General features: G+C 44.3%; 3 protein-coding genes and 1 long non-coding RNA gene across 6 annotated transcripts; 1 reads left to right on the plus strand and 3 right to left on the minus strand.

The window, feature by feature from the left end:
* Window positions 1-36,644: 36,644 nt before the first annotated feature.
* LOC125518880 (putative disease resistance protein At1g50180) lies at window positions 36,645-38,542 on the minus strand. The gene is made up of 2 exons (XM_048683757.2): window positions 38,222-38,542; window positions 36,645-38,122 (listed from the first exon to the last, which is right to left on the minus strand). Exon 2 carries the CDS (start codon window positions 38,016-38,018, stop codon window positions 36,831-36,833), a length of 1,188 nt encoding a protein of 395 aa, XP_048539714.1. The 5' UTR covers window positions 38,019-38,122; window positions 38,222-38,542; the 3' UTR covers window positions 36,645-36,830.
* A 4,626-nt stretch (window positions 38,543-43,168) lies between these two features.
* On the minus strand, window positions 43,169-75,023 carry LOC125519604 (putative disease resistance protein At1g50180). Its single transcript, XM_087534294.1, has 6 exons — window positions 73,487-75,023; window positions 72,779-73,373; window positions 72,531-72,542; window positions 63,768-63,809; window positions 43,590-43,929; window positions 43,169-43,180 (listed from the first exon to the last, which is right to left on the minus strand). The coding sequence occupies exons 1-6, from the start codon at window positions 75,021-75,023 to the stop codon at window positions 43,169-43,171; spliced, it is 2,538 nt and encodes an 845-aa protein (XP_087390420.1).
* Window positions 75,024-80,961: 5,938 nt separating this feature from the next.
* Window positions 80,962-84,235, plus strand: LOC147962737 (uncharacterized). 2 transcript variants are annotated; one of them, XR_015611807.1, is made up of 5 exons: window positions 80,962-81,368; window positions 81,432-81,655; window positions 81,728-81,830; window positions 82,250-82,794; window positions 83,889-84,235. It is a non-coding gene; the product is annotated as an uncharacterized LOC147962737 (long non-coding RNA). The 2 variants fall into 2 exon arrangements; XR_015611806.1 differs by having other exon boundaries at window positions 80,964-81,368; window positions 82,297-82,794.
* A 9,365-nt stretch (window positions 84,236-93,600) lies between these two features.
* LOC125525086 (UPF0481 protein At3g47200) lies at window positions 93,601-96,058 on the minus strand. Of its 2 annotated transcripts, none has more exons than XM_048690113.2 (5): window positions 95,902-96,058; window positions 95,685-95,819; window positions 95,456-95,611; window positions 95,250-95,378; window positions 93,601-95,143 (listed from the first exon to the last, which is right to left on the minus strand). In XM_048690113.2, exons 1-5 carry the CDS (start codon window positions 95,938-95,940, stop codon window positions 93,692-93,694), a joined length of 1,911 nt encoding a protein of 636 aa, XP_048546070.1. In that variant the 5' UTR covers window positions 95,941-96,058; the 3' UTR covers window positions 93,601-93,691. The 2 variants fall into 2 exon arrangements, with proteins under 2 accessions (XP_048546070.1, XP_048546069.1); XM_048690112.2 differs by having other exon boundaries at window positions 93,601-95,167.
* Window positions 96,059-144,179: the final 48,121 nt, after the last annotated feature.

The raw sequence follows: 144,179 nt of genomic DNA on the forward strand, positions 1-144,179 counted from the left end.
GACGGGTCGCAGTGGTGAAAAATCGAGAGAAAGTACTGGGATGAGTTTGCAAAGGACCCAAGGAACGTATGGTTTGCTTTAAGAGCGGATGGTATTAATCCTCTCGGGGAGCAGAGCAGCAATCACAGCACATGGCCCGTGACTCTATGTATGTATAACCTTCCTCCTTGGATGTGCATGAAGCGGAAGTTCATTATGATGCCAGTTCTCATCCAAGGCCCTAAGCAACCCGGTAACGACATTGATGTGTACCTAAGGCCATCAGTTGAAGAACTTTTACAGCTGTGGAATGGAAATGGTGTACATACGTGGGATGAGCACAGACAGGAGGAATTTAACCTAAAGGCGTTGCTGTTCGTGACCATCAACGATTGGCCCGCTCTCAGTAACCTTTCAGGATAGACAAACAAGGGATACCACGCATGCACGCACTGTTTAGATGACACTGAAAGTATATACCTGGACAAATGCAGGAAGAATGTGTACCTAGGCCATCGTCGATTTCTTCCGACCAACCATCAATGTCGAAAAAAGGCAAGCATTTCAAAGGCGAGGCAGATCACCGGAAGAAGCCCGCCGTGCGTACCGGTGATCACGTACTTGCTATGGTCAATGATTTACACGTAATCTTTGGAAAGGGTCCCGGCGCACTAGCTGTTCCGAATGATGCTGAGGGACACACACCCATGTGGAAGAAGAAATCTATATTTTGGGACCTACCCTACTGGAAAGACCTAGAGGTCCGCTCTTCAATCGACGTGATCCACGTGACGAAGAACCTTCGCGTGAACCTGCTAGGCTTCTTGGGCGTCTATGGAAAGACAAAAGATACACCTGAGGCACGGGAGGACCTGCAACGTTTGCACGAAAAAGACGGCATGCCTCCGAAGCAGTATGAAGGTCCTGCCAGCTACACTCTTACGAAATAAGAGAAAGAAATCTTCTTTGAATGCCTGCTCAGTATGAAGGTCCCGACTGGCTTCTCATCGAATATAAAGGGAATAATAAATATGCCAGAGAAAAAGTTCCAGAACCTAAAGTCTCATGACTGCCACGTGATTATGACGCAACTGCTTCCGGTTGCATTGAGGGGGCTTCTACCGGAAAATGTCTGATTAGCCATTGTGAATCTATGTGCATTCCTCAATGCAATCTCTCAGAAGGTGATCGATCCAGAAATCGTATCAAGGCTAAGGAGTGATGTGGCGCAATGTATTGTCAGTTTCGAGCTGGTGTTCCCACCATCCTTCTTCAATATCATGACGCACGTCCTAGTTCATCTAGTCGACGAGATTGTCATTCTGGGGCCCGTATTTCTACACAATATGTTCCCCTTTGAGAGGTTCATGGGAGTCCTAAAGAAATATGTCTGTAACCGTGCTAGGCCAGAAGGAAGCATCTCCATGGGCCACCAAACAAAAGATGTCATCGGGTTTTGTGTTGACTTCATTCCTGGCCTTAAGAAGATAGGTCTCCCTAAATCGCGGTATAAGGGGAGACTGACTGGAAAAGGCACGCTTGGAAGGGACTCAATAATATGCAGGGACGGATATTCTTGGTCTCAAGCACACTACACGGTTCTACAGAACTCTACCTTGGTGACCTCATATGTCGATGAACACAAAAACAGTCTGCGCTCCAAACACCCGGAGCAGTGCGACGACTGGATTACATGTGAACACATCAGGACTTTCAGCAGTTGGTTGGAAACACGTCTCAGAGGTGACAACACTGTTTGTGATGAGCTGTACTTGTTGTCCAGGGGACCATCTTTGACTTTATTGATTTACAAAGGATACGAGATAAATGGGAATACATTTTACATGATTGACCAAGATCAAAAGAGCACCAACCAAAACAGCGGTGTCCGCTTTGATGCAACAACCAAGAGGGGAAAGGACACATATTATGGTTACATAGTGGACATATGGGAACTTGACTACGGACATGATTTTAAGGTCCCTTTGTTTAAGTGCAAATGGGTCAATCTGTCAGGAGGCGGGGTACAGGTAGACCCACAGTACGGAATGACAACAATGGATCTGAAAAATCTTGGGTACACTGACGAACCGTTCATCCTAGCCAATGATGTGGCACGGGTTATCTATGTGAAGGACATGTCTACCAGACCGAGAAAAAGAAAAGATAAGGAAGCGAATACATCATACGATGAGCCAAAGCGCCACATAGTTCTTTCAAGAAAAAGGGACATCATGGGAGTGGAGGGCAAGACAGACATGTCTGAAGATTATGAAAAGTTTCATGAAATCCTCCCTTCAAAGTCAAGGCTGACCCAAGCATCCTGATAAACGATGAAGATTATCCATGGTTACGGCGCAATAAGCAAATGACACAAGCGAAGAAAAAGTGAAGACTTTCTCCCGCAACTATTATGATGATACCATGCCAACTTTGTAACAGACGAGTATGATACCATTGTCCGTTTTGTACATGCATATGCTATGTGGGTGAAATTATGATACCATGCCAACTTTCAACTTTTTCAGAGTTCATTTGAAATGCTTTAATATCTTATGGTTCGGCCCTCGTAATACCATTAATCCCGGTTCGCTCCTTGTCAACTATGTTCTCACCAAGAACACTCAAGAGGGCAGCCACGTGGGCCATTGGTCCCAGTTCGTCTGGACCTTTTGGTCCCGGTTCCACGCACGAACCGGGACCAATGCGCCTTGCCCCTAGCCCATGACCATTAGTCCCGGTTTGTGACACAAACCGGGACTAAAGGGTTGGAGTTTAGTCCCATCTCGCCAACTGAAGGGCGCTCACACCGATTTATAAGCCCGTCCCTCTCTGCCTTGTTGAGCTCCTCTCAAAGTGAAAATAGATGCCCCTATACAGGGAATTTGACCTAAATTCATAGTGAGTTTCTCTGAAATTCATAGAAATTTATTATGAATTTAGGGAGAATTTTCTCTATAGGCGCATCTATGTTCATTTTTTTAGTAAAGTTAATCACAAACTTGTGATTCACACAAATTTCAAAGAATTCAAATTTTAACTATTCAAATTTGAAAACTAATGGCACTAACAGAAAGTTTATAATTTTGCTGACCTAAAAGCAAAAAGAATTAAAAAATAAAGCAAAAAAGAAAAGAAACTAAATAATGCAAAAAACAAAAGAAAAAATGAAAAAAAAACTATTTTTATAGTAAAGTTAATCACAAACTTGTGATTCACACAAATTTCAAAGAATTAAAATTTTAACTATTCAAATTTGAAAACTAATGGCACTAACAGAAACTTTATAATTTTTCTAAAACTAAAAGAAAAAAGAATTAAAAATAAAGTAAAAAACAAAAGAAAATAAATAATGCAGAAAACAAAACAAAAAACTAGAAAAAATAAAAATAGCAATAATAAGTATTTTGTTGTAAGTAGAAAAAAATAAAATAAATAAAGCAACAAAGGAAACAAAAAAAGTGTTTTCAAATTTGAAAACTAATGGCACTAACAGAATGTTTATAATTTTTCTAAAACTAAAAGCAAAAAAGAATTAAAAAATAAAGCAAAAAACAAAAGAAAATAAATAATGCAGAAAACAAAACAAAAAACTGGAAAAAATAAAAATAGCAACAATAAGTATTTTGTTGTAAGTAGAAACAAAATAAAATAAATAAAGCAACAAAGAAAACAAAAAAACAAAAAAAGTGGTGAGCGCGCAGGGCCCCCACGGCGTGAATACGACTTGAAACCCTACCATGGGCCAAGATTCAGGCCCGCAGGAGGCCCCCACAGCGTGAATACGACTAGAAACCCTACCATGGGCCAGGATTCAGGCCCACATGAGGCCCAGTAGGCCCACAGGCAGATAAAGTGACTTTAGGCCCGTAAGCCTGCATTTGAGAGGAGCTCGAAGTGGTCAGCGCAGCAGCGCTTATAAACCACTGTCGAAGCCTCTCGGCTAGCGAGGTGGGTCTAAATATCCCACCGCACCGCGCTAGTTCCAGCACAAGGCCTTTGGTCCCAGTTGGTGGCACCATACGGGACTAAAGGGGGGGCATTGGTACCGGTTTGTGGCACCAACCGGGACCAATGCCACCCTTTAGTCCCGGTTGGTGCCACCAACCGGGACCAAAGGCCGCCGCTTCCCGCCCTTTGGGCTGCTGAAAAGGCCTTTGGTCCCGGTTGGTGCCACCAACCGGGACCAATACTCTCAGTATATAAGAAAGCACTTGGCGTTTTTCAGATTCATCTGCATTGGTTCCCTGCCCCGACGACGCCGCCAGGCTGCCCGAGCTCGCCCCGTCGCCGCCGCCAGGCTGCCCGAGCTCGCCCCGTCGCCGCCCTCCGCTGCCTCGTGGACGCGCAGCCGCCCTGCCCTAAGCACGCCGCCGGCGGCCCACCCCGACCACGCCGCGCGCCCCTGCCCCGACCACGTCGTCGTCGCCCCAGCTGCCCCGCGCCACCGTCGCCTCTGCCTCGCCCTGCCCCGACCACGCCGCCGTCGCCTCTGCCCCTTCCCCGACCAAGCCGCCGTCGCCTCTACCCCGACGCGCGCCGTGCCCCTATCCCGACCACGCCGCACCTCTCCCTTTGGTCAAGGCCGGCACCGCCCCCCTCTTCCCCCTGTTTTTTTTTGCACATATATAGATGTTTTTTTCCTGATTATGTATATGTATGAGTATATGTATGTGTGTATATCTATTTATATGTCCTTCTTTAGATTTTTTGTTTTTTGCATTTTTATAAAAATGTATATATGTATGTATATATGTATGTATATATGTTCTCTGTGTATATATATGTCCATGTATATGTGCAAAAGATAGATTTTTAGAAAAAAATAGTATTTATTTCTGTTCATAAATTTTTTTGGTGATATTAATTATTGTAAATATGCAAATGTTTGTATATTCATATGAACAATGAATTAGGCAAAACCTTTAATTTTTTTCTAAAATTTCTATTTGAACGTTATTTAAAAAAAAACAAGCAATACTACTTCATGTATTTTTAAGAAGGAAGAAGAAGAAAAAGAATGAGAGGAAAAAGGAAAGAAGAAGAGGAAGAAGAGGAGAAATAAATAAGAGGAAGAAAAAAGAAGAAAAAGAAGAGGAGAAGAAGAAAGAAATAGAGGAGAAGAACAGAAAATATAAAATATTCTATTTTCTCTTCTTCTCCTCTATTCCTTTCTTCTTCTCCTCTTTTTTTAATTATTTTTTTCTTCAATCTTCTCCTCTATTCCTTTCTTCTTCTCCTCTTTTTATTTCTTCTTCGTCCTATTATTTTTTATCGAATATGTTGTCGTCAATATACCCCTCCCGATAACTTCAACACAAGGGGGGGGGGGGTCGATATACCCCCTCCCCGATAATATTATTTTCCCATGTACGTATGTCGTGTCGATATAAACTCCCGATAACTTCAACACGTGGGGGGGTCGATATACCCCCTCCCCGATAATATTATTTTCCCATGTACGTATGTCGCCGTTGTCGATATAAACCCCTCCCGATAACTTCAACACGTGGGGGGGGGTGGTCAATATACCCCCTCCCGATAACTTCAACACGTGGGGGGGGGGTCGATATAGCCCCTCCCCAATAATATTATTTTCCCATGTACGTATGTCGTCGTTGTCGATATAAACCCCTCCCGATAACTTCAACACGTGGGGGGGGGGGTCGATATACCCCCTCCCCGATAACATTATTTTCCCGTGTATGTACTCGTCGTTGTCGATATTACCCCCTCCTTGAAGCATTCTCGAGGCCACCCCAAACCCTTGAAGCATTGTCGAGGCCACCCCAAACCCTAGAGAAGCAGCGTCGAGGCCACTAATATGATTCCTTATTGTGATTAGCTAGCTAGTTCTACGTTTGCCACTAATATATCCATCTGTCTGAAGGAAATATGCCCTAGAGGCAATAATAAAGTTATTATTTATTTCCTTATATCATGATAATTGTTTATTATTCATGCTAGAATTGTATTAACCGGAAACATAATACATGTGTGAATACACAGACAAACAGAGTGTCACTAGTATGCCTCTACTTGACTAGCTCGTTAATCAAAGATGGTTATGTTTCCTAACCATGAACAAAGAGTTGTTAATTGATTAACGGGATCACATCATTAGGTGAATGATCTGATTGACATGACCCATTCCATTAGCTTAGCACCCGATCATTTAGTATGTTGCTATTGCTTTCTTCATGACTTATACAAGTTCCTATGACTATGAGATTATGCAACTCCCGTTTGCCGGAGGAACACTTTGTGTGCTACCAAACGTCACAACGTAAATGGGTGATTATAAAGGTGCTCTACAGGTGTCTCCAAAGGTACATGTTGGGTTGGCGTATTTCGAGATTAGGATTTGTCACTCCGATTGTCGGAGAGGTATCTGTGGGCCCTCTCGGTAATACACATCACATAACCCTTGCAAGCATTGCAACTAATGAGTTAGTTGTGAGATGATGTATTACGGAACGAGTAAAGAGACTTGCCGGTAACGAGATTGAATTAGGTATGGGATACCGACGATCGAATCTCGGGCAAGTAACATACCGATGACAAAGGGAACAACGTATGTTGTTATGCGGTCTGACCGATAAAAGATCTTCGTAGAATATGTAGGAGCCAATATGAGCATCCAGGTTCCGCTATTGGTTATTGACCGGAGACGTGTCTCGGTCATGTCTACATTGTTCTCGAACCCGTAGGGTCCGCACGCTTAAGGTTACGATGATAGTTGTATTATGAGTTTATGCATTTTGATGTACCGAAGTTAGTTCGGAGTCCCGGATATGATCAGGGACATAACGAGGAGTCTCGAAATGGCCGAGACATAAAGATTGATATATTGGACGGCTATATTCGGACACCGGAAGTGTTCCGGGGAAGTTTCGGATAAAACCGGAGCACCGGGGGGTTACCGGAACCCCCCGGGGGGTTAATGGGCCTCATGGGCCTAAAGTGGAGAAGAGGAGGGGCTGCCAGGGCAGGCCGCGCGCCCCCTCTCCCCCTAGTCCGAATTGGACAAGGAGGGAGGGGCGGCGCCCCCTCTCCTACTTGGACAAAGAAAGGGAGGGGAGTCCTACTCCCGGTAGGAGTAGGACTCCTCCTGCGCGCCTCCTACTAGGGCCGGCCGCACCCCCCCCTTGGATCCTTTATATACGGAGGCAAGGGGCACCCCTAGACACACAAGTTGATCCACGTGATCATATTCTTAGCCGTGTGCGGTGCCCCTTCCACTATAGTCCTCGATAATATTGTAGCAGTGCTTAGGCGAAGCCCTGCGACGGTAGTACATCAAGATCGTCACCATGCCGTCGTGCTGACGGAACTCTTCCCCGACACTTTGCTGGATTGGAGTCCGGGGATCGTCATCGAGCTGAACGTGTGCTAGAACTCGGAGGTGCCGTAGTTTTGGTGCTTGATCGGTCGGGCCGTGGAGACGTACGACTACATCAACCAAGTTAACGCTTCCGTTGTCGATCTACAAGGGTACGTAGATCACACTCTCCCCCTCTCGTTGCTATGCATCACCATGATCTTGCGTGTGCGTAGGAAATTTTTTGAAATTACTACGAAACCCTTAAGTGGCATCCGAGCCTAGGTTTTATATGTTGATGTTATATGCACGAGTAGAACACAAGTGAGTTATGGGCGATATAAGTCATACTGCTTACCAGCATGTCATACTTTGGTTCGGCGGTATTGTTGGACGAAGCGGCCCGGACCGACATTACGCGTACACTTAAGCGAGACCGGTTCTCCCGACGTGCTTTGCACATAGGTGGCTTGCGGGTGACAGTTTCTCCAACTTCAGTTGAACCGAGTGTGGCTACGCCCGGTCTTTGCGAAGGTTAAAACAGCACCAACTTGACAAACTATCGTTGTGGTTTTGATGCATAGGTAAGATTGGTTCTTGCTTAAGCCCGTAGCAGCCACGTAAAACTTGGAACAACAAAGTAGAGGACGTCTAACTTGTTTTTGCATGGCATGTTGTGATGTGATATGGTCAAGACATGATGGTAAATTTTATTGTATGAGATGATCATGTTTTGTAACCGAGTTATCAGCAACTGGCAGGAGCCATATGGTTGTCGCTTTATTGTATGCAATGCAATCGTGCTGTAATGCTTTACTTTATCACTAAGCGGTAGCGATAGTCATGGAAGCATAAGATTGGCGAGACGACAACGATGCTACGATGGAGATCAAGGTGTCGCGCCGGTGACGATGGTGATCACGACGGTGCTTCGAAGATGGAGATCACAAGCACAAGATGATGATGGCCATATCATATCACTTATATTGATTGCATGTGATGTTTATCTTTTATGCATCTTATCTTGCTTTGACTGACGGTAGCATTATAAGATGATCTCTCACTAATTATCAAGAAGTGTTCTCCCTGAGTATGCACCGTTGTGAAAGTTCTTCGTGCTGAGACACCACGTGATGATCGGGTGTGATAGGCTCTATGTTCAAATACAACGGGTGCAAAACAGTTGCGCACGCAGAATACTCAGGTTATACTTGACGAGCCAAGCATATACAGATATGGCCTCGGAACACGGAGACCGAAAGGTCGAGCGTGAATCATATAGTAGATATGATCAACATAGTGATGTTCACCAATGAATCTACTCCATCTTACGTGATTATCGGACATGGGTTAGTTGATTTGGATCACGTAATCACTTAGAGGATTAGAGGGATGTCTATCTAAGTGGGAGTTCTTTAAGTAAATTAATTGAACCTAAATTTATCATGAAACTTAGTACCTGATAGTATCTTGCTTGTTTTTTGCTTGATTGTAGATAGATGGCTCGTGCTGTTGTTCCGCTGAATTTTAATGCGTTCCTTGAGAAAGCAAAGTTGAAAGATGATGGTAGCAATTACACGGACTGGGTCCGTAACTTGAGGATTATCCTCATTGCTGCACAGAAGAATTACGTCCTGGAAGCACCGCTGGGTGCCAGGCCTGCTGCTGGAGCAACACCATATGTTATGAACGTCTGGCAGAGCAAAGCTGATGACTACTCGATAGTTCAGTGTGCCATGCTTTACGGCTTAGAATCGGGACTTCAACGACGTTTTGAACGTCATGGAGCATATGAGATGTTCCGGGAGTTGAAGTTAATATTTCAAGCAAATGTCCGGATTGAGAGATATGAAGTCTCCAATAAGTTCTATAGCTGCAACATGGAGGAGAACAGTTCTGTCAGTGAGCATATACTCAAAATGTCTGGGTATAATAATCACTTGATTCAATTGGGAGTTAATCTTCCAGATAATTGCGTCATTGACTTAATTCTCCAATCACTGCCACCAAGCTACAAGAGCTTCGTGATGAACTATAATATGCAAGGGATGAACAAGACTATTCCCGAGCTCTTCGCAATGCTGAAAGCTGCGGAGGTAGAAATCAAGAAGGAGCATCAAGTGTTGATGGTTAACAAGACCACCAGTTTCAAGAAAAAGGGCAAAGGGAAGAAGAAGGGGAACTTCAAGAAGAACGGCAAGCAAGTTGCTGCTCAGGAGAAGAAACCCAAGTCTGGACCTAAGCCTGAAACTGAGTGCTTCTACTGCAAGCAGACTGGTCACTGGAAGCGAAACTGCCCCAAGTATTTGGCGGATAAGAAGGATGGCACGGTGAACAAAGGTATATGTGATATACATGTTATTGATGTGTACCTTACTAATGCTCGCAGTAGCACCTGGGTATTTGATACTGGTTCTGTTGCTAATATTTGCAACTCGAAACAGGGACTACGGATTAAGTGAAGATTGGCTAAGGACGAGGTGACGATGCGCGTGGGAAACAGTTCCAAAGTCGATGTGATCGCAGTCGGCACGCTACCTCTACATCTACCTTCGGGATTAATATTAGACCTAAATAATTGTTATTTGGTGCCAGCGTTAAGCATGAACATTATATCTGGATCTTGTTTGATGCGAGACGGTTATTCATTTAAATCTGAGAATAATGGTTGTTCTATTTATATGAGTAATATCTTTTATGGTCATGCACCCTTAAAGAGTGGTCTATTTTTATTGAACCTCGATAGTAGTGACACGAATATTCATAGTGTTGAAGCCAAAAGATGCAGAGTTGATAATGATAGTGCAAATTATTTGTGGCACTGCCGTTTGGGTCATATCGGTGTAAAGCGCATGAAGAAACTCCATACTGATGGGCTTTTGGAACCACTTGATTATGAATCACTTGGTACTTGCGAACCGTGCCTTATGGGTAAGATGACAAAAACACCGTTCTCCGATACTATGGAGAGAGCAACAGATTTGTTGGAAATCATACATACAGATGTATGTGATCCGATGAATGTTGAGGCTCGTGGCGGATATCGTTATTTTCTCACCTTCACAGATGACTTAAGCAGATATGGGTATATCTACTTAATGAAACACAAGTCTGAAACATTTGAAAAGTTCAAAGAATTTCAGAGTGAAGTTGAAAATCATCGTAACAAGAAAATAAAATTCCTACGATCTGATCGTGGAGGAGAATATCTGAGTTACGAGTTTGGTGTACATTTGAAACAATGCGGAATAGTTTCGCAACTCACGCCACCCGGAACACCACAGCGTAATGGTGTGTCCGAACGTCATAATCGTACTTTACTAGATATGGTGCGATCTATGATGTCTCTTACTGATTTACCGCTATCGTTTTGGGGATACACTCTAGAGACGGACGCATTCACGTTAAATAGGGCACCATCAAAGTCCGTTGAGACGACGCCTTATGAACTGTGGTTTGGCAAGAAACCAAAGTTGTCGTTTCTGAAAGTTTGGGGCTGCGATGCTTATGTGAAAAAGCTTCAACCTGATAAGCTCGAACCCAAATCGAAGAAATGTGTCTTCATAGGATATCCAAAGGAAACTATTGGATACACCTTCTATCACAGATCCAAAGGCAAGACTTTGGTTGCTAAATTCAGAAACTTTCTGGAGAAGGAGTTTCTCTCGAAAGAAGTGAGTGGGAGGAAAGTAGAACTTGACGAGGTAACTGTACCTACTCCCTTATTGGAAAGTAGTACATCACAAAAACCTGTTTCTGTGACACCTACACCAGTTAGTGAGGAAGCTAATGATGATGATCATGAAACTTCAGAACAAGATACTACTGAACCTCGTAGATCAACCAGAGTGAGATCCGCGCCAGAGTGGTACGGTAATCCTATTCTAGAAGTCATGCTACTAGATCATGATGACCTACGAACTATGAAGAAGCGATGGTGAGCCCAGATTCCGCAAAATGGCTTGAAGCCATGAAATCTGAGATGGGATCCATGTATGAGAACAAAGTATGGACTTTGGTTGACTTGCCCGATGATCGGCAAGCAATTGAGAATAAATGGATCTTCAAGAAGAAGACTGACGCTGACGGTAATATTACTGTCTAGAATGCTCGACTTGTCGCAAAAGGTTTTCGGCAAGTTCAAGGGATTGACTACGATGAGACCTTCTCACCCGTAGCGATGCTTAAGTCTGTCCGAATCATGTTAGCAATTGCCGCATTTTATGATTATGAAATTTGGCAGATGGATGTCAAAACTGCATTCCTGAATGGATTTCTGGAAGAAGAGTTGTATATGATGCAACCAGAAGGTTTTGTCGATCCAAAGGGAGCTAGCAAAGTGTGCAAGCTCCAGCGAACCATTTATGGACTGGTGCAAGCCTCTCGGAGTTGGAATAAACGCTTTGGTAGTGTGATCAAAGCATTTGGTTTTATACAGACTTTTGGAGAAGCCTGTATTTACAAGAAAGTGAGTGGGAGCTCTGTAGCATTTCTGATATTATATGTGGATGACATATTATTAATTGGAAATGATATAGAATTTCTGGATAGCATAAAGGGATATTTGAATAAGAGTTTTTCAATGAAAGACCTCGGTGAAGCTGCTTACATATTAGGCATTAAGATCTATAGAGATAGATCAAGACGCTTAATTGGACTTTCACAAAGCACATACCTTGACAAAGTTTTGAAGAAGTTCAAAATGGATCAAGCAAAGAAAGGGTTCTTGCCTGTGTTACAAGGTGTGAAGTTGAGTAAGACTCAATGCCCGACCACTTCAGAAGATAGAGAGAAAATGAAAGATGTTCCCTATGCTTCAGCCATAGGCTCTATCATGTATGCAATGCTGTGTACCAGACCTGATGTGTGCCTTGCTATAAGTCTAGCAGGGAGGTACCAAAGTGATCCAGGAGTAGATCACTGGACAGCGGTCAAGAACATCCTGAAATACCTGAAAAGGACTAAGGATATGTTTCTCATATATGGAGGTGACAAAGAGCTCATCGTAAAAGGTTACGTTGATGCAAGCTTTGACACTGATCCGGACGATTCTAAATCGCAAACCGGATACGTGTTTACATTAAACGGTGGAGCTGTCAGTTGGTGCAGTTCTAAACAAAGCATTGTAGCAGGATCTACATGTGAAGCGGAGTACATAGCTGCTTCGGAAGCAGCAAATGAAGGAGTCTGGATGAAGGAGTTCATATCCGATCTAGGTGTCATACCTAGTGCATCGGGTCCAATGAAAATCTTTTGTGACAATACTGGTGCAATTGCCTTGGCAAAGGAATCCAGATTTCACAAGAGAACCAAGCACATCAAGAGACGCTTCAATTCCATATGGGATCTAGTCCAGGTGGGAGACATAGAGATTTGCAAGATACATACGGATCTGAATGTTGCAGACCCGTTGACTAAGCCTCTTCCACGAGCAAAACATGGACAGCACCAAGGCTCCATGGGTGTTAGAATCATTACTGTGTAATCTAGATTATTGACTCTAGTGCAAGTGGGAGACTGAAGGAAATATGCCCTAGCGGCAACAATAAAGTTATTATTTATTTCCTTATATCATGATAAATGTTTATTATTCATGCTAGAATTGTATTAACCGGAAACATAATACATGTGTGAATACATAGACAAACAGAGTGTCACTAGTATGCCTCTACTTGACTAGCTCGTTAATCAAAGATGGTTATGTTTCCTAACCATGAACAAAGAGTTGTTATTTGATTAACGGGATCACATCATTCGGTGAATGATCTGATTGACATGACCCATTCCATTAGCTTAGCACCCGATCGTTTAGTATGTTGCTATTGCTTTCTTCATGACTTATACATGTTCCTATAACTATGAGATTATGCAACTCCCGTTTGCCGGAGGAACACTTTGTGTGCTACCAAACGTCACAACATAAATGGGTGATTATAAAGGTGCTCTACAGGTGTCTCCAAAGGTACATGTTGGGTTGGCGTATTTCGAGATTAGGATTTGTCACTCCGATTGTCGGAGAGGTATCTCTGGCCCCTCTCGGTAATACACATCACCTAAGCCTTGCAAGCATTGCAACTAATGAGTTAGTTGTGAGATGATGTATTACGGAACGAGTAAACATACTTGCGGGTAACGAGATTGAACTAGGTATGGGATACCGACGATCGAATCTCGGGCAAGTAACATACCGATGACAAAGGGAACAACGTATGTTATTATGCGGTCTGATCGATAAAAGATCTTCGTAGAATATGTAGGAGCCAATATGAGCATCCAGGTTCCGCTATTGGTTATTGACCAGAGACGTGTCTCGGTCATGTCTACATTGTTCTCGAACCCGTAGGGTCCGCACGCTTAAGGTTACGATGACAGTTGTATTATGAGTTTATGCATTTTGATGTACCGAAGTTAGTTTGAAGTCCCGGATATGATCACGGGCATAACGAGGAGTCTCGAAATGGTCGAGACATAAAGATTGATATATTGGACGGCTATATTCGGACACCGGAAGTGTTTCGGGGAAGTTTCGTGTAAAACCGGAGCAGGCCGCGCGCCCCCTCTCCCGGGGGGTTAATGGGCCTCATGGGCCTAGAGTGGAGAAGAGGAGGGGCTGCTAGGGCAGGCCGCGTGCCCCCTCTCCCCCTAGTCCGAATTGGACAAGGAGGGAGGGGCGGCGCCCCCCCCCCCTTTTCCTTCTCTCCTTCCCCCTCTCCTACTTGGACAAGGAAAGGGAGGGGAGTCCTACTCCCGGTAGGAGTAGGACTCCTCCTGCGCGCGTCTTACTAGGGCCGGCCGCACCCCCCCCCCTTGGATCCTTTATATACGGAGGCAAGGGGCACCCCTAGACACACAAGTTGATCCACGTGATCATATTCTTAGCCGTGCGCGGTGCCCCCTTCCACTATAGTCCTCGATAATATTGTAGCAGTGCTTAGGCGAAGCCCTGCGACGGTAGTACATCAAGATCATCACCACGCCGTCGTGCTGACGGAACTCTTCCCCGACACTTTGCTGGATCGGAGTCCGGGGATCGTCATCGAGCTGAACGTGTGCTAGAACTCGGAGGTGCCGTAGTTTTGGTGCTTGATCGGTCGGGCCGTGGAGACGTACGACTATATCAACCAAGTTAACGCTTCCGTTGTCGATCTACAAGGGTAGGTAGATCACACTCTTCCCCTCTCGTTGTTATGCATCACCATGATCTTGCGTGTGCGTAGGAATTTTTTTGAAATTACTACGAAACCCTTAACTGTCATGTTTGAATAATAATTGCCATGTTGTAAATATTTGTAGAAACTATGGACACCCCCCGAGACGAAGCACAAGAAGCGATGTTGGGGGACATAATCGCAAAAGGAAGTGATGCCGTCTGCTCGTTGTTTCTCAACGACACTGATGGTATGGAAGGATATGGTGATGAAGAAGCAGGCTATGATTATGACGGCTCCGTTGACCCAATGCCGGTGCAAGAAGGAGACCGTGATGACAGCTCCGGTGACCCAATGACGGTGCAAGAAGGAGACCGTGATGACGGCTCTGGTGACCGAACCGAGTCCCGCCAGGTATATATATTAGTTAAGCCTGTGCTGACTAGCTAATTGATGCATTCATTGTTTTGGTATGTACACATATTAATTAACTCTCGTCTTTCTTCTTTTTTTCTAGCCCTCCGGTTCGAGCACAACTTCGGTAAAGAGACGAGGCCTGAAGAAAAAGTTGAGCTCGGATGAAAGGTTTGAGATCACAGCAATCGCGGGCGACGGCCAACCGATTGAACCCATCTGGACAAAAGATGCATTTTCTGCTTAGTGCGGGGTTCTTGTTAGGGAAAAGATCCCGATCAGCATCCACCAATGGTATAAGCCTAAGAATGAAGACCATGAGGTGTCTTATGTCAATGATATGTAGAAAAATGATCTTTGGACTGAGCTGAAGTCAAATTTCACCCTACCGCCAGAGGATGATCCGGAGAAGCTAGTTAAAGAGCAATTAATCAAGTCTTTTGCTCTTAAGAAGATGGCAGACATATTTAGGAGGTGGAAGAATGAGCTGAAAAGGTTTGTCGACAAAGAAGAGACACCAGGATTCAAGGGCAAATATGAGAAGATCATAGATCACCGGCCCGCATTTGTGGCCCACAAGACATCGGAAAAGAGTAAGAAGATGTCGGCGACAAACAAGCAAAATGTGAAGGAAATATGCCCTAGAGGCAATAATAAAGTTATTATTTATTTCCTTATAATCATGATAAATGTTTATTATTCATGCTAGAATTGTATTAACCGGAAACATAATACATGTGTGAATACATAGACAAACAAAGTGTCACTAGTATGCCTCTACTTGACTAGCTCGTTAATCAACGATGATTATGTTTCCTAACCATGAACAATGAGTTGTTATTTGATTAGCGAGGTCACATCATTAGTTGAATGATCTGATTGACATGACCCATTCCATTAGCTTAGCACCAGATCGTTTAGTATGTTGCTATTGCTTTTCTTCATGACTTATACATGTTCCTATGACTATGAGATTATGCAACTCCCGTTTGCCGGAGGAACACTTTGGGTGCTACCAAACGTCACAACGTAACTGGGTGATTATAAAGGAGCATTACAGGTGTCTCCAAAGGTAGATGTTGGGTTGGCGTATTTCGAGATTAGGATTTGTCACTCCAATTGTCGGAGAGGTATCTCTGGGCCCTCTCGGTAATACACATCACATAAGCCTTGCAAGCATTACAACTAATATGTTAGTTGTGAGATGATTTATTACGGAATGAGTAAAGAGACTTGCCGGTAACGAGATTGAACTAGGTATTGGATACCGACGATCGAATCTCGGGCAAGTAACATACCGATGACAAAGGGAACAACGTATGTTGTTATGCGGTCTGACCCATAAAGATCTTCGTAGAATATGTAGGAGCCAATATGGGCATCCAGGTCCCGCTATTGGTTATTGACCGGAGACATGTCTCGGTCATGTCTACATTGTTCTCGAACCCGTAGGGTCCGCACGCTTAAGGTTACGATGACAGTTATATTATGAGTTTATGCATTTTGATGTACCGAAGGTTGTTCGGAGTCCCGGATGTGATCACGGACATGACGAGGAGTCTCGAAATGGTCGAGACGTAAAGATTGATATATTGGAAGCCTATGTTTGGACATCGGAAGTGTTCCGGGTGAAATCGGGATTTTACCGGAGTACCGGGAGGGTTACCGGAACCCCCCGGGAGCTATATGGGCCATACTGGGCCTTAGTGGAAAAGAGAAGGGGCTGCCCTAGATGGGCTGCGCGCCTCCCCCCTCCCCTAGTCCTATTAGGACTAGGAGAGGTGGCCGGCCCCCTCCTCCTCTTTTCCCCCTCCGAGGAATCCTAGTTGGACTAGGATTGGGGGGGGGGGGAGATCCTACTCCCAGAGGGAGTAGGACTCTCCTGCGCCCTCCTCCTTGGCCGGCCAGCCCTCCCCCTTGGCTCCTTTATATACGGAGGCAGGGGACACCTCTAAACACACAAGTTGATCCACGTGATCTATTCCTTAGCCGTGTGCCGTGCCCCCTGCCACCATATTCCTCGATAATACTTTAGCGGAGTTTAGGCGAAGCCCTGCGGCTGTAGTTCATCAAAATCATCACCCAACAGTGGCATCCGAGCCTAGGTTTTATATGTTGATGTTATATGCATGAGTAGAACACAAGTGATTTATGGGCGATATAAGTCATACTGCTTACCAGCATGTCATACTTTGGTTCGGCGGTATTGTTGGACGAAGCGGCCCGGACCGACATTACGCGTACACTTAAGCGAGACCGGTTCTCCCGACGTGCTTTGCACATAGGTGGCTTGCGGGTGACAGTTTCTCCAACTTCAGTTGAACCGAGTGTGGCTACGCCCGGTCTTTGCGAAGGTTAAAACAGCACCAACTTGACAAACTATCGTTGTGGTTTTGATGCGTAGGTAAGATTGGTTCTTGCTTAAGCCCGTAGCAGCCACGTAAAACTTGGAACAACAAAGTAGAGGACGTCTAACTTGTTTTTGCAGGGCATGTTGTGATGTGATATGGTCAAGGCATGATGCTAAATTTTATTGTATGAGATGATCATGTTTTGTAACCAAGTTATCGGCAACTGGCAGGAGCCATATGGTTGTCGCTTTATTGTATGCAATGCAATCGCGATGTAATGCTTTACTTTATTACTAAGCGGTAGTGATAGTCGTAGAAGCATAAGATTGGCGAGACGACAACGATGCTACGATGGAGATCAAGGTGTCGCGCCGGTGACGATGGTGATCATGACGGTGCTTCGGAGATGGAGATCACAGGCACAAGATGATGATGGCCATATCATATCACTTATATTGATTGCATGTGATGTTTATCTTTTATGCATCTTATCTTGCTTTGATTGACAGTAGCATTATAAGATGATCTCTCACTAAATTATCAAGAAGTGTTCTCCCTGAGTATGCACTGTTGCGAAAGTTCTTCGTGCTGAGACACCACGTGATGATCGGGTGTGATAGGTTCTACGTTCAAATACAACGGGTGCAAAACAGTTGCACACGCGGAATACTCAGGTTATACTTGACGAGCAAAGCATATACAGATATGGCCTCGGAACACGGAGACCGAAAGGTCGAGCGTGAATCATATAGTAGATATGATCAACATAGTGATGTTCACCAATGAAACTACTCCATCTCACGTGATGATCGGACATGGATTAGTTGATTTGGATCACGTGATCACTTAGAGGATTAGAGGGATGTCTATCTAAGTGGGAGTTCTTAAGTAATATGATTAAATTGAACTTAAATTTATCATGAACTTAGTCCTGGTAGTATTTTGCACATCATGTTGTAGATCAATAGCTCGCGTTGTTGCTTCCCTGTGTTTATTTTGATATGTTCCTAGAGAAAATTGTGTTGAAAGATGTTAGTAGCAAAGATGCGGATTGGATCCGTGATCTGAGGTTTATCCTCATTGCTGCACAGAAGAATTATGTCCTTGATACACCGCTAGGTGACGGACCTATTGCAGGAGCAGATGCAGACGTTATGAACGTTTGGCTAGCTCAATATGATGACTACTTGATAGTTTAAGTGCACCATGCTTAACGGCTTAGAATCGGGACTTCAAAGACGTTTTGAACGTCATGGACCATATGAGATGTTCCAGGAGTTGAAGCTAATATTTCAAGCAAATACCCGAGTTGAGAAATATGATGTCTCCAACCAGTTCTATAGCTAAAAGATGGAGGAGAATCGCTCAACTAGTGAGCATGTGCTCAGATTGTCTGGATACTACAATCGCTTGAATCAAGTGGGAGTTAAATCTTACAGATAAGATAGTGATTGACAGAATTCTCTAGTCACCATCACCAAGTTAGTAGAACTTCGTGATGAACTATGATATGCAAGGGATAACGGAAACAATTCCCAAGCTCTTCGTAATGCGGAAATTGACGAAGGTAGAAATCGAGAAAAACATCAAGTGTTGATGGTAGACAAGACCACTAGTTTCAAGAAAAGGGCAGAGGGAAGAAGGGGAACTTCAAGAAGAACAGCAAGCAAGTTGCTGCTCAAGTGAAGAAGCCCAAGTCTGATCCTTAGCCTGAGACTAAGTGTTTCTACTGCAAAGGGACTGGTCACTGGAAGCGGAACTACCCCAAGTGATTGGCAGATAAGAAGGATGGCAAAGTGAACGTAAGTATATTTGATATACATGTTATTGATGTGTACTTTACTAGTGTTTATAGCAACCCCTCAGTATTTGATACTAGTTCAGTTGCTAAAGATTATTAACTCGAAACGGGAGTTGCAGAATAAACAGAGACTAGTTAAGGGTGAAGTGACGATGTGTGTTGGAAGTGGTTCCAAGATTGATATGATCATCGTCGCACACTCCCTATACTTTCGGGATTAGTGTTGAACCTGAATAAGTGTTATTTGGTGTTTGCGTTGAGCATGAATATGATTTGATCATGTTTATTGTAATACGGTTATTCATTTAAGTAAGAGAATAAATTGTTGTTCTGTTTACATGAATAAAACCTTATATGGTTACACACCCAATAAAAATAGTTCGTTGAATCTCGATCGTAGTGATACACATAATCATAATATTGAAACCAAAAGATGCAAAGTTAATAATGATAAGTGCAACTTGTTTGTAGCACTGCCGTTTAGGTCATATTGGTGTAAAGCGCATGAAGAAACTCCATACTGATGGGCTTTTGGAATCACTTGATTATGAATCAGTTGATGCTTGCGAACCATGCCTCATGGGCAAGATGACTAAGACTCTGTTCTTCGGAACAATGAAGCGAGCAACAGATTTGTTGAAAATCATACATACTGATGTATGTGCTCCGATGAATATTGAGGCTCGTGACAGGTATCATTATTTTCTGATCTTCACAGATGATTTGAGCAGATATGAGTATATCTACTTGATGAAACATAAGTCTGAAACATTTGAAAAGTTCAAAGAATTTTAGAGTGAAGTGAAAAATCATCGTAACAAGAAAATAAAGTTTCTACGATCTAATCGTAGAGAAGAGTATTTGAGTTACGAGTTTGGCCTTCAGTTAAAAACAATGTGAAATAGTTTCACTACTCATGCCACCTGGAACACCACAATGTAATGGTGTGTCCGAACGTCATAACCGTACTTTATTAGATATGGTGCGATCTATGATGTCTCTTACCGATCTACCACTATCGTTTTGGGGTTATGCATTAGAGACAGCTGCATTCACGTTAAACAGGGCACCATCAAAATCCGTTGAGACGACGCCTTATGAACTATGGTTTGGCAAGAAACCAAAGTTGTCATTTCTGAAAGTTTGGGGCTACGATGCTTATGTGAAAAAGCTTCAACCTGATAAGCTCGAACCCAAATCGGAGAAATGTGTCTTCATAGGATATCCAAAGGAAACTATTGGATACACCTTCTATCACAGATCCGAAGGCAAGACTTTTGTTGCTAAATTCAGAAACTTTCTTGAGAAGGAGTTTCTCTCGAAAGAAGTGAGTGGGAGAAAAGTAGAACTTGACGAGGTAACTGTACCTGCTCCCTTGTTGGAGAGTAGTACATCACAGAAAACTGTTTCTGTAACACCTACACCAATAAGTGAGGAAGTTAATGATGATGATCATGAAACTTCAGAACAAGATACTATTGAACCTCGTATATCAACCAGAGTAAGATCCGCACCAGAGTGGTACGGTAATCCAGTTCTGGAAGTCATGCTACTAGATCATGATGAACCTACGAACTATGAAGAAGCGATGGTGAGCCCAGATTCCGCAAAGTGGCTTGAAGCCATGAAATCTGAGATGGGATCCATGTATGAGAACAAAGTATGGACTTTGGTTGACTTGCCCGATGATCGGCAAGCCATAGAAAATAAATGGATCTTCAAGAGGAAGACGTACGATGATAGTAGTGTTACTATCTACAAAGCTAGAATTGTCGCAAAAGGTTTTCGACAAGTTCAAGGTGTTGAATACGATGAGAGTTTCTCACTCGTATCTATGCTTAAGTCTGTCCGAATCATGTTAGCAATTACCGCATTTTATGAAATCTGGCAAATGGATAAACAAAAACTGCATTCCTTAATAGATTTATTAAAGAAGAGTTGTATATGATACAACCAGAAGGTTTTGTCAATCCTAAAGGTGCTAACAAAATATGCAAGCTCCAGCGATCCATCTATGGACTGGTGCAAGCATCTCGGAGTTGGAATATACGCTTTGATAAGTTGATCAAAGCATATAGTTTTATACAGACTTGCGATGAAGGATGTATTTACAAGAAAGTGAGTGGGAGCACTACAACATTTCTGATAAGTATATGTGAATGACATATTGTTGATCGGAAATAATGTAGAATTATTCTGTAAAGCATAAAAGGAGTGTTTGAAAGGAGTTTTTCAAAGAAAGACTTCGGTGAAGCTGCTTACATATTGAGTATCGAGATCTATAGAGATAGATCAAGACGCTTGATAAGTTTTTCAATGAGTACATACCTTGACAATATTATGAAGTAGTTCAAAAATGGAACAGTCAAAGAAAGAGTTCTTGGCTGTGTTACAAGGTATGAAATTGAGTAAGACTCAAAAACCCGACCACGGCAGAAGATAGAAAGAGAATGAAAGACATTCCCTATGCCTCAGCCATAGGTTCTATAAAGTATGCCATGATGTGTACCAGATCTATTGTATACCCTACACTGTGTTAAGCAAGGGATTACAATAGTGATCTAAGAGTAGATCATTGGACATTGGTCAAAATTATCCTTAGTGGAATAAGGAAATATTTCTCGATTATGGACGTGACAAAAAGGTTCGTCGTAAAGGGTTACGTCGATACAAGTTTTTGACACTGATCCAGATGATTCTAAGTCTCAATCTGGATACGTATTGAAAGTGGGAGCAATTAGCTAGAGTAGCTCCGTGCAGAGCATTGTTGACATAGAAATTCGCAAAATACTTACAGATCTGTATGTGAAAGACCCGTTGACTAAGCCTCTTCCACGAGCAAAACATGATCAACACCAAGGCTCCATGGGTGTTAGAATCATTACAGTGTAATCTAGATTATTGACTCTAGTGCAAGTGGGAGACTGAAGGAAATATGCCCTAGAGGCAATAATAAAGTTATTATTTATTTCCTTATAATCATGATAAATGTTTATTATTCATGCTAGAATTGTATTAACCGGAAACATAATACATGTGTGAATACATAGACAAACAAAGTGTCACTAGTATGCCTCTACTTGACTAGCTCGTTAATCAAAGATGGTTATGTTTCCTAACCATGAACAATGAGTTGTTATTTGATTAGCGAGGTCACATCATTAGTTGAATGATCTGATTGACATGACCCATTCCATTAGCTTAGCACCAGATCGTTTAGTATGTTGCTATTGCTTTTCTTCATGACTTATACATGTTCCTATGACTATGAGATTATGCAACTCCCGTTTGCCGGAGGAACACTTTGGGTGCTACCAAACGTCACAACGTAACTGGGTGATTATAAAGGAGCATTACAGGTGTCTCCAAAGGTAGATGTTGGGTTGGCGTATTTCGAGATTAGGATTTGTCACTCCAATTGTCGGAGAGGTATCTCTGGGCCCTCTCGGTAATACACATCACATAAGCCTTGCAAGCATTACAACTAATATGTTAGTTGTGAGATGATGTATTACGGAATGAGTAAAGAGACTTGCCGGTAACGAGATTGAACTAGGTATTGGATATCGACGATCGAATCTCGGGCAAGTAACATACCGATGACAAAGGGAACAACGTATGTTGTTATGCGGTCTGACCGATAAAGATCTTCGTAGAATATGTAGGAGCCAATATGGGCATCCAGGTCCCGCTATTGGTTATTGACCGGAGACATGTCTCGGTCATGTCTACATTGTTCTCGAACCCGTAGGGTCCGCACGCTTAAGGTTACGATGACAGTTATATTATGAGTTTATGCATTTTGATGTACCGAAGGTTGTTCGGAGTCCCGGATGTGATCACGGACATGACGAGGAGTCTCGAAATGGTCGAGACGTAAAGATTGATATATTGGAAGCCTATGTTTGGACATCGGAAGTGTTCCGGGTGAAATCGGGATTTTACCGGAGTACCGGGAGGGTTACCGGAACCCCCCGGGAGCTATATGGGCCATGGTGGGCCTTAGTGGAAAAGAGAAGGGGCTGCCCTAGATGGGCTGCGCGCCTCCCCCTTCCCCTAGTCCTATTAGGACTAGGAGAGGTGGCCGGCCCCCTCCTCCTCTTTTCCCCCTCCGAGGAATCCTAGTTGGACTAGGATTGGGGGGGGGGGGATCCTACTCCTAGAGGGAGTTGGACTCTCCTGCGCCCTCCTCCTTGGCCGGCCAGCCCTCCCCCTTGGCTCCTTTATATACGGAGGCAGGGGACACCTCTAAACACACAAGTTGATCCACGTGATCTATTCCTTAGCCGTGTGCGGTGCCCCCTGCCACCATATTCCTCGATAATACTGTACCGGAGTTTAGGCGAAGCCCTGCTGCTGTAGTTCATCAAAATCGTCACCACGCCGTCGTGCCGACGAAACTCTTCCCTGACACTTTGCTGGATCGGAGTCCGGGGATCGTCATCGAGCTGAACGTGTGCTCGAACTCGGAGGTGCCGTAGTTTCGGTGCTTGATCGGTTGGATCGTGAAGATGTACGACTACTTCCTCTACGTTGTGTGATCGCTTCCGCAGTCGGTCTGCGTTGGTACGTAGACAACACTCTCCCCCCTCGTTGCTATGCATCACATGATCTTGCGTGTGCGTAGGAAAATTTCTGACATTACTACGAAACCCCAACAAAATGCTGCGAAGAAGAAGCTTCACCATCGCACGGGGTTAGGTGGCTACCTCAAAGCCCGGCCTAAGTTGGCCAAGGCTAAGAATGATCTGATTGATAAAGGGATCGAACGAGAGACAATGAACTGGCCAGACCGTTGTCGTAGTTGGTTCTTCGGGGCTGGCGGAACCTTGGACCCTATATCAAGGAAGTGCCTTTGGACGGACGAGCAAATGAAAATACCACTCAAGAGGCTTCAGCACTATATCAATGTAGCGCGGCAAGGGACGTTCGCTCCAGATAGAGAGAACGACGAGCTCACAATGGCCCTCGAGAATCCTGAGCACCCTGGACGGACACGAGGCACGCCAGGCTCCGTTCCGTGGAAGGCTGGGTTTCCGAATGCAGGCGGTTACAAATGCCAGTAGAGGAGGAAGAAAGTGCAGCAGACCCAACTGCAGGCGCTGCATGCAAGGGTACAAGCGATAGAGGAATGAGAAGCAAATCGCAACAAACGAACTGCCGAAGCTTCCCCCGAAGCTACCCCACCATCTCAGCGGAGAAGCGGCGTGGCTTCCATCGAGCTGCTTCAGCCGGAGCATGTCTTGACGGCTCCTGCCAGCTATCCCGTGGATGCTATCACGGAGTCTCAAAATTGCCACCTTATGACGCAATGGATGAATTTGAAGGTCAAGGCGGCTGTTGGCTCTGTTTATCCTACTGAACCCGGCGCAACTTTTCACTGCCGGCCGATTCTAGAAGGATATGCTAGGGTGATGGTGGATGAAATAACGGAGGGATTTGAGGACCTCCAGCTTGACCACTCTACCGGTGAAGGGGAGACTCGGCAGGGTTCTGCTCTGAAGACTACATGCCTATGGCGGAAGGAGCTCATCAACCTTCCGAACTGGACACCTCCGCCTCCTCCTCCTCTGGCGAGTCAGGGCACTCCGCCTCCTCCTCCGGCGAGTGACGATCAGGGCACTCGGCCTCCTTCTCCGGCGCGTGGCGGCACTCCGCCTCCTCCACCGCCTCCTCCTCCGGCGAGTGACGATCAGGGCACTCGGCCTCCTACTCCGGCGCATGGCGGCACTCCGCCTCCTTCTCCGCAAGCGCCGGCGCGCCCGAGCAGCCAGCCTCCTCCTTCTCCGCCTCTCAGCAAGGGCAGAAGAGACCCGCCGCCGCTTCGGCTGCTCCGGCGCGTCGTAGTCCTTCTCCTCCGCCTCGTAAGCAAGGAAAGAAGACAGCCGCAGCCGCTCCGTCTGCTCTGTCGGTGTCTAGCAGTACAGCCAGAGGCGGGAGGAAATACGGAGTCGGTCCTTCTCTAAAGACTCCAGAGAAATTACCGTACGAGATGACTGTGGAAGAAAACAAGAAGATCGTGCGGACCGAAATGAAGGACTTCTTTCAAGGGTTGAAAGCACAGAGATGATACGTCTCCAACGTATCTATAATTTTTGATTGCTCCATGCTATATTATCTACTGTTTTGGACTATATTGGGCTTTATTTTCCACTTCTACATTATTTTTGGGACTAACCTATTAACCGGAGGCCCAGCCCAGAAAAGCTGTTTTTTGCCTATTTCAGAGTTTCAGAGAAAGAGAATATCGAACGGAGTCCAAACGGAATAAAACCTTCGGGAACGTGATTTTCTCACCGAACGTAATCCAGGAGACTTGGACCCTACGCCAAGGCACAAAAGAGGCGGTCACGAGGGTGGGGGCGCCCCCCCCCTTAGGGCGCGCCCCCTGCCTCGCGGGCCCCTCGAAGCTCCACCGACGTACTCCTTCCTCCTATATATACCTACGTGCCCCCAAAATGATCAGAACAGGAGCCAAAAACCTAGTTCCACCGCCGCAACTTTCTGTATCCACGAGATCTCATCTTGGGGCCTGTTCCGGAGCTCCGCCGGAGAGGGCCGTCATCATGGAGGGCTTCTACATCATCATAGCCTCTCCAATGAAGTGTGAGTAGTTTACCTCAAACCTTTGGGTCCATAGTTAGTAGCTAGATGGCTTATTCTCTCTTCTTGGATCTCAATACAAAGTTCTCCCCCTCTCTCGTGGAGATCTATTCGATGTAATCTTCTTTTTGTGGTGTGTTTGTTGAGACCGATGAATTGTGGGTTTATGATCAAGTCTATCTATGAATAATATTTGAATCTTCTATGAATTCTTTTACGTATGATTGGTTATATTTGCAAGTCTCTTCGAATTATCAGTTTGGTTTGGCCTACTAGATTGGTTTTTCTTGCCATGGGAGAAGTGCTTAGCTTTGGGTTCGATCTTGCGGTGTCCTTCCCCAGTGACAGAAGGGGCAGCAAGGCACGTATTGCATGAATTTATCTCTCTACATCATGTCATCTTGCTTAAAGCGTTACTCTGTTTTTAACTTAATACTCTAGATGCATGCTGGATAGCGGTCGATGAGTGGAGTAATAGTAGTAGATGCAGAATCGTTTCGGTGTACTTGTCACGGACATGATGCCTATATACATGATCATACCTAGATATTCTCATAACTATGCTCAATTCTGTCAATTGCTCAACAGTAATTTGTTCACCCACCATAGAATACTTATGCTCTTGAGAGAAGCCACTAGTGAATCCTATGGCCCCCGGGTCTATTCTCATCATATCAATCTCCATCACTTTAATCTTGCTTTGCTTTTTACTTTGCCGTTTACTTTTCACTTTGCATCCCTATATCAAAAATACCAAAAACATTATCTATCAGTTCTCTCTCTCGTAAGTGACCGTGAAGGGATTGACAACCCCTAATCGCGTTGGTTGCGAGTAGCTATCGTTTTGTGCAGGTACGAGGGGCTTGAGCGTGGCCTCCTACTGGATTGATACCTTGGTTCTCAAAAACTGAGGGAAATACTTACGCTACTCTGCTGCATCATCCTCTCCTCTTCAGGGCAAACCAACGCAAGCTCAAGAGGTAGCAAGAGACATCCACCTCCAGAGGAGAAGGTAGATGCGGTGAAAGCGAAGAGCACTCTGGCTTCCCTGAGAAAACCACCAAAGTCTCCACCGAAAGGCAACTATGAGCGCATTATTGGAAAGACATTTGTCGAAGCGGAGCGCTCGGGAAGTACTGTCACTGATCAAAGGATAAAAGAACGACGAGCTGGGAAACAAATTGCCCAGCTCGGCGAACAAGCGAACCAATCGTGCCCCCCGCTCAAGGTGCCTAGCAACATCGTCACTAATGATCCGAGGATGGTGCCCAGTTATAGCAATCTTGGAGATTACCTTCCCGACGATGTACATTATGATTTCGTGGAGGTGGAGGCGGTACACATATTCGAGTACGAGAAGCCTCTCGTCAATGATGAAAGATCTCTATCAACGATGATGCGAAGATTGCATGATTGGTACATGAAAACCTGCAGAGAGTCTGGGGGGAGGAATACTTTGACGCTGAGAGTTAGAGAGGAGCATGACCTCGTTGGAATTGAACTGTTGAATTATCCATTTGAGGAGTTCTTCCAGTTTTTCGATCAAAGGGCCCTCGATAAAGCAACGATCACCTGCTACTGTCTGTAAGTACTACTACTTCTGTCATTAAGTCTCTCTATATAGGTCAACTCTTTCATTGCATGTATTTATAATTATCCTCACTATATTATGCAGATTGAAGATCGCCGAATTGAAGAAAAGACAAGTCGGTGATATTGGGTTCATCAACACAAATCTCATAGATGCAACTGAGGTTAAATTTCATGCCGAAGATACCGAGGCCAACTTGCTACGATCGTTGAAAATAAATGAAAACAAAGATATAATACTCTTTCCTTACAACTTCAAGTGAGTGTTACTGTCTTGTGCATATTCGGTTTCCCTTATATATTAGTGTTGGGGAACGTAGTAATTTCAAAAAAATTCCTACGCACACGCAAGATCATGGTGATGCATAGCAACGAGAGGGGAGAGTGTTGTCCACGTACCCTCGTAGGCCGAAAGCGGAAGCGTCATAACAACGCGGTTGATGTAGTCGTACGTCTTCATGGCCCGACCGATCAGGCACCAAAACTACGACATGGCCCGACGATCCCCGTACTCCAATCCAGTAGAATGTCGGGGAAGAGTTTCGTTACCACGACGGCGTGGTGACGATCTTGATGTTCTACCGTCGCAGGGCTTCGCCTAAGCACCGCTACAATATTATCGAGGATTATGGTGGAGGGGGGAACCGCGCATGGCTAAGAGATCAATGATCAATTGTTGTGTGTATGGGGTGCCCCCCCTGCCCCGTATATAAAGGAGCAAGGGGGAGGTGCGGCGGTCTAGGAGGAGGCGCGCCGGAGGAGTCCTACTCCTACCGGGAGTAGGACTCCCCCCTTTTCCATGTTGGACTATGTCTTGGGGGGGAAGGAGAGAGAGAGGGAAGGAATGGGGGCGCAGCCCCCCTCCTTGTCCAATTCGGACTTGGGGGGAGGGGCGCGCGGCTGCCCCTTGGCCCGCCTCTCCTCTTCCTCCACTAGCCCCATTAAGGCCCAATAGCCTCCGGGGGGTTCCGGTAACCCCTCCGGCAATCCGGTAAAATCATATTTTCACCCAGATCACTTCCGATATCCAAATATAGGCTTCCAATATATCAATCTTCATGTCTCGACCATTTCGAGACTCCTCGTCATGTCCGTGAGCACATCCGGGACTCCGAACAACCTTCGGTACATCAAAAGATATAAACTCATAATGAAACTTTCATCGTAACGTTAAGCATGCGGACCCTACGGGTTCGAGAACATGTAGACATGACCGAGACACGTCTCCGGTCAATAACCAATAGCGGAACCTGGATGCTCATATTGGCTCCTACATATTCTACGAAGATCTTTATTGGTCAGACCGCATAACAACATACGTTGTTCCCTTTGTCATCGGTATGTTACTTGCCCGAGATTCGATCGTCGGTATCTTAATACCTAGTTCAATCTCGTTACCGGCAAGTATCTTTAATCGTTCCGTAATACATCATCTCACAACTAACTCATTAGTTGCAATGCTTGCAAGGCTTTTGTGATGTGCATTACCGACAGGGCCTAGAGATACCTCTCCGACAATCGGAGTGACAAATCCTAATCTCGAAATACGCCAACCCAACATGTACCTTCGGAGACACCTGTAGAGCACCTTTATAATCACCTAGTTACGTTGTGACGTTTGGTAGCACACAAAGTGTTCCTCCGGTAAACGGGAGTTGCATAATCTCATAGTCATAGGAACATGTATAAGTCATGAAGAAAGCAATAGCTACATACTAAACGATCGGGTGCTAAGCTAATGGAATGGGTCATGTCAATCACATCATTCTCCTAATGATGTGATCCCGTTAATCAAATGACAACACATGTCTATGGTTAGGAAACATAACCATCTTTGATCAACGAGCTAGTCAAGTAGAGACATAGTAGTGACACTCTGTTTGTCTGTGTATTCACACAAGTATTATGTTTCCGGTTAATACAATTCTAGCATGAATAATAAACATTTATCATGAGATAAGGAATTAAATAATAACTTTATTATTGCCTCTAGGGCATATTTCCTTCAGTCTCCCACTTGCACTAGAGTCAATAATCTAGATTACACAGTAATGATTCTAACACCCATGGAGCCTTGGTGCTGATCATGTTTTACTCGTGGAAGAGACTTAGTCAACGGGTCTGCAACATTCAGATCCGTATGTATCTTGCAAATATCTATGTCTCCCACCTGGACTAGATACCAGATGGAATTGAAGCGTCTTTTGATGTGCTTGGTTCTCTTGTGAAATCTGGATTCCTTCGCCGAGGCAATTGCACCAGTATTGTCACAAAAGATTTTCATTGGACCCGATGCACTAGGTATGACAGCTAGATCGGATATGAACTCCTTCATCCAGACTCCTTCATTTGCTGCTTCCGAAGCAGCTATGTACTCCGCTTCACATGTAGATCCCGCCATGACGCTTTGTTTAGAACTGCACCAACTGACAGCTCCACCGTTTAATGTAAACACGTATCTGGTTTGCGATTTAGAATCGTCCGGATCAGTGCCAAAGCTTGCATCAACGTAACCATTTACGATGAGCTCTTTGTCACCGCCATATACGAGAAACATATCCTCAGTCCTTTTCAGGTACTTCAGGATGTTCTTGACCGCTGTCCAGTGATCCACTCCTGGATTACTTTGGTACCTCCCTGCTAGACTTATAGCAAGACACACATCAGGTCTGGTACACAGCATTGCATACATGATAGAGCCTATGGCTGAAGCATAAGGAACATCTTTCATTTTCTCTCTATCTTCTGCAGTGGTCGGGCATTGAGTCTTACTCAACTTCACACCTTGTAACACAGGCAAGAACCCTTTCTTTGCTTGATCCATTTTTAAGTTCTTCAAAACTTTGTCAAGGTATGTGCTTTGTGAAAGTCCAATTAAGCGTCTTGATCTATCTCTATAGATCTTAATGCCCAATATGTAAGCAGCTTCACCGAGGTCTTTCATTGAAAAACTCTTATTCAAGTATCCCTTTATGCTATCCAGAAATTCTATATCATTTCCAATTAGTAATATGTCATCCACATATAATATTAGAAATGCTACAGAGCTGCCACTCACTTTCTTGTAAATACAGGCTTCTCCAAAAGTCTGTATAAAACCAAATGCTTTGATCACACTATCAAAGTGTTTATTCCAACTCCGAGAGGCTTGCACCAGTCCATAAATGGATCGCTGGAGCTTGCACACTTTGTTAGCTCCCTTTGGATCGACAAAACCTTCCGGTTGCATCATATACAACTCTTCTTCCAGAAATCCATTCAGGAATGCAGTTTTGACATCCATTTGCCAAATTTCATAATCATAAAATGCGACAATTGCTAACATGATTCGGACAGACTTAAGCATCACTACGGTAGGTCTCATCGTAGTCAATCCCTTGAACTTGTCGAAAACCTTTCGCAACAAGTCGAGCTTTGTAGATAGTAACTTACCGTCAGCGTCAGTCTTCTTCTTGAAGATCCATTTATTCTCAATTGCTTGCCGATCATCGGGCAAGTCAACCAAAGTCCACACATTGTTCTCATACATGGATCCCATCTCAGATTTCATGGCTTCTAGCCATTTTGCGAAATCTGGGCTCACCATCGCTTCTTCATAGTTCGTAGGTTCACCATGATCTAGTAGCATGACTTCCAAAACAGGATTACCGTACCACTCTGGTTGATCTACGAGGTTCGGCAGTAACTTGATCTAAAGTTTCATGATCATCATCATTAGCTTCCTCACTAATTGGTGTAGGTGTCACAGAAACCGGTTTCTGTGATGTACTACTTTCCAATAAGGGAGCAAGTATAGTTACCTCATCAAGTTCCACTTTCCTCCCACTCACTTCTTTCGAGAGAAACTCCTTCTCTAGAAAGGATCCATTTTTAGCAACGAATATTTTCCCTACGGATCTATGATAGAAGGTGTACCCAACAGTCTCCTTTGGGTATCCTATGAAGACACATTTCTCCGATTTGGGTTTGAGCTTATCAGGTTGATGTTTTTTCACATAAGCATCGCAACCCCAAACTTTCAGAAACGACAACTTTGGTTTCTTGCCAAACCACAGTTCATAAGGCGTCGTCTCAACGGATTTCGATGGTGCCCTATTTTAACGTGAATGCTGCCGTCTCTAAAGCATAACCCCAAAACGATAGCTGTAAATCTGTAAGAGACATCATAGATCGCACCATATCTAGTAAAGTACGATTACGACGTTCGGACACACCATTATGCTGTGGTGTTCCGGGTGGCGTGAGTTGCGAAACTATTCCGCATTGTTTCAAATGTACACCAAACTCGTAACTCAAATATTCTCCTCCACGATCAGATCGTAGAAACTTTATTTTCTTGTTATGATGATTTTCAACTTCACTCTGAAATTCTTTGAACTTTTCAAATGTTTCAGACTTATGTTTCATTAAGTAGATATACCCATATCTGCTTAAATCATCTATGAAGGTGAGAAAATAACGATATCCGCCATGAGCCTCAACATTCATCGGACCACATATATATGTATGTATGATTTCCAACAAATCTGTTGCTCTCTCCATAGTACCGGAGAATGGCATTTTAGTCATCTTGCCCATGAGGCACGGTTCGCAAGTACCAAGAGATTCATAATCAAGTGGTTCCAATAGTCCATCAGTATGGAGTTTCTTCATGCGCTTTACACCGATATGACCTAAACGGTAGTGCCACAAATAAGTTGCACTATCATTATCAACTCTGCATCTTTTGGCTTCAACATTATGAATATGTGTATCACTACTATCGAGATTCATAAAAAATAGACCACTCTTCAAGGGTGCATGACCATAAAAGATATTACTCATATAAATAGAACAACCATTATTCTCTGATTTAAATGCATAACCATCTCGCATCAAACAAGATCCAGATATAATGGTCATGCTCAACGCTGGCACCAAATAAGAATTATTTAGGCCTAATACTAATCTCGAAGGTAGATGCAGAGGTAGCGTGCCGACCGCGATCACATCGACTTTCGAACCATTTCCCATGCGCATCGTCACCTCGTCCTTCGCCAGTGTTCGCTTAATCCGTAGTCCCTGTTTCGAGCTGCAAATATTAGCAACAGAACCAGTATCAAATACCCAGGTGCTACTTCGAGCTCTAGTAAGGTACACATCAATAACATGTATATCACATATACCTTTGTTCACCTTGCCATCCTTCTTATCCGCCAAATACTTGGGGAAGTTCCGCTTCCAGTGACCAGTCTGCTTGGAGTAGAAGCACTCAATTTCAGGCTTAGGTCCAGATTTTGGCTTCTTCTCCTGAGCGGCAACTTGCTTGTTGTTCTTCTTGAAGTTCCCCTTCTTCTTCCCTTTGCCCTTTTTCTTGAAACTAGTGGTCTTGTTTACCATCAACACTTGATGCTCCTTCTTGATTTCTACCTCCGTAGCCTTTAGCATTGCGAAGAGCTCAGGAATTGTCTTGTCCATCCCTTGCATATTATAGTTCATCACGAAGCTCTTGTAGCTTGGTGGCAGTGATCGGAGAATTCTGTCAATGAGGCAATCATCCGGAAGATTAACTCCGAGTTGAATCAAGTGATTATTTATACCCAGACATTTTGAGTATATGCTCACTGACAGAACTGTTCTCCTCCATCTTGCAGCTATAGAACTTATTGGAGACTTCATATCTCTCAATCCGGGCATTTGATTGAAATATTAACTTCAACTCCTGGAACATCTCATATGCTCCATGACGTTCAAAACGTCGTTGAAGACCCGGTTCTAAGCCGTAAAGCATGGCACATTGAACTATCGAGTAGTCATCAGCTTTGCTCTGCCAGACGTTCTTAACGTCGTCACTTGCATTAGCAGCAGGCCTGGCACCCAGCGGTGCTTCTAGGACGTAATTCTTCTGTGCAGCAATGAGGATAATCCTCAAGTTACAGACCCAGTCCGTGTAATTGCTACCATCATCTTTCAACTTTGCTTTCTCAAGGAACGCATTAAAATTCAACGGAACAACAGCACGGGCCATCTATCTACAATCAAACATAAACAAGCAAGATACTATCAGGTACTAAGTTCATGATAAATTTAAGTACAATTAATCATATTACTTAAGAACTCCCACTTAGAAAGACATCTCTCTAATCTTTTAAGTGATCACGTGATCCAAATCAACTAAACCATAACCAATCATCACGTGAAATGGAGTAGTTTTCAATGGTGAACATCACTATGTTGATCATATCTACTATATGATTCACGCTCTACCTTTCGGTCTCAGTGTTCCGAGGCCATATCTGCATATGCTAGGCTCGTCAAGTTTAACCTGAGTATTCTGCGTGTGCAAAACTGGCTTGCACCCGTTGTAGATGGACGTAGAGCTTATCACACCCGATCATCACCTGGTGTGTGGGCACGACGAACTTTGGCAACGGTGCATACTCAGGGAGAACACTTTTATCTTGAAATTTAGTGAGAGATCATCTTATAATGCTACCGTCAAACAAAGCAAGATAAGATGCATAAAAGATAAACATCACATGCAATCAATATAAGCGATATGATATGGCCATCATCATCTTGTGCTTGTGATCTCCATCTCCGAAGCAACGTCATGATCACCATCGTCACCGGCGCGACACCTCGATCTCCATCGTAGCATCGTTGTCGTCTCGCCAATCTTATGCTTCTACGACTATCGCTACCGCTTAGTGATAAACTAAAGCATTACAGGGCGATTGCAGTGCATACAATAAAGCGAAAACCATATGGCTCCTGCCAGTTGCCGATAACTCGGTTACAAAACATGATCATCTCATACAATAAAATTTAGCATCATGTCTTGACCATATCAGATCACAACATGCCCTGCAAAAACAAGTTAGACGTCCTCTACTTTGTTGTTGCAAGTTTTACGTGGCTACTACTGGGCTTAGCAAGAACCGTTCTTACCTATGCATCAAAACCACAATGATAGTTTGTCAAGTTGGTGTTGTTTTAACCTTCGCAAGGACCGGGCGTAGCCACACTCGGTTCAACTAAAGTTGGACAAACTGACACCCGCCAGCCACCTGTGTGCAAAGGACGTCGGTAGAACCAGTCTCGCGTAAGCGTACGCGTAATGTCGGTCCGGGCCGCTTCATCCAACAATACCGCCGAACCAAAGTATGATATGCTGGTAAGCAGTATGACTTATATCACCCACAACTCACTTGTGTTCTACTCGTGCATATAATATCAACGCGTAAAACCAGGCTCGGATACCACTGTTGGGGAACGTAGTAATTTCAAAAAAATTCCTACGCACACGCAAGATCATGGTGATGCATAGCAACGAGAGGGGAGAGTGTTGTCCATGTACCCTCGTAGACCGAAAGTGGAAGCGTTATAACAACGCGGTTGATGTAGTCGTACGTCTTCACGGCCCGACCGATCAAGCACCGAAACTACGGCACCTCCGAGTTCTAGCACACGTTCAGCTCGATGACGATCCCCGGACTCCGATCCAGCAGAATGTCGGGGAAGAGTTTCGTCATCACGACGGCGTGGTGATGATCTTGATGTTCTACCGTCGCAGGGCTTCGCCTATGCACTGCTACAATATTATCGAGGATTATGGTGGAGGGGGGCACCGCACACGGCTAAGAGATCAATGATCAATGGTTGTGTCTATGGGGTGCCCCCCTGCCCCCGTATATAAAGGAGCAAGGGGGAGGTGCGGCCAGCCTAGGAGGAGGCGCGCCGGAGGAGTCCTACTCCTACCGGGAGTAGGACTCCCCCCTTTTCCATGTTGGACTAGGACTTGGGGGGGAAGGAGAGAGGGAGGGAAGGAAGGGGCGGCGGCTGCGGCGGGAGTGGCGCGCGGCTGCCCCTTGGCCCGCCTCTCCTCTTCCTTCACTAGGCCCATTAAGGCCAAATAGCCTCCGGGGGGTTCCGGTAACCCCTCCGGCAATCCGGTAAAATCACATTTTCACCCGGATCACTTCCGATATCCAAACATAGGCTTCCAATATATCAATCTTCATGTCTCGACCATGTCGAGACTCCTCGTCATGTCTGTGATCACATCCGGGACTCCGAACAACCTTCGGTACATCAAAACATATAAACTCATAATGAAACTGTCATTGTAACGTTAAGCGTGCGGACCCTACGGGTTCGAGAACAATGTAGACATGACCGAGACACGTCTCCGGTCAATAACCAATAGAGGAACCTGGATGCTCATATTGGCTCCTACATATTCTACGAAGATCTTTATCGATCAGACCGCATAACAACATACGTTGTTCCCTTTGTCATCGGTATGTTACTTGCCCGAGATTTGATCGTCGGTATCTTAATACCTAGTTCAATCTTGTTACCGGCAAGTCTCTTTAATTAATCTAGGTTATAGTAATGTAATTGATGAGTTATGCATGCGTGCGCAGTTTCCAGTATATTCTCCTAGAGATTAAGCTTGAGCAGGGACTAGTAACCGTCTTAGACTCGAGACGAAAAGATCCCCACGAGTATGCGAACATGACTTAAATCCTCGAGAAGTAAGTTAAATCGATCATTATCCACCATATCAGCAACTTTGTTCATTTCCTGATATCAAGCAATTGTTTTCTTTGTCTGGCAGGGTTTGGAGAAAATTCACCAAAAAAGCTCTGGGACTGCCGAAGAAGCTGCAATTTAGATACCCGAAAGTAAGTACTATAGTAGCATGTTCCGCGCGTCTCCTAGTGATTCAAGCGCTAGTTTCATCAATACCATTTGGCATGCTTTCTTATCAGTTTGATTGACCTCTATTTCTTGTAAAGTGGTTGTGGCAGGATCAAGGGAATAATTTATGTGGATACTACGTTTGCGAGTCCATCCGCTACACGACCTGTGAACGGGGGTACACTGAAGAACAATATGAAGTGCGTAAGCAATAATATTCACAATTTTATTTTATTACCATCATTTGTGTTGAGTTTCATTTATTCATATATATATATATAAATATATATATATATATATTGACCTCCTTCTTCAGATTAGATCTTTCGGATGCGTGATGAACTCCTACCACCAGATCATATGCGAGCAATTCAAGAGGAATTGGCGGCATTCTTCCTTGACCACGTGATCGCTGAAGACGGAGAATACCATGTGGAGCTTGACTTCGTATATGTAAGAGATAATTATTGTATATATGTAGCCGGTAGTGTCGGATAGATATACGAGAACTTGTTGTTCGACCAATCTCTCGGAGAAGGAGAGGTGGTCGATATCACTTCTCTCTATATGCATATATGTTCATGACGATCTTTTGTTTCCTTCATTAATTTGCTTACTAGCTAGCTAGCGTGTCTAGTCTTCTCTATACGTAAGAGAGGACACTTCTCTCTATTAATTAGCTATAGCTATAACACAATATATGAAAAACCTAAATTAACCCCCAAAACCCCCAAACCCCCCCCCCCCTTCAAAAACAAAAACAAAAACCACAGACCCTGAAATGCTGACGCGTGGATGCCTATTGGTCCCGGTTGGTGCCACCAACCGGGACCAAAGGCCCTCCTGCCTGGGCTCGGCGCACCGGCCACGTGGAGGCCCATCTGTCCTGGTTCTGAACTGAACCGGGACTAAAGGGCTAGGGCATTAGTAACGACCCTTTAGTCCCGGTTCAGGAACAGGGACAAAAGGCCCTTACCAACCGGGGCTAATGGTGGTTTATCTACTAGTGGTGCAAGTGGCAATCCATCACATTTCTTTGCAAGCTTTCTCCCAAGCTTTTCAAACTCGTCCACATCACGTATGGTAGACCTTTTGTATGGTGGTAAAGCTTTGCTGCTAAAAAGTTCCCAACTTTTCTCTTCATCTAACTTCTTCAAATGATGAACATGGGTTGGCATCTGAACATGATTTGCGACATCTTCCTTTCGTGTGGTTAACAGCACTCTACTACCATTAGTTTCATCTGGAAATACTTTAATCGTTCCGTTTAATTGCTCCCATGTATCTGTTTCCCAAACGTCATCAAGAACTACTAGATACCTTTTTTGTGACAGAAATTGATTGATCTTCTTTCCCACCTCATACTCCTTCATTTTGTCAATTGAGTCGTCCTTGTGCCCTGTGATTTGTTTCATAATATCTTTTAGAAAATCAACACCCTTGAACTTTTGAGATACAGTCACCCAAGCAAGTGTGTCAAAGTGCTCCTTAACTCTAGATGAAGTGTAGACCTTTCTAGCAAGTGTTGTCTTTCCTGCCCCGCCCATGGCAACCGTGGACACAACACTAAGAATTTGTTCTCCACAAACTAATTTATTTGCTATTTCTTTGTGCTCGTCCTCAAAACCAACCATGACAACATCATCTTCAGATTTTTGATGTATAGGACCATCATCTTGTGGAGACTCATCCTCAACAAGAACATTATTATCCAATTCAATTTTCAGATTTTGTGCCCTTGCAAAAATCTCATTGAGCTTCCTTCTTACATGTTGAATTTCAACACCGATTTTACGAAGGATGGCCAAGTCACTCGGTAGGTGAGCATACCTTGAAATAGTACCCATGAATCCCTTCTTGAGCCTGTTTCTCTTCTCCGTGTAATCTGCAGATTCAATGACATTCTGAGCTTCATAAGCCGCAGTCCTAATCTGGCTCACCAAGACTGCAACTCTTGCATTTCCTGATCTCCACTTGCTATCAACATCTTTGAGGTAGGCCTTCAACCTCATCAGCTCATCTTTCAACAACCCCACTTCAAGGTTGACTGCACACAAGAATGTGGTCTCCTGGACTGCAAGGTTGCCCACGCTCCCAAGCACGGTTCTGACAGCTGACTCAGCCATATTGCTTCTAGGCTCTGCTGCGTTGCTTGATCAGGATCCACAAGAATGAATGGCTTGTGTAACACAGTGCTTCTTGCAGAACCACCCTTTAGCTTTCACTACAACTAGCCATGGCGAATTAAAGTGAGAACAACAAGTGATCGAGTACTGTGCGCTTACAGAGAAGGGAATTAAAGGGAGGACGGAAAAGCGAAGAGACTCACCGCACTTGAGTTAGTGCGCCGCTGAGATCATCTGGCCCGTCGAAGGATGGGAGCCAGTTTAGAGGCCGATGGACCTGACGGGAGTGAGTGAGAGCTGAATTCGATGAGGAGAACCGAGGAGAGTAGATACTCACAGATCTTGTGGTTGCCTTTCTTCGTCCACCAGCTGTGTCGCCGCCGGCTTGGCCGTGCTCTCGTTTCTTTCTCTCTGGCAGTAGAAAGAGTTCCCTTGCGTAGTTCAGGTACAAATGAAGCTTCGATTTCCCTTGAGTGTGCCTGTGGCTGTGAGTGACGAGCTGATCCAGAAGTCTAGATCTTTTGAGGTACCAGTATGTAATCAGGAATGAATCTTCAAAGTTGGACAAGTCGTTCCGATGTTGCTCTCAACCAGCACTAGTGTCTGTTCAACAACTAGCTCTTCGACGGAGACAGGATATGCAGACTAGTCATCTAACAGCAAGACATGGTTGGTGATCGCAGAGTAACTGGCTGTCGCGTGCATCTGATAAGAGTGTAGATACGGGTTGGGTGGTTCAAAATTAGCAAGGAAATACCTGCTAGAAAAGGGCAACCTAATAATTCGCAGAACCTGTCTCAAAATGCAGAAATTTATGGCATGGTTCAGTTAATCTCTCTGGAAAAAGCAAAGGTTCCTCTACCTGGCTAGGACCCTCTGCAGCTAGTGCCGTGTCGGCCCTACTGCACTATTCTGAAAGAGGTTGTCACTTGTGTTTGAGTTTGGCCTGGCCAGCAGGCAAGCGAAAAAGAAGAGCGACATACAGCCAAATACAGAGTCATTGTGGCTTGGATTCACTTCTACCTGGTAAAATACTTCGACTAGGTAAAATAAACAAAAAATCACGGCTCCTGTGCTCAAGGCAGCTGATTGTATTGCCCGGTTGGCATATAGCCAACCAAAGCATGATCAAGCCAACAATCAGATAATACTTCATTTTTCTTAAATTTGGGACAACTGTTTCTCAGTTCACGTCCGGTCAATTTTTTAGCCGTCAGATCCGTGTGTGGATCTCAGGGCGTGTGCGGTCTCCTCCATCGAGCTGCCCAACAAGGTCACTGGCGATGTCATGTCGCTTCCCGCCAGCAAACTGGATGCCTCCACAGCACTTTCGGCACCACCGCTGACCCGGCCAAGGCGTCCGTTGTGTCCCTGCCGGTTATCCAGACGGTGTACCAGTACGTTGTTAGATGGGAAGCGTTTCTACTCCTCGATGAGGAGCCACGTTGGTTTATGTTGATGTGCGGCAGAAACAACCTTTGCCGTGGTGTACAACATTGGACCGATCGATAGGATTCAGCCGTTACATGAGATCGCTAGGATAGAGGATAGCTACGGGAGAGATAAAGAACAAGGAGTTTGTTGAGACTACAATTGATATTTATCTCTAATTCTAACACTCTCTCTTAACCTCAATTATCCTACATTAAAATTCTTCTTGAATTCTTCAAATGGTCTGATTGATAAATCTTTGATGAAACCATGTGCCACCTGATCCTTGGATGGTATGAACCTGATGTCTAGCTTCTTCTTTACAACTCTTTCTTGCATAAAATGGAAGTCAATTTCAATGTGTTTAGTTCTGCCATGAAAAACAGGATTGGAAGAGAGATAGGTGGCTCCCAAATTATCACACCATAAACATGATCTTTGGCGGTGCTTAACACCCATCTCATTTTGTAGTGATTCCACCCAAATAATCTCAGCAGTTGCATTTGCCAATGACTTGTATTCAGCCTCAATACTTGATCTTGACACCGTAGCCTGTTTTCTGGCACTCCAAGAAATAAGGTTAAAACCAAAGAATATTGCAAATCCTCTAGTTGACGTCCTGTCATCACTGCATCCTGCCCAGTCTGCATCAGAAAAGGCAGTAACTAGAGTAGAGCTAGAACGTCTAAACTGAAGTCCTAGACTTACAGTGTGTTTTATATACCGTATAATTCTTTTAACAGTTGTCCAATGTGCAGTAGTAGTTGCATGTAGATACTGAAAAACCTTGTTAACAGCAAATGATATGTCTGGTCTTGTCAGCGTCAAGTACTGTAAAGCTCCCACATCACTTCTATATCTTGTGCTCTCTTCTTCCTTAAGTGGCTCTCCTTCAAAAGCTCAAAGTTTTTCTGAAGAGGACAATAGTGTAGGTGAAGGCTTATAGTCCTTTATTCTCATACGGGCTAGAAGCTCAGTAGCATACTTCTCCTGGTTCAACGTTATGCCATCTGAATTCTTCTTAACTTCAATGCCTAGGAAGAAGTGTAGATCACCAAGATCTTTCAAGGCAAACTCTGAACTCAAATCATGCAAGAGAGCATTAGTAGCACTTTGTGAAGAACTTGCAACCATAATGTCATCAAAGTATATCAAAACAAATATGACTATGTTTGCCTTGTTATAAATGAAGAGTGATGTGTCAGCTTTAGATGCAACAAATCCAAGGCACCTCAACTGAGATCTCAACCTTGAATACCATGCTTGTGGTGCTTGTTTTAGGCCATAAAGAGCCTTATCAAGCTTTGCACACATAATGAGGTGTTTTCTTATATGCAAATCCAGGTGGTTGTCTCATGTAATCCTCCTCTTCCAGAACACAATGCAAAAACGCGTTCTGACATCTAGCTACCTCAAGCTCCATCCCCTGAAAACAGCAATAGCTAGCACAAGCCTAATAGTTGTAGCTTTAACAACAGGACTAAAAGTGTCCTCATAAACCAGACCATAACGTTGTTTAAATCCTTTTGCAACTAGACGTGCTTTATACCTGACAATAGAGTCGTCCGCCATCTTTTTTAATTCTGTACACCCATTTACAATCAATAATATTTTTACCTCTCTTCTCAGGTACAAGATACCAAGTCTTGTTTCTCATGAGCGCAGAGTACTCTTCGTCCATTGCCTTTTTCCATCTCGAATCTCCAAGTGCATCTTCTAACCTTGTTGGTCTCCTGCAACACACAACATTCCATACGGTATAGTACCATCACTTCAGACTTTTGGGTTTCTTATACCTTTCTGTATACGAGTCATGACACGTGAAGCTTGAGGTACATGAACTTTGTTTAGGTGCAAGGTTTTTTAGGGTTTTTAACAATTGAATGACCAATGTGAGTAACTTTCATACCAGAGCCGCTTGTTGTGTGCACTTGATCATGTCCATGGTACTTGTCCTTAAACGTCAGCTTGTCCAGTTCGCCGGTGATGTGATGTGTAGCACTGGTATCTGCATACCAGTTCGTGTCGACGCCATAGGAGTCGGTGACCATGTTGGCACTCTTCTCCTCGTGTTCATCTTCATCGTACCGATGCCAACAATCACGAGCACCTCCTGGATGATGCTTGTAACAGATTTGACATTCTGGATAATCACGAGGTTGCTGCTGACGTTGTTGCTGTGGGCTACTGCGGCCACCTCCGTCGTCGCCGTTGCCACCAGATGAAGTCGGTGAGGGGCGCCTTCTTCGGCCGCGGACCCTGCTGTTGATGCGCCCGCGCCCCCTGCAGACCAGGTTTGCAGAGGATTTGAATCCCGCATTAGGACCATCGCCGAGCATCTCCACCTGCTGGTCAAACGCTGCGATCTGAGTGAACAAATCATCATCTATGATCTGGTTTTTAACTGCACTGATGGCTGCCACAATAGGATCATACTCTGTGTCGAGGCCGGTAAGAACATAATCCACCATCTTTGGATCCGAGACGGGGCGACCTGCCGCTGCGAGCTCATCTAAATTAACAGTTGGCTATACGGATGTCAATCGAGAAAAGTCCTTGTTCATTGATCACAAAAAGAGGGAAAAAGAATATTAAGTACTAATACAAGCAATACAGGATTGCCAAGCCAGGTTACAAATCAGAAAAAGGAACACGTACATGCAACTCATTACTCATAGCATCGCCTCGGCCAAGAAGCATTTTTATTGGTACATATTCCACATAATACATGCGGTTGGAAGGATATGAAGTGTTCATGGATCCATCCTAGAGCAATATTCTTCTATCTCGTCCATCCCCGTAAAGATCTTGAACTATCATTCCTATTACACCAGGGGCGGAGCTAAGGGGGAGACGAGCAGGGGCCAGCCCCCACCCCACCCCACCCCATGGTTTGCATCGTACATTAATAATTAGGCTTAAATTGATTAGATTTTGCTGTTTAGGCATAATTCGGCCCGCCCTATTCTGGGCGTTCAAGGCCTGTAGCGAGCTCAGCGACGTAAAGAAGCAAAGGAGTTGATTTTTTGAAGCGCAATAATTCAACTTACCATCGTACTAGTTGGCCAGCCCACTATTGAAAACAAACAGCCGTCTAGTCGCCGAGGACGCACCACGCACGACTCGCAGCCGCCTAGGGCAGTTCGCCGGTTGGCAAAAGGTAGGCGGCGCCGCACATTGCAGGTCACAGGCGATCACCACCGATGGTGGAAGCTGTCCACGACGATGCGTAAGAAAATTTGTGGTGAGTCGCTCTTCATTAGTTTGTTCGATCCGACAATACCGATCCGCATTAGGATTAAGATTACACCGATTTCTTGATTTAGATGGAATTAGTTAGATGCAGCAATCTCCTGTTTTATCCTCACAAATTGATACTAAAAATTAGATATAATACACTGATTCTGTCATTCGGATTAAAAAAATTCATTGATTTTGCTTGGGTTTGTGCATAGTCCTGATGAGAAGAACCAGTACATTCATTTTTTGGGGGATTGGTTCGAGCAAACAACGAGAAGCATATTCAGATATCAATCAAAATCACTCGATAGATTTACTATGTTCTGTTTTTTTCTCATTGTCGAATCTGCCTCCGCCCCCCCTATGCTCAAATCCTGGCTCCGCCCCTGCATTACACTATTGAACACGAAAGAAGAGATGTGAGGATTCCGAGGAGTGAGAGATGGATTCGAGGGGAGAATCCAGGGCACCAGATTTCTCTATTTCTCCACCTGCGCAAATTATAAAAAGAAGCAGTCATAAAAAAAACATCTTAGTTTTCTTTTTGCTGGGATGGCAAAAAACTTAGTTGAGCGTACGGAAGCAGTGAAGTTGATCCTGAAACTGACGAACATTAACTCATCCGAACAAAACAAATACTACTCACTAGTAGTATTGATTTGCTACGGTGCAGCAGCATATAAAGATTAATTGGGATCGTTAGTGAACATGCTACAAGGATTGAATGAAGGAACGAATAATGCATACAAAGATTAATTTGGAAGCAGTGAATGAAGGAACGAATATTTGGAACTAATTATCGTGTGGACAAATAGACATGCATAGATATAGATAGCAACGAACATGGAAGGGGAAAACCGAAGGGCAAATTAATTAAGCTTAAGCTGCGTACGTATGTACCTCGCATCCTTTCCGCCGTGTGCTGTCATCTTCAGAAATCTGGAGCATATTGCTCAGCTTCAGGTGACCGAGGGATGGAAGGTGCAGCAACCCCACGGGGAGCTTGCTCATCTTCTCCCACCGCCAAAGTGTCAGGTCGGAGAGTTTTGGCATTGCCCCTTCCTCCATCCTCCATAGCTCGGTGGAAAACCTAGAAAGTCCTAACTCTTGCAGACGAGGAAATCCTTGGGAAGAGTAGCACATGGTCTGGCCGTTGTACCCACCCAACTCCAACACCACCAGGCGGGGAAGTTTCTCGAGGATCGGCATCGGGTCTTGTTTTATGACATCAGCAAACAGACTACACTACTAGGAAAAGGGATATAGCTGATATGGACATTAATGGCGCACCACATGGTGCGCCACTGCTATATAGCAGTGGCGCATCAGATACAGGTGCCCCACTAGTGTCCTCATTACTAATGACGCAGCAGACACACGGTGCGCCATTACTAGCAAAAAAATTTATTTTTATTTTTCCAAAACTATTAATGGCGCACCAGGGCACAGTGCGCCATTACTCACTACTCTCAATTTTTTTTACTTTCTTTCAAAAGTAGTAATGGCGAACTGCGCCATTACTAGTTCAAACTAGTAATGGCGCACCACAACCACGGTGCGCCCCTACTGACAATTATATTTTTTTGGCAAAACTAGTAATGGTGCACCCCCAACTGGTGCGCCATTAGTAATCAGGGTTACTAATGGCGCATGTTTAGGTGGTGCGCCATTAGTAACCTAAGACCGGCTAGATATTTTGGACAGCCACCTAACACACTCACTTTCCCCACTTCATTCTCTCCACCTCCTCCTCCAAGCTTGTCTTGGCTGCCTCCTCCTCCTCACCTCATTTGCACCATAGATTTGTTGGAAATATGCCCTAGAGGCAATAATAAATTAGTTATTAATATATTTCCTTGTTCATGATAATCGTTTATTATCCATGCTAGAATTGTATTGATAGGAAACTCAGATACATGTGTGGATACATAGACAACACCATGTCCCTAGTAAGCGTCTAGTTGACTAGCTCGTTGATCAATAGATCGTTACGGTTTCCTGACCATGGACATTGGATGTCATTGATAACGGGATCACATCATTAGGAGAATGATGCGATGGACAAAGACCCAATCCTAAGCCTAGCACAAGATCATGTAGTTCGTATGCTAAAGCTTTTCTAATGTCAAGTATCATTTCCTTAGACCATGAGATTATGCAACTCACGGATACCATAGGAGTGCTTTGGGTGTGCCAAACGTCACAACGTAACTGGGTGGCTATAAAGGTACACTACAGGTATCTCCGAAAGTGTCTGTTGGGTTGGCACAAATCGAGACTGGGATTTGTCACTTCGTATAAACGGAGAGGTATCTCTGGGCCCACCCGGTACGACATCATCATAATGTGCACAATGTGATCAAGGAGTTTATCACGGGATGATGTGTTACGGAACGAGTAAAGAGATTTGCCGGTAACGAGATTGAACAAGGTATCGGGATACCGACGATCGAATCTCGGGCAAGTGTCGTACCGATAGACAAAGGGAATTATATACGAGATTGATTAAGTCCTTGACATCGTGGTTCATCCGATGAGATCATCGTGGAACATGTGGGAGCCAACATGGGTATCCAGATCCCGCTGTTGGTTATTGACCGGAGAGTCATCTCGGTCATGTCTGCATGTCTCCCGAACCCGTAGGGTCTACACACTTAAGGTTCGGTGACGCTAGGGTTATAGAGATATTAGTATGCGGTAACCCGAAAGTTGTTCGGAGTCCCGGATGAGATCCTGGAGGTCACGAGGAGTTCCGGAATGGTCCGGAGGTAAAGATTTATATATGGGAAGTCTTGTTTTGGTCGTCGGAAAAGTTTCGCGCATTATCGGTATTGTACCGGGAGTGCCGAAAGGGGTCCGGGGGTCCACCAAGGGGGTCCACCTGCCCCGGGGGGCCACATGGGCTGTAGGGGTGTGCGCCTTGGCCTATATGGGCCAAGGGCACCAGCCCCAAGAGGCCCATGCGCCAAGAGATAAGGGAAAGGAAGAGTCCTAAAAGGGGAAGGCACCTCCCAGGTGCCTTGGGGAGGAGGGACTCCTCCCTGGCCGCACCCTTCCTTGGAGGAAGGGCCAAGGCTGCGCCCCCCCTCTCCCTTGGCCCTATATATAGTGGGGGAAAGGGAGGGCAGCCGCACCTAAGCCCTGGCGCGTCCCTCTCCCTCCCATGACACATCTCCCTCCTCCCGCAGCGCTTGGCGAAGCCCTGTTGGAATCCCGCTACTTCCACCACCACGTCGTCGTGCTGCTGGATCTCCATCAACCTCTCCTTCCCCCTTGCTGGATCAAGAAGGAGGAGAAGTCGCTGCTCCGTACGTGTGTTGAACGCGGAGGTGCCGTCCTTTCGGCGCTAGGATCATCGGTGATTTGGATCACGACGAGTACGACTCGATCAACCCCGTTCTCTTGAACGCTTCCGCGTGCGATCTACAAGGGTATGTAGATCCACTCCTCCCTCGTTGCTAGATGACTCCATAGATTGATCTTGGTGATGCGTAGAAAATTTTGAATTTCTGCTACGTTCCCCAACAGTGGTATCAGAGCTAGGTTTATGCACAGTTTCTATGCACGAGTAGAACACAAAGTAGTTGTGAGCGTTGATTTTGTTCAATATGCTTACCATTACTAGTCCAATCTTGATTCGGTGGCATTGTGGGATGAAGCGGCCTAGACCGACCTTACACGTACTCTTACGTGAGACTGGTTCCACCGACTGACATGCACTAGTTGCATAAGGTGGCTAGCGGGTGTGTGTCTCCCCCACTTTAGTCGGATAGGATTCGATGAAAAGGGTCCTTATGAAGGGTAAATAGCAATTGGCATATCACCTTTTGGTTTTTGCGTAGGTAAGAAACGTTCTTGCTAGAAACCCATAGCAGCCACGTAAAACATGCAAACAAAAATTAGAGGACATCTAACTTGTTTTTGCAGGGTATGCTATGTGATGTGATATGGCCAAAAGGATGTGATGAATGATATATGTGATGTATGAGATTGATCATGTTCTTGTAATAGGAATCACGACTTGCATGTCGATGAGTATGACAACCGACAGGAGCCATAGGAGTTGTCTTAATTTATTTATGACCTGCGTGTCAACATAAACGTCATGTAATTACTTTACTTTATTGCTAACCGTTAGCTATAGTAGTAGAACTAATAGTTGAGGAGACAACTTCATGAAGACACGATGATAGAGATCATGATGATGGAGATCATGGTGTCATGCCGGTGACGATGATGATCATGGAGCCCCGAAGATGGAGATCAAGAGGATCAAAGTGATGATGGCCATATCATGTCACTATTTGATTGCATGTGATGTTTATCATGTTTATGCATCTTGTTTACTTAGAACGACGGTAGTAAATAAGATGATCCCTCATAATAATTTCAAGAAAGTGTTCCCCCTAACTGTGCACCATTGCGACAGTTCGTTGTTTCAAAGCACCACGTGATGATCGGGTGTTAGATTCTAACGTTCACATACAACGGGTGTAAGACAGATTTACACATGCGAAACACTTAGGTTGACTTGACGAGCCTAGCATGTACAGACATGGCCTCGGAACACAAGAGACCGAAAGGTCGAGCATGAGTCGTATGGTAGATACGATCAACATGAAGATGTTCACCGATGATGACTAGTCCGTCTCACGTGATGATCGGACACGGCCTAGTTGACTCGGATCATGTAATCACTTAGATGACTAGAGGGATGTCTATCTGAGTGGGAGTTCACAAGATGAACTTAATTATCCTGAACATAGTCAAAAGGTCTTCGCAAATTATGTCGTAGCTCGCGCTTCAGTTCTACTATTTAGATATGTTCCTAGAGAAAATTTAGTTGAAAGTTGATAGTAGTAATTATGCGGACTAGGTCCGTAAACTGAGGTTTTTCCTCATTGCTTCATAGAAGGCTTATGTCCTTAATGCACCGCTCAGTGTGCTGAACCTCGAACGTTGTCTATGGATGTTGCGAACATCTGACATACACATTTTGATAACTACATGATAGTTCAGTTAAACGGCTTAGAGTTGAGGCACCGAAGACGTTTTGAAACGTCGCGAAACATATGAGATGTTTCGAGGGCTGAAATTGGGATTTCATGCTCGTGCCCACGTCAAGAGGTATAAGACCTCCGACGATTTTCTTAGCCTGCAAACTAAGGGAGAAAAGCTCAATTGTTGAACTTGTGCTCAGATTGTCTAAGTACAACAATCGCTTGAATCGAGTGGGAGTTGATCTTCCAGATGAAATAGTGATGGTTCTCCGAAGTCATTACCACCAAGCTGCTTGAGCTTCGTGATGAACTATAATATATCAGGGACGTATATGATGATCCTTGAGATATTCGCGATGTTTGACACCACAAAAGTAGAGATCAAGAAGGAGCATCAATTGTTGATGGTTGGTGAAACCACTAGTTTCAAGAAGGGTAAGGGCAAAAAGGGATGCTTCATGAAACGGCAAATCAGCTGCTGCTCTAGTGAAGAAACCCAAGGTTGAACCCAAACCCGAGACTAAGTGCTTCTGTAATAAAGGGAACAGCCACTGGAGCAGAATTACCCTAGATACTTGGTAGATAAGAAGGCTGGCAAGGTCGATAGAAGTATATTGGATGTATTATGTTAATGTCTACTTTACTAGTACTCCTAGTAGCACCAGGGTATTAGATACCGGTTCGGTTGCTAAGTGTTAGTAACTCGAAATAAAAGCTATGGAATAAACGAAGACTAGCTAAAGGTGAGATGACGATATGTGTTGGAAGTATTTCCAAGGTTGATCAAATATCGTACGCTCCCTCTACCATCGAGATTGGTGTTTGCGTTGAGCATAGACATGATTGGATTATGTCTATCGCAATACGGTTATTTATTTAAAGAGAATAATGGTTACTCTGTTTATTTGAATAATACCTTCAATGGTCTTGCACCTAAAATGAATGGTTTGTTGAATCTCGATCGTAGTGATACACATGTTCATGCTAAAAGATAGTAATGATAGTACCACCTACTTGTGGCACTGCCACGTAAGTCATATCGGTATAAAACGCATGAAGAAGCCCCATGTTGATGGATCTTTGGGCTCACTCGTTTTTGAAAAGTTTGAGGCATGCGAACCATGTCTATTGGTGTATATGCATGAAGAAACTCCATGCAAATGGACCGTTTGGACTCACTTTATTTTGAATCACTTGAGACATGCAAATCATACCACATGGGCAAGATGACTGAAAGCCTCATTTTCAGTAAAATGGAACTAGAAAGCAACTTGTTGGAAGTAATACATTTGATGTGTGCAGTCCAATGAGTGCTGAGGCATGTAGTGGATATCGTTATGTTCTTACTTCACAGATGATTTGAGTAGATGTTGAGTATATTTACTTGATGAATCACGAGTCTGAATTATTGAAAGGTTCAAGTAATTTCAGGGTGAAGTTGAAAGATCATCGTGACAAGAGGATAAAATATCTATGATATGATCATAGAGATGAATATCTGAATTATGAGTTTGGCACAGAATTAAGACATTGTGGAAATTGTTTCACAACTAATACAGCCTGGAACACCATAGTGTGATGGTGTGTCCGAACATCATAACTGCACCCTATTGGATATGATGCATACCATGATGTCTCTTATCGAATTACCACGATAGTTTATGGGTTAGGCATTAAAGACAACCACATTCACTTTAAATAGGGCACCACGTAATTCCGATGAGATGACACCATATGAACTATGGTTTAGAGAAACCTAAGCTGTCATTTCTTAGAAGTTTGGGGCTGCGACGCTTATGTGAAAAAGTTTCAGGCTGATAAGCTCGAACCCAAAGCGGATAAATGCATCTTCATAGGACACCCAAAATAGTTGGGTATACCTCCTGTCTCAGAACCGAAAGCAATAAGGGATTGTTTCTAGAATCGGGTCCTTTCTCAAGGAAAAGTTTCTCTCAGAAGAATTGAGTGGGAGGATGGTGGAGACTTGATGAGGTTATTGAACCGTCTCTTCAACTAGTGTATGGCAGGGCACAGGAGTTGTTCCTGTGGCACCTACACCAATTGAAGTGGAAGCTTATGATAGTGATCATGAAACTTCAGATCAAGTCACTACCAAACCTCGTGGGATGACAAGGATGCGTACTACTTCAGAGTGGTAGGTAATCCTGTCTTGGAAGTCATGTTGCTAGACAACAATGAACCTACGAGCTATGGAGAAGCGATGGTGGGCCCGGATTCCGATAAATGGCTCGAGGCCATAAAATCGAGAGAGGATCCATGTATGAAAACAAAGTGTAGACTTTGGCAGAACGGCTCGATGGTCGTAATGCTATTGAGTACAGATGGATTTTAAAAGGAAGACGGACAATGATGGTAAATATCACCATTAAGAAAGCTCGACTTGTCATTAAGATGTTTCCCGACAAGTTCAAGGAGTTGACTACGATGAGACTTTCTCACTCGTAGCGATGCTAAGAGTCTGTTGGAATTAAATTAGCGATTACTGCATTATTTATGTAATCTTGTAGATAGGATGTCAAAACATTGTTTCCTCGATGATTTTCTTGAGGAAAGGTTGTATGTGATACAACCGGAAGGTTTTGTCAATCCTGAAAGATGCTAATAAGTATGCAAAGCTCCAGCAATCCTTCTAAGGACTGGAGTAAGCATCTCGGAGTTGGAATGTATGCTTTGATAAGATGATCAAAGTTTTGGGTGTATACAAAGTTTATGAGAAACTTGTATTTCCAAAGAAGTGAGTGGGAGCACTATAGAATTTCTGATAAATATATGTTGACATATTGTTGATCAGAAATGACGTAGAATTTCTGGAAAGCATATAGGGTTATTTGGAAAATATTTTTCAATGGAAAGCCTGGATTAAGCTACTTGAACATTGAGCATCAAGATCTATAAGGATAGATCAAAATTCGTAATGGTACTTTCAAATGAGCACATACCTTGACACGATCTTGAAGGTGTTCAAGATGGACCAGTCAAAGAAGGAGTTCTTGCCTGAGTTGTAAGGTATGAAGTTAAGACTTAAAGCTCGACCACGGCAGAAGAAAGAGGAAGGACGAAGGTCGTCCCCTATGCTTTTGTCATAGGCTCTATACGGTATGCCATGCTATGTACCGCACCTGAAATGTGCCTTGCCATGAGTCAGTCAAGGGGTACAAGAGTGATCCAAGAATGGATCACAAGACAGCGATCAAAGTTATCCTTAGTAACTAGTGGACTAAGGAATTTTCTCGATTATGGAGGTGGTAAAAGAGTTCGTCGTAAAGGGTTACGCCGATGCAAACTTTGACACTAATCCAGATTATTCTGAGTAGTAAACTGGATTCGTATAGTAGAACAGTTATTTGGAATAGCTCCAAATGTAGCGTAGTAGTTGCATCTACAAGATGACATAGAAATTTGCGAAGTACATACGGATCTGAAAGATTCAGACCCGTTGACTATAACATCTCTCACAAGCATAACATGATCAAACCCAGAACTCATCAAGTGTTAATCACATGGTAATGTGAACTAGATTATTGACTCTAGTAAACTCTTTGGCTGTTAGTCACATGGGGATGTGACCTTGAGTGTTAGTCACATAGCGATGTGAACTGGATTATTGGCTCTAGTGCAAGTGGGAGACTGTTGGAAATATGCCCTAGAGGCAATAATAAATTAGTTATTATTATATTTCCTTGTTCATGATAATCGTTTATTATCCATGCTAGAATTGTATTGATAGGAAACTCATATACATGTGTGGATACATAGACAACACCATGTCCATAGTAAGCCTCTAGTTGACTAGCTCGTTGATCAATAGATGGTTACGGTTTCCTGACCATGGACATTGGATGTCACTGATAACGGGATCACATCATTAGGAGAATGATGTGATGGACAAAGACCCAATCCTAAGCCTAGCACAAGATCATGTAGTTCGTATGCTAAAGCTTTTCTAATGTCAAGTATCATTTCCTTAGACCATGAGATTGTGCAACTCCCGGATACCGTAGGAGTGCTTTGGGTGTGCCAAACGTCAGAACGTAACTGGGTGGCTATAAAGGTACACTACAGGTATCTCCGAAAGTGTCTGTTGGGTTGGCATGAATCGAGACTGGGATTTGTCACTTCGTGTAAACGGAGAGGTATCTCTGGGCCCACTCGATAGGACATCATCATAATGTGCACAATGTGATCAAGGAGTTTATCACGGGATGATGTGTTACGGAACGAGTAAAGAGACTTGCCGGTAACGAGATTGAACAAGGTATCGGGATACCGACGATCGAATCTCGGGCAAGTGTCGTACCGATAGACAAAGGGAATTGTATACGGGATTGATTAAGTCCTTGACATCGTGGTTCATCCGATGAGATCATCGTGGAACATGTGGGAGCCAACATGGGTATCCAGATCCCGCTGTTGGTTATTGACCGGAGAGTCATCTCGGTCATGTCTGCATGTCTCCCGAACCCGTACGGTCTACACACTTAAGGTTCGGTGACGCTAGGGTTATAGAGATATTAGTATGCGGTAACCCGAAAGTTGTTCGGAGTCCCGGATGAGATCCCGGACGTCACGAGGAGTTCCGGAATGGTCCGGAGGTAAAGATTTATATATGGGAAGTCTTGTTTTGGTCGCCAGAAAAGTTTCGCGCATTATCGGTATTGTACCGGGAGTGCCGAAAGGGGTCCGGGGGTCCACCAAGGGGGTCCACCTGCCCCGGGGGGCCACATGGGCTGTAGGGGTGTGCGCCTTGGCCTATATGGGCCAAGGGAACCAGCCCCAAGAGGCCCATGCGCCAAGAGATAAGGGAAAGGAAGAGTCCTAAAAGGGGAAGGCACCTCCTAGGTGCCTTGGGGAGGAGGGACTCCTCCCTGGCCGCACCCTTCCTTGGAGGAAGGGCCAAGGCTGCGCCCCCCCTCTCCCTTGGCCCTATATATAGTGGGGGAAAGGGAGGGCAGCCGCACCTAAGCCCTGGCGCCTCCCTCTCCCTCCCATGACACATCTCCCTCCTCCCGCAGCGCTTGGCGAAGCCCTGTTGGAATCCCGCTACTTCCACCACCACGCCGTCGTGCTGCTGGATCTCCATCAACCTCTCCTTCCCCCTTGCTAGATCTAGAAGGAGGAGACGTCGCTGCTCCGTACGTGTGTTGAACGCGGAGGTGCCGTCCGTTCGGGGCTAGGATCATCGGTGATTTGGATCACGACGAGTATGACTCCATCAACCCCGTTCTCTTGAACGCTTCCGCGCGCGATCTACAAGGGTATGTAGATCCACTCCTCCCTCGTTGCTAGATGACTCCATAGATTGATCTTGGTGATGCGTAGAAAATTTTGAATTTCTGCTACATTCCCCAACAAGATTCACCCAAATTAAGTGGTTAAATTACCTTTTTCTGATAGGTAAGTAAGGGGAAAGCTGTTGGAAATATGCCCTAGAGGCAATAATAAATTGATTATTATTATATTTCCTTGTTCATGATAATTGTTTATTATCCATGCTAGAATTGTATTGATAGGAAACTCAGATACATGTGTGGATACATAGACAACGCCATGTCCCTAGTAAGCCTCTAGTTGACTAGCTCGTTGATCAATAGATGGTTACGGTTTCCTGACCATGGACATTGGATGTCGTTGATAACGGGATCACATCATTAGGAGAATGATGTGATGGACAAGACCCAATCCTAAGCATAGCACTAGATCGTGTAATTCGTATGCTAAAGCTTTTCTAATGTCAAGTATCATTTCCTTAGACCATGAGATTGTGCAACTCCCGGATACCGTAGGAATTCTTTGGTTGTGCCAAACATCACAACGTAACTGGGTGGCTATAAAGGTACACTACAGGTATCTCCAAAAGTGTCTGTTGGGTTGGCACAAATCGAGACTGGGATTTGTCACTCCGTGTGACGGAGAGGTATCTCTGGGCCCACTCGGTAGGACATCATCATAATGTGCACAATGTGATCAAGGAGTTGATCACGGGATGATGTGTTATGGAATGAGTGAAGAGACTTGCCGGTAACGAGATTGAACAAGGTATCGGGATACCGACGATCGAATCTCAGGCAAGTATCATACCGATAGACAAGGGAATTGTATACGGGATTGATTAAGTCCATGACATCGTGGTTCATCCGATGAGATCAGCGTGGAACATGTGGGAGCCAACATGGGTATCCCGATCCCGCTGTTGGTTATTGACCGGAGAACGTCTCGGTCATGTCTGCATGTCTCCCGAACCCGTAGGGTCTACACACTTAAGGTTCGATGACGCTAGGGTTATAAAGGAAGTTTGTATGTGTTTACCGAATGTTGTTCGGAGTCCCGGATGAGATCCCGGACGTCACGAGGAGTTCCGGAATGGTCCGGAGGTAAAGATTTATATATGGGAAGTCCTGTTTTGGTCACCGGACAAGTTTCGGGGTCACCGGTATTGTACCAGGACCACCGGAAGGGTCCCGGGGGTCCACCGGGTGGGGCCACCTACCCCGGGGGGCCACATGGGCTGTAGGGGTGTGCGCCTTGGCCTATATGGGCCAAGGGCACCAGCCCCAAGAGGCCCATGCGCCAAGAGATAAGGAAAGGAAGAGTCCTAAAAGGGGAAGGCACCTCCTAGGTGCCTTGGGGAGGAGGGACTCCTCCCTGGCCGCACCCTTCCTTGGAGGAAGGGGCAAGGCTGCGCCCCCCTCTCTCCCTTGCCCCTATATATATTTGGGGGGTGGGAGGGCAGCCATACCAATGTTCTGGTGCAGCCCTCCCCTTCTCCCAAGTACTTCTCCTCTCCCGTGGTGCTTGGCGAAGCCCTGCAGGATTGCCACGCTCCTCCACCACCACCACGCCATTGTGCTGCTGCCGGATGGAGTCTTCCTCAACCTCTCCCTCTCTCCTTTCTGGATCAAGGCGTGGGAGACATCGTCGGGCTGTACGTGTGTTGAACGCGGAGGTGCCGTCCGTTCGGCACTAGGATCTCCGGTGATTTGGATCACGACGAGTACGACTCCATCAACCCCGTTCTCTTGAACGCTTCCGCTTAGCGATCTACAAGGGTATGTAGATGCACTCTCCTTCCTCTCGTTGCTGGTCTCTCCATAGATAGATCGTGGTGACACGTAGGAAAATTTTGAATTTATGCTACGTTCCCCAACAGTGGTATCAGAGCTAGGTCTATTGCGTAGTTTCTATGCACGAGTAGAACACAAAGTAGTTGTGGGCGTTGATTTTGTTCAATATGCTTACCGTTACTAGTCCAATCTTGATTCGGCGGCATCGTGGGATGAAGCGGCCCGGACCGACCTTACACGTACTCTTACATGAGACTGGTTCCACCGACTGACATGCACTAGTTGCATAAGTTGGCTAGCGGGTGCCTGTCTCTCCCACTTTAGTCGAATCGGATTCGATGAACAGGGTCCTTATGAAGGGTAAATAGCAATTGGCATATCACGTTGTGGTTTTGCGTAGGTAAGAAACGTTCTTGCTAGAAACCCATAGCAGCCACGTAAAACATGCAAACAACAATTAGAGGACGTCTAACTTGTTTTTGCAGGGTATGCTATGTGATGTGATATGGCCAAGAAGAATGTGATGAATGATATGTGATGTATGAGATTGATCATGTTCTTGTAATAGGAACCACGACTTGCATGTCGATGAGTATGCCAATCGGCAGGAGCCATAGGAGTTGTCTTAATTTATTTATGACCTGCGTGTCAACATAAACGTCATGTAATTACTTTACTTTATTGCTAACCGTTAGCTGTAGTAGTAGAAGTAATAGTTGGCGAGGCAACTTCATGGAGACACGATGATGGAGATCATGGTGTTATGCCGGTGACGATGATGATCATGGAGCCCCGAAGATGGAGATCAAGAGGAGCAAAGTGATGATGGCCATATCATGTCACTATTTGATTGCATGTGATGTTTATCATGTTTATGCATCTTGTTTACTTAGAACAACGGTAGTAAATAAGATTATCCCTCACTAAAATTTCAAGAAGGTGTTCCCCCTAACTGTGCACCGTTGCGACAGATCGTTGTTTCGAAGCACCACGTGATGATCGGGTGTTAGATTCTAACGTTCACATACAATGGGTGTAAGACAGATTTACACACGCGAAACACTTAGGTTGACTTGACGAGCCTAGCATGTGTACAGACATGGCCTCGGAACACAGAAGACCGAAAGGTCGAGCATGAGTCGTATGGTAGATACGATCAACATGAAGATGTTCACCGATGTTGACTAGTCCTTCTCACGTGATGATCGGACACGGCCTAGTTGACTCTGATCATGTAATCACTTAGATGACTAGAGGGATGTCTATCTGAGTGGGAGTTCATAAGGTGGACTTAATTATCCTGTACATAGTCAAAAGATCTTTGCAAATTATGTCGTAGCTCGCGCTTCAGTTCTACTGTTTAGATATGTTCCTAGAGAAAATTTAGTTGAAAGTTGTTAGTAGAAATTATGCGGACTAGGTCTGTAAACCGAGGATTGTCCTCATTGCTTCATAGAAGGCTTATTTCCTTAATGCACCGCTCAGTGTGCTGAACCTCGAACGTTGTCTGTGGATGTTGCGAACATCTGACATACACATTTTGATAACTACGTGATAGTTCAGTTAAACGGTTTAGAGTTGAGGCACCGAAGACGGTTTTTGAAACATCGCGAAACATATGAGATGTTTCGAGGGCTGAAATTGGAATTTCAGGCTCGTGCCCACGTCAAGAGGTATAAGACCTCCGACGATTTTCTTAGCCTGCAAACTAAGGGAGAAAAGCTCAATTGTTGAGCTTGTGCTCAGATTGTCTGAGTACATCAATCATTTGAATCGAGTGGGAGTTGATCTTCCAGATGAGACAGTGATGTTTCTCCAAAGTCATTGCCACCAAGCTGCTAGAGCTTCGTGATGAACTATAATATATCAGGGACATATATAATGATCCTTGAGATATTCGCGATGTTTGACACCACGAAAGTAGAAATCAAGAAGGAGCATCAATTGTTGATGGTTGGTGAAACCACTAGTTTCAAGAAGGGCAAGGGCAAGAAAGGGATACTTCATGGAATAACAAATCAGTTGCTGTTCTAGTGAAGAAACCCAAAGTTGAACCCAAACCCGAAACTAAGTGCTTCTGTAATAAGGGGAACAGCCACTGGAGCAGAATTACCCTAGATACTTGGTAGATGAGAAGGCTGGCAAGGTCGATAGAAGTATATTGGATATACATTGTGTTGATGTGTACTTTACTAGTACTCCTAGTAGCACCAGGGTATTAGATACCGTTCGGTTGCTAAGTGTTAGTAACTCGAAATAAAAGCTACGGAATAAACGGATACTAGCTAAAGGTGAGCTGACGATATGTGTTGGAAGTGTTTCCAATGTTGATAAGCATCGCACGCTCCCTCTACCATCGAGATTGGTGTTTGCGTTGAGCATAGACATGATTGGATTATGTCTATCGCAATACGATTATTCATTTAAGGAAAATATGGGTTACTCTGTTTATTTGAATAATACCTTCAATAGTCTTGCACCTAAAATGAATGGTTCATTGAATCTCGATCATAGTGATACACATGTTCATGCCAAAAGATAGTAATGATAGTACCACCTACTTGTGGCACTGCCACGTAAGTCATATCGGTATAAAACGCATGAAGAAGCTCCATGTTGATGGATCTTTGGGCTCACTCGTTTTTGAAAAGTTTGAGACATGCGAACCATTTCTATTGGTGTATATGCATGAAGAAACTCCATGCAAATGGACCGTTTGAACTCACTTGATCTTGAATCACTTGAGACATGCAAATCATACCACATGGGCAAGATGACTGAAATCCTCGGTTTCAGTAAAATGGAACTAGAAAGCAACTTGTTGGAAGAAATACATTTTGATGTGTGCAGTCCAATGAGTGCTGAGGTGTGTAGTGGATATCGTTATGTTCTTACTTCACAGATGATTTGAGTAGATGTTGAGTACATTTACTTGATAAATCACGAGTCTGAATTATTGAAAGGTTCAAGTAATTTCAGGGTGAAGTTGAAAGATCGTCGTGACAAGAGGATAAAATATCTATGATATGATCATAGAGATGAATATCTGAATTACGAGTTTGGCACAGAATTAAGACATTGTGGAAATTGTTTCACAACTAATACAGCCTGGAACACCATAGTGTGATGGTGTGTCCGAACATCATAACTGCACCCTATTGGATATGATGCATACCATGATGTCTCTTATCGAATTACCACGATAGTTTATGGGTTAGGCATTAGAGACAACCACATTCACTTTAAATAGGGTACCACGTAATTCCGATGAGATGACACCATATGAACTATGGTTTAGAGAAACCTAAGCTGTCATTTCTTAAAAGTTTGGGGCTGCGACGCTTATGTGGAAAAGTTTCAGGCCGATAAGCTCAAACCCAAAGTGGATAATTACATCTTCATAGGACACCCAAAACAGTTGGGTATACCTCCTGTCTCTGATCCGAAAGCAATAAGGGATTGTTTCTGGAATCGGGTCCTTTCTCGAGGAAAAGTTTCTCTCAAAAGAATTGAGTGGGAGGATGGAGGAGACTTGATGAAGTTATTGAACCGGCTCTTCAACTAGTGTGTGACAGAGCACAGGGAGTTATTCCTGTGGCACCTACACCAATTGAAGTGGAAGCTTATGATAGTGATCATGAAACTTCAGATCAAGTCACTACCAAACCTCGTGGGATGACAAGGATGCGTACTACTTCAGAGTGGTACGTAATCCTGTCTTGGATGTCATGTTGCTAGACAACAATGAACCTACGAGCTATGGAGAAGCGATGGTGGGCCTGGATTCCGAGAAATGGCTCGAGGCCATAAAAATCCGAGAGAGGATCCATGTATGAAAAACAAAGTGTAGACTTTGGCAGAACGGCTTGATGGTCGTAAGGCTGTTGAGTACAGATGGATTTTAAAAGGAAGACAGACAATGATGGTAAGTATCACCATTAAGAAATCTCGACTTGTCATTAAGATGTTTTCCGACAAGTTCAAGGAGTTGACTACGATGAGACTTTCTCACTCGTAGCGATGCTAAGAGTCTGTTGGAATTATATTAGCAATTACTGCATCATTTATGAAATCTTGCAGATAGGATATCAAAACATTGTTTCCTCGACTATTTTTGAGGAAAGGTTGTATGTGATACAACCGGAAGGTTTTGTCAATCCTGAAATATGCTAATAAGTATGCAAAGCTCCAGCAATCCTTCTGAGGACTGGAGTAAGCATCTCGGAGTTGGAATGTATGCTTTGATGAGATGATCAAAGATTTTGGGTGTATACAAAGTTTATGAGAAACTTGTATTTCCAAAGAAGTGAGTGGGAGCACTATAGAATTTCTGATGAGTATATGTTGTTGACATATTGTTGATCAGAAATGACGTAGAATTTCTGGAAAGCATATAGGGTTATTTGGAAAGTGTTTTTCAATGGAAAGCCTGGATTAAGCTACTTTAACATTGAGCATCAAGATCTATAAGGATAGATCAAAACGCTTAATAGTACTTTCAAATGAGCACATACCTTGACATGATCTTGAAGGTGTTCAAGATGGATCAGTCAAAGAAGGAGTTCTTGCCTGAGTTGTAAGGTATGAAGTTAAGACTTAAAGCTCGACCACGGCAAAATAGAGAGAAGGGACGAAGGTCGTCCCCTATGCTTAAGACGTAGGCTCTACAGTATACTATGCTGTGTACCGCACCTGAAGTGTGCCTTGCCATGAGTCAGTCAAGGGGTACAAGAGTGATCCAAGAATGGATCACAGGACAGCGGTCAAAGTTATCCTTAGTAACTAGTGGACTAAGGAATTTTTCTCGATTATGGAGGTGGTAAAAGAGTTCGTCGTAAAGGGTTACGTCGATGCAAGCTTAACACCTATCCGGATAGCTCTGAGTAGAGATACCGGATACGTATAATGGAGCAACAATTTAGAATAGCTCCAAGTAGAACAGTTATTTCGAATGGCTCCAAATGTAGCGTAGTAGTTGCATCTACAAGATGACATAGAAATTTGCGAAGTACATACGGATCTGAATGTTGCAGACCCGTTTACTAAAACCTCTCTCACAAGCAACATGATCAAACCTAGAACTCATTGAGTGTTAATCACATAGTGATGTGAACTAGACTACTGACTCTAGTAAACTCTTGGGTGTTAGTCACATGGCGATGTGACCTGTGAGTGTTAATCACATGGCGATGTGAACTGGATTATTTACTCTAGTGCAAGTGGGAGACTGTTGGAAATATGCCCTAGAGGCAATAATAAATTGATTATTATTATATTTCCTTGTTCATGATAATCGTTTATTATCCATGCTAGAATTGTATTGATAGGAAACTCAGATACATGTGTGGATACATAGACAACACCATGTCCCTAGTAAGCCTCTAGTTGACTAGCTCGTTGATCAATAGATGGTTACGGTTTCCTGACCATGGACATTGGATGTCGTTGATAACGGGATCACATCATTAGGAGAATGATGTGATGGACAAGACCCAATCCTAAGCATAGCACTAGATCGTGTAATTCGTATGCTAAAGCTTTTCTAATGTCAAGTATCATTTCCTTAGACCATGAGATTGTGCAACTCCCGGATACCGTAGGAATGCTTTGGGTGTGCCAAACGTCACAACGTAACTAGGTGGCTATAAAGGTACACTACAGCTATCTCCGAAAGTGTCTGTTGGGTTGGCATGAATCGAGACTGGGATTTGTCACTCCGTGTGACGGAGAGGTATCTCTGGGCCCACTCGGTAGGACGTCATCATAATGTGCACAATGTGATCAAGGAGTTGATCACGGGATGATGTGTTATGGAACGAGTAAAGAGACTTGCCGGTAACGAGATTGAACAAGGTATCGGGATACCGACGATCGAATCTCGGGCAAGTATCATACTGATAGACAAGGGAATTGTATACGGGATTGATTAAGTCCTTGACATCGTGATTCATCCGATGAGATCATCGTGGAACATGTGGGAGCCAACATGGGTATCCAGATCCCGCTGTTGGTTATTGACCGGAGAACGTCTCGGTCATGTCTGCATGTCTCCCGAACCCGTAGGGTCTACACACTTAAGGTTCGATGACGCTAGGGTTATAAAGGAAGTTTGTATGTGGTTACCAAATGTTGTTCGGAGTCCCGGATGAGATCCCGGACGTCACGAGGAGTTCCGGAATGGTCCAGAGGTAAAGATTTATATATGGGAAGTCCTGTTTTGGTCACCGGACAAGTTTCGGGGTCACCGGTATTGTACCGGGACCACCGGAAGGGTCCCGGGGGTCCACCGGGTGGGGCCACCTGCCCCGGGGGGCCACATGGGCTGTAGGGGTGTGCGCCTTGGCCTATATGGGCCAAGGGCACCAGCCCCAAGAGGCCCATGCGCCAAGAGATAAGGAAAGGAAGAGTCCTAAAAGGGGAAGGCACCTCCTAGGTGCCTTGGGGAGGAGGGACTCCTCCCTGGCCGCACCCTTCCTTGGAGGAAGGGCCAAGGCTGCGCCCCCCTCTCTCCGTTGCCCCTATATATATTTGGGGGGTGGGAGGGCAGCCATACCAATGTTCTGGTGCAGCCCTCCCCTTCTCCCAAGTACTTCTCCTCTCCCGTGGTGCTTGGCGAAGCCTTGCAGGATTGCCACGCTCCTCCACCACCACCACGCGTTGTGCTACTGCTGGATGGAGTCTTCCTCAACCTCTCCCTCTCTCCTTGCTGGATCAAGGCGTGGGAGACATCGTCGGGCTGTACGTGTGTTGAACGCGGAGGTGCCGTCCGTTCGGCACTAGGATCTCCGGTGATTTGGATCACGACGAGTACGACTCCATCAACCCCGTTCTCTTGAACGCTTCCGCTTAGCGATCTACAAGGGTATGTAGATGCACTCTCCTTCCTCTCATTGCTGGTCTCTCCATAGATAGATCTTGGTGACACGTAGGAAAATTTTGAATTTATGCTACGTTCCCCAACAAAAGCTTTCTTTATGTTGTAGATCTACTTTTTTCTCCCTCCAACAACGTGCACATGCACTTTTTATGGCCTAGCTAGATCTACGTATGTTTGTGGTGCTGCATATGTTTGTGGTGTTGCATATATGTTTGTGTTTGCAGGTACCGGTATTTGAAATGTGAAAGTTGCCAATATTTTGTTGGAATGTTGATTCATTTCCGTTTCGGCGAGAATTTGGCACTACGCATTCTTTTTTATCCTATTTTTAGGCAAAGTCATGCCAAACTTTTTCTTGGTTCTAAAATATCATTTTGCTCTACCCTGCAGGCGACCATGGTCCGCATGATGACTGAAGGCATCGCGAATAGGTTTTTGAGCTCCGTGAAGGCCGAGATGCTTCAAAAGAACGAGACGGAGATAAGATGTCCGTGTCAAAGATGCAAGCTGAAGAGCCTTATTGCGGACCCGGATTCCGGGCAGGTGCGGGACCACCTGTTCTTGCGTGGTTTCATGGATGGCTGTCGGTGGCAATGTGATGAAGATGACTATGAAGTCGTCCATGGGGGTCAGGCAAGAAATGAGGAAGGGTAGTAAGACAACCACCGCGGTGAGGGCGGGCGAGAAGACAAAGAATCTCCAGGACATGATCACGACGGTGATGCTGTACATAGTCATCATGTAGAAGATGTCGGACATGATGATGAGGAAGATTAAGACGAAGGGCATGATCATCAAGATGAATATGCCGGAGCGGACGACGATGGACCATCGATGGGCTGGGTGCAGGACCCTCATATTCAAGAGCTGCTTCTCAAGTAGACGGATAACGCAAGAGCTGCCGCCCGAGAGAAAGCCAAGCTGGATCAACTGGAGATAGACGCGGTTACTCCATTGTATGAAGGATATAGGCCTCAGGATACCCACCTGAAAGTAACGCTCATGGCTCTGGAGATGAAGGTAAAACACAAAATGACCGACGAATGCTTCGACGAGAACATGACATTCTGGCACAAACGTCTTCCCAAGGGGACCAAGTGCCCGACCAGTTTCAAGGAGGAAAAGAAAATCATGTGTCCTCTGGATTTACCGCATGTGAAATACCATGTGTGCATGAACAATTGCATCATTTATCGGGACGAGCACGCGGAGTCTACCATATGTCCGGTGTGCGGCGTCACTCGATACAAGAAGAGGAAAAAAGCTCCTCGAAAAGTGGTGTGGTACTTTCCGATCACTCCTCGTCTGCAGTGGTATTTCGCGGACCCTAAGCTAGCAAAGCTCCTGCGTTGGCACGCAGATAGGGAGGAGAAGAAGCGAGAAGATGACGGAAATGATCCGGGGATAAATAAAAAAGATAAGATGCTGAGTCACCCTAAGGATGCGAGCCAGTGGCAAGCGTTGAACTTCGAACACTCAGAATTTAGGGACGATCCAAGGAACATCGTGCTGGGCGCGAGCACCAATGGAGTCAATCCGTTTGGCAGCCAGAGAAGCACACATAGCACCTGGCCTGTGTTTGTGTGGATGTATAACCTTCCCCCTTGGTTGTGCATGAAGAGGAAGTACATTCACATGAGTATGCTAATTGAAGGGCCGAAACAACCAGGGAACGACATCAATCTGTATCTGGGGCTGCTGAAAGAGGAGCTAGACACGCTGTGGAAAACGCCAGCCAATACATGGGACGCCGCAGAGAAAGAATATTTCCCTATGAGAGTCGCACTGCTCATGACGGTGCACGACTATCTCGGTTACGGATATCTCGCGGGGCAGGTGGTCCAAGGATTTTCTGGATGCGTCAGGTGCATGGATGACACAACATATCACCAGCTAGATAGAGATCCCGGATCTTCGAAAACCGTGTTCATGGGACATCGAAGGTGGCTTCGCGACGATGACCCATGGAGAAAACGCAAGGATCTGGTCGATGGTGAAACCGAACCCCGAAGACGCCCACGTACGACGAGCGGCGAGGAAATAGACGAGCTGTTGAAAAATTGGAAAGATTGCCCACTGTCGGGAAAGAAGCAAAAGGCGCCAGAGCTGGGAAAGAAGCGAAAGGCGCCAGAGCCGCTGCTGAAGGTATGGAAAATGAGATCTGTTTTCTGGGACTTGCCGTACTGGAAGATCCACAGTGTCTCACAGCCTTGATGTCATGCATATCACGAAGAACGTGTGCGAGAGTCTGCTTGGTACACTTCTCAACATGCCAGGGAGGACCAAAGATGGGCCGAAAGCAAGGGCAGACTTGAAATCAGTGGGTATCAGGGAGGAGCTTCACGCTAATGATGATGATGATGATGATGATGATGATGATGATGAGGCGAAGCAGGACACGGAAAGTCGTCGCAAAGGCAAAAAGGCCAAGAAGACCGGAAATGACTACCCTCCCGCGTGCTTCACTCTAAGTCAGGAGGAGATCGAGCAATTTTTCACATGCCTCGTAGGAGTAAAACTTCCTTACGGTTACGCGGGGAAGATAAGAAGATACCTAGACTCAGTGAAGCAGAAGTTCAGCGGGATGAAGTCTCACGACTGTCACGTGCTGATGACGCACATACTTCCAGTTGCAAACCATGGGATTATGGACGCGCACATCCGTGAAACGCTATTTGGCCTATGCAACTTTTTCGACGTCATCTCTCGGAAGTCGGTTGGTGTGAGGCAACTCAGAAGGCTATAGGAAGAGATCGTGGTGATACTATGCGAGCTTGAGATGTACTTCCCGCCCGCATTCCTCGATGTTATGGTGCATCTGCTGGTCCATATCATGGAGGATATCATCCAACTCGGGCCGACGTTCCTGCACAGCATGATGCCGTTCGAAAGGATGAATGGTGTCATCAAAGGATTCGTTTGCAACATGTCACGTCTAGAGGGAAGCATAGCCAGGGGCTTTCTGACCGAAGAGTGCATCTCCTACTGTACGAATTATCTAGGCATCGAGAACCCCGTTGGTCTGCCCGTCAACAGGCACCTCGGCTGGCTCGCTGGATGGGGTCACCGTGATGGTCGCCGCAGAATTCATGTCGACTTCGAGGGTCAACTCGCCGACTTTGAAAGAGCAAATCTAGTCGCGCTACAACACATAGACGTGGTCGATCTTTGGGTGGTAGAGCACAAAACATTTATTGAGAAGACGTACAATGACCAAGGCCAACAGAGGACGGACGGAGATATAATCAAAGAGCACAACTCATGTTTCACGCGTTGCTTCAAGGAGAAGCTTTTGTCGTACCCTTTACATGAGGATTCTTCCGTGGAAGAAAAACTCATATTCGCCTTGTCACAGGGCGCCGAGCACAACCTGATGACCTATGAGGCGTACGAGATCAACGGCTACACATTCTACACCGAGGACAAGGACATGAAGAGCGATGGTTATCAGAACTCCGGGGTAACGATGGGATCCTACACCGGTAACGACAAGGACAGATACTACGGAAGGATCGAGGAGATCTGGGAGCTGAGCTACGCTGGAGAGAAGGTCCCGATGTTCCATGTAAGATGGGCCAAGAGCGTCATAAAAGAAGACCGGTATTTCACCACCATGGTTATACCCGAAGCCAAATCCAAGACCGCGGGCGCAAACGTCACCGCGAAAAATGAGCCATGAGTACTGGCTTCCTAAGTGGACCAATGCTTCTTCATTACTGACCCGTCAAAGCCCAGTCGTGTTGTCGTGAGGAGAGGCAAAAGGAAGATCATCGGAATGGATGGAGTCGCCAATGAGCAAGACTTCGACAAGTACGGCGACCTGAAGATGGAACATGACGACGACGATAAAGTGTCATACACCACAAGAAGAAGCATGACCACCCTACCTAAAGGACATCCGTTCAACATAAGAACTCCATTTGCGAAAAAGAAGGGCAAGAAGATTGTGAAAAGATAGCTAGCTAAGATCGATTGTATTTAAATCATAGTCTTCATTTCTCGATTGTATTTCGACATTTTGAAATTATATTTCTTCTGTTCTAGTCCTCATGAATATTGAATTTGTTAATATTTTTTGAACTCATGAATATTTTTAAATTTCATGAGCACTTTTTGAATTCTTGAATATTTTTTCAAATTTGATGATATTTTTTCATATTCATAAATGTTTTACCAATTCACAAATGAATGCAACTAAAAATCCAAAAAAAATATTGATGATATTTTTAAATAACAAATTTGATGATATTTTTAAATAAAAAATTTGATGATATTTTCAATTAAAAATAAAAAACAAATTTGATGATATTTTAAAAAAACAAATTTGATGATATTTGATGATATGTTCTGTTCTAGTCCTCATGAAAATAACAAATTTGATAAAAAACAAATAATTAGATGCAATAAAAAATAATTAAAAAAGTTACTAATGGCGCACCAGAGGAGGGTGTGCCATTGCTATCAGAAAAAAAGTTACTAATGGCGCACCAGAGGAGGGTGCACCATTGCTATCAGAAAAAAAAGTTACTAATGGCGCACCAGAGGAGGGTGCACCATTGCTATCAGTGTTTTTATGGCGCACCCTTAGATGGTGCGCCATTACTAACATTCCCCCTCTAGCTAGATACCCCTTCGCCCGATCCCCCTTCCCTCTCCCTCGCCAGATCCCCTTCCCTCCCTCTCCACACCCGCTCCAACGACCCCCGCGCCCGCTCCACACCCGCTCTAACGACCCTCGTGCCCGCTCCGACGATCGCCGCGCCCGCTCCGACGACCGCCACGCCCGCTCCGACGAGGTGCTCTGACCGAACAGGTGAACAACCCTCCTTCGCTCAGCTCGAACTCGAGCAGGGCCAGCGCTAGGGTTTCAGCGCCGCCGCCGGCCCTGCCTCGCCGCCAACCTCGTCCACCTCGCTCTCCGGCGCACCTCCCTCGAGCCAGCAGAAGCTCTCTACTTTCCCCCGTCGGCAGGAGCAACCATACCCACCTTCGCCACCCAGCAAAGGTGATAATCTTTTTGAGACAAGGAAAGGAACATGTTGAGATTAGATGCATGTTACACATGCCCTGCTTTGCATTTCGGCCAGCAACGTTGCTTCTATGCCTTCTTTACAACCACAATTCTGATGTATATGCCTTCCCAAGGTCATTAACTTGTCAATCACAGACATATCTTATCCCAAATATGAGTAGTGTTGTATTCAGCTCTGAATTTCAGACAGTAGAGCACACGCACATGACACATGTATCATGTATCAGTAGAGTAATTTGTACAGTCACACCAACTGTTTGTAAAATTGCAGTATTGAAGATGTGTATTTTCCATTTTGAAGCTGGAAATAAACTGCCAAAACTGAAAGAAATTGGAGTGTTGAAGATCTGCTAGTGCTGAATTTTAGGAGTAGACTAAAATAAATTTTAGAATGGCTGAATGTATGCAGCCTGCAGTAGTGGAGCTGTACCAAAATCACATCTGCCCTAATGTATGCAGTCATGTTTTTATGCCATTCTGACTTGTACACTGGGACTTCTCTCCTGTGATGTCTGTTTTGGTTCTGCAAAAACCCATTCAGTAGTGTGGGACTGTGGATCATCAGCAAGGAAACCATGCTTTAGTTCAGACTTCAGAGATATTTGCCTTTGCTTCAATAGGTAGTTTGCTCACAGTCAACATATAATAGCATAATTTGTTGTCCTTCATTGGAATACATCACACTAATACTGTATACGAATTAGGGTCCTTACGTTATGTTCTATTCCATGCAGCAAAGGCAATTTTCATCTAAGTTGAGCTGATTTTGATTTCCGTATGTTATGGGGAGACAACAGATATTGCTATATGTTTATTCTTGAGGGTACAGACTTGCTTAACTATTGATGATTTTTTGTTGGGTAACCTATTAGATCTAGAATGGAAGCTCACATAAGTTGAGCTGATTTTTGTCCATATGAAAGCAGAGGACCATATGGTCTGTGGCCTTTTCATCCATATGAAAGTAGAGGCACATTGTGGTGCTAGTTTGCTGGGTTTTGTCTCCGACCATCGTGTCGTGATGATTTTGCAGGTACCCCGAGAGGCCCTTGAGTTTTCCGGAATGTCGATTAACTTCCGTTCCAACAAATTCGGGTACTCCATATGTCCTATTTTCAGCAAAGATCATGCTGAAATTTTCCGTGAATTTTAGCATGACTTTGCTAAAAATAGTTCATATGGGGTACTTGCGACTAATGCATGGGCCGGGGTATCTTAGTACTTAATTAAGTAGGATCAACTGCCTCTTGTGTTATACATATAGAAGTGTGATATCAACTCATAGTTATTACTCTATCTGTCACCATATGTGTATCCAACCTTGTGAACTTGTTTCATTTTGTAGTCTATGTTAACTCAAGTATGTGTGATATATATACATATGTGTGTGCCTGTGATATAATACTCTGTTTGGGATAGTTTAACCTGCAAGTTGCCTTCTCTGTTTCTCTGGCTGTGAGGGGGTAGCATGATCGGAATCACCAGCGCTCTTTTCCTAGGCACTCGAGTAGGCGGTGTTGTCGATGCGATCTGCCATTTAGACTACCCATATATATCAGTCAACCTAGGGTGCCTTGGCATCGATAAACCCTAAATGATGAAAACTTAACTTAGGATTTAGGGTGACTCAGCATCGACAAACCCTAAATGATAAAACCTTGGCTTTTAGTGTGCCTCGGTGTCGATAAAAACCTAAATGATGAAAGCTTAGGCTTTTAGGGTGCCTCGGTGTCGACAAACCCTAAATGATAAAAGCTTAGCTTTTAGGATGCCTCCGTGTCGACAAACCCTAAATGATGAGACCATAATCTTGTTCCTTGACAATAACCAACTTTTTGACCAATTTTTTTCCTATTTAGAGCGAAACATGGCCCACAACGATGAGGTCGGCGGTTCGGGCAAGGCATTCTGGGAGCTGTCCCAGGAGATGGAGGAAGAACCTCACCTCTATGAGGATGCCGCGGAAGACATCGATCCCGACTACACAACCCCTAGTGGCGTCGGGGATGACACCACTGATGGTGCCGCCGAGGATGCCACCACTGATGATGACGACGCACGCACAAATGTCAGCCAACCAAAGAGGCAACGGAAGGACCGGCGCCCGAACGTGCTCGGCACCGTCAAGGAGGAATTTACTGAAGTGTCCTCCGAGGGGCATCCAACGGCGCCCAAAGAAATAGTCAAGGGGTACGCGGGACAACTCGGGTGCATTCTCCGGAGCACCGTCTCGATCAACACCGAGAACCTAAGGCATCATGACCGAGGGAATTTGCGCAACCTCCTCTTCACGAAGCCGCACGAACGATACAAGTTCCCCGGTGACTTCGCAAACACACGCCTCTCAGGGAATAAAGTGAACAGTGCCGCCCTCACGAAGATGAGCAAGGCCCTGGCTACTTGGAGAGGCGCGGTGAAGAGCATGATTGAAAAAGGTGATAGTTATGAGAAGATCAAGGAGAAAAATCCTTCGATCAGCGAAGATGACTACCGGGAGTTCAAGATCAAGTGCGAGAGCAACGCATCCGAGGAATCAAGTTAGTGAGGAAAAGATATGCGGGACTTGAATTTAGGGGTCCACAAACTCGGTCCCAACGGTTACAGAGTGGCGGAACCTATATGGGACAAGGAGGACGCGGATCGTGCCGAGCAAGGCCTACCGCCCCGCTTCGAGAAATATCGTGACAAGCAGACAAGGAACTATGTCAGGGCCCGGTACAACATTGGCCCGGTAACCAAGGAGCTTACCACGGATCCGATGACCAAGGCGCTTGAGCGTGTTCTGGTAAGGAATACACCCCCGTGTAATTAGCTCCATATATGGTCGCATTCTAGTTAATGAAGCCAAATTTCTAAATGGTTCACGTTCCTTCCGTAGGACACTGAAAGCAGTAGCACGGGGTCGTCTCAGAGCTCCCCTTTCGACACCCCTTTAAATAGGGCGTTGAACATAATGAAAAACAAGGATAAGCTCACTAAGCCGTCGTCAGCTGGTCGTGTGGCCGGCAAAGGATTGTCCACGAAATGGTCGGAATACTATACCGCTGGGCGAAAGGAGAGAAAGACCAGCTCGGAAAGCCAACAGCGCGAGGTTGGACAACTCAAGGCACAAGTGGCGCGGATTGCGGAGATGGTCGAAGAGCAAGTGCGAGACCAACTGGGAGCGACGATCACCGCCATTATACCTACCTTGGTTTCTGGGCTGCAGGCGTGGGTGGCGGGCGGCCAATAGGGGCCGCCCCCGATTCCCAGCTTCACGGGCAGCAACTCGCGCAATACGCCGACGGCGCCATTGGTGTCTCCGGCGGAGGCGGCGTTGGTGTCTCCCACGGCGGCGCCATTGGTGTCTCCGGCGGAGGCAACATTGGTGTCTCCCGCGGCGGCGCCGGCATTGCAGCTTAATGCACCCGGGTGTGGGAAGAATACGCCGGCCGGCACCTCAGCAGCAAGCGGCCCCTCCGTCAATTGCACGCCCGCCGTTGGCGGTGCCTCGACATTAGCCGAGCTCGACGCCATCACGGTAACTAATTAAGCCTCTTGGCCGATGACTTCATCTCCTTGTCTTTAACTGGGCATCCCTGACGCCCTACATGTGTTTGCAGGGCGCCGCCGACGTTCCGTGCACTCTCCTGCACTTCGTGAATGACGAGTTGGTTGATGTCGCCAAGGGCAGAATCGTTCAACCGGGCAGCCGCGTATTCCACGGTAAACCGATGCCACACACTGTTTATAGGGTTCAACTGGTTCGGGTGCTGCCAGGCTTCGACGACATGTTACCTCTGTATCGACCCCATGGGGCCGACGAAGATGATGTGATGACCCTCAGTGCCTGCATAAGCTGGCCCATGCTTTGGCCGAAGAGCCAGATTCGTTTGGGGGCGGGGGACACCACCCCACAGACAACACCGCCAGTCGTGTCGGCGCCAAGCCGTGGCAAGACCCCCGCAACGCTACCGGACATGCCGGACATGCATATGGCACAGGATCCGTACATGCATATGGCACAGGATCCGGACGACGACGACGACGACGGTACATTTACCAACGTCGATAAGTACATCAACAAACATGGGTACGGTGACGAATTCTTGGGGCCTCCTTCTCAAGAACCCAACCCTGCAAAAGACGATCTAGCTGGTACTGCGGAGAAACCCAATTGCAATAGGCGTCGTCTGGCGTTCAGTTCTCAGGAGACGCCTCCAGCTGCCGGCTTCACCGAACCTCAGATAGCTGAGGTGCGAAATATTATCATCCCCAACACACTCACGAAGGCGGTCTCTGAGCAGAACTCGATCCCATTACAGCAGAAGAAGAAGGGACGGAAAAGAAAGACTAACAAGGGTGCGAGCCAGCCGGCACCGAGTACGATCCATGCTCAGGACGGTCCACCTTCACCTAAGGATATCTCGAGGAGGGTGCATGTGGCGGGTATGCCGATGCTACTGACTAATCTGCTCAATGCTGCAACCGGTGCTATGCGGAGTCTGCATGCTAGTGTTCTTTCTTTGGAGAAGCGGTGTCTCTCCGAGAATGATGTGGCATATCCGGTTTTCATGGCCAGGGTGCAAAAGGGCAAGGGCTTTGTGGATAACGCCATCGGGTGTACGATCATCGTGCGGTTTGATGACATCTTCGCTATGTTTAACCTTCATCCGCTGCACTACACCTTCGTTGTTCGTGATGTATCTAGACGAGCTAGTGTTGTTTGCTATTTCTGTCCGTGACTCTGTTGACCTTCAAGAAGTATGGTGTTCTAATCTGTAGGCCAAACCTCTGAAATTCGTGATGTATAACAGTTGTGCTTATTCAGACTTGCATCATATATACACAATTATAAAAAAAAACAGCTAGTAGCTTTCTTGAGATGGGGTTTGAGCATCACGGCACTAACGCAAGGACCCTGTGAACGTCTCTGTAATTTAGTTTATCTCACTACATCTATTGGTCAGGGATGCAGTTCCCATTGCTTTACTGTCTCAGTCAGACACGAGAGTGTATCCTGGCGTCTTTCGTGATTATGGCCGCGATCGTGTTCTGGTTATTGGACAATCTTTTGTTCCTCTTTGATTTTGTGCTGGCAGGCAGGACAGGACATTCAGCTACCTATGGTATTCTCAACATTCTGAATATGTGGCAGAGCTCTGAATTTTGCGTCGTAGATATAGTAGTAAATAAACAAGAGTGTGCTGCACTGCACGTAAAATAATTAGCTGTCATAGGGATGTTCTAACTTCAGGAAATCACAATAATCATGAACTAGCATATCGTGACCCGCAATGCGCACAGCATAGATTACTGTGCAAGCCAAACGACAATAATCCAAATTATTCAGAGACAGTACAGATTACATTGTCGTCTTGAAGCACCACCGTACAGGCCGGTAGGAGGAGATAAGTGCTTCATATTCTTATTGTTACATTGGATTCAGGCAAATACATAGTGCATACTTGATAAAATGAGATACATTCAGGGAGGATATATAGGTGTGGAAACTAGCACACACCAATCGGTCCATCCTGGTTCGGGATATCCGTTCCTCTCTTGCAGAACGAGAAGGGGGCGGTACCTCCGAATTTGGAACAGCGATAATACGAGGACATGTTTGCTGCTCGATCATATATAGTCACCCCAGATGCACCTTCAAATAAGTGTACACGTAAATAGCTGGAGTTACAAACCAACAATAGAGGTAGTGCGTAGTAAAAATTAATCAGAAGATGGGAGGATGGCAAGAGGTGTAGTGCTACCTGGCACCCTTTCTGTTGCAGCCCCTGCACTGTGCTGTCATCTCCAGTGATCAAGGGCATGTGGTTCATCTTCACGTACTTTAGGGAGGGAAGGCGTAACAACCCCTCGGGGAGCCTGCTCATCCGTTTGAAATTATCAAGTTCAAGGTAAGAGAGCTTTGGTATTGTTCTTCCTCCAAGCTCCACACGGTGGAAAACCTACGAAGTACTAGCTCTCGCAATCGAGGAAATCCTTTGGCACTACAGGACATGGTTTGTAGTTCATAACAGTCTAGCTTCAACACCAAAAGACAGGGAAGCTTCTCAAGGATGGGCATCAGGTTTTCTCTAATGATACTTGGACGGCGAGACTCACTAACATCTTGGAAACCTCCGATGGAAAGGTCAACTAGATGAGGCATATTTGTGAATATATAACCAATCCTCCTAACGTCCCAGGCCAGTAAGAAGGATAAGGTTGTTAGTTTAGTCATTTCGCTCATGAACTTAACATGGCGGTTAAAGCAATACCCTGTTCTTAAGGTCTGGAGATCGTTTTGTTGAACGCTCCTCCCAGGTGAAATTTCAGAAATGTAAACATGCTTTAGAGTAGGGATTTGCCAGAAGGATTTTGGCATACATTTTTTCTTGTGTATGTGTGTGCCTATCAGATCAATAGTCTGTAAATACAAGAGTTTTGTAATTGAAGAAGTGAGCTTCATCTCGGAACACCGTCTCAACCTAAGGTATCTTAGGTTAGTGCACCCATCGATTACCCTACCAATACCTGTTAGGTTTGAATTTTCAATGTGAAGAACTCTTAGAAGACTCATCTTGGGTATTGATGAAAGTTGAAAGCCAACGAGAGATCGAAGATCAAGTGTTGTTTGTAAAAACAGATCACTAGAGTTTTGAAGGGAGGAACGATGGAATTTCAGGGTATCAGATGATGATGCATTAGCTTGGCCTGCACATTTATAGAATGCATGCATATATCAGCCATAAGACACATATCACGAAAAACTGAGATATTGAAACAGAAACTAGAGTTATGTAAAAAGAGAAGAGGGGAAGTTTGACCTGTAGTTTCATTGTTGACATCAAGAAAACCATCTTTTCTTGATTCTTCTATGCACCACTCACGTAAGATATCATGAACCCTTATTTTTTCAATCCACCCATGTCCCTTGCTTCTGTGAACAACTTGGACAAGACTTCTTTGAGCCAAATCAGTTACATACATGTGTGCCGTTTCTTCCGGTTTATGATTTGGTATATCTGGAATAAGGCTTTCTGCTATCCATAATTGAATAAGGTGGAACACTGATATTTCAAGGTCCTCGGGAAAAGCAGCGAGATAGAGAAAACAAGATTTTAAATAATGACTTGACAGATCTTTGTAACTGCGAGCCAGTATGTCTCGCATCATCTGTGTATCCTTGGTTGAAGGCCAACCCGATAGTACATATGACCATGCTTGTGTATTTAGATTCTTTGACAGATGACCCCCCAATACTGCAAGTGCAAGAGGCAACCCATCACATTTCTTTGCAAGCTTTCTGCCAGGTTTTTCAAACTCATCCACATCATCTATAACAGACCTTTTATATGATGGTAGTGCTTTGCTACTAAAAAGTTCCCAACTCCTCTCTTCATCTAACTTTTTCAAAGGATGAACATGGGTTGGCATCTGAACATGATTTGCAACATCTTCTTTTCGTGTAGTTAACAATACTGCTTTAACTGTTGTATTCAACTGTTCCCATGTGTAAGTTTCCCACACATCATCGAGAACTACCAGGTACCTTTTTTGCAGGAGGAAGTCATGGATCATCTTTCCCACCTGGTACTCATCCATTTTGTCAATTTCTCTACAGCCATCTTTGTCCTCTATTATTTGTTTCATAATATCCTTTAGTAACTCAATGCCCTTGAATGTCTGAGATACGGTCACCCAAGCAACTGTGTTGAAGTGCTCTTTAACTTTGGATGAAGTGTATACTTTTCTTGCGAGTGTAGTTTTCCCTGCTCCACCCATGGCAAGGATAGACACAGCTCTAAGCATTTTCTCATTGCCAACTAATTTTTCCACTATTTCATTGTGCTCATCCTGGAATCCAACCATGACAACATCATCTTCAGAGTTTTGGTGCACCAGACCGAAATCCCGTGGAAGCTCATCGTCCACTACAACAGTGTCACCCAAATCAATTTTCAAATTATCTACACTTGCAAAAATCTCATCAAGCTTTCTTCTAACGCACTGAATTTGAACATCAATCTTACGAAGGGTGGCCAGGTCACTCGGCAGGCGAGCAAACCTTGAGATGGCACCCATGAATCCCCTCTTGAGCCTGTTTCTCTTTTCCATGTAATCTGCAGCTTCGATGACATTCTGAGCCTCATACGCCACATCTCTGATCTGGCTCACCAAGACAGCAACTCTTACATTTCCTGACCTCCATTTTCTGTCAGCGTCTTTGAGGTAGGCCTGCAACCTCACCAGCTCAGCTCTCAAGAGCCCCACTTCAAGGGTGACTGCACACAAGAATGTGGTCTCCTGGATCACAATGTTGCTCAAGTTTCCGAGCACCGCAGTAACAGCAGCCTCGGCCATTGATTGCTAGCTCCTTTAGAGACGGAAATATATGTGTGCTTGGTCAGAGACAGCAGCCTCTTGTGCAGTCACTCCACTTGGCTACCACTAGCTAACTACTCCCTCCGTTCCTAAATATAAGTCTTTGTAGAGATTTTACTATGGACCACATACAGATGTATCTAGATTTTTTTTTCCGAAAAGGGGGGACTCCCCGGTCTCTGCATCAGAATGATGCATACGGCCATCTTATTAAACAAATAAATAGGTTTCAACAAGGTCTTAAAGACTCTAAATGAAAATAAAAAAGAGCTCACACAGAGCCAAAAGGGCTAAAAGACAAACTAGCCAAATAAAGGACGCCACAACCGGCTGGCAAAAGAGAGATAGGTAAACTAATTGCATATCCTATTACATGACCGCCATCCAAACCGGTTGAAGATATCCCGTGGTACCATCTCCCAGCGGATAGATCCAGTAACCAAACGCTCCTTGGCCTCCGTCGGAGTGAGTAGCGACCACAAATGGATCAACGCCGTGGCTCGGAAAATAACCTGCAAAAAATGAATGTGTGTTGTCCTGTTAAAAACCAAATCATTTCTGCAATTCCAGAGTGCCCACAATAAGGCACAGACTCCTACGCGAATATGTCTCGCTATTTCGGGCTCTATCCCGTTAAGCCACGTTCTAAATAACGTGTTGACAGAACTCGGTGGAGTAATATTAAAAGCATTATGAACTGTCTGCCATAAAACTTTGGCTAGCAGGCAATCAAGAAAAAGGTGTTTGGTCGTTTCATCCCGATCACAGAAACTACACCTAGTAGGTCCTGTCCAATTACGCTTTGTCAAATTGTCCTTGGTTAAAATAACTTGTTTATGGACAAACCACATAAACACTTTAATTTTCAAACGGACTTTGACAGCCCAAACGTGTTTGGAACTAGGAATCGAGCTTGAATTGATAACATCAACATACATTGGTTTAACTGTAAATACTCCAGACCTAGTAAGCTTCCAGTGTAATTTATCGGGTTGTTAAGAAAGCTGAACCTTCATCAGTCTACTTACTAAATGGAGCCATTCTTCCCAACGATTGCCCACTAGCGTCCTTCTGAACTAGCTATTAAGGGGGATAGGGTGAAGTACCGTTGCAACAAACACCTCACGTCGTTGAACAATACGATACAAAGACGGGTACTGAATGGCTAAGGGTGTCTCTCCGAGCCAAGTATCCTCCCAGAATCACGTACTAGCACCATTACCAATAATAAACTTTGTCCTATTAAACAAGGATAGCTTGACTTTCATAAGCCCTTTCCAAAAAGGTGAGTTAGTCGGCCTTACTGTCACCTGAGACAAAGTTTTGGTTTGAAGATACTTGCTACGGAAGATTTGCGCCCAAGTGGCATCAGTCTCACTCGATAACTTCCACAGCCACTGATGTCTACTACACAACCTTCTTCTTGTAGACGTTGTTGGGCCTCCAAGTGCAGAGGTTTGTAAGACAGTAGCAAATTTCCCTTAAGTAGATGACCTAAGGTTTATCAATCCGTAGGAGGCGTAGGATCAAGATGGTCTCTCTCAAGCAACCCTGCAACCAAATAACAAAGAGTCTCTTGTGTCCCCAACACACCCAATACAATGATAAATTGTATAGGTGCACTAGTTCGGCGAAGAGATGGTGATACAAGTGGTATATGGATAGTAGATAATAGTATTTGTAATCTGAAAATATAAAAACAGTAAGGTAACTAATGATAAAAGTGAGCGGAAACGGTATTGCAATGATAGGAAATAAGGCCTAGGGTTCATACTTTCACTAGTGTAAGTCCTCTCAACAATACTAACATAATTGGATCATAAAACTATCCCTCAACATGCAACAAAGAGTCAGTCCAAAGTCACTAATAGCGGAGAACGAATGAAGAGATTATGGTAGGGTACGAAACCACCTCAAAGTTATTCTTTCCAATCAATCCGTTGGGCTATTCCTATAAGTGTCACAAACAGCCCTAGAGTTCGTACTAGAATAACACCTTAAGACACACATCAACCAAAACCCTAATGTCACTTAGATACTCCAATGTCACCTCAAGTATCCGTGGGTATGATTATACGATATGCGTCACATAATCTCAGATTCATCTATTCAACCAACACAAAGGACCTCAAAGAGTGCCCCAAAGTTCTACTGGAGAATCACGACAAAAACGTGTGCCAACCCCTATGCATAGGTTCATGGTTGGAACCCGCAAGTTGATCACCAAAACATACATCAACTGAATCACGTGATATCCCATTGTCATCACAAATATCCACAGCAAGACATACATCAAGTGTTCTCAAATCTTTAAAGACTCAATCCGATAAGAAAACTTCAAAAGGGAAACTCAATTCATTACGAGAGTAGAGGGGGGGGGGGAAGAAACATCATAGGATCCAAATATATATAATAGCAAAGCTCGCGATACATCAAGATCGTATCACCTCAAGAACACGACAGAGAGAGAGATCAAACACATAGCTACTGGTACATACCCTCAGCCTCGAGGGAGAACTACTCCCTCCTCGTCATGGAGAGCACCGGGATGATGAAGATGGCCACGGGAGAAGGATTGCCCCCTCTGGCAGGGTGCCAGGACGGGTCTAGATTGGTTTTCGGTGGCTACGGAGGCTTCTGGCGGCGGAACTCCCGATCTATTTTGCTCCCTGATGTTTTTAGGGTATATGGAGATATATAGGCGGAAGAAGCACGTCGGTGGAGCTCCGAGGGGCCCACGAGGCAGGGGGCGCGCCCAGGGGGGGCGCCCTCCACCCTCGTGACCTCCCCGGAAACTTCTTGGAGTAGGGTCCAAGTCTCCTGGATCACGTTCGGTGAGAAGATCACGTTCCCGAAGGTTTCATTCCGTTTGGACTCCGTTTGATATTCTGTTTCCTCGAAATAATGAAATAGGCAAAAAACAGCAATTCTGTGCTGGGCCTCCGGTTAATAGGTTAGTCCCAAAAATAATATAAAAGTGGAAAATAAAGCCCAATATAGTTTAAAACAGTAGATAAAGTAGCATGGAGCAATCAAAAATTATAGATACGTTGGAGACGTATCAGCCACTTGCTGAGAAGACATCTGTTCTTTACTTCAAGATTCTCAATACCAAGACCCCCTTGGTCTTTCGGTCTATAGATGATATCCCATTTGGCTAGACGGTATTTTCTTTTTAGTTCATCACCCTGCCAAAAGAATCGTGATCGATAAAAGTCCAGTCTTTTCCTAACTCCAACTAGGACTTCGAAGAACGACAAAAGAAACATAGGCATACTCGTGAGAACCGAGTTTATCAGAATTAATCGGCCTCTGTATGACATGAGCTTGCCCTTCCAGCAACTCAGTTTCTTTTCAAATCGGTCCTTGATGCACTTCCATTCTCTGTTTGTTAGCTTACGATGGTGGATTGGTATTCCTAAGTATGTGAAAGGTAAAGCCCCCAAATCGCATCCAAACAATTGTCTATATGCCTCTTGTTCGTCATTGGCTCTACCAAAGCAGAACAACTCGCTTTTGTGAAAGTTAATCTTTAACCAGCTCAATTGTTTAAATAAGCATAACACCAGCTTCATATTTCTCGCTTTGGCCAAGTCATGCTCCATAAAGATGATTGTATCATGGGCGTACTGAAGGATGGACACACCTCCGTCGTACTAGGCCATTCACTTGACCAGCCTCCTTAGCCCTTCCTGTCATAATTGCCAACATATCAACTACAATGTTGAACAGGGTAGGTGACATCGGATCCCCTTGTCTCAGGCCCTTATCTGTCTGAAAATAATGACATATTTTGTCATTCACTTTAATTCCAACACTCCCTTTTTGCATATATGATTCAACCTGGCGGCGCCAGGCTTCATCAAAACCTTTCATACGCAATGCCTGTTGAAGGAATGGCCATTTGACTTTATCGTATGCTTTCTCGAAATCCACCTTAAAAACAACTCCATCTAATTTTTTCGAGTGAATTTCATGGAGCGTTTCATGAAGGACCATCACCCCTTCTAGGATGTTTCTGTCCGGCATGAAAGCAGTTTGGGAATGTTGTATCACAGAATGCGCAATCTGTGTGAGCCGATTAGTCCCAACCTTGGTGAAAATTTTGAAACTAACATTGAGAAGACAGATCGGCCTGAACTGCTCGATTCTCACACCACCCATTTTCTTAGGAAGCAGTGTTATTGTTCCAAAATTTAAGTGAAATAACTGAAGCTGTCCAGAGAATAGATCATGGAACATTGGTAACAAATCCCTAGATGCATTTTAGAGTATAGATTCACTCATTTTGTTCCGTATGTGGTCCATAGTGGAATCTCTCCAAAGACTTATATTTAGGAACGGAGAGAGTAGCTAGCATGGCGGGCAGAGATGCACCTGAGGGGAGCGAGAGCACGCACGAGAGGTGAGCATGCATGTATGAGTTTGCGCTGAGATAGTGAGGAGCACAAGGGAGAGACTGGGCGACTCACCGGCACCAGCTGGCAGCAGGAGGGTCTTCTCCTTCAGCTCGATTGCCGCCACCTTGCTCAGATCTCCTTCAGCAGGAGAAATTTTCTTCTCTTGTGTGACTCGAATTAAGCCACCTTTAGTGTAAGGACGATGCCATCGACCAGCTGAGGGGAGAGAGCGCAAGAAGTGATGAGCATTTGCGCCGGGGGGGAGAGGAGCAAGAAGGGATGATAGAGGGTTACTCACCGTCACCGTCGCCCACTAGTAGAAAAGGGGGCTTTGGTTCAGGCCGGGTAAGCCCATTAGTCCCGGTTCAATCCAGAACCGGGACCAATGGGTGCATTGGACCCGGTTCGTGAGCCCAGGGGCCGCCCGGGCCACGTGGGCCATTGGTCCTGGTTCGTCTGGACCTTTTGGTCCCGGTTGGTGGGACGAACCGGGACCAATGGGCCTCGCTCCTGGCCCACCACCATTAGTCCCGGTTGGTGACATGAACCGGGACCAAAGGCCCCCCTTTAGTCTCGGTTCATGCCACCAACCGGGGCCAATGGTGGTGCCTATATATACCCCCTCGCGCAAGAGCAGAGCACACTGCTCTGTTTTTTCTTGCCGAGGGGGAGAGGGCTTGGTGGTGCTCTAGCTCACCTCCTATGCACGCAAGGTGTTCGATGGAATGCCCGAGCCACACTACTTAAGCTTTCTCCTCTCCAAGCTCGACCTCCAAGCTCCATTTTCCTCAATATTTGTCTAGGTTTAGCGGTCCGTCACGCCCCACCCCCGTCTTCACCGCCGTCGATCACCCGCGCCGATCTCATCACCGGCACCATCGTGGTGAGCCTCTTGTTTTTATCTTCTTTCTGAAAGGAAAAACATTCTTACTTGTATGTTTAGATAGATACTTGTATCATTTTCTTACTTTTATTATTGCATCACGGAGGCTCAAAATTGCCACCTTATGACGCAATGGATTAATATGAAAGTCAAGACGGCCGTTGGCTTTGTTTTTCCTAATGAACCCGGCGCAACTTTTCACTGCCGGCCGATTCCAGAAGGATATGCTAAGGTGATGGTGGATGAAATAACGGAGGGATTTGAGGACCTCCCGCTTGACCACCCTACCGGAGAACACTACACCATGACAAAAATTTAAGGGCAATTAACTGCCCGGAATGATCAAGAATTGGGGTCAATTAACTGCCTCCAAAGCTCTATATGCCGGGCAAGATTATGTAGGTCAACATAACTTCCGGGAATTGTGGAGTCACACGGGCAGACAATCTGCCGGCATCTTCAGGGTCGGCCCAATTGCCCTAAATTCCATTTCAGGGCGAAATCACAGCCGGTAACCAAGTTAGCGCGGCGCGCACATGAAAGTATTGAGGCCCAAAAAGGTGTGCGAGGCTCAGTCGCGGGAGAATGAAAAATTAGAAGGCCCTCGAAGCCCATCACGTCCACACGGCCTTATCCACGCTGCATCCACACTGCATCTGGCTGCCATCGTTCTCCCGCATCAGCTGCCGCACTGCATCTCGCCGTCGACTCCGCCAACCCTAGCGCCGTCAGATGACTCACCCCCTCCTTGCCGTCCCGCCCCGCCCAGCGCCACCGCCACCGCCTTCATCCCCTCCATCACCCAGCCGGCCTCCTGAAACCCCCGCCTCGACCCAGCCCCGCCGTCTCTGAATCACATACTCACGCTGCCACCATCGGCAACTCACCACACCCGCACCTTTGACGCACGCCGCCGCCCATCCACATCCACGTCGCACCCGCATCCCCGCCCAGAGCCGCCACCGCATCCGGTCAAAATCGAGCAGCAGGGCAGCCGGCAGCAAGATCCACCATGCCCAAGTCATGGAGCTCATCCACAAGGTCGCTCCCCTCTTCTCCTCCCCATGCCTCTCCCTCTCTCTTTCTGATTTGATGCAATTACAGTTCGCAGACATGGTTCCTGTCTTCGTCAAGTTCGTCCTACTACCGCAGAAGAATTCAGCAGAACCATCATAGTTTCACACCTTCAAGTTCGACCACATCCACGGTGCCCAGAGGGACCTGACGGAGGAGCGGGAGAAGGACCATCGGGAGGTCTTCATGGCACGTTTCATGGCTCAGATCCTTGCCCACAACCGGCACTGCTCCACCCTAGTATATGGGATAAGGTCTGCCCCCCTCTCTTGATTTGCTCTCCTTTCCTTCCTTCATTTCTTCTCTGACGGATGGGTTAGTCACAGGAGGACCCCTGACATGTTCAATAAGTTCATGGAGGAGAAGGAGCCCTCCCCACGTCATGGCGCGCTGCATCAACACCACGACCAAGCCAGCCCTCAAGCAAAGGTACAATTTCATGCCCACCAAATCTCAACATGTACTGTAATTTTTGTTTCTTCATCATCCAGCCGGGGGACATGCAATTGTACTACCCACCAAATCTCAACCTGTACTGTAGTGTGTGTGTGTGTGTGTGTGTGTGTGTGTGTGTGTGTGTGGTTAGACTAAAACTAAAGCATCCTTCCCTTTTGGATCTTCAATTCTGCTATGAATGAATATGCAGCAGCAACCCATCTAAGAAAAATGACACATATCCATGCAAATCACTAGCACCAAGTCGAGTGCACATTCCAGTACAATCTTATCAGTTAATGTTCTTGACAAAACTTCTATAGTCCTGAAAACGGCGGAATACAGTATTTTGTTGAGAAAAAAGTGCTATCTTGTTTTTCTGTAGAGGGATTTCACTCTTTGCTATGTGACAGATTGACAGTTGTGCTTACTATCTCCAATGTTGACATGGAAACTGCAGAATCATATTTGCGCACTGTGGAAAAAGCTGGGATTGTGATTGATATGCAGGTTAGATAATAAGGTATAAGGCTCTTATACGCTGCTGTATAAGGTTGCGATGAATGTCCTTTTGGGGGCTCTCATAGAAGAAAGTTATAATTTTCTCATACCCTGTTATATAAGGCTCTATACACTGCAGGATCTTTTGATTTTAGTTTGAATACCTTGTAATTTGTTTCTATCGTTGCATGTTATCGTTTGACTCAATTTCGAATACCTCAAAGATTGCTTTTTCTAGTACTTATGCTTTCAAGGCCTTATTTAGTTTTGTAAAAAATAATGATTTGTGTTGGCTTGCGATATTTAGGCGAGGATTGAAATTTAGTAGTACAAACAAACCGTGATGCAGTGACACGACATAGTAGGTAGTTCTAATACTATGGATGCAGATCGAGGTTGTTTGTAAAGTTATGCAGAAGCAACCATGACAGCCGGTAGCAGTCCTCACATCTAGAAGGTATTACATCTTCTTAGAATTCTTGAATATTACACTAATGAAAAGATATTTATGTTTCCATTATTAAATAGGCAAGGCGTATAATGAACTAGCCCTTGCAAAAATTAGACCTTACCATGGATCCCTTTATACCCATTTGGAATTACAAATTTAGTTCTGATCCCAAGGGCTATTCTATTGAAAAGCAATCATAGCTCGCCATCTTGTCTGAAAAGCAATCATAGCAAGCATCGACACTCTGGGAGCTAACATGAAATTTTCTCCTCTCACATGCTGAAGACTAATTATTTTTCTGAGTCAAGCATGTGTTTGAAAGTAGGAGCCTACAAGTTTCTTATTTTCTCCTGAGCAACTAGTACTTTTTTTGGTTTTCCTGGAAGATTAAAATTGTGCCTACTTTCAAACACATGCTTAAGTACTTTTATTCTGAATCAACCAGCAGCTCTGTTTCTTAAACAATTCTATAGCTACTACTGAAACTTTGCACACAATTTGGACAAACATCATGGATTAATAAGAGGGACCACACAACTATATGTTCAGCAAACCAACATTCTTTTATTTTGAGCAACCTATATTCATTTCAGCAAATGATTTATGTGCCTGCAAACTCTTCTTTTTGTTGAATCAACATTTTTATGAAACCCATGTAGCAGATTTAATCAGAGGGCTGTTCAGTTGGTATACGTTCTCATAATTATTCTCATAATTATTGATTCTCACTGTCTAGCACTAGTACACACTACACACAGAACAAACATGTACAAAAAAAGACATCCTGCATTGCTACTGGATTGCCAGTAATTAATCCTTACCTACAGTTTTTGAATGTTTTATTAACTTGACAGCAATCAAAAGAAATTAATATACCAAAAGAAGGTGACTATTGGTAAATATTTATAGTGATAGGTTAAATTGGTCTTTCTGATGATCCATACATAGTGCATAATCTGTTCTTATGAGTACATACAGGGTGACACACATGTGTATTTTTCATTTGGATGATTTGATTTTCTTTTTCAGCCATGCAACTTCTATGTTTGGAACATGGGTTCTTCCAAGCTGATCTATTTGGCCATTTCCTTTTTTTACAGGTCACCAGTATAATGCCCCTTTGCATCCACAAGTTTCTAGAGGTGTGTTTGGTGAGCTAAAAAGGATCTTCTGCTGGGATATGTTTCTACCTAAAACCAGATCTTATATTTTGCATTTTGTCTTTTATGTAATACTTTGACTTACGAACCTACAAATCTATGCATGTGTACATGTAGACCTGATGGATGTTCTGTTACTGGACTTGTATGCCTATGTGTGCACGTAGGCACACATGATGGAATTTTGTGCTTTTGGCTGTCCTGGACTTATGAACCTATGTATGGATGATAGATTGCTTATATATATACACGCACACATTATCTATTAAGTGATGCAATCTTAATTACTGGATGCATGTGTGTTGTTATATATAGATGACACAAAATAGACTGAAGATAAATGCTAGTTGTTGAAATACATGTATACAATATACAGGAGATCTGTTTGTTCGCAGTGGACACAAATACAGGCAGTTTACCTGCCGGGGAACTCTTCTGTCCGCCCTGAATTGTAAGCCTGCCGGGAAAAAGCTGTATGCCGGGAATAGTTCTAACTGCCGGCGAAGGTGTGAATATGAAGGGCAGAGAATCTGCCGGGGTTTATACTGACTGCCGGGAATTGTTTTCCCCGACGGGACTTTCAAGGGCAGTTCCTAATTGCCTGCAAAAAGCATTCCCGGCAGTTAGTCTGCCTCCAATGGCTACTTTTCCCGGCAGATGTGGTGACTCCTAAATTTTGGTCATGGTGTAGTGGAAGGGGAGACTCGGCTGGGTTCTTCTCTGAAGACTCCATGCCTATGGCGGAAGGAGCTCATCAACCTTCCGAACTGTACGCCTCCGCCTCCTCCTCCTCCTCCGGCGAGTCAGGACACTCCGCCTCCTCCACCGCCTCCTCCTCCGGCGAGTGACGATCAGGGCCCTCGGCCGGCTCCTTCTCCGGTGCGTGGCGGCACTCCGCCTCCTTCTCCGCCTGCGCCGGCGCGCCCGAGCAGCCAGCCTCCTCCTTCTCCGCCTCGTCAGCAAGGGCGGAAGAGACCCGCCGCCGCTCCGGCAGCTGCTCCGGCGCGTCGTAGTCCTTCTCCTCCGCCTCGTAAGCAAGTAAAGAAGACAGCCGCTCCGTCTGTTCGGCCGGCGTCTAGCAGTACAGCCAGAGGCGGGAGGACATACAGATTCGGTCCTTCTCTGAAGACTCCAGAGAAGTTACCATACGAGAGGACCCCGGAGGAGAATGCGAAGATCGCGCGAACCGAAGTGGATGACTGGTTTCAAGGGTTGAAAGCAAAGAGACATCCACCTCCGGAGGAGAAGGTAGATCCGGTGAAAGTGAAGCGAACTCTGGCTGCCCTTGCAAAACCACCCAAGTCTCCGCCGAAAGGCAACTATGAGCGCATTATTGGAAAGACATGGGCCGAAGCGGAGCGGTCGGGAAGTACAGTCAGTGATCAAAGGATGAAAGAACGACGAGCAGCTGGGAAACAAATTGCCCAGCTCGGCAAACAAGGGAATCAATCGTGCCCCCCGCTCAAGGTGCCTAGCGACATCGTCGATCCGAGGATGGTGCCTGGTTATAGCAATCTTGAAGATTACCTGCCCGACGATGTACATTATGATCCCATGGACGTGCAGATACACAGATACGAGTACGGGAAGCCTCTCGTTAAAGATGAAAAATCTCTAACAACGATGATGCGAAGATTGCATGATTGGTACTTGAAAATCTGCAGAGAGTCTGGGGGAGGAGTACTTTGTATGTGAGAGTTAAACCGGAGCATGACCTCGTTGGAATTGATCTGTTGCCTATTCCATTTGAGTAGTTCTATCAGTTTTTCAATCAATTGGCCCTCGATAAAGCAACGGTCACCTGCTACTGTCTGTAAGTACTACTACTTCTGTCATTAAGTCTCTCTATATAACTCAGCTCTTTCATTGCATGTATTTATAATTATCCTCACTATATTAATTATGCAGATTGAAGATCACCGAATTGAAGAAAAGACAAGTCGGTGATATTGGGTTCATTAACACATATCTCATAGATGCAACTCAGGTTAAATTTTGTGCTGCAGAAACCGAGGCCAGCTTGCTACGATCATTCAAAATAAATGAACACAAAGATATAATACTCTTTCCTTACAACTTCAAGTGAGTGTTACTGTCTTGTGCATATTCGGTTTCCCTTATATATTAGTCCAGGTTATAGTAGTGTAATTGATGAGTTATGCATGCGTGCGCAGGTACCACTATATTCTCCTAGAGATTAGGCTTGAGCAGGGAGTAGTAACTGTCTTGGACTCTAGACGAAAAGATCCCTAGGAGTATGCGGACATGACTGAAATCCTCGAGAAGTAAGTTAAATCGATCATTATCCACCATATCAGCAACTTTGTTCATTTCCTGATATCAAGTAATTGTTTTCTTTTGTTTGGCAGGGTTTGGAGAAAATTCACCAAAAAATCTCCGGGACTGCCGAAGATGCTGCAATTTAGATACCCGAAAGTAAGTACTATAGTAGCATATTCCGCGCGTCTCCTAGCTATTGATTCAAATGCTAGTTTCATCAATACCATTTGGCATTCTTGCTTATCAGTTTGATTAACCTCTATTTCTTGTAAAGTGGTTGTGGCAGGAACAAGGGAATGATTTCTGTGCATACTACGTCTGCGAGTCCATCCGCCACACGACCTGTGAGCGGGGCTACTCTGACGAACAATATGAAGTGCGTAAATAACAATATTCACAATTTTATTTTATTACCATCATTTGTGTTGAGTTTCATTCATTCATATATATATGTATTGATCCCCTTCTTCAAATTAGATGTTTCGGATGCGGAATGAACTCCTAGCACCAGATCGCATGCGAGCAATTCAAGAGGAATTGGCGGCATTCTTTCTTGACCACGTGATCGCTGAAGACGGAGAATACTATGTGGACCATGCGTTTGTAATTTAGGAGATTATATTTGTAAGAGATAATTATTGTATATATGTAGCCGGTAGTGTCGGATAGATATACGAGAACTTGTTGTTCGACCAATCTCTCGGAGAAGGAGAGGTGATCGATATCACTTCTCTCTGTATGCATATATGTTCATGACGATCTTCTGTTTCCTTCGTTTCCTTACTAGCTAGCTAGCGTGTCTAGTCCTCTCTATACATATGTATAGTACGTAGCGTCGACCAAGCACGGACATAAGAGAGGACACTTCTCTTAATTAATTAGCTATCTAACACAATATATGAAATACCTAAATTAATTCCCCAAAACCCCCAAACCCCCCCCCCCCTAAAAAAACAAAAACCCCACCACGCAGACCACGTGGAGGCCCATCTGTCCCGGTTCTGGTTAGAACCGGGATTAAAGGGTCAGGGCATTAGTAATGACCCTTTAATCCCAGTTCAGGAACCGAGACAAAAGGCCCTTACGAATCGGGACAATAGGCCCGTTTTCTACTAGTGACCGGCCGGAGCCTGGAGGGTCTTCGATCTGCTTCAGCTGGATCCCCGCGTCTCGGGTCGTCGTCGAGCGGTGGCCGGAGCTTGTAGAGTAGCTAGCTAACTGGGTGGGCGAGTGTGTATGCTAGGTATCGTCTGATTGAGGGGCTTGGCACGCCTCTACCTGCTACAGCTGCATCGAATACTGGTTGATTCCCTCTTGCTTGTCTCTAGCGTACGTACTTGGGTGATGATATACTATCCTAGTACCAGCAGGCAGCCATACAGCACGTCTTACAGAGAATACTATGATAATTCGTTCTCGAGATCTATAATGGAGGTTTTTGTAAGTGCAAATGGGTGCATCTTTCTATGAGCCGAACTGCATGCGATGCGAAGATGCCGACAATGGGTCGCTGATCACCAATCGACGTCGTGTTGGCGCGTGAGCTCAACAACGTTGGGCTCCTTAATTTATTTTGCAATTGCATTGACGCACCCGAGGGTGGACAGGACAAAGGATCATCAAGCGTCCACACCGTCTTCTTGGGGTTTGGACTATTAAACATAAGCACAAATGTCTGTGTGTAGCAACAGAAGATAAACATAGGACAACACTACAACATAACGAGCATACGTCTCGATGGGCATAGACATAGACATTGGCGTCTCATTCATGATGCCATCATCACATAAGCAGTGGGTTGTATATCTCCACTTCTTGACGAGATCAGACAACACTAGTGTGGTTGCATAGTGCGACGAACGCCGGCACCATTTCTTTTCCAAAAAATATATCGAACACCCTTACACTGAAGTACCCTCTCCATCGGTCCACGTCCTCAATTTCCAAATGGAATCCCACATTGGCACCACTTATCCTCCATCTCACCATTGCCAATGTAGGCTATGGATCTGTAAATAACAACTCTGCTAAATTATTTAGAGGCCTATATTTATAACCCATCGCACATAAAAATGATATAAGAAGATATAAAGAAACATCCCATGGAAAATATGTCTAGATTATTATGATGTTTAGAATTATTTTTATAGAGTTTAAAATGAGTAAATTTGAATTAGCAAGTTGGAAGGAAACTTTACACTTTATTTCAAGTCCAACGGTCCAATTTAGACGGTTCCATCAAATATATATATAGTGTCCAAACAAATTATACACCATAATTTCTAGTATAGATTAGACGGATCCATCAAATATATTGTAAATCTAAGGTCTTTATTGTTCTCTTTTTAAGACATCCATAAATATTCAGTCATAGAGAAGGCATTTTTAGTTCCATAGCCCAAAATCAATTGTCAATCACGAACCCTAAGAAACGGGGGCAAGGAGTCAATATTGAACTTCAAATCGAAAAATGATACATTATGGTACATACATGTAGTTGTGGGGAACCTCTGTACCTCTTGGTAGCGCACTGTAGCATAACATGAAGCCACCTAGCAGCCAACAAACCAGATTGACCTGTCAAAAGTAGATGTTTTTTTCTTTTTTGAAAAGGAGGTTTAAACTCCCGACCTTTAAATCCCTAGCATGACCTGTAAATCAAACCGGGAGCTTCTTCCACAGATTGTAGATGTCAGTATGTCACATCACCGCAAGAACACACTCCACAATGTTAGTAGCGGAATCCCGTGCTTCCATATTTTGTGGAGGCGGCGAGGCAGTCATCCATGGCTAGCCATTGATGGCGTCCACTGCGTGACTGCGTTCACGACAAGTCGTCTCGACGACCACGACACCAACACCCGTTTCTCCTTCCCTGACTTCTCTTGGGCATCATCATCAGCGGACGGCCAAAAGGACCAACATATTCATGATCTAGCTGCACAACTTGAAGCCATGGCCGAAAGTGCTTGCAGGGAACCGGCAGAGCGCGCATATTCGCAACCACGCCAGAGAGGAAGTTGTACGATATGACACTATGAAGACCAACGCCACACGGTGTCGTCCACATGGAGCAGCCTGTGTGTAGCACCGCTCACCGGAGTGGGACCCGTTATTTGAATCCTGCCGACCGTGACAACACAGGTTGATGCCATGAGTGACCCGCTCGGTCTTGGTCCGCTCGGTCCTTGCCTGATGAGAAAACTGGTCGGTCCGGTCATGAAAATTAGGCCTGACAAACTCTCGTTCTGATTCGGTTTTTGACCGAGTATGACAGACAAAATGCAGTCACCGCGGTTGTCGGCAACCCCCTGAGTGATACACCACATCTCCGAGCACCGCCTCATTGCCATCTTCCTGCCTGCGTGATGATTGGTCCAGAACGCTGCCTACACGACCCACGCATCCTCTCTTCCCTGACCACGGCCGTCGTCTGCCGCCATCAAATGTGTCGCAGTCGTCATGTCACTACAAGAAATGTGTTAATACATGACGGATGCAAACTGTCACAGGTGTGCGCAAAACCGTCAAGGTAGCTCAGCCATGACGGATCCAAAATTCATCATGTATATCGGGTCATAATTTGACCACCATGAAGTCCATGACGGAGCGCCAGAACCGTCATGGATCCATGACGGTTCTTGACCGTCACAGCTTACTATCAAATAACGGCGTTAACCATGCATTCCACATCATCATCTGACGTGGCGACCAACGTGGAAGCCCATCTAGTAGTTTGCCCAATTAGAATTTTGGCCCACTTAATTTCCACTCTATCCAAGACCATCGGCCCATGTGTTTCATCAACCCATAAGAATATCGGCCCATTAAATTTCAGGACGGTCCAAGGCCCACTAATTTTGGTCGAGACATTAGCTCGTCACTTTGTTTCTCTTGGTCCATGTAAACTTTGATGTAATAAGAATTTTTCTAATTATATATGCTCATTGCCTTGTAAATAAATATGGAAATTGCATAAACAAACCAAATAAATAACATTTTTTTCAATCAAAAGGAAGAAATACACAACAAAAAACTTGAAATTACGGATGTGTTTCCAGATCTGGCCTACTACTCTCCCTAAAGCTATACAATCTGCAGTCACCATATCAAGCGTCGGCCAGCGCTCGCGGGACGTCAAGAGGAGTTCATCTCCATGGCTTTTCTGGCCACAGATCTGGCCGTGTCCGCTGGTGTCATCGAAGGGAAACACCATGTCCACCACCGTCTCGCGTCGACCCATGTTCCTGTCCAGCAACAGGGAGGGGAGAATCTGAATCGACAAATGACTCAACCTGCAAAACTCGACGGACAAGCTAACGGCGAGGCCGGCAAAGGCCATGAACGTAGGCCCGCACTGACGAATGGGCTGCAGCGGCCCAGCATGGAGCAGCCCCCGGCGGCGGCACGGCGCAGCCACCCGGCCATCGCAGCACAACATAACCGCCGCCAAGCCAGGGGACGGGGACGTGCGGCCAAAGCCACCACCGCCAAGCACTCACAGGGGCCCAGCATGGCAACCCCAGAAGGTGTGGAAGCAGCCTGAATGTCACGGTGGCGATGATTTCCTCTGTGTGGCCTCCAAGCGCCTCGACCTGCACTCAAATCGGGAGAACGGGAGGCTGAGATGAGAGTTAGCATCGAAGAAGGAAGAAGGAAATAAAGTCCGAGCGGCGTCCGAGCGCATCAACCTCAACATCCATCGCCTGCTCATAGAGATGGAAGGAGGCAGATCTGGACGGAGGAAGAGGAACGACAGGTGAAGTCATTGCTCGGTGGAAGAGAAGACGGCGGCGTGTGGGGTCTAGGATAAAGGAGTAGAGACAGAGAGACCGTGTGCTCGCCGTCGGATCTGCGAGAACGGGCGGCTAGGATGCACGATCCGCATGATGCTCGGATCAACCAATCAGGATAGAGCATTTGTATCACGCCGGATCCACGCCTCCTCGGCTGGGAAACCCAAGTGGGCCGGCCAGGAATTCTGAACATTTTTAGTTTTGTGTTTTCTTTTTCCCTTTTTCCTTATTTTCTACACTCCCTTTTTCTTACTGAATCAATAACTCCTCAAAGTCAGATTTTGAGAATCTCGCCCTGAACGCCTTGTCACCACTGGTCCAGGCGCATGCAACTTGGCGCAAGAATATCAGAGATGTCACACATTTTTCGTTCGGAAAAGAAACGATACATCAAGAACACACACGTATCCCCTTTGCCCACCACACACTCCCCCTCCCCCCTCGCTTCGTATTTTTCTCTCCGGTGTCCACGACGACGTGTACCGTCTCGGAGCATGGGACGGAGGCCAAAGCCCAGAGGACAAGAAGGCGGAGGACATCTCCCCCCCCCTAGTTGTGCTCCGAAGGATCTTGGGTAGTGAGCTCAAGCACGAGCGTGGGGGACCTGGCAGTTTCACGGCGGTGGTGGCTGAGAGGAGATGCGGTGAAGGGACTGCACAACACCGGAGCTTTGCGAGGTCCTACGTTGCCACTGGTGGTGGTGGTGGCAGGGTATGTGGTTTGTTTGGAGCTCATGTCAAGTTACAGATAAAAAAGAGCCCCCCCCCCCCCCCCCCCCAAATGGCAAATTTGTTTGCAGTGATGGCAAGTTCACATGGAGCCATACTACAAATTTTCCATATTTTTTATTGAGGAAGAACAATATATTGCCATGGAAAATTCATACATGTTTTCTTGACATGTGTGGTAGATGTGCTGGCAAGTTTTAAACCAATATTTTCCATGGTTAATTCAGTATGTAGTTTTTGATTTGGCGGTAGAGATGTCAAGGCAATTTTGCCTCCTCTAGTATGCGGCGATCGTCGCCCAATTTTGGATGTAAGAACTCTCGAGGCCCAATTTTCCAGCAATTTTTATCAGCTTCGCAACGTGGCTCTCATTACACGCACGAGCTTTGCAACGTGGCCCGTGAAGTGGAGGTTGCTTTTGCAACACATGTGGTGTTGCATACCAATCCCACGACTATGCAGCACGTGCCCGCGCCCTGGCTCGTTGCCTTGTCACTGTGTCACGTTGGGACCCTCCCCAGCCACCACGCATCATCCATCGCAACCTTGTCGCCGTCCGCCGCATTGATTCGGCTGGGGACGGAGAGATCTACCGGCCCAGCCTATCCACTGCCACGGTCATCGGTGCCCCACCAATGACATGTGAACAACCACAACAATCCCGGAGTCAACGACGACCACGTTTCTACACCACCATCTCCGTTGAAATTTTTTCTACAACATCATCTGTGTTGGAATCGAGCCGGCTAACCTGCACTGACCCGCACGACGTCATCGAGCTGTACCACTACATCACGCCTAGAAAAATCTTGGTCAAGTACATCTACAAGAAGCGACAACAACATGCATCATCCATGTGCCAGGCATGTGTGGAAAGATATGCAATTCTTCATCTGCTTCTTTGGCATGACACGGCACCGACACTTCGTCGCCGCGAGAAACGCCTTCAAGCGACACATTATCATCGACACACTGCTGCGACGTCATTGCTGACACTTCATCGCCAAGGTCTTCATCAACGTTTCCTTCATCACCATCATCGTCAACACACTGCCGCCACCTATTCCACAAGATGGACACCTAGCGTCCTCTGGCAGGCTTTTCGGCAAGACATTACCTCTGCGACGGCAATGACCGCGTCATAGCGACGGCATCGACTGCATCATCCACGATAGCACCACTGCATCGGCGTCACTGTAGTGACGACCCCTACAAAGCCACACGGTTCTGGCAAAACCGGTGTGTGCTCGATGGGCTTCCTCCGGTCTTGGGAAAACCGTTGGACTCATCGCCGACGGCACCCTCTGACATCCGTAAGGTGCATCATCCATGTCTCCAGCTCTGTCATAGTGTATTTTTTTGTGCCTCTGGCTTTGCGCGGCATCACCATCCACGACGATTACACCATCGACCACGACTACATCACCATGATCGGCTGCCTTGACATCGATATTAATGGCTACATCTACAGCAACTCATCGGCAAAAACTTCAGTCAACAGCCTCCGTGTTGTCATTAGCGTCCACGCCACTATGTGATTCGGGAGGTAACGGAGGAGAGACGAGGAAGCCAGCATAAGGGGATGCTGTCACCGCCCTAGGTGCCGACCCATCAGCCATTAGAGACGCAGTTGATGATGGCGCAACAGAAGCGCACGACTTTATTTCAGTCGCAATCGTCCACTTCACTCCCGCTACGACTGAGGCGGAATGTTAGAATATAATTTGGGTTTAAAAATAGAGATAAGGAGTAGAGATCGAATAGGTTTATACCATGTATTACTTGTCTTGTACCAAGCCTCTACCACTCATTTATTCTGTATATACCCCATATGAGGGTCACAACAACTAAACAACAATTTCACCATACTACAATTTCCACATGGAGAACTATATATGTAACATGGTACAACACGAAAAGAAGAACTACACTTGCACGTCTAGTGTTCCTTGAGAGAGAGAAGAGTCTTGAAGATGCCCACAAGAACACCAATGATAGACAACACTGTGACGATGGTTTTGAAGTTTTTGTAGATGAACTGGTGCACCTTGATCCACATCCACCTATTGAGCTTGTAGGACTCAACCTCTTCCATGATATGAACATAGAGGGCCCCGCCGCTTATGTGCTTGACAAGCATCTTGAAGAAGTCAAGCGTCTCCTTGTTGGTCAGTTCTCCCTGCACGAGACGCTTTGAACGCAGCTCGTGCACGTCCTCCTCCCTATCCATTAGCATCGCCAGGAAGGAGAGATAGGAGCAGACAACTGTCTTACTTGTATTAGTTTCATTCCCCGCACATGTGGCCATGCCCGCGCATACCTCGTAAGCCACCATGTTGACGAGCCAGCATGACCTTACGTCGTCGAGCAACAGCGGTGCCAGGAAGATCTCGCCAGAGAGGAATCCTTTCTTCATGCCCATGTCCATAAACTTTGTTGTCTTGCCGGGTGTTAGCTCGATGCCGATCTCTGCAAGCTCGATGGCACTAATACTTTTGGACATAGATCTAGAACCATTTGGATCAGACAGAGGCGCACTATCATTTGTGATTCCCACTATGTGGAACATGAGGGTGCCAAGAAGATGTGGTGTCTTGTACATCCTATTCAGGACAACAGGCCTCCTATCGATGTCCCCTCGTATTTGGAGCGTACGCCCCATCTTACCAATGAAATCCTCCACGGGCACATGCTTGAACCTCCTCAGTGTCTCGACCACCAGCCAAGGAAGCTGATTCTCCAGCAACATTATGTCATTGCTAATGCAAGCTTGGTTGGACTCAAAGCAAGACAACAATGATGGAGGCAGCTTGCCAGGGTCAGTACAAATGAACATATACTGCAGCAAGAAGCAACCATCAATGAACATGATAGCTGCAAATTCAGCATCACCAACATCGACCTTGGCATGCTTTGTGTCATAGAAGCTACGGGCAACACCTATGATGGAGAAGATTGTGGAATGCATCTCCTCAAATGAGTGGCCTGAGTCCTTGATGAAGTGATGTGTAGCCACACGCTTTACCTTCTCCATATCATGCAGGTTACTTGATCCATGGTGGTAAAGGCCGATGCTCACGACCATTGGGACGATGTACCGCCGGCTGAGACCTCGTAGGCTTGGAGGGAACCTATGGATCTTCATTACCATCTCAGCAAAATCAGTCTCAAACTGCTCTGCTTCTTTCTTCCACTCCTCGACCTGAACCTGTCTATCATGGAAATTAACAATAGGTAATAGTCCTCCAGTCTTGATCTCGCCGGAATCATTCTGAGACTTTTGTGCAGCTAGTTCTTTCTTAAACTTTGCCCGGTTCAAAAAAGGTTCTTTCTTAAACTCCTCGGAGTTTTCCGACCGAGAGCCAGGTTCACCACTGGCATCTGTTGGATCCTGTAGAAGGTCATGGTAGGGATCCTAGAGACGTGTCAGCAAAATTTAAACAGAAAAAAGCTAGTAAGAAGAAAACAAAACAAGAGTCACCATCTTGAACACCCACCTCGGATTTGGAGGACGGGCGTAAGTAACCAGTCGGAGTCCGTTGTGCAGGTATTTTTTTATTCAACTCCGCAACGGGCTTCGAGTTTTCCAACCGAGACGAAGGTTCACCCTTGGCATCTGTTGGATCCTGTAGAAGATCGAAGCTATTTGAACAGAAAAAAACTTGTAGAATACAAAACCGGTGACACAATCTTGCAAAGCCACCTCGGATTCAGAGGACGGGCTTAAGTAACCAGTCGGTGACAGTTGTGCTGGTAGTTGTGTGTTCAACTCAATAGGCTTGGACTTTTTGGGGTGAGAGGTAGGTTTGTCCCTGGCATCTGTCGGAGCTCCTCTCCTCAACCATAGCCACAGATTATCCTGTACCAAATTTCACAGTTATACCATTTTTGGAAGACAAACCAAAACCAGAGTCACCATCTTCCACACGCACTCTGACGGACGGATGCAATAGTTCTTCCCCCATCTCCAGATCACCGACTCCTTCAACTAAGTAGTCCGTCTGAGGCCGTCCTGCATCTTGGTTCCACAGCCATTGGCGCCATTTTCTAATGGCATCTCTTGAAGCCTATACAAAAATATATAGTTAGATAATATTTTGCAGGACAAGCTAAAACCAGAGTCTTCAATGTTACCACCAAGGAGCTAACCTCTCGCACCCTGCTGGTGGAAGAGAATCTTGTCACCATCTGCAAATAGCTGTGCCGTGTTGCTGCTGCCGATGCGCTACCGCTATCTATATACTAGTTGCCGCCCTCCACATCCTCTCAGCGACTTGCTTGCTGCGGTGAAACGTAAATGAGAGCAGAGATGCAACACATGCTCCAGCTTGTAGATATTGCTAGATCAGAGCAGTGCCATAACTTTGTAAAAAGTTAAAAAAGTTATGCTTGACATGGACGGGGAAGAGCAAAAGCATATATGGGTGATGCAAAGCGCATGTGACTCGTCACGCATATATGCTTTGCTCTGCTTGTAAGCAACAAACATCGAAAAGGAGAGATACGAAACCCAAGCACCACAGGAAACCATGTAATTCCTATGTCAGTTGATATGTTATAGTTTTTTAACAGAATCTACCTTTACTCCAACATCATCCTAAGTGTATTATACTAAGAAGCATATTAAAGCAAGTAAGCTCCCCTTCACTCCACCGGAATACCTTGCTTCTCTTTGATTTATGGTCGTGATCCTGATGTTGTTACTGGAAAAGAATTTATTCTTTAGCTCTGCACTGACATGACATTCAGCAATTTATGGTATTGTCAGTATACTGAATCTGTAGCAAAGCTCTGAAAACTGGTACCGCAGAACATTTGTGCTGACTCAGACTCCAAGGAAATGGTTAAGGGTAATTGTCTCTGGTCGTGATCACGAAACTGCTTTTTTTTATTTAATTACATAATTATCACACAGGGTAATTGTGCTATCAGATTCAGAAAAGCATAACATATAAGACAGTAATCATGGCAGTATTCTGCTGGTTCCGAGAAGCAAATTCAGCATATTTCAATCGCTTGATGTGATCTTTGTACGAGCGAAAAGAGAAATCAAAATCCTGGGTCATTACAAATTTACGCCACACTTGACTACTCAAGCAAACACAGACAAGAAAAATAACTCGGACATCCCTCATATTTTCAAGCTTGGATAGATAACATTGTACTAGATGCCTCACTTTAAAACACGTGATTAGAATCTTGATCAACACACATTACGGCTTAAATTTTTTTGACAGTAACAAAATATTTTAGTGATTAGTTTACATGGCATTACCCTAAAAGGCTTTACGATATGGTTTATAAATAAAGCAATTACCAGAGTGACAACAAGTAACCACCAAAGTTCCACCATGACAGAAAAGAAAAAAAAGGAGCAAAGAAAAAGTACGAAGGCACGGACAAGAGGTGCAAAGGTACTGCTGAGGACACAACTCAACAAGACCTACAAAGAAAAAAATGCAAAGACCGGAAGGGGCTGTGCCGCGAGCCTAAAGGTTGGTCGTGCACCTAGTCTGGCTCATGCAGTGGAGGAGGTAGCAGCGGCGCCAAGCAAAACGTCAGCGAGCGAAGAACTGCAATGAGAGTGACGATGTCAGCGCGCCCCGTTCCCTGGCTAAGCGGCTTCCATAGCTGCAGAAAACCACACATTTTGAAGGTGGCATCAGAAGATCTCCTAAGCGAGGAGTGTTCAATCACAAGTTTGTTGCGGATAGTCCATGACGTCCACACAAGGACCCTAACGCCAAGCCACCTAATGCACCAAGGGCTGATGGGGCAGGCCTGTAACTCATCAAAGAGATCCGGAAAGTTTGAGTGGCACCACCTGCCTCCCACGCCTTCCCTGAAACAACCCCAAAGGAATTGGGCCGTCAGGCAAATGAAGAACGTGTGGTTGGAGCTTTCTTCAACATTGGACAGCGGGCAAATGCCATCCACGGGCCATTATGTTTGAGTTCCTCTACCCCCGAAGGTGAAGGAAATATGCCCTAAAGGCAATAATAAAGTTTTTATTTATATTTCCTTATATCATGACAAATGTTTATTATTCATGCTAGAAATGTATTAACCGGAAACTTAGTACATGTGTGAATACATAGAAAAACAGAGTGTCGCTAGTATGCCTCCACTTGACTAGCTCGTTAATCAAAGATGGTTATGTTTTCTAACCATAGACATGAGTTGTCATTTGATGAACGGGATCACATCATTAGAAAATGATGTGATTGACTTGACCCATGCGTTAGCTTATCACTATGATCGTTTAGTTTCTTGCTATTGCTTTCTTCATAACTTATACATGTTCCTATGACTATGAGATTATGCAACTCCCGAATACCGGAGGAACACTTAGTGTGCTATCAAACTTCACGACGTAACTGGGTGACTATAAAGATGCTCTCCAGGTGTCTCCGATGGTGTTTGTTGAGTTGACATAGATCGAGATTAGGATTTGTCACCCCGTGTATCGGAGAGGTATCTCTGGGCCCTATCGGTAATGCACATCACTATAAGCCTTGCAAGCAATGTGACTAATGAGTTAGTTGCGGGATGTCACATTACGGAATGAGTAAAGAGACTTGCCGGTAACAAGATTGAACTAGGTATGATGATACCGACGATCGAATCTCGGGCAAGTAACATACCGATGACAAAGGGAACAACGTATGTTGTTATGCGGTTTGACCGATAAAGATCTTCGTAGAATATGTGGGAGCCAATATGAGCATCCAGGTTCTGCTGTTGGTTATTGACCGGAGATGAGTCTCAGTCATGTCTACATAGTTCTCGAACCCGTAGGGTCCGCATGTTTAACGTTCGATGACGATCAATATTATGAGTTTTATGTGTTTTGATGTACCAAAGATAGTTCGGAGTCCCGGATGTGATCACGGACATGACGAGGAGTCTCAAAATGGTCGGGACATAAGATTGATATATTGGACGATGTTATTCGGACACCGGATGAGTTTCGGGGGTCACCGGATAAATATCGGAGTGCCGGGGGGGGGGGGGGGGGGGTTACCGGAACCCCCGGGGAATGGGCCAACATGGGCCTTGTGAGAGAGGGAGAGGAGAGGGCCCTAGGGGCTGGCCGCGCACCCCCCCTTGAGGAGTCCGAATTGGACTAAGAGGGGGCGGCACCCCCTCTCTATCCTTCTCCCTCTCTCCCTCTCCTTCCTTCCCCCTCTCTTCCCTTGTTGGAAACCTACTAGGATTCCTATTCCTAGTAGGAATCCTACTTGGGCGTGCCCCATGAGGGCTGGTCGGCCTTTCCCCTTGCTCCTTTATATACGGGGCAGGGGGCACCCTAGTACAGAGAAGTTGACAGTTGTCTTAGCCGTGTGCGGTGACCCCTCCACAGACTTCCACCTCGGTCATATCGTTGTAGTGCTTAGGCGAAGCCCTGCATCGGTAACTTCATCATCACCGTCATCACGCCGTCGTGCTGATGAAACTCTCCCTCGGCCTCAACTGGATCAAGAGTATGAGGGACGTCATCCGAGCTGAACGTGTGCAGATCACGGAGGTGCCGTGCGTTTAGTACTTGATCGGTTGGATTGCGAAGAGCTCGACTACATCAACCACGTTACTTAACGCTTCCGCTTTCGATCTATGAGGGTACCTGGACACACTCTCCCCTCTCGTTGTCATGCATCTTCTAGATAGAGATCTTGCGTGATTGTAGGAATTTTTTTGAAATACTGCGTTCCCCAATAGTGGCATCAGAGCCAGGTCTATGCGTAGGTGTTATATGCACGAGTAGAACACAAAGAGTTGTGGGCGATAATAGTCATACTTCTTACCAGCATGTCATACTTTGATTCGGTGGTATTGCTCGATGAAGCGACTCAGACCGACATTACGCGTACACTTACGCGAGACTGGTTCTACCGACGTGCTTCGCACACAGGTGACTAGTGGGTGTCTGTTTCTCCAACTTTAGTTGAATCAAGTGTGACTACGACCGGTCCTTGTTGAAGTTTAAGACATCACACTTGATGAAAAATCGTTGTGGGTTTTTGATGCGTAGGTAAGAACGGTTCTTGCTAGAAGCCCGTAGCAGCCACGTAAAACTTGCAACAACAAAGTAGAGGATGTCTAACTTGTTTTTACAGGCATGTTATGATGTGATATGGTCAAGACGTGATGAAATATAAATTGTTGTATGAGATGATCATGTTTTATTAAAGTTATCGGCAACTGGCAGGAGCCTTATGGTTGTCTCTTTATTGCATAAGATGCAAGCGCCATATAATTGCTTTACTTTATCGCTATACGATAGCAATAGTTGCAAAAGTAATAGTTGGCGAGACGACCATGTGACAACACATTGATAAAGATCAAGATGATGGAGATCATGGTGTCATGTCGGTGACGATGAAGATCATGACAATACTTTGGAGATGGAGATCAAATGCACAAGATGATAATGGCCATATCATGTCAAATATTTTGATTGCATATGATGTTTATCTTTTATGCATCTTATTTTGCTTAGTACGACCGGTAGCATTATGAAATGATCCCTTACTAAAATTTCAAGGTATAAGTGTTCTCCCTGAGTATGCACCGTTGCGACAGTTCTTCGTGCTGAGACACCACGTGATGATCGGGTGTGATAAGCTCTACGTTCACATACAACGGGTGCAAGCTAGTTTTGCACATGCAGAATACTCGGGTTAAACTTGACGAGCCTAGAATATGAAGATATGGCCTCGGAACACTGAGACTGAAAGGTCGAGCGTGAATCATATAGTAGATATGATCAACATAGTGATGTTCACCATTGAAAACTACTCCATCTCACGTGATGATCGAACATGGTTTAGTTGATGTGGATCACACGATCACTTAGATGATTAGAGGGATGTCTATCTAAGTGAGAGTTCTTAAGTAATATGATTAATTGAACTTAAATTTATCATGAACTTACTCCTGATAGTATTTGCATATCTAGGTTGTAGATCAATTGCTCGCGTATAGCTTCCCCGTTCTATTTATGATATGTTCCAAGAGAAAACTAAGTTGAAAGTTGATAGTAGCAATGATGCGGACTAGGTCCGTGATCTGAAGATTATCCTCATTGCTGCACAGAAGAATTGTGTCCTTGATGTAGCGCTAGGTGACAGAACTATTGCAGGAGCAAATGCAGACATTACAAACGTTTGACAAGCTCGGTATGACGACTACTTGATAGTTTAGTGCACCATGCTTTACGGCTTTGAACCGGGACTTCAAAAATGTTTTGAAATGTCACGGAGCATATGAGATGTTCCAAGAGCTGAAATTGGTATTTCAGACTCATGCCCGAGTCGAGAGGTATGAGACCTCTGACAAGTACTTTGCCTACAAGATGGAGGAGAATAGCTCAACTAGTGAGCGTGTGCTTAGATTTTCTGAGTACTACAGTCGCTTGAATCAAGTGGGAGTTAATCTTCTAGATAAAATTGTGATTGACAGATTTCTCTAGTCACTATCACCAAGTTACTCGATCTTTGTGATGAACTATAATATGCAAGGGATGACAAAAACGATTCCCGAGCTCTTCGTGATGCTGAAATCGACGAAGGTAGAAATCAAGAAAAGCATCAAATGTTGATGGTTGACAAGACCACTAGTTTCAAGTAAAAGGGCAAGGGAAAGAAAGGGAACTTCAAGAAGAATGGCAAGCAAGTTGCCACTCCCATGAGGAAGCCCAAAGCTAGACCCAAGCCTGAAACTCAGTGCCTCTACTACAAAGGAAATGGTCACTGGAAGTGGAACTGCCCTATATACTTGGCGGATAAGAAGGATGGCAAATTGAACAAAGTATATAAGATATACATGTTATTGATGTTTACTTTACTAGTGTTCATAGTAGCCCCTGGGTATTTGATACTGGTTCAGTTGCTATGATTAGTAACTTGAAACAGGAGTTACAAAATGAACAGAGACTAGTTGAGGCCAAGGTGACGATGTGTGTTGGAAGTGATTCCAAAGTTGATAAGATCACCATCACACACTCCCTTTACCTTCGGGATTAGTGTTGAACCTAAAATAAATGTTATTTGGTGTTTGCGTTGAGCATAATATGATTGGATCATGTTTATTTCAATACGGTTATTCATTTAAGTCAAAGAATAATTCTTATTCTGTTTACATGAATAAAACCTTCTGTGGTCATACACCCAAGGTGAATGGTTTATTGAATCTCGATCGTAGTGATACACATATTCATACTATTGATGCCAAAAGATGCAAAGTTGATACTGATAGTGCAACATATTTGTGGCACTGCCATTTAGTTCATATTGGTGTAAAGCGCATGAAGAAACTCCATGCTGATGGGCTTTTGGAATCACTTGATGCTTGCGAACCATGCCTCATGGGCAAGATGGCTAAGACTCTGTTCTCCGGAACAATGGAATGAGCAACCGACTTATTGGAAATAATACATACTGATGTATGCGATCCAATGAGTGTTGAGTCTCGCGACAGATATCGTTATTTTTTGACCTTCACGAATGATTTGAGAAGATATGGGTATATCTACTTGATGAAACATAAGTCTGAAACATTTGAAAAGTTCAAAGAATTTCAGAGTGAAGTTGAAAATCATCGTAACAAGAAAATAAAGTTTCTACGATCTGATCGCGGAGACGATTATTTGAGATACGAGTTTGGTCTTAATTTGAAACAATGCGGAATAGTTTCGCAACTCACGCCACCTGGAACTCCATAGCGTAATGGTGTGTCCGAACATCGTAACCGTACTTTATTGGATATGGTGCGTGATACGTCTCCAACGTATCTATAATTTTTGATTGTTCCATGCTATAATATATTATGTTTTGGATGTTTAATGGGCTTTATTATACACTTTTATATTATTTTTGGGACTAACCTATTAACCGAAGGCCCAACCCAGAATTGTTGTTTTTTGCCTATTTCAGAGTATCGCTGAAAAAGAATATCAAACGGAATCCAAACGGAATGAAACCTTCGGGAACGTGATTTTCGGAACGAACGTGATCCAGAGGACTTGGACCCTACGTCAAGAAAGCAACCAGGAGGGCACGAGGTAGGGGGCACGCCTACCCCCTGGATTGGTTATCTTTGCAAGTCTCTTCGACTTATCAGTTTGCTTTGGCCTACTAGATTGATCTTTCTTGCAATGGGAGAAGTGCTTAGCTTTGGGTTCAATCTTGCGGTGTCCTTTCCCAGTGACAGCAGGGGCAGCAAGGCACGTATTGTATTGTGGCCATCGAGGAAACAAGATGGGGTTTATATCATATTTCATGAGTTTATCCCTCTACATCATGTCATCTTACTTAAAGCATTACTCTGTTCTTATGAACATAATACTCTAGATGCATGCTGGATAGCGGTCGATGTGTGGAGTAATAGTAGTAGATGCATGCAGGAGTCGGTCTACTTGTCACGGACGTGATGCCTATATACATGATCATACCTAGATATTCTCATAACTATGCTCAATTCTATCAGTTGCTCAACAGTAATTTGTTCACCCACCGTAATACTTATGCTCTTGAGAGAAGCCACTAGTGAAACCTGTGGCCCCCGGGTCTATTTTCCATCATATTAATCTTCCAACACTTAGCTATTTTCATTTCCTTTTATTTTACTTTTCTTCTTTATTATAAAAATACCAAAAATATTATCTTATCATATCTATCAGATCTCACTTTCGTAAGTGACCGTGAAGGGATTGACAACCTCTTTATTGCGTTGGTTGCGAGGATCTTATTTGTTTGTGTAGGTGTGAGGGACTCGTGCGTGGCCTCCTACTGGATTGATACCTTGGTTCTCAAAAACTGAGGGAAATACATACGCTACTTTGCTGCATCACCCTTTCCTCTTCAAGGGAAAACCAACGCAGTGCTCAAGAGGTAGCAATGCGATCTATGACGTCTCTTACCGATTTGCCACTAACGTTTTGGGGTTATGCATTAGAGACAGCTGCATTCACATTAAATAGGGCACCATCTAAATCCGTTGAGACAACACCGTATGAACTGTGGTTTAGCAAGAACCTAAGCTGTCATTTCTTAAAGTTTGGGGTTTGATGCTTATGTGAAAAAGTTTCAGCCTGATAAGCTCAAACCCAAATCGGAGAAGTGTGTCTTCATAGGATACCCAAAAAGAAACTATTGGGTACACCTTCTCTCACAGATCCAAAGGCAAGATCTTTGTTGCTAAAGAGTGGATCTTTTCTAGAGAAGGAGTTTCTCTTGAAAGAAGTGAGTGGGAGGAAAGTAGAACTTGATGAGGTAATTGTACTTTCTCTCGAATTGGAAAGTAGCTCATGACTGAGATCACTTCGAGTGATTCCTACACCAATTAGTGAGGAAGCTAATGATGATGATCATGAAACTTCAGATCAAGTTACTACCGAACCTCGTAGGTCAATCAGATTACGGTCCGCACCAAAGTGGTACGGTAATCCTGTTCTGGAAGTCATGTTACTAGACCATGAACTATGAGGAAGCGATGATGAGCCCAGATTCCGCAAAATGGCTTGAGGCCATGAAATTTGAGATAGGATCCATGTATGAGAACAAAGTATGGACTTTGATTGACTTGCCCGATGATCGGTGAGCCATTGAGAATAAATGGATCTTCAAGAGGAAGGCGGACACTGATAGTAGTGTTACTATCTACAAAGCTTGAATTGTCGCAAAATGTTTTCGACAAGTTCAAGGTGTTCACTACGATGAGATTTTCTCACTCGTATCGATGCTTAAAAGTCTGTCCAAATCATGTTAGCAATTGCCACATTTATGAAATCTGGCAAATAGATGTCAAAACTGCATTCCTTAATGGATTTCTTAAAAAAGTTGTATATGATGCAACCAGAAGGTTTTGTCAATCCCAAAGGTTCTAACAAAGTGTGCAAGCTCCAGCGATCCATCTATGGACTGGTGCAAGCTTCTCGGAGTTGGAATATATGCTTTGATAGTGTGATCAAAGCATATGGTTTTATACAAACTTTTGGAGGAGCCTGTATTTACAAGAAAGTGAGAGGGAGCTATGTAGCATTTCTGATATTATATGTGGATGGAACATTGTTGATCGGAAATGATACTGAATTTCTGAATAGCATAAAAGGATACTTGAATAAGAATTTTTCAATGAAAGACCTCGGTGAAGCAGCTTACATATTGGGCATCAAGATCTATAGAGATAGATCAAGACGCTTGATAAGATTTTTCAATGAGTACATACCTTGAAAAGATTTTAATGTAGTTAAAAAATGGAACAAAGAAGGAGTTCTTGCCTGTATTGCAAGGTGTATAGTTGAGTAAGACTCAAAACATGACCACGATAGAAAATAGAAAGAGAATGAAAGTCATTCTCTATGCCTCATCCATAGGTTCTATAAAGTATGCTATGCTGTGTACCAAACCTATTGTGTACCTTGCCATGAGTTTGGCAAGGGGGTAGGATACTGATCCAGGAGTGGATCACTGGACATCAGTCAAAATTATCCTTAGTGGAATAAGGACATGTTTCTCGGTTATGCAGGTGATAAAGAGTTCGTCGTAAAGAGCTACGTCAATGCAAGCTTTGACACTGATCCGAATGACTGTAAGTCTCAATCTGGATGCATATTGAAAGTGGCAGCAATTAGCTAGAGTAGCTCCATGCAGAGCATGGTAGGCATAGAAAATTTGCAAAATACATACGGCTCTGAATGTGACAGACCCGCTGACTAAACTTCTCGCACAAGAAAACATGATCACTCTTTGGGTGTTAATTACATAGCGATGTGAACTAGATTATTGACTCTAGTAAACCCTTTGGGTGTTAGTCACATGGAGATGTGAACTAATCACATAAAGATGTGAACTATTGGTGTTAAATCAGATGACGACGTGAACTAGATTATTGACTTGTAGGTTCTGCTATTGTTTATTGACCGGAGATGAGTCTCGGTCATGCATACATAGTTCTCGAACCCGTAGGGTCTGCATGCTTAATGTTCGATGACGATCGGTATTATGAGTTTTATGTGTTTTGATGTACCGAAGATAGTTTGGAGTCCTGGATGTGATCACGGACATGACGAGGAGTCTCGAAATGGTCGAGACACAAAGATTGATATATTGGACGATGTTATTCGGACACCGGATGAGTTCCGGGGGTCACCGGATAAATATTGGAGTGTCGGGGGGTTATCAGAACCCCCGGGGGAACTAATTGGCCAACATGGGCCTTGTGTGAGAGAGAGGAGAGGGCCCTAGGGGCTGGCCGCGCGCCCCTCCTTGAGGAGTCTGAATTGGACTAGGAGGAGGGCGGCGCCCCCCCTCTCTTTCCTTCTCCCTCTCTCCCTCTCCTTCCTTCCCCCTCTCTTCCCTTGTTGGAAACCTAATAGGAATAGGATTCCTTCCTATTCCTAGTAGGAATCCTACTTGGGGCGCGCCCCATGAGGGCCGGCCGGCCTTCCCCCTTGCTCCTTTATATACGGGGGCAGGGCGCACCCTAGTACACAATAGTTGACATTTGTCTTAGCCGTGTGCGGTGCCCCCCTCCACAGATTTCCACCTCGGTCATATGGTTGTAGTGCTGACATCACGCCGTCGTGCTGACAAAACTCTCCCTCGGCCTCAACTGGATCAAGAGTACGAGGGACGTCAGCGAGTTGAACGTGTGCAGATCGCGGAGGTGCCATGCGTTCGGTACTTGATCGGTTGGATCGCGAAGACGTTCGACTACATCAACCACGCTACTTACCGCGTCCGCTTTCGGTCTACGAGGGTACGTGGACACACTCTCTCCTCTCGTTGCTATGCATCTCCTAGATAGACCTTGCGTGATCATAAGAATTTTTTTGAAATACTGCGTTCCCCAACAGAAAACACCTTACCACGGATCGACTGCGGGAGGAAAATCTGAATCTGAAGAGGGAGCCGGATCGTCTAGATATAAGACAGGGGCTCCAGACCATGGACCTCTGATACGTATCCAACCTATCTACTTTTCCAAACACTTTTTCCCTTGTTTTGGACTCTAACTTGCATGATTTGAATTGAACTAACCTGGACTGGCGATGTTTTCAGCAGAATTGCCATGGTGTTATTTTTGTGCAGAAATAAAAGTTCTCGGAATGACCTGAAACTTCACGGAGGATATTTTTGGAATATAAAAAAAATATTGGCGAAATAATCAACTCCAGGGGGCCCACACCTTGTCCACCAGGGTGGCGGGCGCGCCCCCTGCCTCGTGGGCCCCCTGAGGCTCCACCGACGTCAACTCCAACTCTATATATTCACGTTCGGGGAGAAAAAAAATAAGAGAGAAGGATTCATCGCGTTTTACGATACGGAGCCGCCGCCAAGCCCTAATCTCTCTCGGGAGGGCCGATCTGGAGTCCGTTCGGGGCTCCGGAGAGGGGAATCCGTCGCCGTCGTCATCATCAACCTTCCTCCATCACCAATTTCATGATGCTTACTGCCGTGCGTGAGTAATTCCATCGTAGGCTTGCTGGACGGTGATGGGTTGGATGAGATTTATCATGTAATCGAGTTAGTTTTGTTAGGGTTTGATCCCTAGTATCCATTATGTTCTGAGATTGATGTTGCTATGACTTTGCTATGCTTAATGCTTGTCACTAGGGCCCGATTGCCATGATTTCAGATCTGAACCTATTATGTTTTCATGAATATATGTGAGTTCTTGATCCTATTTTGCAAGTCATTAGTCACCTACTATGTGTTATGATCTGGTAACCCCGAAGTGACAATAATCGGGAGCACTCCCGATGATGACCGTGGTTTGAGGAGTTCATGTATTCACTAAGTGTTAATGCTTTGGTCCGGTACTCTATTAAAAGGAGGCCTTAATATCCCTTAGTTTCCAATAGGACCCCGCTGCCACGGGAGGGTAGGACAAAAGATGTCATGCAAGTTCTTTTCCATAAGCACGGATGACTATATTCGGAATACATGCCTACATTATGTTGATGAACTGGAGCTAGTTCTGTGTCACCCTATGTTATAACTGTTGCATGAGGAATCACATCCAACATAATTATCCATCACTGATCCAATGCCTAAGAGCTTTTCACATATTGATCTTTGCTTAGTTACTTTACCATTGCCACTGTTACAATTACTACAAAACTGCTACTGTTACTTTTGCCACCGTTACCGTTACTTCCATACTACTTTGCTACTAAATACTTTGCTGCAGATATTAAGGCTATGTTCGATAGCGAAGTATTGAAAAACTAAAGTATTGGAAAACTACAGTAATTTAACAAGCAGGTACAAAATACCACAGTTTTGACATTACGGCAAATTTTGAAGTATTAAGAATACTGTGGACCTGTTTGGCAAAAGCTTTAGACGCTGCAGTTACAAACACGCTCATTGCTAGCTAGCTAGAAGTTCCAAGATGATGTACGGCCATGCACAAACTAGTACGACCATGCACTAGCCGAACAACCAATATGAACACACCATACACAAGCTCCATATTACACTGATAAAAAGGAGTTGGTTGTCGATTACCACACATGCCATCACGTGCAGCAAGGACATGATCAGTCCATCTCGACCTGGCAAGTCCAGCATACATAGCAAAAACAAAATCAAATCCCCACACACCTTCGCTAGATGAGGATCTGGAAATGTAGGGAACACATATTGGGATGAGATGACTTCAGTAGGGAAAATCGGAAGCATCGGCAATCGGAAGTAGCAAGCAATGAAGGACAGTGTACTAATCATTTTCCTCCCCTTTGTTAATTTTTTGATTTGTCCATGACCGCTGACCAAGAGGACAGGCGGTGATGATGGGTTGGGAGTGAGTTGAAGATAACGCTCGTTCTTTCATCTTCTCTGTTTTTTAAAAAGAGGTCGGAGGTTCTTTTTATATGCAGAGAAAATACCATGGTATTGGAAAAACTATGGTATTAATACTACAATTTTTTGTTCTCACCAAATAGCTCATAGTAATTAAAACCATGGTATTCCTAAAAATTGTAGTATTCTCAAAATACATAGAAAATACTTTGCTATCAAACGGGCCTAAGTCTTCTAGGTGTGGTTGAATTGACAACTCAACCGCTAATACTTGAGAATATTCTTTGGCTCCCCTTGTGTCGAATCAATAAATTTGGCTTGAATACTCTACCCTCGAAAACTATTGCGATCCCCTATACTTGTGGGTTATCAAGACTATTTTCTTGCGCCGTTGCCGGGGAGCATAGCTCTATTCTTTAAGTCACTTGGGATTTATATTTGTTGATCACTATGAGGAACTTGAAAGATGAAAGAACCAAGATTTAACCCTCAACTATGAGGGGAGGTAAGGAACTGCGATCTAGCTCTGCACTTGATTCTCCTTCTATTTTGCGTAAATTTTTGACACCTACTCCTGCTATTGATTCTGATATGTCGCATGTTATTGATGATGCCATTTCTGCTTTGCACGATACTTATGATGAAACTACTTCTATGCTTGATAATACTATGCCATTAGGTGAATTTCTTGATGAACAACTTGCTAGGGTTAGAGAGAATTAAATTATTGAAAATGGTAATATTGATGAAAGTGATGATGAAGATTCTCCCCCTAGATATGAATTGCTCGATGTTCTTGAGGGTTATGTTATGGATGAAGAAACTGCTAGAGATCTTTTTGCTTGCAAAGATAGTTATGATCTTAAGAAACTGTTAGCCAAACTGAAAGAAAAATCTCTGAATGCTAGAATGACGTATGACCTTGCTTTTGCTACTTCACCTATTTGTAATTCTGATAAGGATTATCATTTCTCTGTCGATCCTGAGTTAATTACTCTGGTTGAATCTAATCCTTTTTATGGCTATGAATCTGAAACTGTTGTGGCACATCTTACTAAACTGAATGATATAGCCACCCTATTCACTCATGAGGAAAAAAATTCGTTACTACTATATCCTTAAGCTATTTCCGTTCTCATTAAAGGCTGATGCTAAAACATGGTTTGATTCTCTTACTCCTCATTGTGTGCGTAGTCCCCAGGATATGATTTATTACTTCTCTGCTAAATATTTCCCTCCTCATAAGAAACAATCTGCCTTAAGGGAAATATATAATTTTGTGCAAATTGAAGAAGAGAGTCTCCCACAAGCTTGGGAAGGCTTCTCCGATTACTTAATGCTTTGCCTGATAATCCTCTCAAGAAAAATGAAATACTTGATATCGTTTATAATGGACTAACTGATGCTTCTAGAGACAACCTGGATAGTTGTGCTGGTTGTGTTTTCAGGGAAAGAACTGCTGAGCAAGCTGAATTGCTATTGAATAATATATTGAGTAATGATAATGATTGGACACTTCCTGAACCAACTCCTAAGCAAACTCCAAAGAAAATGGGTATTCTATTTCTCAGTCCCAAAGATATGCAAGAGGCAAAGAAATACATGAAAAAAAATGGTATTAAAGCTGAAGATGTTAACAATTTACCACCTATTGAAGAAATACATGGTCTTGATAACCCGACACAGGTAGTAGAGGTAAATTATCTCTATAGATTTGATAAGGGTGAAATCCCATCTACTAAGTTTGCTAGCCAATGCTTCGATGAGTTTGATAATTTTATTGTTAAACAAGAAAACTTCAATGCTTATGTTGGTAGACAATTGAAACGTAATTCGTATATGATTGAACACTTGAGTGATTATATGTCTAGAGTTAAGGGTGAATTTAAACTTATTAGTAAACATGCCTCTATGGTTACCACTCAAGTAGAACAAGTGCTTAAAGCTCAAAATGACTTGCTCAATGAATTAAATAATAAGAAAAATGATAATGCTGTTAGAGTTATGACTAGAGGGGGTAAAATGACTCAGGAACCTTTGTATCCTAAGGGCCACCCTAAGAGAGTTGAGCAAGATTCTCAGAGAACTAATGTTGATACACCTAGTCCTTCTAAGAGGAAGAAAAAGAAAAATGATAGGACTTTGCAAGCTCCTAGTGAAGCTGTTGTTGACACACCTGAGAATCCCAATGATATTTCTATTTCTGATGCTGAAACACAATCTGGTAATGAACATGAACCTAATGACAATATTAACGATGATGTTCATGTTGATGCTCAACCTAGCAATAACAATGATGTAGAGATTGAACCTGCTGTTGATCTTGATAACCAACAATCAAAGAATCAATGTTATGATGAAAGAGACTTCGTTGCTAGGAAGCATGGTAAAGAAAGAAAACCATGGGTTCAGAAACCCATGCCTTTTCCTCCCAAACCATCCAAGAAAAAGGATGATGAGGATTTTGAGCGCTTTGCTGAAATGATTAGACCTATCTTTTTGCGTATACGTTTGACTGATATGCTTAAAATGAATCCTTATGCTAAGTATATGAAAGAAATTGTTACAAATAAAAGAAAGATACCGGAAGCTTAAATTTCCACCATGCTTGCTAATTATACTTTTAAGAGTGGAATACCAAAGAAACTTGGAGATCCGGGAGTACCAACTATACCATGCTCCATTAAAAGAAACTATGTTAAAACTGCTTTATGTGATCTTGGAGCCGGTGTTAGTGTTATGCCTCTCTATTTATATCGTAGACTTGATTTGAATATGTTGACACCTACTGAAATATATCTTTGCAAATGGCCGATAAATCAACTGCTATACCTATCAGTATTTGTGAGGATGTGCCTGTTGTGGTTGCAAATGTTACTATTTTAACAGACTTTGTTATTCTTGATATTCCCGAGGACGATAGTATGTAGATTATCCTTGGTAGACCCTTTTTGAATACTGCAGGGGCTGTTATTGATTGTAACAAAGGCAATGTCACTTTTCATGTTAATGGCAATGAGCATACGGTACACTTTTCGAGGAAACAACCTCAAGTCCATAGTATAAATTCTATTGGAAAAACCTCAACAATTACTATTGGAGGTTTTGAATTTCCTCTTCCTACTGTCAAGAAGAAATATGATATTCTTATTGTTGGGGACATACATATCCCGTTGAGATAACCTAGTGCTATTCGAAAATTCTCCGGTTTCATGCAATTCGGAAAGAGTTTGTTAAAAAGACTTGATCAACCTTGTTAGTGGATTCCTTTTGATGAGCATGAGATGGATGAAGCTAGAAAGAGAAACTCTCTGTACCCTGCTTTTACTTTCTGTTATTTAGATTAAATAAAGCAAAAATAGTATTTTCTGTCTGTTTTCTGAATTATCCTTGCAATAAAAAATACCCCAAAAAATAAAAGTTCTCCAAATGTCCTGAAAATAAAATATGATTTTTTGTAGAATATTTAAAAATATCTGGCACTGAGAACACACCAGGGGAACCCACCATGTGACCACGAGGGTGGAGGGTGCGCCCACCCCCTGGGCGCCCCCCTGCGTTGTGGGTCCCACGTGGCCCCCCTCCACTTATTCCTGCACCCACACACTTCTTCTTCCTCCAGAAAAAAAATCCTCCCATAGCTCAAACCCGTGTTCTAGCTTATCTAGCTACCATTTTCGATCTCCTTGCTCAAAACTCCATTCACCAAACTGTTTTGGGGGCTTGTTCTTTGGTATGTTACTCCTCCAATGGTCCAATTAGTTTTTGTTCTAGTGCTTTCTTTATTGCAAATTTTTGCTGCTTAGGTGACCCTGTTCTTGAGCTTGCATGTCAAATTTATTTGGTCTAAAGTAGTTTTAATGCATGATATAGCCTCTAGGAACTTGTGGGAGTAGTTTCTATCAATCTTGTTGAGTTTGGTTCACTTTTATTTTGAGTCACTAAAAATTTCAGAAATTTTTGAGAGAAAGAAAATGATGAAGAGATTGTTAAGGGGCTCTTCGAGCCGAGGCTCGAAGGATAAGAAAAGTGAAGAAGACAAGAAGCCCAAATATAATCTTCCTCGCACTGCGGAGGTTCGGCCGTGTGAATGGCCTTGTGATGAGTTCTTGAGAGCCGTCGAAATTTACGATGATTTTTATCACTTGGCTAAGAATGCAGGCCTCACCGACTTCCTCCACGACCAGCGCAAAATAGTATCTCCTACTCACTAATATTTTCATGCAATTTTTTTACTTTCATGCTAAGAAATCACCACCTTCAGTGGAATTTCACTTATATGATGAGGTTAAGGAGATGTCACTATATGATTTTTGTCGGATCTGCAAGATACCCTTTGTGGGCAGCATAGAGGAACCACACCGTAATGATGTGGATTGATTTATTGTTGAAATTGTTGTAGGGGAAACGAGGAAAGTTTCCAATGCAATAATTACTAGCATACATTTTCCTGTTCTACGTTACTTTGCAATATTTGCTAGTTGATGCTTAATTTGTCGCGAACAGTGGAAATCTCAGTGCCCTTGATATTGTTATTTTGCGCCATGCTTTGTTTCGTGATACAACTTTTAGCTTAGGCGCTATTATTGCTAAACGATTAAGTCTGAACCGTACAAAAGGCCTCATCTTCAGAGGCATCTTTGCTTTGCGCCTTGCTGCACACTTCGAAATGCCTATTAGGCATTATGAGAAAGAAGAAAAGTTGCGGCCCCTGTTTTTCTAGATTACTAGATGATGCCCCGCGCGTTGCTGCGGAACTTTTTGTCTTCTACATTTTAAGTGAAAATTTGATATTTATGTTGAAAGAATAAATTTTGGTAAAAACTTAGAAAGGTTTAGCACTGTCTTGCATTCATGTTCTCACTTCTCAGTATTCAAATTAGCTTGTAAAATAATTGAAATAGTTATAGTACACATGGTTGGTTTACAGGGATTTTAAAAGAGGCATTTATTCAACTGTATGAAAATGTTAACATTCATATATCGAAGTCATGACAATTGGAAAGAAAATATGAGATATGTTCATATCATAAGAGGCAACATATGATACACGAGCTGAAACCTAGACATCGAGTCACCAAGCAAAAAGGGAACGGTTATTAAAGAAAAAATGTAATAAATGCGTAGCTAACTGATATCTGAAGTTTTTCGGTGTCCTAAGATTCCTTCTATTTCTAGTCAAATTTAATCAGGTAATTCCAGCCGTCCATGTACCGTAAGTATCTACGCTTAGTTGTTCTGAAATTGGAAAACATATAATTTAACACAACTTGACTTAGAAGACCAACGAATAAACATGCATTGTCAGATAGACAGATACACAAATAATACGAACATCATTTCATCCTAGAAGACCAATGAATAGACATGCATTGTCAGATACACAAATAATACAAACATCCCATGAACATAATTACAGAAGGTATGGTAGAAGGTAGTAAACAATTAACATTGTATGATAATCTCAGGGTGAAGCAAAATGGTTGAGGAGGATTTGGAAATGAGCGAATCAGGAATACCTAATGTGGCTAAATCCCAACATGTTAACCTAATGTTGTGAGGTCGGTGCAGTAGGAAAAGGGGACTCCAAATTCGTCCAGTCTAGCACCACTTGTATGAACAGAAACTGACCATGCAGGAATTAAAACCAAATGACACGGTGCGGTTAATCAATCGGGAGATTTAATTGTGGATTAAAACGTTAGCTGCCTGCTCACAGGCTAAGTCCTCGGCACCGTTGAAGCTGATGGGATTACCGTGACTTAGACAATGGGTGTTCTAGCAAATTCAGTATGAACCTGCACAGTTACATGAAGGAAGAAGAATAAGTCATGCCCATCCACTATTTAATTAACGGGATTCATGGTGCTTAATAAGGCCACGGTCCCACACCGTGAGGGGATGATCTGGTAAGTACTACTATGAACAACAAAGGCCTGATTAACTGAGTCAGGGGAGAGGGGATTGAACCGGTCACATCAGGTACACCGGGGATGGCCGCATCAGGTGCATCCTATGTCGTCGGCACGATGAGAGCACAACAACGGCATGAGGGAGTTCCTCTGGCTCTTCAAGGCCTTAATGGCGGCGGCGAGGAGACTGGCGATGGCCGGCGAGCTTCTCCTTCCCGATCCCTTTGGAACTGGGCCCGCGCCGGAGATGGCCTTGTCCGATCCATCCAAGGCCGTTGGCGCGAGGACGGTCCGGAGCAGAGCAAGGAAATGAGGTAGCTCCTCCGGCTTTGACCACGGGAATGGTCAGGCCGCCGGTGCGAGGACAGCTCGAAGTATAGCAGCGTCAGGAGGGGGCTCATGTGGCTATGACCGCCGGCGAGGGAGACGATTGGGGGGCAGATGGATCCAGGAAAGGCTGATCGGAGGGGGTCCGTCGCGAGGGGGCTCCTTTTATGGGAGAAATAAGTCCGTCGGTTCAGATTTTTTTGTGACAACCGTCGGTTCAGATCTGAGAGAGAACCCATGAGGTGCGTGGGCCGAATAGAGTGAGAGAGACGTCCGTCTGTACCGCTAGTGAGCTTGTGGTTTGCCATGTAACTGAAAGTTGGCGTGTCCGTTCTCTATGCTCGTCTAACGCCTGGCAGGTCACTCTTGTAAGCCGCTATTAAAACGATTATGTGGCTGCCTTGCTGATGTGGATAGACTGCATGTCAAGAGAAATATATAAGATAGTGGGGAAGAACTATTTAGATATTATAGATAAGAGAATGCTAGCACATGACTTTATCTATTATATATACTTAAGACAGAAGTAAAAGAAGTCATCACATTGATCCACATAGATTAAATTATCCAAGCCATTATTTTCTTATTATCTGCTTGCATATGCGTACGTGCATAGGGCTCTGAAAACAAAGACTAAAGAGAGTTGGATACAACGTTACATACAAATATTGTTGTAAACAAACAATTAGGCTGTCACGTACACATGTTTTTGACAACATATAAAAACTAACTTGGAAGGAGCGGTTCAGATTGGACAAGAAAGAAAAAGTAATTTTGAAGGAGTAAACCAGAGATAAATCTGCTTGCATATGCGTACGTGCATAGGGCTCTGAAAACAAAGACTAAGGACAGTTGGATACAACGTGAGAAAAACTAGACGGGAAGCACTAGGAATTCGTATTAGATACGGCCAGCCAGCGAAAAAAAGATATGGCCAGCCATGTGAGGTAACAAATCTAAAGCAATCCGCGAACCAACCTGTGGTTGGATGGTTAGAGGGACTGTGGTATCCCCATCCCACCAGGGTTCAAGATGATATACCGGCTTAGTCTTTCAAAGGTGCTAGGGGTAGGGTGTGCGTGTATGCGTTCATAGGGGTGAGTGTATGCGCGTGTATATGAGCGCTTGTGTCTGTACTGATGTTTATCGTTACTAGAGAAGCCCATGCATGGGTGTATGTTTACTTCATAATTTCTACCTAAAGCCCAGACGATGCAAACAATATTTCTACCCAAAGCCCAGACGATGCAAACAATATACCCCTTCTTACCAGCTTGACAAGCCAGACATGGTTGTGTGAATGAAATTGTCACTCAGTGGACGCTACCATGCCTCATTATAAGTAACTAATGATTTTAGGTCATATTTGTTGCGTTTTTTGTCTTAAGGAAATGCACTACCAAACAAAACTTGCTTACCGAGGACCTAAAAAAAATCATATTTTAGTATGGACCAGCTCAAGAGGTCATCCAGAAATTTTAATAATTTTAAATCCCAATAATTGATTCTTCATTGTACCAGCTACTACCTAGAATCATATTTGCTAGGGTATGACTGAGTTTTTGTTTTTGGTTTTAGGGCTCCATGGAAATCGATTTTTTTGAAAATTCCAGCAACGATCGTTTAAGTTTACAAAATACTTAAATTAAATATATATAAGTACATGTAAAATGTTCATTAGAAAATATGTTTCGATAAGATCTATATAAAAAAATCCTGTACTTTTATAGTGAATACATGATTTTGCTATCTTTACGTGATCGAGTATAATTACATGATTTTGTTATCTTTACATGATCGCATATAATTTTTTTCACCATGGACCTTTACAAACAAGTAGTATACATCCACAGATATGTGTGTGTTATTAAAAAAGTTGAAACCTAAACTTTTGATTTTTGAAGTTTTCAAATTTCAAGCTGCATGGCGATCAAGCTTCATTAGCTACTTTCATTCGGCTTCACATAAGGGCGTGCATGCGTTTGTGAGATATATTATTTTTTGTGGGGTATATGCATATTTTTAATATTCCAGATGGAATACATATCATGCATGTGTGTAAGATCACTTGGTTATGAAGTAAATACGTATTTTTTGTTATAAAATCCATTTGATTAAGAATGAATGGTTATATTGTGTTTGGATAGAATTTAGAACATCCAATGGCTATAATAAAGGTCTACAAAATCATTTCCTCATTTTTTGACTTTTTGTTATATTTTCTAGCACATTTTTATTTTCACTGTCCGGGCGATACCAATAGTTAGTGTTGTCAAATATACAACGATAGTTACTTAGAATTAGGTGGTCAGGCTACAAAAATAATTAAAGTGAGAGGACATTTTCACGAGCATTTAGAAGCATGAATGGAAGGTCGATATCCATGATATTGTGTTATCTAGAAAACAAATTGAACTTTGAACTATGGTGAGGCATATAGAGGAGGATAACATAATATTTAGGTATTTCATTATTGATGAAATGGCTTGGTGTGGTAGGAAGCTAATATCAATTCCAGCAGTCACTTTTTGTCACACACACACGTCGATGACTTTAACAACAATAGTACATTTACAAAAAATATTTCACCTGTAATTTGATCATGTTTTCTCAGGACACACATTCCAACTATAATTTTTTTGTATTTTAAATGATCTATCAAGTGCTGATTTTTTTATCACATACTAGTTCAAAAATAATGCAGTTAACAACAGAATTCCCAAATATTATCTCTTTCCCGGAGATGCACATTTTGGCTTTTAATATAGCTTAACTACCAATGGAGAAATACTGGTGGAAATCTTTTTTAGTAATATAACAATTAGTGAATGGCATGATGAGAAGATGTGGAAGCATATATATGGATATGTGGACATATGACATTGTGCTAATAGATAGTGGTGGAACAGATAATAATGTATGGTTGCAAGTCATCAATGTTCTCATTCCCTCGGTAAAAATTCTAAAAGAATATTGGGAGCAAAGGTAAATGAATACGGATGAAAAGGTAAAACCATGAAATCTAGAGATTAGTACGAAAGCCAATAGTTTGGCACGGTGGGATACATGCCTTTGTAGGGCAACCATATCATTAGCAACAACTTTATAGAAAATGTAGCAAAGTTTAATCATGCTTTATAATAGTATACATTTGAGCTATATTTTTTATATAAATACATATATAGGAATAGGTGAAATGAACGAACATACGTACGGCAAAACATGCAAAATGAATAAAGTTGTAAATGAAGTCTAGCCGCGCAAATACGCGGTTCACCCAGCTAGTTGTTAAAAATAAGAAGAAATTGCTTAAGTATAATTTGATATTTGGTAAAACACACTATGAGATTATTACCTTGCCTGCGCCCTTTTTGTTTAACATATTTTCAGGCACGTACCTCATCTTGCCGGAGGCCGTTTATGCATACTGGAGCCTGATACAAGCTCCAGAGCCTGGGCCGGAGCCACCACTTGACCCTTATCGACAGTCTGTTTATTAGTGAGATCCGGAGGAGATCGACAACTAGTGGCACCCAGAGGACACTCCTCCGTACACCGGAGAGGGCAGCTTTGACCCGTGGTCATAGACCAACTTAGGCCAAAAGCCTAAGCCTGCGGGAGTACGTATTTCTCACTGACATTACATTCATGTTCACACACTCATGCCAGTTGTCGGTGCTCATACTTTTTCATTGTACTATCCATGCTAGTTTATTTCCCTTTTTAAGTCTTCTTCTTGTGTGTTTGAAAAACCTTAAGAAAAACAAAAAAAAATTAGTTGTAGATTTTAGCTAGTTTACTTTCCACGTCTGTAATAGTAGTAATTAAAAGAAAACCCAAAAAGATTTCTCGTTCTTCTTTTGCTTATTGGAAGCTTTCCTGTGTAAATAGTTTTATTTCCTTTTATTTCTTTGGGGGTCGAGAGGAGAAGACCATGATGAAAATGTTGAGTGGCTCTTATATGCATTATTGTTGATTTAACAAAGAGCCCATATTACCTTGTGTTCTCCCGTGTATTAAATGCCTGCAGATTCCAGTTTAGTCCAATGGACGTGCACTATTATTATTATCCACATCATTCGGTCGTGCAAGTGAGGCCATAATGACGATATATGATGAACTGATTGAGATGAGAGAAGCTGCTTTGAACGCGACCTATCTTGTTTTTGTAAATATGATTAGTTCATCGTTCCTGATTCAGCCTATTATGAATGAAACATATTTGCAATGCCAATTAGAGATTATAGTTGCTCATGCCATGCTTAATTGGCTAGGAGTTTATAATGGTTTACCTTGCGTGCCAACATGTTATTAAAATGGTTGTGATGTGGTATGATAGGGTGGTGTCCTCCTTTGAACAATTCGAGTGGCTTGACTTGGCACATGTTCACAAATGTAGTTGAAACAAATCAACATAGCCTCCACGATATTTATGTTCATGGTGAATTATCCTACTCATGCTTGCACTCAGTGTTGATTAATTTTAATGCATGTTCATGACTGTTGTCGCTCTCTAGTTGGTCGCTTCCCAATCTTTTGCTAGCATTCACTTGTACTAAGTGGGAATACTGCTTGTGCATCCACTTCCATAAACTCCAAAGTTATTCCATATGAGTCCACCATACCTTCCTATATGCGGTATCTACCTGCCATTTCAAGTAAATCTTTATGTGCCAAACTCTAAACCTTCACGTGAAATTCTCTTTTGTATGCTCGAATAGCTCATGTATCAACTAGGGCTGTCTGTATCTTCCATGCTAGGTGGGTTATTCTCACGATGACTGGACTCCGCTCATCACTCACGAGAAAATGGTCGATAACCGGGATGCCCAGTCCCATGCTCAAACCAAATCAAAATAATTGCAAACAGAACTCCCCCAGGATTGTTGTTAGTTGGAGGCACCGGTTGTTTCGGGCAAGCCATGCATTGATGCTTGTTGGTCGTGGGGGGGGGGGGTATAAACTTTACCATTCTGCTTAGGAACCGCCTATAATGTGTGTAGCATGGAAGATATTGAGATATCTCAGTTGTTATGTTGATAATCAAGTATGCCACTCAAAATATTATTTATCTCTATTTCAAAACTCGAGCTCTGGCACCTCTACAAATCTCTGCTTCCATCTACGAAGGGCTTATCTATTTACTTTTATGTTGAGTCATCATCCTCTTATTAAAAAGCACCAGTTGGAGAGCACGGATGTCATTTGCATGCATTACTATAAGTTTACATTGAGTATGACTGTGACTGGATCTCTTTTACCATGAATTACAATGTCTAGTTAGTCCTTGATCTTCAGAGGTGCTCTGCATTTATGTTTTGTGGTATCAGAAAGGGCTAGCGTGATACCATCTTGTTATATCAGATCATGATTATTTTGAGAAAGTGTTGTCATCCGAGATTTATTATTATTGCTCGCTAGTGGATTATGCCATTGATATGAGTAAACATGAGACCTAACTGTTATTGTGAATATGGTTCATTCATAATCTTTGATGAAAACTTGAATGCTGGCTTTACATATTTACAACAACAAGAGGAAACAGAGTTTGTAAAAGTTTTTCTTTATCACTTTCAGTTTGTCAACTGAATTGCTTGAGGACAAGCAGAGGTTTAAGCTTGGGGGAGTTGATACATCTCCAACGAATCTACTTTTCCAAACACTTTTGCCCTTGTTTTGGACTCTAACTTGCATGATTTGAATGGGACTAACCTGGACTGACGCTGTTTTCAGCAGAATTGCCATGGTGTTATTTATTTTTGTTCAGAAATAAAAGTTCTCGGAATGACCTGAAACTTCACGAAGAATATTTTTGGAATATATAAAAAATACTAGCGAAAGAATCAACTCCAGGGGGCGCACACCCTGTCCACGAGGGTGGGGGGCCCGCCCACCCCCTGCGGCACCCCCTGCCTCGTGGTCCCCCTGAGGCTCCAATGACGTCAACTCCAACTCTATATATTCACATTCAGGGAGAAAAAAAGAGAGAAGGATTCATCGCGTTTTACGATACAGAGCCGCCGCCAAGCCCTAATCTCTCTCGGGAGGGCCGATCTAGAGTCCGTTCGGGGCTCCGGAGAGGGGAATCCATCACCGTCGTCATCATCAACCTTCCTCCATCACCAATTTCATGATGCTCACCGCCGTGCATGAGTAATTCCATCATAGGCTTGCTGGACGGTGATGGGTTGGATGAGATTTATCATGTAATCGAGTTAGTTTTGTTAGGGTTTGATCCCTAGTATCCATTATGTTTTGAGATTGATGTTGCTATGACTTTGCTATGCTTAATGCTTGCCACTAGGGCCCGAGTGCCATGATTTCAGATCTGAACCTATTATGTTTTCATGAATATATGTGAGTTCTTAATCCTATTTTGCAAGTCATTAGTCACCTACTATGTGTTATCATCCGGTAACCCCGAAGTGACAATAATCGGGAGCACTCCCGGTGATGACCGTGGTTTGAGGAGTTCATGTATTCACTAAGTGTTAATGCTTTGGTCCGGTACTCTTTTAAAAGGAGGCCTTAATATCCCTTAGTTTCCAATACGACCCTGCTGCCACAGGAGGGTAGGAGAAAAGATGTCATGCAAGTTCTTTTCATAAGTACGTATGACTATATTCAGAATACATGCCTACATTATGTTGATGAACTGGAGCTAGTTCTGTGTCACCCTATGTTATAACTGTTGCATGAGGAATCGCATCCGACATAATTATCCATCACTGATCGATTGCCTACGAGCTTTTCACATATTGATCTTTGCTTAGTTACTTTACCGTTGCCACTGTTACAATTACTACAAAATTGCTACTGTTACTTTTGCCACCGTTACCATTACTTGCATACTACTTTGCTACTAAATACTTTGCTGCATATAAGTCTTCCAGGTGTGGTTCAATTGACAACTCAACTGCTAATTGATACGTCTCCGTCGTATCTACTTTTCCAAACACTTTTGCCCTTATTTTGGACTCTAACTTGCATGATTTGAATGGAACTAACCCGGACTGACGCTGTTTTCAGCAGAATTGCCATGATGTTGTTTTATGTGCAGAAAACAAAAGTTCTCGGAATGACCTGAAACTCCACGAAACATCTAGTTAAAAATAATAAAAAATCCTTGCCAAAGATGAAGACCAGGGGGCCCACACCCTGTCCACGAGGGTGGCCCCCCCTAGGGCGCACTCCCAAGCTCGTTGGCCCCCTGGAGCTCCTCCGACGCCAACTCCAACTCTATATATTTGCTTTTGGGGAGAAAAAAAATCAAAGAGAAGAAATCATCGCGTTTTACGATACGGAGCCGCCGCCAAGCCCTAAAACCTCTCGGCAGGGCTGATATGGAGTCCGTTCAGGGCTCTGGAGAGGGGGATTCGTCGCGGTCGTCATCATCAACCATCCTCCATCACCAATTTTATGATGCTCACCACCGTGCGTGAGTAATTCCATCGTAGGCTTGCTGGATGGTGATGGCTTGGATGAGATCTATCATGTAATCGAGTTAGTTTTGTTAGGGTTTGATCCCTAGTATCCACTATGTTCTGAGATTGATGTTGTTATGACATTGCTATGCTTAATGCTTGTCACTAGGGCCCGAGTGCCATGATTTCAGATATGAACCTATTATGTTTTCATGAATATATGTGTGTTCTTGATCCTATCTTGCAAGTCTATAGTCACCTACTATGTGTTATGATCCGGCAACCCCGAAGTGACAATAATCGGGACCACTCCCGGTGATGACCATAGTTTGAGGAGTTCATGTATTCACTATGTGCCAATGCTTTGTTCCGGTTCTCTATTAAAAGGAGGCCTTAATATCCCTTAGTTTCCATTAGGACCCCGCTGCCACGGGAGGGTAGGACAAAAGATGTCATGCAAGTTCTTTTCCATAAGCACGTATGACTATATTCGGAATACATGCCTACATTACATTGACGAATTGGAGCTAGTTCTGTGTCACCCTATGTTATGACTGTTACATGATGAACCGCATCCGGCATAATTATCCATCATCGATCCAATGCCTATGAGATTTCCATATACTAGTTTACGCTTATTTACTTTCCCGTTGCTATTGTTACAATCACTACAAAAAACCAAAAATATTACTTTTGCTTCCTTTACTTTTGTTACCGTTACCACTACTATCATATTACTTTGCTACTAAACACTTTGCTGCAGATATTAAGTTTCTAGGTGTGGTTGAATTGACAACTCAGCTGCTGATACTTTAGAATATTCTTTGGCTCCCCTTGTGCCGAATCAATAAATTTAGGTTGAATACTCTACCCTCGAAAGCTGTTGCGATCCCCTACACTTGTGGGTTATCAAGACTAATTTCTGGCGCCGTTTCCGAGGAGCATAGGTCTATTCTTTGAATCACTTGGGATTTATATGAGCTGGACACTATGAAGAACTTGAAAGACGCTAAGACAACAATTTATCCCTCAACTACGAGGGGAGGTAAGGAACTGCCATCTAGCTCTGCACATGATTCACCTTCTGTTTTGAGTAAGCTTGCGACATCTATACCTGCTTCTGCTATTCGTTCTGATATGTCGCATGTTATTGATGATGCCACTTCTGCTATGCATGATACTTATGATGAAACTACTTCTATGCTTGATACTACTGTGCCCCTTAGTGAATTTCTTGATGAACAAATTGCTAGGGATAGAGAGAAAGAAATTATTGAAACTAATTATAATGATGAAAGTGATGATGAAGATAGGCCTGTTATTTCTGAGGGTTATGTTTTTGATATAGAAGCTTCTGCAGCTATTTTAGCTTGCAAAGATAGCCGTGAACTCAAGAGGCTATTAATTAAATGGAGCAAGGAATCTCTTAGAGATAGGATGAGGCCTGACCCTGCTTTCGCTACTTCACCTATTTGTGTTCCCGATAATGATTATGAATTCTCTGTTGATCTTGATATAATTACTTTGGTTGAATCTGATCCTGTTCATGGATATGAATCTGAAACTGCTGTGGCACATCTTACTAAATTAAATGATATAGCCACCCTGTTCACTAATGATGAGAGATCTCGCTACTTTTATGTCCTTAAAATATTTCCGTTCTCATTAAAGGGTGATGCTAAGATATGGTTTAATTCTATTGATCCTGGTTGTGTGCGTAGTCCCCAGGATATGATTTATTACTTCTCTGCTAAATATTTCCCTGCTCATCAGAAACAAGCTGCTTTAAAGGAATATACAATTTTGTGCAAATTGAAGAAGAGAGTCTCCCACAAGCTTGGGGGAGGCTTCTCAAGTTACTTAATGCTTTGCCTGATCATCCTCTTAAGAAAAATGAAATACTTGATATCTTTTATAATGGACTAACCGATGCTTCCAGAGATTACCTGGATTGTTGTGCTGGTTCTCTTTTCAGGGAAAGAACACCGGATGAAGCTGAAATTTTATTGAATAATATGTTGACAAATGAAAATAATTGGGCACCTCCTGAGCCAGCTCCTGAGCCAGCTCCTGCTCCAATTACTGAGCCTATTCCTAAACCAACTCCGAAGAAGAGAGGTGTTCTATTTCTCAGTCCTGAAGATATGCAAGAGGCAAAGAAATCTATGAAAGAAAAAGGTATTAAAGCTGAAGATGTTAAGAATTTGCCTCCTATTGAAGAAATACATGGTCTTAATTTACCGCCTGTTGAAGAAACATATGATCTTAATCCATTACCTATTGAAGAACCTCCTGATCCTGATAACCCGACACAGGTAGTAAAGGTAAACTCTCTCTATAGATATGATAAAGCTGAAGTCCCTCCTGCTAAAATTGCTAGTCAGTGCTTGGATGAGTTTGATAACTTTATGTTTAAACAAGAAGACTTCAATGCTTATTTTGGTAGACAATTAAAACAAAATGCTTATATGATTAAACACTTGGGTGATTATATGGCTAATATTAGAGGTGAACTTAAACTTGTTAGCAAACATGCTTCTATGGTTACCACTCAAGTAGAACAAGTACTTAAGGCTGAAAAAGAATTGCTCGATGAAATGAATAGTAAGAAAAATGATTATGCTGTTAGAGTGGCTACTAGAACTGGTAGAATGATTCAGGAACCTTTGTATCCTGAAGGCCACCCTAAGAAAATTCAGCAAGATTCTCAGAGAAATAATATTGATGTACCTAGTTCTTCTAAAAGGAAGAAAAAGAAAAATGAGAGGACTTTGCAAACTTCTAGTGAACCTATTGCTGAACCACCTCATAATCCAGATGATATCTCTATGTCTGATGCTGAAACACAATCTGGTAATGAACATGAACCTAGTGAAAATGTTAATGATGATGTTCATGATGATGCTCAACATAGTAGTGATAATGATGTAGAAGTTGAACCTGCTGTTGATCTTGATAACCCACAATCAAAGAATCAACGTTATGATAAGAGAGACTTTGTTGCTAGGAAACATGGTAAAGAAAGAGAACCATGGGTTCAAAAACCCATGCCTTTTCCTCCCAAACCATCCAAGAAATAGGATGATGAGGATTTTGAGCGCTTTGCTGAAATGATTAGACCTATCTTTTTGCATATGCGATTGACTGATATGCTCAAAATGAATCCTTATGCTAAGTATATGAAAGATATTGTTACAAATAAAGGAAAGATACCAGAAGCTGAAATTTCCACCATGCTTGCTAATTACACTTTTAAGGGTGGAATACCAAAGAAACTTGGAGATCCATGAGTACCTACTATACCATGCTCCATTAAAAGAAATTATGTTAAAACTGCTTTATGTGATCTTGGAGCCGGTTTTAGTGTTATGCCTCTCTCTTTATATCGTAGACTTGATTTGAATAAGTTGACACCTACTGAAATATCTTTGCAAATGGCTGATAAATCAACTGATATACCTGTCGGTATTTGTGAGGATGTTCCTGTTGTGGTCGCAAACGTTACTATTTTAACGGACTTTGTTATTCTTGATATTCCCGAGGACGATAGTATGTCTATTATTCTTGGAAGACCTTTTCTGAATACTGCAGGGGCTGTTATTGATTGCAACAAAGGCAATGTCACTTTTCATGTTAATGGTAATGAGCATACGGTACACTTTCCGAGTAAACAACCTCAAGTTCATAGTATCAACTCTATTGGAAAAATTCCATCGATTATATTTGGAGGTTTTGAATTTCCTCTTCCTACTGTCAAGAAGAAATATGATATACTTATTATTGGGGATGTGCATATCCCCATTGAGGTAACATAGTGTTATTCGAAATTTCCCCGGTTCCATGTTAATCGGAATGAGTTTGTTAACAAGACCTGATCAACCTTGTCAGTGGATTCCTTTTAATGAGCATGAGATAGATGAAACTAGAAGGCACAACCTTCTGTACCCTCTTTATACTTTCTGTTATTTAGTTGAAATAAAGTAAAAATAGTATTTTTCTGTCTGTTTCCTAGTTTATCCGTGCAATATAAAAATACCCTGAAAATAAAAGTCCTCCAAATGCCATGCCAATTTAATATGATTTTTTCGGGAATATTTGAGGATTTATGATACTGAAATCACCGCGGGGGGAGCTGCCACCTGGCCACGAGGGTGGAGGGCGCGCCCTACCCCCCCAGGGCGCGCCCCCTGCCTCGAGGGCCCACGGTGGCCCTCCTCCACTTATTCCTGCACCCATCCTCTTCTTCTTCCTCACACAAACACGAATAACCAGCTCAAGCACGAGTTCTAGCTCACTTTGCTGTGATTTTCGATCTCCTTGCTCAAAGCACCTCTCAGAAACTGCTTGGGGAGATTGTTCCTTGGTATCACTACTAGGGAAAACCTTATACACAGAATGTTACCAGTAGCGCTGTACAAAATCAAACGCTACTGCTAATTAGTAGCAGCGCGCGTAAATAAACCGCGCTACTGCTACGACTTTTGCAGTAGCGCGTACTGGCGAAAAGGGCTGCTGCTATGTTTGAACTGGGCGCACATGGCTAGCCCAACCTAGCAGTAGCTCGTATACTAGCCCAGCGCTACTGCTACGCTCCTTAGCTGTAGCGCGCTTACGTGTAAGGCGCTGCTGCTAACGGAAATAAAATAAAGTGAAAAACAAGTAGAAAAGTAAATGAAAATGAAAGAAATAGAAAAAGGAGAAAGGAAAAAAAATAAAATGTAAAAAAATAAAAGAAAAAAGGAAAAAAGGAGAAAGGAAGAGCAGTAGCGGGTTTCAGTAAACGCGCTATAGCTAACATAGCTATAGCGCGTTTTCGGAAACTCGCTACCGTTACGTTTCACTTAAACAGCGGTTCCCCCTGCCCCCCGGCCACCACTTCTTCCCCAAATCCCTCGCCCTCGCCGTCGTCTCCCCAATTCACCGTCGCCCCACTTCGCCGCCGTCTCCTGCCGGAGTGGACGCCCGCAACCTCACTGTCTCCCCCCGAGGCCGCCATCATCCTCACTGCCGCCGCCCGAGGCCGCCCTCAGCCTCACCGCCACCGCCAGAGGCCGCCCTCGACGTCACTGTCGGCGCCCTCCACCTCACCGCCGCCCGAGCCCGCCCAGGACAGCCGTTGCCTTTGCCCGAGCCCGCCCTCTCTCCCCTCTCTGTAAGTCCTCCACCCCTCCCCCCACTCATCTCTCTCTGCATTTTAGAGAAAAAATTAGTAGAGCAAAATTAGTAGAGAAAAAGTTAGTTAGGGCAGTAGGGTTTAATTAGTGTAGATGCTGCTTGTATAGTATATAGTGACACTAGTAGATGTTAATTAGGTTAGGGCAATAGTGGTACTAGTAGATGTTAATTATATGTTTTTCAGTTAGGGCACTAGAGTTTTGCTAGGTTAATTAGGTTAGTAGTGCTCCTAGTAGTAGTGGTACAGTAGGTTAATTAGGTGATGTTAAATGAATAACCTAAATGAATGAAATTAGTAGTTAACTGAATTTTTTTCCTTTCATCATTATAGAGCACTAAAGTTAACTGAATTTTGTTCTATTAGTAGTTAAATGAATTTTCTTCTACACTTTGTTTTTGAATTAGCTTGCGAAATTTGGACATGTGGTTGCTCGTGTATATGTGGACACTGTTTCCAGGGAATGATGCTTAGTGGCCTATGTTTTGCCGGAATGTTGATTCATTTCTTTTCCGGCAAATTTCAGGTTCTCGATTTGTCCAATTTTTAGCAAAGGTCATGCCGAAATTTTCCGTGAATTTCGGCATGACTTGTGCTACAAACTAGGACATATCGAGCGCCCGTGATTTGCCGCACCAGGAAGGATTCAACATTCCTGCAAAACAATAGGCCTTTTTTATGTCATTATTCATTTTATTATGTCTAGAATTAATTGACTAGATTTAATCATAGGAAACATGGCTAGCAACGATGAAGGACAGGGTTCTGGTGATTGCGACGACACCTACCGAGCGGCAGACGGATTTTTTAGCCTTACCGACGATCAACTGATGTTACTGCTGGGCCCACCGGTGGCATCGGGGACTGAGACCGACACACAGACCAGTGCTGAGACTGAGACCGGCGCTCAGACTCAGACCGGCATCAAGACCGCTGAGACTGAGACCGGCGCTGCCTTGGGGAGCGGAGCCGGTGTAGAACCGAAAGCAAAGACGCAACGGGTTCCTAACAAAGTCAGGACTTCTAGAGTGGTGGTCACGAAGGTGGACGATGGCAATTTTGAGCCAACGGCGCCCGAGGAAGCGCGTCGATGCTACGGCAATCAAATAGGCTGCGTTGTCGCCACCATTAACGATGAGAAACTACAGAAGATAGAAAATATGAGGAGCTCCCTCCTAAAGAAGTTTCACCAGTTATTCTTGTTCCCGGGCCGGAATGAGAATGATTATAAATATCCAGATGAGGACCCGGCAATGAAGAAGATAAACAAACACGCCATGACCAAGTTTAGCGACGCGTTGGCCGCCTGGAAAAATCGAGTGAAAGCAAGGATCATCGACAAGAAGGAACCCTACTCCGAGATTGTAAAGGATAATCCGACAATCACGAAAGAGCAGTTTCAAATATTCAAGGAAGCTTGCGAGGCCGAAGATGCCAAAAAAGTCTAAGTACATGAAGGGGCTTCAAGAGAGGAACTTTGGGAGCCACCACCTCGGAAGCCGTGGTTACGGCGGAAAGAGGTCCAAATGGGCCAAGGAGGATGCGGAAGTCGCGAGTCTGGGCGTCGCATACCCCTTGGCGGAGTTCACCGTCCGGTAGGAGCGTGACGTCCTCAGGGCCCGGCACCGGTGGGACCCAGTGAAAAAGGTTTACGAGACAACACCGGTCATTACGGAGTTCATAAGACTGATGGTAATTTTAGTTTCTGATCAATTCGACTGCACACGTTAGTCATATTTGTAAACGATCGTTGTGCCTTTTGCAGAGAGAGCAGCACAGGATTGCGGCCGAAAGCGACTCGCCGTCTGAGAAAATGGCGAGGACCAAGTGGGACACTCCATTTAATCGGGCGTTGAACATATTGAAACGACAACCGGTGGATACTCGACCGTCGTATGGACGCGTGCACGGTGTAGGAGACGGCGCCACGTGGAAGAATTACTACCGTGAGACCACAGAGGAGAGAAAGGAAAGACGGAGGTTAAATGAAGAAAACATCGACAAAAGGGTTGAGATTGCGGTTGAGAAGAAATCAACTCAGACAGTCGCAACAGCGGTAGCTGCCGCAAAACAGGTGGCTGCAGATATTTCTACTACCTTGGTTCCGGCCGTTTTCAATTGGACCAGGCAAAATCCAGAAAAAAACGCAGCGGACTTTCCCCTTGCTGACTTCTTGGCGGGGAGCAGCTCGACTAGCGTTGCACCAGCACCTGCAGCTGCACCTGCTCGCGCATCGGCTCCCGCACCAGACGTGCTAGGCGGTGCTTCGTCTTTGGCTGAGCTCGACGCCCTCACGGTATCTGTCACACCGGCCCCCTTCAATATAAATGTATAATCTCCCGTTTTCGTTGCCTTTCGGATGTCTCACATCGCATACTTTTCTTTGCAGGCTGACGAAAGCCTGTGCACCATATTGTACACCATCGGCGACCAGAAGGTGGACGTGGGGAAGGCGACGATAATGGAGCCGAAGGAACCATTGTTCCATAGCCGGCCGATCCCCCCGAACGTCTTCAAGGTTTCCGTCGCCAGTGTCAAACCGGGCCACGAGAATTTGCCTCCTCCAGTACTAATGGGGGATGACGACGAGACACCGTGGCGGCTTGGTGATTGTTGCAATGCTGGGTGGGTCCTGTTGTGGCCAAAGAGTCTGCTTCATCTGGAGGCGGCCGGGAGCACACCCACGAGCACGCAGCCTCAGCAAGGTATGAACATCAACACCCCACCTACCCAATTAGCGTCGGGTGTCGGGTTGGGTGATAGCGGACGAGGTAAGGAGGAGGCTCCATTAGTCGCTGATGACGTCGCCATGGATGAGGATGAGGACGACGATGGCGCTGCTGAACAGTATGTCTATACTAGCGCCTCCTCGATGTTTGAGCGTCATGAGTCGGTGCCTGAATTGCCGTCTCAACATATTATGGACGACCTTCCGGTAGTAAAGAAGTTCAGGAAGAGAGCGAGGAAAGGCAAAAAAGCTGTTTCTATGATCCAGCCGCCTCAGCAGCCTCGGCTTCAGGACCGTATAGATATCCCTGATGCGGATAAATGGCATATCCCCGGTCAACCAATCCTACCTGCAACAGCGCTACGGTCCAGATTCGGCGATCTAAAGAGACTTCATGACGATGTGCTGCGGGTAGAGACAGACCTCATCGCTTCGAAAGATCCAGGATACCCACTCTACGTGGTTAACGTTCCGCGGCAAATGTCGTGCGTCGACAGCTTCCCCGCAGATAAGTTCTTCCTCCGATTCGATTACATATTCGACATGTTTCACGTGAAGAAGCTGGATTTTACGTTTGTCTGCCTTTATGCCTTGCACATGAACTACATCATCGGGGTTGAGCAGATATCTCATATCTCTGTCGCTGACCCGTACTACATGCACGAGGGCTTCTTGGGAGTCTGCGCAAATCACCGTGAATACGCGAGGGATTACATCGTCAGTTTCATGCTCGCCAATAAGGACAAGGGGGTGATTCTCGTGCCTTATCATCCCGTGTAGCACATCATAATCTTCAAACTCATTCTAGCTAGCTAATCACCACCAACACTAGATGCGGTAGCTATCTAATCACCACCAACAGTAGCTAATAATAATCATCATAGTCATTACCACCAACACTAGCTATTTAATCATCATAGTCATAGTGTAGCACATCATCATCTTCAAACTCATTTCTAGCTAGCTAATCACTCCTGCTGCTCTCTCTCAGGTAAAATAACATAAAAACATGTGTAGCTCTCCTCCTTCATCAAGTTGGAGCATGAAGATGAACCTGTCTCCTAATCGTGGGCTGCGGTTCTGATTGCTGGCCCCTAGTACTTCTCTGCGCTCCTCCATCACAAATTTGGTCTAGTCTTTCACTATTAAGACTTCCTTGCTCTTAGAAATCCTGAATGCACTAAAGTGCATTGTAGGATATCTTGGCCATAAGCTAACAATACTCATGGTACCATTAGTCTCGATCCCATGAGGCACAACATTCATCGGGAGTCCCTATTGAAGAACATCATATAGTAACATACTTAGAAATGAAGTTTAGCTTAAAAAATAATGTATGCAAGAGATGCACTAAGGACAAATAGTAAAAATCTTACCATCTTTCCTAAATAGATGTGACCGTAGTTCATTACGAACACTATTGGTCGCACGTTTTCAGTACTAACATTTCTAAGTGCAGGAAGAAAATTTGTCTTGACAGTATCAAGATCCTCAAGCCATGAAACATAATGACTTAGCTCCTCGCAGTTTATTTCAGCCCCGGGACAGTAGTAGGTCTTGTCTACCAAGCGCGGGACTGTTTGCTTGAACCGAAATAAGCTGACAATAGAAATTAGTTGTCAACTATTTTTGAATAAACAATATCAAAGACATAAATATGGTTGAGAAACTCACATAATGGTATAACTCGAGGCGTCTGCACATCGACCCACATGTCGGTATTACCTTTAATATCATCTTCCAGACAAATATCAAAGGTGATAACCATATCAGGCTCAAATGCATAAGTCTTGCATAGTGCTCGCCAAGTTTTCCATCCAAAATAGGTGTAGTCGTCCGCGTTGTATAATTTTGCGTGGAAAATATAACCATGCTCGGTCTTCAAGTAAACTTTCATTACCTCCATAGTACGACTGAACCTATCTTATCCAAGACAAAAACTCTTGCATGGCAGGGGATACGCTAGTAGAATAGTAAAAAAATTAAATTATAAGTTGAAGCAAATGAAGCAGATGTCATGCTTAATTACGAAAAAAGACTTGTCATTGTGACTTACTGTATCCACTTCAAAGTTCACGTCCAGCTTGATGCTGAAGCGCCTATCATCATCTAGGAAGATTCCGTCGCACAGCCGCGCTCGTCTTCGCAGTATTTGCAAATACCGAAATCCTTTTCGTTGTCAGACATTTCTATGTTCATAGTTGAAACATTAATTGAAAATCAATGGAAGACCACTCCAGGATACTCAAAATATCTTATAGGACTCATATTGACATGAGAATTCAATAAGCAAAACTAAATCATAAAATAAATAAGTATTCAAATTAGCATGCATTCAATAAGCAAAAGTAAATCATCTCATGCGTCCGTACATCGTCGAATATTATCACTAATACACCCCGAATAGTATCATACATATAACATCACTAATACAACTAAAACCCTAGCGCACGACGGGTATCGGCGCGGGCGGTGGACACCCAAAGAGAAGGAACCATCACAGGATCCTAGCTCCAGTGAGATCCCTGGAGAACCTGCCAGGTATTGGAGAACCTGTGCTCCAACGCAAACAAGTAGCGACGGACGTGCGGGTCCTCCTCACTGACACGGTGACGCACCACCTCCGCGGGGTCCTCGAGCCTCTGGACCGTCACTGGCCCATGCGACCGCCACCAAAGAAGGTTCAGGTCAACGACAGCCTGGCTCCACACCAACCTGCGCCCCCCCGAGTAGATAGCGCTTCCCAGTACCACCCCGGCGGAGCCCAGTCCCGGACATGGCCCATCTGGTGAAACAGGTGTCCTCCGCCGACTCGACGACGAGGATGCAGGATAGGCATCGACGACATCGATGCGCGAAAAATTGCTTTAACTAAAAAAATAACAACAAATGTCACATGTTCAACTAGTTCTATTAATTCAACTAGTTCTTACGATTAAATCTAGTCAATTAATTGTATACCTAATAAAATGAATAATGACATAAAAAAGGCCTATGCTTTGCAGGAACGTTGACTCCATCCCGGCGCGGCAAATCCCGGGCAATCGATATGTCCTAGTTTGTAGCACAAGTCATGCCGAAATTCACTGAAAATTTCGGCATGACTTTTGCTTAAAAGTGGACAAATCAAGAACCTGAAATTTGCCGGAACGGAAATGAATCAACATTCCGGCAAAACATAGGCCACTCGGCTTAATTTCCTGGAAACAACAAAGCCACTTGGGCACAATCGAACCACTTCAATAATGGAATATGCAAATGAACATCAATGACATATATCATATAACAACAATATGCAAATGAAATTACTGTTTAGGCATTTTCATAATAATTTGCCCTAGCTAATTTTTAAAAAAAATTGCTAATCATTTCCTAAATGCTAAAAAATGCCTACTACCCTAAACAAATCTAGGGTTCATATGAACACCTAGGGTTCATATGAACATCAACACAGCATCAACACATATATAAATTGCCCTAGAATAGAGAGAGCGGAGGGTACGGGAGAGGAGAGGCAGAGCCTTACGGTGAGTGCGGCGAGGGAGAGGCAGGCGGCGTCGAGGTCGGGGTCGGGGCTCGGGCGCGCGGCGGAGGGCGGCGTCGAGGTCGGGGTCGGGGGCGGCCTCGAATCCAGGGTCCGGGCGGCGTTGAGGGGGGAGAGCGATGGGAGAGCCCACGGCGGCCGACTGGCAACGGCGGCGGCGACAGCGGAGGAGTTGTGATTTGGGGGAAGTGGCCGTTGGGAAAAACGAATCGAGCGGTTTAGTCAGAAGTAGCTGTAGCGCGTTCCAGGAAGTGTGATACTGCTAACATAGCTACAACGCGTTCCTTGATACGCACTACCGGTTGGCCCTCGTTGCATCCAGAGTTTAGTCCCACCTCACCAACCGAAGGGCGCCCATACCGGTTTATAAGCCCGTCCCTCTCTGCCTTGTTGAGCTCTTCTCAAAGTGAAAATAGATGCCCCTATACAGGAAATTTGACCTAAATTCATAATGAATTTCTCTGAAATTCATAGAAATTAATTATGAATTTAGGTTGAATTTTCTCTATAGGTGCATCTATGTTCATTTTTTTAGTAAAGTTAATCACAAACTTGTGATTCACAAATATTTTAAAAAGTTCAAATTTAAACTATTCAAATTTTAAAACTAATGGCACTAACAGAAAGTTTATAATTTTTGTGACCCAATAGAAAAAAGAAATCACTAAAAAACTATCAGTACTTAGTTTTAAGTAGAAATGAAAAAATAAATAGCAAAAAAGAAAAAAATGCCTATAATATTTGTTATGACTAACTAAAATTTCCAAATTGAGTATAATGATAAAACACAGTAATATTAAATAGCAGGAAAAAGAATGACTCAAAAATACATTTTTATAGTAAAGTTATTCATAAACTTGTGATTCACACAAATTTTAAAAAATTCAAATTTAAACTATTCAAATTTTAAAACTAATGGCACTAAAAGAAAGTTTATAATTTTTGTGACCTAAAAGAAAAAAGAAATCACTAAAAAACTATAAGTATTTAGTTCTAAGTTGAAATGAAACAATAAATAGCAAAAAGGAAAAAAATGCCACCTACTGGGCCACCACGGCCTGAATACGAGTAGAAGCCCATCCATGGGCCAGGATTCAGCCCCACAGAAGGCCCAAAAGTCCCACGGGCATAGCGGTGTGAGATTAGGCCCATAGGCCTGCAGTTCTGAGGAGTTCGATGGAGATGGCGAGGCAGTGCTTATAAACAGGTGTGACCGCTCCTCAGCTAGCGAGGTGGGACTAAACATCCCACCGCACCACGACTTTGGCAGGTGCAGGACATTGGTCCCGGTTGGTGCCACGAACCGGGACCAATGCACACCTTTCGTCTCGGTTCGTGGCACCAACCGGGACCAATGCCCCCCTTTAGTCCCGGTTGGTGCCACCAACCGGGACCAAAGGCCGCCGCTTCCCGCCCTTTGGGCTGGCAAAATCAGCCTTTAGTCCCGGTTGGTGGCACCAACCGGGACTAAAGGGGGCATTGGTCCCAGTTGGTGCCACGAACCGGGACCAATGCTCTGTGTATATAAGCAGGACTTAGGAATTTTTAGTTTTTCATCGACCATTTGCCCCCGACGCCGCCAGGCTGCCCATGCTCGCCGTCGCTGTTGCCCCGCGCCCCTGCCCCGTCCCGCCCCTGTGCGCCGGCGCCCTTACCGCCCCCGCCGTCACCTCGAGCTCCCCTGCTCGCGCGCGTCGCCCCACGCCCCTGCCACGGGCTCGCCGTCGCCGCCCGCTCCTCGTCGTCGTCGCCTTGCCCTGCCCTGTCCCGCCCCCGCGCGCCGGCGCCCTCGCCTGCCCCCGCGCTGTGAGCCGCCGCCCGGCTCTATTTTTTTTAATTAGTTTTTTTTTCATATATATATATGTGTATGTATGTGGCTATATGTTTTTGTTCATATGTGATGTATATGTGTATGTGGCTATAATGTATATGTGTATGTGATGTATATGTGTATGTGGCTAGAATATGCTAAATATATATATGTTAAAAATGTTTTTTGTTCATAGAAAGTTTTTTGTTCATATATAGAAAGTTTTTATATATGACAATGGATATATATTCGATATATATGAGAAATGATGATCCATGGTAAAGTTTTATATAAGCAAAAGTTACAATTTTAGAAAAGTTTTATATATGCAAAAGTTACAATTTTAGAAAAAGAAGGATATAGGAAAGAAGAAAATAAGAAGAGGGAAGAAAGAAGAAGAGGAGAGGAGAAATAAATAAGAAGAGGAAAAAAGAAGAAAAGAAAGAGGAGAAGAAGAAAGGAATAGAGGAGAAGAAGAAAAAATAGAAAAAAAATTCTATTTTTTCTTCTTCTCCTCTATTAATTCCTTTCTTCTTCTCCTCTTTATTTTTCTTCTTTGTTTTCTTCTCCCGATAACTTCAACACGAGGGGGGGGGTCGATATAGCCCCTCCCCGATAATATTATTTTCCCATGTACGTATGTCGTGTCGATATAAACTCCCGATAACTTCAACATATGGGGGGGGGTCGATATACCCCCTCCCGATTACTTCAACACGAGGGGGGTCGATATACCGCCTCCCGATAACTTCAACATGAGGGGGGTCGATATACCCCATCCCGCGATAACTTCAACACGTGGGGGGGGGGGTTTGATATACCCCCTCCCCCCGATAATATTATTATTTTTTGACTGAACACTGTGAGGCAACAGCCCCACAGCCTTTTATTAAAACTTGGCCAAACAAAACAAATACAAGGAGTTCAAAAGGTAAGGCTAACTAGGAGACAGGGGAACCTACCTATATCTGTACAAATATACAAATATACAAATATACAACAGCATATGCCACAAGATTAAGGAAAAGCATGAATCCAGTCTAGGAGAGGTTGCTTGATAGAGGCCTTCATCCTATAGGAGTGCAGAGTAATGTCATGGATGAATTTGGCTTTCCATCTGCCATAGCTTGGCCTAATATGCCTGAAGATCCTGTCATTCCTTGTGGTCCAAATGCTCCAGGCAGCAAGGTAGACTACTTCAAAAAAGAAAGGATGGTTGAAACTTCTCTTGGCAGCCAGAATGCATTCACGAGGAGTTAGCCCAGCATACCAATTAATTTGCAGATAATTCCAAACCCTGGTGCTGAAAGAGCAGTGGAAAAAAAAGATGATTTTTGTCTTCATGCAAGTGGGCTATGCACACTGGGCATGAGTTATCATCCTCCTGTGATCTCCAATGTCTTCGTAGCAACATATCCCTCGTATTGAGTCTATCATTCAGCATGAGCCAGGCAAAAACTTCTATTTTCATAACACACTTACTCTTCCATATCCATTTACAGGGATCATCATCAGGTAAGTGAGCATGGGCCATAATGTAAAAACTCTTGGCAGAGTATTGACCATTACCAGGTGTCCATGACCAAGTGTCAGGTTCAAGGGGCCTCCTTTGCAGTGTGGATAGATGAGATGTTAGAGACATCAGTTCATCCATTGCTTCCTGGGACAATGGCAGTTGGAAGTAGGTTGAAATATCAAAATCCTCAATGAAATCTCTGACTGAAATCTTATCATCCAGTGTGAATGAAAACAACCTAGGAAATCTCTCTTTAATTGGTTGGTGGCTTCCACCTAAGATCCATGTATCATGCCAAAAGAGAGAGCTATTTCCATCATTGATTGTAATAATACAGTGATTTCTGTAGGTGTCATGTAGTTTCATGATGTCTCTCCACCAAAAGGATCCACATTGAACTGTTGCATGAGGAACCACTCCATCATAGTAGGTGTCCCAGATCAAGGAAACCCATGGTATATCAGCCCTATTGTAAAACTTGTGTAAGTGTTTGGTAAGAAGGGCCTTGTTCTGGATTGCAAGGTTTATTATGCCCATGCCTCCCTTATCTTTTGGTTTACAAACCATTGGCCAGGCAGCTAATGACTGTTTAGGTGTATCAGAGTTTCCCCTCCATAAGCATTGCCTCATAATTCTCTCAAGCTTTTTAATGATAGTAGCTGGCAAGCTAAGACTGCAAAGGAAATATATTGGCAAGGAGGTAAGAACAGACACTAGCAGTTGTAGTCTAGCCCCCTGGGAGAGGAGGGAGGAGCTAGCAGAGAGTCTTCTTTCCACTCTATCTACCACAGGCACTAGGTCTTGAACTCTTGGTTTTGTGGTGCCCACAGGTAGGCCTAGGTAGGTAAAAGGAAGGGACCCAACCTGACATCCAAAAATTGCTGCCAATCTATTAGTTTCTTCCTGGGAGACATTAATTGGAAGAATGCAGGACTTCTGAAAGTTGACTTTCAAACCAGTTGATTTGGAAAAGGCCAGCAACATTTGCTTGAGAGCTAGGAGTTGTACTTCATCAGCTTGGGTGATTAACAAGGTGTCATCTGCATATTGGACAATTGGAAAATCTGGATCATTAGAGGGAATGGGTAGAGTAAGCAGTCCCTGTTGTAGCATATGGTTGACCACAGATTGGAGAAGGTCAGCAGCAATCACAAACAGAAGAGGAGAAAGGGGATCCCCCTGTCTGACACCACGTTTACAAACAAATTGTTTGCCAGGCACACCATTCAATAAGATAGAAGAAGATCCTGATGACAATAGTTCCTTGACCCATCCAATCCATTTGGCATCAAAACCCTTATATTTCAACATCAGTAGGATGAGGTCATGTTCAACAGTATCAAATGCTTTAGCAAAATCCAACTTGATGATAAGAATGGGTCTTTTGGACTGGTGACACTGATGTATGTATTCCAAGCTCCAAGCAATGCAGTCCTGAATAGACCTTGACTTAAGGAAGCCATATTGATTTTTATGGATGCATGTGAGGATGACTTTCTGCAGTGTATTAGCCAATAGCTTAGTTAGGAACTTCAGACAAGTATTTGTGAGAGATATTGGCCTAAAGTCATTTGGCCCCTCAGGAGAAAGGATTTTTGGGATGAGTGTGACAAGAGATCCATTGATACTCTGTAAGGAGATTCTTCCTTCGTAGAAGTCCTACATTAACTTGAGGAAATCATCTTTAATTATGTGCCAGCATTTCTTAACAAACATTCCAGTAAAGCCATCTGGTCCTGGGGCTCTGTCAAGAGGTAGAAATTTCAAAACCTCATTTATCTCATCCTCAGTAAAAGGCCCAGATAAGCTCTCTAAGCCAGGGACTGGTTGTATCAAGGCCCTAAGATCAAACAACATGTCAATTCCACATTTAACTCCCAATCTGTCTTTATATGAGGACTAGAGTAGTCCAGCCATTTCATTGTGAGTTGATAAAGTGACACCATCCTCAGTTACCAAGCTGGAAATGGAATTCCTTCTAAACCTCTCTGTTTCCATAGCTTGAAAAAACTTGGAATTTTCCTCACCCACTTTGATCCACCTAATGGTACACCTTTGTTTCCAATAAATGTACTGCAGGTGAAGGAGCTCTTCCAGGTGTAATTTCACAATTTTCCTGAAATTAAATTCTGGTCTAAACAGTGGTCTGGTTTCCTCTAAGTTATTAAAAGCTAGGATGACTACATTGCAGGCATTCATCAATAGCTTCAGCCTGGATATTCCTGTGTGCCATTTCTTAAGCTCTGACCTTAACCTTTTTAAAATTATGGGTGAGGATTGCAGCAGGGTTAAATAAGTGCGTGGGGGCAGACCAGGACCTTTCAACACATTCCATAAACCCAGGCATATCAACCCAGTAGTTTTCAAAACGAAAAACCTTAGCTTTTGGTATGGAGGTAGAGATTGAGACCACACAAGGCACATGATCAGAAGTAGTTTTGGCCAGTGGGTAGACCATGGTGTTGGGATACTCTGCAGTCCAAGAAGGAGTTGTGAAGAACCAGTCCAACTGTTCCAAAAGAGGAGTTTCTTGCATGTTTGACCAGGTATATGATCTCCCCTTGAGTGGCAACTCAATAAGGCCAAGATTGCCAATGATCTCATTAAAAATGAACATATCATTAATGTCACCCCCAGGCATATTTCTATTATCCAGTGATCTGATGAAGTTAAAATCTCCTAGAAATAACCAAAGTTCATCATGTGGGATTTGAATATGATATAACCAATTCACAAAAGCATCTCTAAGCTCTCCCTGGCATGGACCATAGACATTGACTAAGGTCCAAATTTGGTTATTTTGTGTGGAGGAGAAATTTATAACAATACCATAGCTCTGCAGATCAATAAGAGTACCAACCAGAGCAGATGAACACCATAGGACGATGATCCCACCAGAAGCACCCACAGAAGCAGAGTATACAAAATTATCGAATCTTCTAGGACAAAACTTCCTAATAGACCTTTGATCGAAGAAATCACACTTAGTTTCTTGTAAGCAGACAACAGAGCATTGGCTTTCTTCAATTTTAGCTCGCACAGCCCTCTGCCTAGCTTCAGAATTCAAACCTCTTACATTCCAGCAGAGAACTTTCCAGTTCTTATTAATGTAAGTACTCATGATAAACCAATGTGAGGGAATAGGGCAAGCACAGTATCACATAATAATACTGACACACAATATAAGCAGCATACTGCATGAGATAGTTTAAAGGAGTCTGCACAACCATAAAACCACAATGGTCTGAAGAATGTAATAGCAGACCTAACAGATAATAAATGCCAGGACAAAGGGCCTGCCTCCCTATGATATTACAACACAAATCACTCATCATTGGACATGTCTGGTTGCTGAGCTTGTTTGGGCTCAGCCATAAGCTGATCCATAGATAGTTTCTCCAGAGGGATGCCCAAAGAGGCACCTAGAGTCTGCATAACCTGGATTGGTATAGGTGCTGGTCTGGGATCTGACGCCATGGGGCTTCCATTCTGATCAGTTGTCTCTTGAAGCTTGGGCTTCTTCGCCCGTGGCTGTCTCAGAGGTCTGGGCTTGACTGGAATTGGAGATGTTGGCTTGAAACCTGGCAGCTTGGCAGCACTTCTAGTCATTCGCCTATCTGAGAAATCTGCCTGAGGAGCCACCAGAGACTTTGGTTTTCTTCCCTTTTTCTGCACAACAAGAGGTTCACTGACAAAAGGTTGTGAAGCTTGCATAGTGTGTAAAGAGGTTTCAGGTGTAGGCATGTTCGGGAGCCCATCATCAAAGGACAGTTTCCTAGCAACTGGCCTGTGAGGTGATGGTAGCTGATGTAGTGGTTGGTGTTGCTCATAAGACAGTGCAGGTGGCCAAACAAATGACATGTCTTTTGGAAAAGCTTGCAACCAAGATCTCTTAAGGGTAGGACACTGGATCATCATAGGTATCTGCTTGGGAATTGATGCAGTCAGAAAGCTGGGCAACAGAGACTCAAAAGTCCTCTGCCAAATCATGGTAGGTGGAAGAACTGGCCTGTAGACAACTCTGGCAGCGCCAACAAACAGTGGAGGTTGTAGGGGAGGTTGGTATGGTACAATAGCAAGGTTGTTATTGTCTTCAGGTACAACTGGAGCTTCAAATTGATTTGCATTAACCTGAACTTCTGCCTGAACTTCAATGTCCAACTCTTGTACCAAGATGTTATCCACAGGTATATGCAGAGGCTGCAATGGTCCAATCTCCTCATTTGGCCCATCTATCTCGTCTTGTATTATTGGGCCAACAAGCCCATCACCCTCAAGCACTGGCAGAAAGCCCTGGACAGGTTGCACTGGGGGCCCATCAACCACAAGATTCTGCTGTGAGGAGTCGTTGGAACCCATGGAGGGGTTTAAGACCATGGAAGCTTGATCTTGCTGCACCGGTGGTTGCTCTCCAGCCTGCTCCTCAACTGGCTCATTCCAAGCGTCCCAACCATCCGGCTGAGGCTGCTGTTGCTGTGGACCATCCGGTTGTAGAGGCTGTGGGATGTCATTCCATCCAAGAGCAGGGTAAGGTGGCAATGCCCAGAAGTTTTCTGCCGGTTGAAGGTGGCTTGGCATTGGGTGGGGATTCCCATCGATTGGCATTACATCTTCATCTTGGGGAAGTTGCTCAGCAAAAGCAGCCGTTAAGATACTACATGAGGCGGTCCAAGAAACAACAGCACCTCCAACAATGGCAAACTTGCGGAAGACAACATCTCTTGGGACAAGCAAGTTATCTGGAAAAGATGCATAAACCAGAGTTCGAACTAGTCGATCATCCTCATGATTCCAATAATGAAACTGGCCAAAAGTCCCCACTACTTCAGACAGAATTTCCTCATTGCGATAATCTAGTGGCACCCCAATGAACATGAACCATCCAGTTCGGTACCCTTGAAGAGCTCTATATCCCTCTCCATCATCGTGATTTATGAATCTAACAAAGATTTCCTGGCCATACTGATCTAATCCAAGAGGCCAAGGTGCATGATTAACTAGGGCGCTGCGAATAACTGGGTCTTGCATCTGATACAAACCAACGCCCTGGAACCACGTTTGAGAGGAAAGAACTGGCAGTTCGAGCTCATCGGTGATAAAATCCCTGACCTGTTGTCGAAGATGATGTACATCCTCTGGCTGGGGTATTGGCTCCACAATCCCCACCATGTAGGATTCGTGCCGGCGGGGAGGCGAAAGAGCCGGTGTATAGAACGTGCGCGGTAGTCGCTGTGGGCCGGCATCGACGATATCATGTCCCGCCGGCAAAAACCTTCTCGGGTCAAGCTCATAGTTCGCCATGGATAGCGGCGAAGTAGAGGGCGAGGTGGAGGGCGAAGTAGAGGTATCGATGGGCGTGCGGTTCGATGGAGGTGGCGTGGAATAACCAGACTGCAGGGTGGGAGAGGCAGGGGTTTTGGCAGGGGATCTTTCCACTGTTTGGGAGCACGAAGCATCCGGGCTGTGCCTGAAGGCGCGAGGCTCGAGGTTGCTAGTTGGGCTGGTTTGTTTGGGAACCCAAATCTTTAAATTGGGAGGTGATCTCCTGCAACCTTTTTTAACGTGACCGAGCCGGAAACATCTACGGCACCGCACCTTGTTCCTGCATCGATCGAGCGTGTGCCCCATGCCCAAACAGCGTGGGCAATCCCAAACTTGGGCAGAAATTTCCTCAATCACTTCGTCCAGACCTTGAAGGTCTCGTACTATTTCCATGGGTGACTTGGGTGAAAGTTGCACTGGGCTTACCGGGCTGGCAGGTGGTATATGGCCTGATGGAGCAGGAGAAGGCCCATCATCTTCAGAATCATCATCGGATAGGATTAGGGGGTTTTGACTAGAACCCAGGGAAGTCAACCTGACGTTAACAATATCAGGTGAAAATATTATCCTATCATTATTAACTGGAACCATATCCCGAGAAAGACGGTCGGCAGGCGAAACAGATCCAAATTGCAGTTCAACCTCCAGCTCCGGTGAGGAAGTCACCGGCGGCAAGCTAACAATCTGCATGGCTTGATCCTTAGATAAAGAATTATCTTTTGAAACTATCAACTCCTGGGGATCTAGCAAATAGCCTGCATCCTGCACCGTGAGGATGTCCTCTGCAGTGGCATTATACCGATACCCTTTGCATGCATCATAATTAAGAAAGGTTGCAAAACGTAAATTCTTGCGAGGATGATTTCCATCCTTAGAACGCAAAGATGATTTTGCAGGGGCATGCTTCAAAGCGGCCATGGCAAGACTCGCACGACGCTTAGATGGGCTGACTAGGATCCATTCATCATTGCATTCAGCTTGCCAAGATCTGAACTCCTTGGTCCAATCTGGACCTCCATGGCCCCAGAGATGAAAATGACACTTGAATTGCGGGCAAACATGATTGCGTTGATGTAAAATGAAAAAGCCAACCTCTTTGCATGAGACATTAAAGGAGAAAACCCGATCACGTAGACATGATACCTTCAGTGAAGAACAATATCCCCCGATCGCCGCCTCTAGAGCTAGGGCAACATTCTCCTCAGTCAGGCAGAAATTATGCCGTGCAAATGAAACCACCTTGATGAAGTGACCAGAGCCATCAGTGGGATGGACCGTGCGCCTCATGGATCGCCAGATCTCTTGCGCGAGACCCATTCCATGAGAAAAATCAAAACCAAGAGCAATGGAAGCCTGGACAGGCATCGAGATCAAACCCCAAGGGGGTAAACCTTGACGCCGGAGAGAATGGGTGGATCAGATGATGATTTCCATGGCTGGAGGTGGAGATCACCGGGGGGTGGCGGCTAGGGTTTAAGGTGGGGTGGGCGGGGTGGGGGACGTCATCGCCATCTCAATGATGGTTCCGATAATATTATTTTCCCATGTACGTATGTCGTCGTTGTCGATATACCCCAAACCCTTGAAGCGTTGTCGAGGCCACCCCAAACCCTAGAGAAGCAGCGTCGAGGCCACTAATTAATATGATTCCTTACTGTGATTAGTTAGCTAGTTCTACGTTTGCCACTAATATATCCATCTGTCATGTTTGAATAATAATTGCCATGTTGTAAATATTTGTAGAAACTATGGACACCGCCCGAGACGAAGCAAAAGAAGCGTTGTTGAGGGGCATAATCGCACTTGGAAGTGATGCCGTCTGCTCGTTGTTTCTCAACGACACCGATGGTCTGGAAGGAGAGG

Source organism: Triticum urartu, chromosome 7A, assembly GCF_056163025.1.
Source record: "Triticum urartu cultivar PI428250 chromosome 7A, HENAU_Tu73, whole genome shotgun sequence".
Lineage (NCBI taxonomy): Eukaryota > Viridiplantae > Streptophyta > Magnoliopsida > Poales > Poaceae > Triticum > Triticum urartu.

Excerpts from the sequence above, each read along its gene's own strand:
- LOC125518880 (XM_048683757.2), bottom strand. The coding sequence starts at position 38,018 with ATGGCTGAGTCAGCTGTCAGAACCGTGCTTGGGAGCGTGGGCAACCTT.
- LOC125525086 (XM_048690112.2), bottom strand. The coding sequence starts at position 95,940 with ATGGTGACAAGATTCTCTTCCACCAGCAGGGTGCGAGAG. Across the intron at positions 95,820-95,901 it reads CCACCAGCAGGGTGCGAGAG|GCTTCAAGAGATGCCATTAG; the intron begins GTTAGCTCCTTG and ends ATTTTTGTATAG. Across the intron at positions 95,379-95,455 it reads GCCCGTCCTCTGAATCCGAG|GATCCAACAGATGCCAAGGG; the intron begins GTGGCTTTGCAA and ends GATCTTCTACAG.
- LOC125519604 (XM_087534294.1), bottom strand. The coding sequence starts at position 75,023 with ATGGCCGAGGCTGCTGTTACTGCGGTGCTCGGAAACTTGAGCAACATT. Across the intron at positions 73,374-73,486 it reads TGTCAACAATGAAACTACAG|GCCAAGCTAATGCATCATCA; the intron begins GTCAAACTTCCC and ends ATAAATGTGCAG. Across the intron at positions 43,930-63,767 it reads CAGCGGCTCTGGCGCCTTTC|TCTGTTTGCTGATGTCATAA; the intron begins GCTTCTTTCCCA and ends CTAGTAGTGTAG.